Source organism: Salvelinus sp. IW2-2015, linkage group LG2 (assembly GCF_002910315.2).
Source record: "Salvelinus sp. IW2-2015 linkage group LG2, ASM291031v2, whole genome shotgun sequence".
NCBI lineage: Eukaryota > Metazoa > Chordata > Actinopteri > Salmoniformes > Salmonidae > Salvelinus > Salvelinus sp. IW2-2015.
In genome coordinates this window covers 16,343,611-16,487,789 of record NC_036839.1, presented here as the reverse complement: position 1 = coordinate 16,487,789, position 144,179 = coordinate 16,343,611, and the positions used below count along the sequence as shown (strand labels likewise).

At 42.7% G+C, this 144,179-nt stretch overlaps 3 protein-coding genes across 24 annotated transcripts in view; all 3 read left to right on the top strand.

Moving 5' to 3' along the window:
- The window catches only part of LOC111975753 (muscleblind-like protein 2a), a 34,650-nt gene extending 28,403 nt beyond the window's left edge, over positions 1-6,247 (top strand). For 2 of the 18 annotated variants that reach the window (XM_024004395.3, XM_024004361.3), the window contains exons 6-10: positions 2,431-2,484; positions 2,868-3,021; positions 3,880-3,915; positions 4,809-4,903; positions 6,033-6,144. In XM_024004395.3, the coding sequence (XP_023860163.1) occupies positions 2,431-2,484; positions 2,868-3,021; positions 3,880-3,915; positions 4,809-4,903; positions 6,033-6,047 (354 nt within the window). In that variant the 3' untranslated portion in view covers positions 6,048-6,144. Of the gene's footprint in view, positions 1-2,430; positions 2,485-2,867; positions 3,022-3,301; positions 3,338-3,879; positions 3,916-4,808; positions 4,904-6,032 lie in introns of all 18 variants that reach the window. The other 16 variants (XM_024004412.3, XM_024004377.3, XM_024004474.3 and 13 more) reach the window with 11 other exon arrangements.
- A 4,019-nt stretch (positions 6,248-10,266) lies between these two features.
- Positions 10,267-23,234, top strand: LOC111975747 (ras-related protein Rap-2a). Its single transcript, XM_024004307.3, has 2 exons — positions 10,267-11,349; positions 21,494-23,234. The coding sequence occupies exons 1-2, from the start codon at positions 11,036-11,038 to the stop codon at positions 21,729-21,731; spliced, it is 552 nt and encodes a 183-aa protein (XP_023860075.1). The 5' UTR covers positions 10,267-11,035; the 3' UTR covers positions 21,732-23,234.
- A 29,564-nt stretch (positions 23,235-52,798) lies between these two features.
- On the top strand, positions 52,799-136,352 carry farp1 (FERM, RhoGEF (ARHGEF) and pleckstrin domain protein 1 (chondrocyte-derived)). Of its 5 annotated transcripts, none has more exons than XM_024004286.2 (27): positions 52,799-52,993; positions 57,459-57,655; positions 105,266-105,370; positions 105,497-105,539; positions 106,095-106,173; positions 107,046-107,143; positions 107,635-107,749; positions 109,074-109,221; positions 109,631-109,726; positions 109,836-110,002; positions 110,208-110,276; positions 115,279-115,375; positions 115,602-115,812; positions 121,178-121,356; positions 121,723-121,812; positions 126,198-126,331; positions 127,457-127,538; positions 127,752-127,989; positions 128,113-128,243; positions 128,467-128,535; positions 128,995-129,084; positions 129,386-129,468; positions 129,839-129,951; positions 130,388-130,554; positions 133,408-133,515; positions 134,847-134,998; positions 135,098-136,352. In XM_024004286.2, the coding sequence occupies exons 2-27, from the start codon at positions 57,485-57,487 to the stop codon at positions 135,177-135,179; spliced, it is 3,117 nt and encodes a 1,038-aa protein (XP_023860054.1). In that variant the 5' UTR covers positions 52,799-52,993; positions 57,459-57,484; the 3' UTR covers positions 135,180-136,352. The 5 variants fall into 5 exon arrangements, with proteins under 5 accessions (XP_023860054.1, XP_023860038.1, XP_070303664.1 ...); XM_024004270.2 differs by having other exon boundaries at positions 121,178-121,368; XM_070447563.1 differs by having other exon boundaries at positions 52,800-52,993; positions 115,279-115,357; positions 121,181-121,368.
- Positions 136,353-144,179: the final 7,827 nt, after the last annotated feature.

Below are 144,179 nucleotides of genomic sequence, written 5' to 3'. Positions count from 1 at the left end.
ATAACGGAACTGAGCCTTTTTCTAAAATGTTTTAGAAAACACATTGGGAGGGATCTTAGACCATTCCTTCTTACAGAATCCTTACAGATCCTTGATATCATTTGTCTGCGCTTATGGACTGCACCGCAGGTTTTCAATAGGGTTCAAGTCCGGAGACAATTAACCATTTCTTTGTGGATTTTCATATGTGCTTGGGGTTATTGGCTTGCTAGTGTGCGTGGCCAAAGAGCTCCATATTCATGTCATCTGACCAAAGCACCGGTTCCAATCCAAGTGCCAATGTCATTTAGCAAACTCCAGACGTTTACATTTGCTACATTTGTGACCACGCACACCAGTGGTGGGTTAGGCGTCGAAATGAGAATACATGAGCAGAAAATAGCCCCATACCTACTGTAAAATATGGTGGTGGATATTTGATGTTATGGGGCTATTTTGCTTCCACTGGTCCTGGGGCCCTTGTAAAGGTCATCGGCATTATAAACTTTACCGRGTAACAGGATATTTTTGCCAAAAATCTGGTTGCCTCTGCCAGGAGGCTGAAACTTGGCCGCAAGTAGATCTTACAGTGAGACAATAACCCCAAGCACACATTCAAATCCACGAAGAAGTTGTTAATTGACCACAAAATGAACATTTTGCAATGGCCATCTCAGTCTCCGAACTTGAAACAGGAGGGCAGCCCATACGCTCAGACAAAGGATATCAATGATCTGTAAGGTCGCTCTATGGAGGAATGGTCTAAGATCCCTACCATATGTTCTCCAACTCATAAAACATTTTTAGAAAGAGGCCCAGTGTCATTACCCTCGCAAGGTGAGGTTTTGAATGGTACTGAAAACAGGGGTGTCAATCATTTTTACCCCTACCTTTTTGAGAAAAAATGTATTACTTGTTAAACTAAATACATTTTTCTGAGCATTAGTATAAAACAATAGATGTCTACACTTTTTGAGCATACAGTGTAGCTCAGTATTTGAATTATTTATTTTATAGTCATTTTTGCTCATCTTTATCAAGGGTGTCAATCATTTCACACCCCACTGTCTATCTCCTTATGTGACATGTGACGCTAACCTTTACCTAGCTAGCTGTTTAACTAAAGATTCGCTTTGGCCCTCTCCTTTTGCTTCCCATGCTTTTTGAAAATCTATGTTCAAATTGCCAGCTACTGCAAAGTTAACCCTGTTTCTACAGCTACTGTCTTGTTTCATTGCCATCTATTGCCTACTGTTGGTTTTGCCTTTATCTTAAACTTCCAACAAGTCTAAGAATAAAGCCGGATCTGCTAATTACTATGGGTTAAGAAAAACGKCCATAGATTCACCAGCAACCTTCGAACAGCTGATTCAACATTTAACATTACTCTAATCAAATGTACGCAATTCCCGTAATGGCACATTTAGACTTTTATTTTTGCACTTAAAAAACAGCAAAATGCATGGCCTTTCTTAGAATGTGCTGTATCTTCCACCCTACCTCTGCTACTTTCCATTCCATCTATTTTTATCATCCGTTTTGTGGTCATTTTTTGCATGGTTTTACAGTGATAGTATTACTAGAGAGTTGGTAAATACTTTATGACTTTGATACGTCTGTAATGCTGAGGGATTTTGTAGTGTAGTGAAGGTATACTTTGAACAGGAAAATGAACGACCAATGTGGTCTTGTGACAAATGTGCCAAGAAATTGAACAAAAATGGCAAATTCGATGCCTAATATCATAATAAACAGAGCTCCACATTCTGTGTATAGGTTATCATCAATGCAGTGGTTATAACATTCTCTCTCTGCTCCCTATTTAGTATGTCATTAAAACGCACAAGATGACATGAATCACGCCTAGCTCTCGGTAGAGATACATTTGCCAAGGATAACCTCTCACAGTAGCCTAGCTAATGCCCGTTAGCGTTAGCTTCTGTCTCCATTTCATATTGACGTGTGTCATGTACAATTCTGGTCCTTTAAAGCAATTGTAGGTCAATGAATGCATTATTACAACATTTATTTAGTAGTCCACACTGTATATTCAAATTGATAATGTATGGATAATGATGAACAACTATTGATTAACTACTGTTGTGTTTTCTACATAGCAAATAACCTTAGTCCCAATGTTGTTGCACAGTATTGTTATTGTAAAGCCTATTAGATTAAACTATTAACGAGTATAGTAGACGCTTACATACTAATTCAGGAGTCAGTCGTATATTTCCTTGAATCAGTTAATTTTGTTTATTGTGCATGACTATTGTTTTGTATGTGGTGGTAAACTGCATTCCGATTATTTTGTTTTGTTTTCTCCTTCTCACCTATCCACAATGCAATGCTGTCCCCATGACGCACCTCTGCTTGCTGTTACCTGTATGTTAATACGCTTGAATCCCATTGGCCCACTGCCATCATGTGCTCGCTGCCTGCTATTAAAAGACTCAGTCGACTGCCAAAGCAATGAAGCGACCCCTCGAGGCAACTGTAGACCTGGTACTTTGACCTTTCACCTTTTGCTTTGCATGTAGCTATTAATTGTACTGTAGCAACTCACATAATTTAATTTGGCATCTTTGTTTTTACAACCTCTTAAGACTCATCTAGTATGTGTACAAAATCCTTCACCATCAGTTATCTTTCAGTAATTGAATAGGTATTTAAAATGTGTTTAAATTAACAGTATGAAGTTTTAGCCTATCACTAATTTCATCATAAATACCTTTATTTTGTCATGTAGTAGTTGTATACAGTTTTGCTATACTGTTTGGCAATGATTGTACTATTATATACATATAAAGCTCATAGCCAGTGGATGTTTATAATAGAACTACTGATAAGTGTTTTGGTTGTGTTAACGTGTTGTTTGTACTCGGCAGGCGTTCCCCCATGGCTGCCTGCAGCCCCTACCAAAGAGACAAGCACTGGAGAAGAGCAACGGGGCCAGCTCCTTCTTCAACCCCAGTATGTTGCACTACCAGCAGGCTCTGGCCAATGCACAGCTCCAGCAGACGTCTGCGTTCTATCCCGCAGGTACAGCCCAGCTCTGAGTGGGCCAACTGTCCCTATATGACTTGTCCTTTGTAATTCCCTCCCTGCTAATGTTTGGTTGGGCATTTATCATGTAGTCTAAAAAGTAGCATATTGTCAGTAAGGTGTCTTTCCTTGTTTTTTTGTGCTTTCCTCTTGGTCCAATGTAGCTAGCTAGCTGTGATGATTTAATGCAGAACCTTGTAATTTGAGCTGTTCATTTTTGAAAATGATGCACATTTAATGCCACTGTCACATATTTAATAGTTCAATGTCCTGGCAGGCAGATATATCAGTGCTTCCAGATTACATCATCCAGGTTAGTTGAAGGAGATCTGCTTTAATCAAATCTATTAAATTCAGGCCATTGGCCTACATTGCTGTGATACAGTACGTGGCTAAGTAGGACACTGGATTATTATACCATTAGCTCTTTCTCTCGACATGGCCTTCCTCTGACAGCCATAATCAAACAGTAACAGCCACTATCCACTCTTGTTAGATGCTTTGTCTCACTGCTGAGTTAACTACTGTACTGCCTGGTTGCCCTAGCACTGATGCCAATGTCAGTCGATTGGAGCTATTTTATTCAGCATGTGCCTCCCTCCTTGGTAAACAGTAATCTATCCACACTCTACACGTACACCCACGCACTACACTCCCTAAGATGCATCGTTTCTCATGGGCTTGTTTCTGTGTGTGCTCACCAAGCAACAAAAAAAACGAACTTGGTTTCCATTGAGAGGTTCATGTCTTGCTTGTATTTGGTTTAGAATGTGTAAAAGCATGCTGAAAACTCTAGCTAACCTGTTTTTCCTCCCTTATTGTCCTCTACTCACTTTCCACTGCATAATCACACAGGGTCAGTGTTTTGCATGTCTCCTGCTACCGGCATTGGTAGGTCCCTTGCTTCTTTTTTCTGATATCACCTGTAATGAATGGAGAATGTGGGTGAAATGCTCTCGCTGTTCATTTAAAAGAGTCTTGTTATTCCAATGTGCCCTTGGATAAACAGTCTCTGGGTCAGGGGGTAAGGGTGGTTTATATCTGTTAGGTACCGGCACATTTTAAATCACATGTGAGAAAGTGTATTTTATAATACGTTTCTGCATTTTTTTTCTGTTAGCCATGTCCCTGACAAAGCTCAAGCTTTCAATTTATACTCTTCACCATCACCCATTGGCCTACTTTGGATTTCATTTTGGTTTTGAATGTCCTTTGTTCTCTGCAGTGATATTCTCACCGTTGTAAATAATACAGATATTCAAAACACAAGACATCAGTTACAATCACTGCTGGTTGATATTTATAGTTCTTTGCTGCTCTGTGGATTAGGACATTTGATCAGTTTCCCAGAGATGTTATCTAAAGTGTCTTGGTCTTTCCTAAAGATCAAATACATCAAATGACGTTTCCTTTATTTGTATAAAATAAAGAACTTATTTTGAACACGGCAGTGAAAATGCCATTCTAACAATAAGATACTGTAGGGTATGTAAAACATACTTTTTGAATGTCGTATCAAATGACAGTCTTCTCTGGGAATCGGACAAATATCGGACAAATTTCCTAAACTAAATCAGCTTTCCTCTATTATTTATCCAATGCTTTCTTGCTTTGCGCTGTGATTGCATGCCATCTGCTGGTCTAACCTAATGATGGCTTGCTACTAATGTTTTACTGTATTCACCATGCAAAAAAATATATATAGACAAAAAAAAACGTTGCTATGGTTACCATAATGCTCCACCTACCTGTTCATTGCTTCCATGGTTCCCTTCCTGAAAAAGTACCCATGATGTACAGTGCTACGCCTGCTACTGTCTCTGCAGCAACTACTCCTGCCACAAGTGTCCCCTACGCAGCAACAGCACCAGCCAATCAGGTTTGCTCCTTTTAAAGCTTTCTTTCATGAATCCCTGAGCTCTAAATAAGTGCTCGTCATGGCAGCAGGAGACAGTTGTCATCCTAGCATATTTCTCTCCTGCCTGTTGCCTTTATTAGCAAATGTAACTATCATAATTGTAGATGCGGTATTAAATATAGTAATGACAGAAAGCACTTATTTAGAGATCCCCCATCTGCAAATAGTAGTTGTGTTGTGTTGCATAATTTCCTTAATTGTTTTTTGCATGTTTTGCTTTATTTAGTTTCAAGTGCCCCTAATTTAATTCAGGCGTTACTATAATTCTGTCAAGCAAAGGAAAGAAGAAAACTAAATATATTGATTTGAAGCAGCCTAAATTAGCACCTCAGACTAAAGAGATCAACTGAATGAATAAAAGACCAATGAAGCTCATACATGGCTGTTATTATCACAGGAAGGTTACACTGTATGTCTTTATGGATGTGTGTGATTTTGTGACAGCTCTGTGCCTGTGACTGCCCTCTGTTGCCCATTTTAGACTCTTCCACCTGGGGGGCAGGTCAGGTGATGTGCTTCTTTCTTTCCAGCAGGAGAGGAGGGGGCTGTGGTTTGGGTCGGGAGAACACAAAACCATACTTGCCAACCACCAGCCTCCTCCTGCAGCTTATTCTGCTTGATTTATTTGTCTTTTATTTCTCCCAGGTATTAACATGGAATACATAGTGTACTATTTCAGTTTGTTTTTGTCATTGAGATTTGCAGCATTTTAACTTTAGCAATAACTTTGGTATGTAAGACTACTGCCTCAGCTCTGAATCTTATCTGAAAGGTTCCTAACATCAACCAAATTCTCTTTGTTTTACATGTGGGATTCAAATGTATTTTTACTCCTGGGTTTTTTTGTTTCTTCAGCATTATATGATTATACTGGTCACAGTTTTGCTACTGTTCTACTTCTGCAAATAAGAACCCTTTTTCTTTAACCATTTACCGCCATGACTCTTCAACAACACTATATCAGTATTGTGTTTGTGATCCAAGAATGTACTGGCACTGTTGCTTGGACCTAAGGGCAATCGGTCATGTTCATTGTGAATGCCACCATTGAGTAACATGATGTCTTTCTCAATCTCTGCTTCTAAAACAGATCATCCTAAAGTAACCTACAAGAAAGGAACAGAGTGTCAAGACGCTCCCCTTAGAGGCCCTAAACAGCCCTTCTGTAAATACTACTTTTGCTCCACACGAGAACTACAGCAACCTGCATGCTGAGAAGAAGATTACTGAGGAAATGTAGAACATTGAGCTATGTTAAAATATACAAATTATATACCTGTATTGCTAGGACTAATCTCGTTACTGATATGTAAATGACTGATTTATTATATGTATACACACATGATTGGAGATTGTGAAGATTTAATCGTAAAGGTATTCAACGATGACTTTTATTTCCTTTTTAATGTTTTGTTAAAAGTGCACAACACTCATCTAATTCAAAATGTAATTTTTTTAGCAGAAAATGATTGTGCATCTAAGTGCTTGATTGCTTTTATTTAAAACACAGACCATTGGAAAGCACTCTTGTTTATACACCGTATACAAATTACATTTGGCTTGTGAGTGTCCTTCTTGCTCTTGTAAAGGACGAATGTGACAGAGGATAGCATGTTGTTGTTTACCTTGTGGTTATTCTCTGAGTACAGGATCACTGCTCCCCCTCCTGGTGTGCCTTGGCCTCTCTACGGAGGAATAACCAATTGAGTGAGCCTCAGCAAACCCAATGATAATTGCAGAAAATGAATTAATGTACCTTATGGCAGTGATATAATCAGCCACTAATTCCAGAAATGATAAAGGAATCTAGCTACCACGGTTTCCAAGTTTCTGTCTGCGCTGAACTGTTTGCGCTATGTCTCTTCGGTCAAGGTTTTAGTTGAGCCTTGTCTTGGCATCCATCAAATAAACACCATATACCAGATGTTGTGCCAATGACCTAGCAGAGTGATGGGTGGGCTGAAAATAAGCCACTTTAGAGGAACTGAAAGGCTGAGTGAGTGTCTGCCGAGCTGTCACAGACATGTGACGGGTTAGGTGGTCAGAGTGCAGAGGCCACAGACATTAAAGAGGGAGCAGAATGATAAGACTTCAAAAGGAAAGACATGTGGTGATCCTTTGTTAAAAAGGATGAMGTACACGTGCAAGGAAACCTTGCGGTGACTCGAGGTCACTTAATAATCCTGTCTTATTTGAACTGTAGAAGTGCCTAAAGTAATGTACATAACAAGCATCTTGAAAAGGCTCTGTGTGAGAAATATTCAACTTTGAGTAGAAAACCCCTCAGTTTCGCAACGTACTCCATGGCCTCACAATAAATACAATGAACAACTGTTTGTGTGAGGTGAATTCAGTGCATTGGTAGTCTTTGTACACTGGGTTAGTTTTAGTGCTTTAACCTTTCATTTACTTTCAAGTTTCAATATCTGGCAGATCGGAACATGGCTGCTTTGGCATGAAGTTCATTGTGTAAAATGGTTTAGCTTAATTCTTAATGAGTTGAAAGTAGTTTGCAACTAAAAAGTGATTGGAGATGAGTTTGGAGAACCGGATATGTGTTGTGGTTCTATGTTGGTAACTCATTTGTCTCTATATACAACCGTCTTTACAACCATATCCTCGTGTTTAATGCGTTGTTATCATACTCTGTCTAACATCTTTCGAGTAGAATGTATCACAGTAAATGTTTTAGTGGTAGGACGTAGTCACATAACTAATCACATTGTGCAATGAATCTCATATAACTCTACATGTGTTTTTGTCAAAGCTTCATTGTATATACAAACTGCACTTACAAACACAGACAGATTTACCCACCAATGCACCTGTGCAAAGTCTACACCAGTTATTTACAGTAGGATATAAAAGGCAAAACCAAGCTAAAAACATGGAACTATTTACAATGATCGACATGTAACATTATTTTATCTTTTGCTTAAACTTTTATGTTTTATTTGCTCTTGAAAATAACAGTTAAAAACTTCACACAGGTGCAAACTCTAAATCTTGCCCACAGTCTTTCATTCTCCATTTTCATTTTCTGTGTGAGTGAAATCAGTATGCGTAAAAAATCTCATCAGTATCGTGATATTGTCATGGTGTTTGATCAACTCAGACAATCCACAGAAAACTAAAATGACGCATGTTCTTACCATCTTTGTCCTTTTTCATTACTTTTCATTTACTTTTCAGAAAAGTTMATTTTTATGTTCTGTTTGATGGAAATATATGGAATTTACTTATTTGTTTAACATTAGTTATAGAACAATGTTGTATTCTATTTTAAAATGAATGTAATTTATTAAGCTGAGCTTTGCTCTGCTGGCGGTTATTCAAATGACCTGTCCTGTCACGTTAGCCTATGAAAAGCCGTCTGTGACCAGGGATGGAATGTTGGAGCTACCAATGGCAAGCTTCCACATCTCATCCTTGTCACTGCCTTGTCACCTATACAGGACAACACACTGCAGTACGAGCAAGGCTGTAGAATTGCTTTTATTATGTATAAAAACAGTTTATTGTATAGGTCACAGTCTACCAAAAAAATTAACATTTAAGTAAATTTACTTTTCATTGTAGTACGGTATAATTTCATAACTATATTAATTTGTCTCTGTGGCAACGTAAAGTTGCAATGACGGAAGCTCTGTATTTTTGTAAATGATGTAATTGTTACGTTTTCTAGAGCACTGTAACACACTAGATTGTATTGCCAGAATCTGAACATTTCCTATTTTATGGCAAAATTATATACGACAATATTTTCAGTATCATAATGCCTTTGTATTACAGTAGTATATTCCTTTTGCATTTGACAGCCTACCCATGACACTTAAATGTCCTTAAATACATGCTCTAATCTATTCTACCAAAAATGAGCTCTCTAAAGTCCTCTTACAAAGCATCCCTAGACTCATAAAGGCAAGGGGAAACTCAAAAAGCTGTGTTTTGATGGTTGTTCAGCTGTTTAGAATTGCACTTTGTTCCCAGAATAAAGTTATTTTTACACTGCAGAAAAAGTATGTTAAACATGTAGTCATGGGTATGGCTAATCTGGCAGTGATACTCTTAAATTATTTCAATTGTTCACCGAAGGCATCTTTCACAAAAAAATGCTCTTTGAAAACGGATGTTAATTTTAATGGTAATTTCAACTCAAGTTTTGCTCAATGTTTCCAATGTTATTATAGCTAGATACAGCTGTACCTGAAAGTTAGTTGAGATTGTAGACCACCCAATCAAAAGAGTTGGACAGTCAGAATGTGTTCACTTTTACTGACACAATGGTAACATGATTCCTACCCACTGGGCACAGACTTCAATTGAACGTATATTCCATGTTGGTTCAACGTAATTTTGTTGAAATTACGTGGAAACAACGTTGATTTAACTAGTGTGTGCCCTGTGGGTAAGCACTTTCTGAACAGTTGGTAAACTGAGCAGACAAACTTATTAGTGAACGTTGCCTTACCTTTGATGTATTGTTCTTAAGTTGTTATGTGTTAGGGTTCATTAAATATAAGGATTGTATTTAGTCTATTGCAATTAGTGAAATATGCTGTTTTAATTCTCACTACAGACATTTTCATTTTGAGGCCAAAATGGTAGATTGTAAAGAGTGCCGTCAAACACTTTACTGAGAAAAGCTTGATGATGAGAAAACTGGCGGGTGCCATTCTAAATGGCTGTGGTACAGTTACTGCAGAGTTGTGTTTAAACTGCTGTGCCAGTGCCACACATGGTTCCATCGGTAATGCCGTCTCTTTAACAGAGGGGAAAAGTACAAACCCTTACTCATTTTGAATCTGTTCATGTGGCAATTTTTTTATGTTTTATTTGTGCATAATTATGTGCTATTTTATGATATATATATATATATATATATATACAGTAGTTTTGTTTTGTGTAAAATCTAATGTAAAAAAAAAAACAAATAAAAGTTTAAGTAAATCCCAAGTTTGTGATGCCTTTGTTTTGGTGATTCACATAGGAAATAATAAGCCGTTTTATTTGGTGTCTTTATATATGCAGAGGACATGATTTCAAAGGCCTACATAATAAAATGCACCATCTCAGGAATGCAATTCACGGCGTGGAATCTAATAGCTAACCAGAGAAGGCAACCAGGCTAGTTTATAATCTGYTTATGCAAGTGATGCTGCTACACAGCTGGCAGCGTTACCATAGCAACAGCATCTGCGCGCACTTTCCTCCTCTTGGATACACATCCTCAAGCTGCTTCTGTGATTGGGTGAGCGCTCAGAGGATGTCACTTCGGTTACCGAATGATGGGAAATTTTGCACATGAACGGAAATCCAACCCTTTATTTTACTGGCTGTTTCCGTGTGGCATTCAGATAGTCATGAGTGCGGTTAACAGCAAATATTGGTAGCCATTGGACTCCTTGCACATCTGTCTAGTGGGAAAGACCCGTCTCATTTTCGTTGGTACGGAAGCCGAGAGGGGACCGGTTGATTACACGGCGGCGGTGGGTCTCCACCCGAGAGTATGGCGGGCAGGATTGTATTCGTGAACGCATAAGGAACGGGGAGATGAAAGAGATGGTGAAAAAGCAACGAAACTTATATTAATAGGCCTAACTCTTGAATTTGTATTTATTTATTTATCTATCAACATTTGTTGAGATAAAACGCGCAAGTCTTGCAGAATCCATCAGGAACCGTCCTGTTTTTTCTCCAATGTCTTCGCTGGAGCAAGTTTTGTTTTTTTGTGATGCATAGAACGGTGAGCTAAGCAGATGAAAAACCACACGTTTCACATTGTCCAGCGTTTTGATACCTTTTAATGCATTAAAAAAAAAAAATGCAGTCGTTTCGATGCGCATAGCCTAGTAATCAATGTCTGGTGTGCCTGTGGGAATTTCTACAATGAAATCCATCTTCGGGCAGCGAGTCTTTGTGCTCAGCTTTTTATTTGCCATTGCTGAGCGGTGGTAAGAAAGGCTGTATTTTTATATCCGTTCAAAATGGGACTCGAATGAATGCCATTTGCACGGATATATTTTATTCTATGTCGCGCGGAGAGTGATAGCTTTCGACAATCTCTTGAAATCATCAAATAACAAGGGAGCAATGCGCGAGTACAAAGTGGTGGTCCTCGGCAGCGGTGGGGTCGGGAAATCCGCCCTCACTGTTCAGTTTGTGACCGGGACGTTTATTGAGAAGTACGACCCGACCATAGAAGATTTTTACCGCAAAGAAATCGAGGTGGATTCCTCACCCTCTGTTCTGGAGATTCTTGACACTGCTGGTACCGAACAGTTCGCATCCATGCGGGACCTTTACATAAAAAATGGTCAAGGCTTCATATTGGTCTACAGTCTTGTCAACCAGCAGAGCTTCCAAGACATCAAACCCATGAGGGACCAGATCATCAGAGTGAAAAGGTGAGTGATTTTGGCTCAAATCCGTGTATTATGAAAGGCCTACAGTAGGCCTATGTCAGAACTGCAACGTCTCATTGTAAACATGCATAGACGTGGATGATAATTCCTGCTTGCATTTTCCCACGAGCACATCTAATCGGACTCCTATCATATACCCCATTGACAGAAACATAATTGATCTATGTAATGGTAGGCCTACTACACACTCTATGAAGAAGCACCTTTGTGCAGAGTATACACTCACATAACACTCATTTTGAGGATGTGTCCTGTGGTGATACACAACACACAGGCATAGTGCCTACTTTAGCCTATTCAAGCATTCTGACCCTGCATAGGACTACTACTGCTAAATCTATCCAAGTGGTCCTGTATCATCCAACACTAGCCGATGTCCATCTCTCTAAAGGCAATGCAACTGGGTTCTTCAAATGATATAAATGATATATTCAGCGTTGTCTTTACGGCATGCCTGTGTCTTATTTAGCATGATAGGAGACATATGGTTGGTTGGTCATCTGCTATTTTTGCCTGGAGCTCTACAGCCATTTTAGTTTCAAGGCCATGGTGCTATTTCTCCTCAGTTAAACTCTACTGTACTACTGTACCACATCAGGCCTTGTCCATCAGTAGATGTGAGACCAGTTTCCCCTGCACTTTATTACAGTGGAGAGATAGTGTCTATCTGTCTGGCTACCTTGGATGCAGCTCTGCTCTGTGTGTTTGATGGGCTGTCCACAAGACTGTATGCTGGCTGAGCTTAGATGCTGCAACCCCAGTGAAACAGACAGCTGGAATACCCAGGATTCACAGCTCCAGTGACTCTGCGGAGAGAAACAAAGGCCTGATTCTAATAGACAGACAAACCCTCAAAATACAGCTAAAGCAAGGGGGGGTTGGCAGGAGTTGCTACATTTGGAGGAGCACACTGAGAAGCCGGTTTCTGAAGAGAGGAAGTTATCTTTTTATTAGAAACATGCAATCTGTTTGGAAAGGAAGAAAAAACCAGAACAAACAGGAATCATACGTATGATAAGCACTGTTATTATAGGGATGCTCCAGACATGAGGTCATCTTTAGTGGCCGCATGTCTCATTGTCCTAGCATTGTCCTAACATGTTTAGAATCATGTTACGGCAATGTGACATGCTATCCAGACAACTCGGTATCCCTTAGCGTACCAAAGTAAGTCATATAGGTCGAGTGTGCAGTGGCCTAATTTGTGGCAGACTTAAAAAGTGACAACATGAATGAGTCATTCACACTCAAGACCTGGTGACCTGGTTAAGACCCTACACTCCGCCATATAAATGCTATATTATCGTCAAACTTTGTCTACATTCACATGTTTGTGACTCCCTCTTCTAGAGTTGATGTGAAGTGGGAATCCACTATGCACTGAGCTGTGACAGTGTGGGTTCATCACTCATTGGAGGTGTCGGTGTATCTGCCAGGGTGAATGGAGGAAGTCTGGTGAGCCACAAAGAGACAAGGCTCTCTGCTCACTGAGAAACCTCACAATGGAGCAATAGATTAACAACACAAAACTACCAAATTACTCCTCAACTTTTCAGCTGGATCCTCCCATTGACATGTTACACAGCGCCATCCGTCGCTCCGTATGAACATGGCCTCTCAAGTGATCTGATTTCGAATAAGTAGAAATCTCTGTAGCTGAAATTGCATTCTCTCTAATATTTACTATCATCATTGCCATTACCAATTCAGTTTTTCTTCTTCCTGGCTATCTTACCAAATCATAAGTTCATTTTTCCTGGCTATCTTGGTGTGTGTTTGTTTCAATAAATTCATGATCGCTTGGAGTTTGGATTGCATTTAAAACCATTCAAATAAATGTACGACTCCAGATGAAAGAATGAGGTCAGCATGTGTTTCCCCCATAAAAAATGTGAGTACAGGGAGAAAGGTATGTGAGGGAATCTGGAGGGGAGGGAGCGATGCTGCCTAGCTGGCGGGGTGTCATCCCCTTGTGTGTGTGTGGGTGTATGTGTGCACCAGGTGTGGGCCAGCTGTGGTGCGTGGAATCAGACACACACCCAGGGACTGCCTCCTCTCTCCTCAAGTCTGGTGTCAACTCCCTAAAGGCGTCAGCATGCGAACGAGTGTTCTCGCAATACTCCCTTAAAAGACCTTCACTTGAAAAACAAGGAAAAAGCGGTACTGTTTGTCCATTTTGAGACGCCGTAGCCATTATACACTTCCTCAAAACAGTCAGAATGAACCTAAGATAACTCAAGAAATCTGTCATTAATTTTACGTTTTTTCCGTGGAGAATTTTACTTCTAAGATGTGCAGTATTTCTCAATATTTTATTTTTGCATGAAAACGGGTCGTCTCTCGTTGAATGACAACAAAGACTTTATTGAAGAATCCCTACTGTTGACCAATCACCGACGAAGGGGCGTAGACTTCGGCTTGTATCCAGAAATAATGCTGTGTGCCCGAACAGCCGAGAAAATCCTACCCGAAGTCCAAAACGAACAAAAACGTCACAAAATGTCGTAATAATATTATGAACGACCTCTTCCGAACTGTTTTGGCTGGGGAGCATGCGGATGCCTTTAGACACCCATGTTACCTATTCTACTGTCAGACTATCCAATACCTCATCACAGCCCCACAGGAACAAAGGCAATGCACATTTATGGCGACATGTACAATAAATCACGATAAACACTTTGCATGATAGTTTCCCCTATACAGTGTGTAATCACGCTGTAATACAAATGTATCAACATGTTAGGACTTTGTAATTACATTACATTTCTTCTTGTGTAACAAAAACCTCTGTTCTCCATTACTAAGCAACAACAACACGTTAATAAAAAGTTGTTACTGGGTATTTGCAATGTTATTGCACAGGTTTAACAACAGTAAAGGGTAGCGAGAACACATGTACAGTATTGCAATTTCTACTTTAACGATCGTACTATGGAGTTACGGATGATGGGATAGTGCGATGTCCTCCAGTCCTACCTCTGAGATTGTGGGGACCCTGTGGTGACTCAATCTCTCCCGTCCCAAACAGTTTGAAGAGAAGAGCATGGGAACCATGTTCTCTAAAGTTGAACAGTGTGTTTACAGTTAATGTTTGTAGTGTAGAGGTTACGTTGGAGTGTTGGGGAGTCTAGACCAGACCACGGCCATGGCCAGGTCTTCCCATGGCTTCCTCTGACGATATCTATCTGCAGGTATGGCGGCACCACTAAAAGGAAGAACACCGTATCCACAGTTGGTGTTGACTGTCCACTCTTTGTTTAGGGTTAAAAAAAACATGCTACTCTTCACTTAGGTAAATGTTTACAAGCTTACATTCTACCGGGGGTTTACACTAGAGCTGTCTACACTTACATTCAGATCCAAGCAGTAAACCAGGAAATGTACCATCATTTTGTAAAGGAAGATAATGCTGTCAAAGAGTCTAGTTGAATGATTTAGAGCAGTCAGTCCGTTGTTTTACTGAAGAGTATAACAATATTTAAGACTGTATTAATAAGAGTGGAGATTATATTAAAATACGTTTTAGGGCACTGCTAAATGTCACTACACCCTCCCAACCTGCAGAGGGGTGAAAGTGGAATGGGGCTCTGGCGCATAGCCCAGCCAGCAGCCTTGACTTCTCCTCAGGACCCCATGGCCAAGGAGGCCCCATGCCCAATGTCTCTCCTCCAGGGCTCCATGCTGCCCTGTGGATTATGCAGCTGTCACTGCTGTTCACTTAGCCTCTCCTGTCCTCGTTACTGTCTCACACAGGAGCCGTCCCGGCGCCCGCCCAAGTCAGAGGCGCTGGTGTGTGTCGCGCCCGTCCCGAGACCTGTCAGGGCGCATCAGTGTCTTCCACCTGTCAGTGGCACAGGGCGGCAGTAACAGAGGCCACTGGGGCAACTTATTAGTTCCACTCACCCCCTGCCCCTCCATGCCCGCTGGGGGGCTCATCACCTTGCTTCAGCAACAGTTAGCCATGCACAGGTGATGCTGGCTGACGGGTGGCACAGGACGTGCTAGTGCACCCAGATATGATGAAGAGCATGGCAAGGGAGGAGGAACAGAGATGATTTACCTACTGGGTGATGTTGTACTTCTTTTTAGCCTCTGTTATGGTCACAGGGTCAGAATGAGACTATCACAGAGGGTTATTGTAGTTCTCACAGTATTTTCATGGTGGAAGGCAGGACTTATCCTATGTTGCAGTGATCTAGTACTGCATAACATACCAATCAGGTCAACCTTAAAGGAGTTTGCCATGTGCCGAATGTCGGTTGGTTAAAATGACCTTGGGTATATGGTTGTCCAAGAATGTCCTAATTAGGCTTTGGCGGTATCCAGATTGTCATACCTTCATACCGACCTTGTGCCATACCGGGATGTTCGGTAATACCGGCACTGAACACAAGGGACGCTATTTTCAAACCCCTCTGAGCCTTTGTAATCCGATGATTAGCAATGCTAACAAGAACATGTAAAATCCCATAGAGAATGCTAACTAGATGATAACAAGCACATTGCAAAAAAATGTATACATTCTCTGACCGAAACTATTTTCAGGACAGACATCCCAGCTCATTAAGGTATACAAGTAACAACAAAAATGCTACTCACAGTTTGCTACACACACAAAAACATATTAGACAGCAAGGCTCTTGATTCTCTGCTGTTACCGCCAAGCGAAGTGTGATTTTGGAAGAAGCTAACCACTTAGCTAGATAGCTAACTAGCTACTAAATTAGCAAACCAAATGCACAATTGCAGAGCATTTTAGCACATTTTAGACAGTTAACTTAATAGTTATAAGATATCTAGCTGGCAAACATTTAGTTGTGAATTCCATACTGTTAGTAGATCACCTGGAGCATGCTGGACAACAGTGGGTGATTTACAAGGCTCCGATCTCTCGCTGTTGTGTGCTTGTAAGCAAATACCACGTGACTGGGTACCACTAGTAAGTGCTATAATGAAAAATGATGTGACAGGTGAAATGAAAAATGCGATCTTCTGTATCTCTTAACACATTGCACAAGTTGACTGCAGGTATTTACTTAAAAAGTAAAAGGAAATAGTGTCAACGGTATTGATGGTATTGAAAAAACATCCCACGGCTATTTTAAAATACCCCGGTGTACGGTATATACGCTATACGACCCAAGCCTAGTCCTAATTTCTCCTTGCACAGCATTCGGGTGAATTACTTTGGTCTTTATCTTTATGTTATTGTCAAAGCCCTTGTTCAAAGTCACAGACTAACATGCCATGAATTCTGTCCTGCAGGCTGCATATATCTATAACACCCGTGTGATTAGATGGAGGACTATCCTATTTGATAGAAAGTGAACTTGTTTAAAAACCCACAGATGCATCATTTTCATGTGAATTTCAATAGCCCTGTCAATGTTCCCCCTGTCAAGCCCACCCACATATTTGTTTCACCCAGATCAAGTGCAGCAGGGCCTTTTATAAATACTTACGCAGGGAACTCTTACTTTGTCTATTTGTCTAAGCCTGGCTTGAGCATCATCAAGCAGAGCTACTCGGAGCATAAAGGACAAGGCAATCGAAAAGAATGACAAAGTCTGCATTGGCAGCCAGGCAGTGTGTAGCAGAGTGACAATGTACGTGATTGCACTGTTGTTAAGAGTGACATTAATGTTTGACGCTGAAGCTGTTATTGTCGATTACGACTGAGGGGGAGAGAAAAGAACATACGACTACTAGAGCAACAGAGAAACAAGCAGCCTCAAGCACACATTTCTTCTTTCTGTTGTTTTAAGCTTACAATTCTGCGTATCCTGAAAAGAAGTCATAGAGCTAGGACGAGGACGTGTTACCAAATAAAAAGTAATGTGTTTGCTGCGTTTAATACGTTTTACTGGTGACAATGTACAATTACAGACGGTTATCCTGCCACTGTTTGTGGTAAATGGGTGCTACTAGATATAGGATGCAGGCAATCTTCATGTGCGTGTCCAGAGGATCCATAGATAGCTGAAGAGAGCTTCATTTACTTTCATTATGATGTACATGGGCTCATGCTCCATAGCGTGAGCCACTGTGATCTTCATGTAGACCCAGAGGTCTGAAACTGACTGACTGTGTCACTCCGAGCCCCAGTTTCTATTTATAAAACCCATAAATTAGACCAATCTAATCTTAGCTACTGTACTTCTCCTCTCCCCTCTCTTCAGCCAGCCAGCATGGGGGAAACACATTTCAGATTAAACACAGTCAGTGTTCTTTTCAGATTTCGTGATGCTGATATTTCATGTAATTTGTAGGATTGTTTGGTTAATTTCTTCACCCTCTGATTTTGCAATTCCAAGCCTCCAGGAAGAGGAACAAGCTCATTCATCAGACCATGACCGAATGTTTGAGGGGGCATAATTTGGGTGTATTTTTGTCTTCTGTAGAAAAGCACCAAATCACCCATAAAACTGCAGTCTGCAGACAGGGGCATAAGTGGGCCGTCTAATATCTCCAATCTAGCAATGACAATAATGCATGTCTAGCATTTGTCACTCCCTTCATTTCTAACTGGAATATTTTCAGTTTTTGACAAACTCKTCTTGTCATATTCTGAGAATAGTATCAGGAAAGCTTTACAGGACGGGAAGGAGTGGATATCCTCTTGCTACCTTGAGACACTCGGAAGGATCCAAGGAGATTGTTTCAAGGAGCCCAAAGTAATATCTCATGTGTTGTCTGCTTTTGTCATTTATGAGTCATCCTCCCAAATAGCAGAAGGGTCTTTTTGGCACATCCCAACATTAGGGCGATGCAGCCTTTCTGGGATCAGGAGCTGGAGATGTGTTTAAAAGTCCTCTCCCCTGGACTGTGGTGGAGCTCATTTATACCCCTGACTCAGCTTTATCCAGCCTCCTGACTCAGCTTTATCCAGCCTCCTGAGTCAGCTCCAGTCGGACCCACTCCTCAGCAGGGCGCCACCGTGTGGACTCACTGAGACACAAATACACCGTCAGCCTGAGGTACAGGAGACTCAGGACAGACTCCATCTCACTGTGCAGGGACCTGGCTGGACCTCTTTCACCATGTAGGCCAGGCTGGCTGACTGTCTCTCAGGTAGCGCCCGATAAACCCAGCGGCCGGGCCCAGAGACCACCAGGCAGCTCCTACCCTGCTTCCCAGCCTCCCTCAGCTAGGCCCAGATCTATATCAGTGGATGCATCGTGCATTATAAATAGGGGTGTCTAGGAGAACTGTGCTGGTTGTTTTTGAGGCGAGAGTGTTTCAGCCACATGCATGTAGTCAGACTGACTGACAGACATACAGACAGTGGGAGGGTATGTTGGCATGCTGGGCCACTGATATGTGTTGATGACTACTGCTCACGACTTCCGAGTGGAGAATGCCTAACCGACGGGCTCAAACCTTGAGGAATATGAATTAGCTACCCTGGACCTCTGCCCACTCCCATCCTCACTTCCTGCACCCAGCACCCAGCACCCAGCACCAGACCCCGAATGGCCATTGTGCCCAACACCCTTCATGCGAAGTCCCTGTGAGGCTCTGGTATCCGTGGCAGCCGTCCTCACACACCTCCTGAGATTGCAGGTCTCCCCTCTGTTATTACAGCTATTTATAGCCCCTCTCCTCCTTTGGCACCAGATGACAAGTTTTTTCTTTGTGCTGCCTGCACTCCTCCTGCATGACGGAGTCGGAGTGACTGTTCTGCTGTGAGACAGTTAGGTAGCCTATCAAGTCTGTCATTTTGTTAATGAATAGAATGGATGGCTGGATATGTTTCCATTTGACTTCTTCTCTCCCGTCACTGCTCTCTTCTCTAGCTCATCATCCGTCATGATCATCTGGGGTTCTTTGGGGTGGTTTTCATGTGGATTTTACAGTGAGTCCCATTGCTAAAGGATTTAATTTTCATTTCAGAGCGCTGAGAAGCAGACAGCTGTGACAATAGCACCGAGGACAGAGGCTGTGTTATAAGCTCTTCAGAGGATCAGAAATCATTTTCCATCAGAGCTCACTGAGTCTTAGAGCCAGGCTCAATCCCTTACCGAAATAGTGCTAATTTTGCTCTTGTCTCAGTGCACACACAGAAGCACACATGCTCACTTACCGCGCACACAGACGCACAAACTTGCTCTAGCATAAACACACACTCCCATCCCACTTTTATCCATGTTCCCTAGGCTGCAGGGTTCCTCATGGGGCATGCCTTCCCATGAATGTGTGGAGAGCAGGTTGTAATTGGAGGTGGCGAGGCAGTATGTGAACTCGTGACGACGGCCCCAGGCCTCCATATGAGCGGGGGCTATTAGCGACGACCGTGCAGCCACAGCCCTGTTTAAAATAGAAACGGCCACCCCTGCAGGGGACCGTCATTACCTCCCTAAACGCTGTGTCCCGTGTGGGTTTTCTCTTAACGGGTACAGCCTGTCCCGGCCCTCCATTCCACACGCCCACCACTATGATTAGGGTCTCTCAATGAGCATGGAGAGGGAGTGTATAGTTTGACTGCATATTTTTACTGTCGCCACAAAGATGTGTTCCAAAATAGCACCATTGCTATCAGGGGCCTCCAATGAATTGTTGGAGTCAGGAATGCTATCGATGCCATTTCTTTCTCAGTCGACAGCTGTTTCAGCTGTTTGAACAATAGATGGACTGTAAGTTTTGGGTTGAAAAGGCTATTGTTTTCCAGCTGTACTGTGACAAGCTGTGTGGTGGCTGACTAACTTGTAGCCTACTGTATTGTGCTTCACAGTCACACACAGTAGCTTACAGACCCCTGTTGTCTACTGTTTTATCCCTGTAGTTCTTAGCTTTCCCACAGAATGGGGATGGCAGAGATTAGAGTTCATTCTGGATAATATATTCAGTACCAGATCAAATTGAGCTCCTTATTCTTTGCCAGTTTAAGCTTATTTAGCACTGGAGCCTGCAGACCGTGGCCCTCGTGAGAAGCTCAGTTTCCTCTACTTAAGAAAGTATTACAGTCATTGATTCTCTCCATCTCCCCAGTCTCCAACACTATGAGTGTCCTTGTGTACCTGTTACCATAGCAATCAAGGACGGGTGTTTTTTCCCGTCAAATAGTGTTAAATAATTTAGAGGCATGAATATTTCATACAGGGAGGCTAACCTTTGATGCTGAAAGGTGTCAAGGAGCATGATTCTCCTGTGATCTGTTTGTGTTCAATAACATGAGAAGAGGCATTCTGAGTGGGGTTCATAGCGGGTGTGTGCTGGTTAATATTATCACCAGTGAGGGAGCTCCTATTTGCAGATAAGAAATAAAAGCGGAGCCTTTATTCTCTGTGACGTGTCCAAAATAGAGATGCCTAATTCCTTGGATGCATCACGCCAATATCAGCAGTTCCTCCCGGCATGTCTCCAATTTACTGAAATGTTGTCAATTAACTGGATTCTTTGGCTTGACCAATAAATGCAGACATTTTGAATCATGTCCATTAAATGTTTGTGGTACTCTTCATTGAGAGTGTTAGTATTATACAACGTTTAAGACTTAAGGTCCTTCATTAAAAATATGACGTAACACTGTCTTTCTGGCCCTTGTGCAAGTAGCCCAGTTCCTCAGTGGGAACACTCAACCAATTTGGAAGAGAGTTTAAAGCTCACTGGATTATGGCCTCTTCCTGCCCCTAAGGGATTGTAGGTGATTTTGCCCACTTCCTGTTGACTGCTGGCCTTGTTAAGTTCTTGTTAAGTTCTTGTCACTGATAGTAATAGGAATAAAGCATGTGGGCAGTATAGATTTCTCAGCAAGCCACCTCTTAGAACTGTGATTGCCGGGCCTTTTAGTTTATATATTTCAGGAAAATGTGCCACACGGATTTAATGTAATTATTTATGGCTGGCATGATTTATTGCCAATGAAGCTTTCATTCTAGATTGAAATTATGCCTATCAACTGTACATTTAGGAGAGTGCAGAGAGGACGTCAGGTACAGTTAAAACTAGTCAGCTCTTCATGGAGTACACGGCACACCTAAATCTCAGTTAAACATTTTAGCAAATCACATCTCCTCGTGTGTCTCATTCCGATCTGCCTTGACAATCAGCGACTGTCCATATATTCATGTCACAAGATGGTTTCTGATAATTTTCTCCATCTGTTTGTGTGTGTCGTCTGCAGGTACGAGAAGGTCCCAGTGATCCTGGTGGGGAACAAGGTGGACCTGGAGAGTGAGAGGGAGGTGTCGGCCAGCGAGGGCCAGGCTCTGGCCGAGGAGTGGGGCTGCCCCTTTATGGAGACCTCGGCCAAGAGCAAAACCATGGTGGACGAACTGTTCGCCGAGATAGTTCGGCAGATGGACTACGCCGCCCAGCCAGACAAGGATGACCCATGCTGCTCCTCCTGCAATATACAATAGCCCCAGAGCCTAGGGGACGCCAGGGGGACAGGGGAGAGAGGAAGTCTGCATACACCAAGATACTGTACACAGAGAGGAGGATTATACTCACACCAATAACATGGATGATTAATAAACTCATGGTAGAACTGTGGTGGATTTTAACTCATTGGTGCATAAAATCAGTCATGATGTAAATGATAATAATGATATGTTAATAATTAATAGAATGAAATGAGGAATGCAAAGGATTTGCGCAAGAGAAATTGACAAACCGTACTAAAGAAAAGTGCACTCGCCTTATGTTATCCTGTTTTCTCTGGCGGAGAAAAAAATATGTCTTGAGTCGTCCGTGCAGAATTACAGGTTTTGTAGTCTTTATGTTTTCTGCGATCGGCTTCGGTAATGTTTATTTTACATTGTTTTGGTCTTGTTGATATGACCCAGTTTCTCTKAGCACATCAAGCTGGAGCCTTCTTTCTCCATGTTAAGTTACCATGACAGCGCAGAGCGGCAGATAGAGGGGAGGAGATAATCCCTCTGATCAACTTGTTTGAAACATTGATGAGTAATTGATTTGTGTGCTAAGTTTTCCTGTGCAGAAAAATAGAGGGCCTACCTACCTTCATCCAATGGTAAACATTTTTTTGTTGCACATCACTAGGACAGAACCAAAGAGGTGACTTGAAAGCGCCTCCATTTTTCCCCCTCTTATTTCCTTTTTAGTTGTTTCGAGGAATGGAAAGAAAATGGTGGAAAAGTCAGTGTCATTCTTGAAACAATGCTGTCTTCTCCTTCCTATTTTCTTATGATAAGTGTAGCAGAGGTAGGTGTCTGTCACATATCCTGTGATTTGTTTTGGTTTCAGGAGGTTCTGACAACAGATTCCTGAATATTGTAACAGTTTCATTCGGATGGGACAAGAAGGACTCCATCTATCAGTGTTTGAATATCTCAACAGACTGTCTCTAGAAACTGTCTTCTTTTCAGGAATGAAGATGTCATCACTCATCATTCTCTACATTTTATTTTTTTGGTTGGGTATCACAAATGGGATGCGACGTTTTGTCAACATCCCACTCTTTATGTATTCAGAGTATTGAAATTCATAGTAGGCTAATAATAGTGATGATGATGATGATGATGAATAACAATTATAATTAACGGTAGTGTAAATATTTTGTATGGAAAGTGCCAGCTCCTATGAAGACACTGACTCAACACATGTGGAATTGTCAACTGTATGCATGGCTAGTAAATTAAAAAAAGGACTTCATCGTTTGAGATTATAATAGACTGTGGAAACGTGCAAACCAAACACATACACGTCTGGGTCTGGACACTGTCTCAACTGTATGTCGTTGTTGCCACGGGGAACCAGACCTTCCCTGAGTTACCATTTTTCATTGTTCATTTTATATTTTTTTTATGTGACCATTTACTCTTTCTCCCTCCCTAAATGAATGGTGACACTGTTTCATTAGGCACCCAAACAATAAAGTGTGTTTAACACAATATATCCAAGCTTGAGTGACACTATTTCTTTATGAACTTATTGGAGTGACATGCATTGTACGCCATTGCCATAATCTCTCTAAATTGTTCTGGGAGAGAGAAATCTATTTGGAAGGAAATCGCTTATGTTTCTAATCCAATTGCAGTTCTAAATAACACAGTGAACAGCCAGTCACTTTGGGCCCGACTCTGACCCCAGTTAAATGCACATAAATGGAACGTAATTTCCTTTTTATGCACTTTTCTCTCTATGCGTATTCTGACCTCGAACTTAAGCATGAGAATAGCATGCTATTCACCTGCTATTTGTTTTTGGGTGGAGATTGAATAAATGAAGGTGTGGCAGTGGTGTGTCTACAGATATTCCATATTCTGACCTTGAATTAATTCCCTAATAATTCCACCATCTTTATGCGCAAGGAAACCATGAATAAGGTCAGGGGATAATTAGTAACAGTTGATAGAATAAAGAAATGTAGGCTAATTGAATCATTATCGAGCGGAGCGCAGACCAAGCCATAACAGTTTGATCCCGATGCATGGCGTAATACTTGGCTGTATCATCACACAGATCCATTGTTAGTGCAGGCAATTGTACACTATTCCCCCTATTATAATTATATGTACACTAATCTTCCAACATCTCCATGGGTTCAAGAATTGAATGTGGCAATTTTATGAATGAATCAAACCAATTTTTTCTTTCTTTCATGTGTAAAGGCTCTCCAACCCTGTTTTTTTATGTTTCATAAATACTTTCCTAACCCTAATAGTGTACAAGTATTTTTAAATCTACCAACTAGTGCTGAAACAGAGAAGAATATGCATATATTTAGATGGCTTTCTTTCACTGATCCCTAATATTCTGAACTGATCTCTCAATATATTCCATTGAGTGTCGACAAAATTAAAACTAAAAGGTACACCGTATTTAAAGGTATGGCTTAAGATAAATGGAATGAAAACCCAATGGAATGAAAACTGAAAACCCCATGGAATGAGAACCACGCCTGCAAAGCGCGTTACGCACCTTCATGAAGTAAGTCTGAATACCAACTACTGAGAAGTGCGTAGGAAAGGCGTGCATAAGAAAAGCATAATTTCCTAAATCAGAATGTTGCCCTTTATGAATTACAAGAACCCATTGTTGATTGCTCCAGCAAGAGCTTGATGAATTCAACTTTACTTTCTTCTTTGTTTATATGGGGGTTGTGCTTTTGTGTTCTTTGATGATAAAAAAAAATATGTGTGTTAAGAAAACTTCAAAGGAATTTATCTATTGGCCCAAATACACACTACTGTTTACCTCTCCCTGTGCTTAACCCAAACCTCATATGACATCTCTTCAGTATTCTACTTTATATTGGCCTCAGAAGAGGGAAGAAAATATTCTCTGCCCACAACAAACTTCAGCGGTATTCAGATTCTCTGGATTTCATTTTCAGTCCGAGCTTTAAACAATTCAAAGTCACGTCTCACTTAATCTCTCTTGATCTCTCGAATAAAATAGATTTAATCCTAACCCACATAAAAAATACTACAGTACTTACCAGTGTTGTGTTCGAGACCACCTAAAGCGAGACCAATTCAAGACCAAGACCGGAGGGGGGTCGAGACTGAGTCAAGACCAAGACCAGAAAAATGTGAGTCCAATTCCAGACCATGATTGCAATTTTGTCAAATCACCACCATAATAATAGTTAAAAACGTCCAGTATTTCTGTGTTCATATTTCAKAACAACATATGGATTCTTTAGACATTCAGAATGGTGAATAAATGCATTCTGAGGTAAAATAGAGCCACTCTACAAATTAATACTAACCCAAACACAATGGGGAACAATGGGCCTACGCCTTCAGAGAAGGGCTAAGGATTTATATAATAATGATATAATAATAATGATAATTATATTATTATTTTGAATGATGTTCTGATTTAATCTCTTAAATTTTTGTTGGAAAGGAAAGGGTTAACACTGAAGAGAAAAAAAGATCCAATCATGATATTTATTTTCTGGTCTCTGGGGAGATACATCTAGCTAGCTAAGTCAGCCATTGGCTAGGCCATCAGAAGCAGGCATCTGGCATTCAACTGTATTAGGGCAAAATTGTGGAGTGACAGTGGAATCAACCAATCACATTTTGACTTAATGGGTGGGACCGTTTTTACAAAAACTAATGGAAACTTCTGCCTTCTTGAAGGCCAACAGGCCACTGTGCAATAGCCAGCAGTAGTTAACCCACAGTCTGGCTAGCTTTTGTTGTCGGCAAGTTTGCAGCGGCTGCAGCAGGTGTTATCAAAGAGGATGATGTTGCTAATTTGTTAGCTTCTCCCTTTTCAAGTTAAGTTTCAAATGATCATCATCTTGTGAGTGGAACTGTGTTTTTTTATTGTAGCGTGCTTGAAGTTGTTAGCCATCTCTTTGAAAATAACTTGTGTGACAAGTTATTGTGTGTGGGTGTGAAACAATGTTACATTTAAAGTGGAAATGAAAGCATTTTAGTAACATGAAATCTTATAGAAAATGTGTTCATATATGCCTCCTGGGACAATATGACACTTTTTAAAAACATTTTCTGACAAGCGACCACTTAGGGTCATTTTCATGTTTTCATAAATTCTTAGAATGTTTGGGAATTACGTTAACTAAGACATTTGTGAAAATGCTTTAGTAATTGTCCAAACGCACACGGCTGTGCGTTTGAACAATTAATAGACACTGCAGTAAATAAAACAGAATAAAAACATCTGTCTTGTCCAGGACCAGAGTCTACACAGACTGGTGCGCTATACCCAATCAGAGCTATAGTAGGCCTTTAAACAAACAAGCAAAYTGCCACACGGGYCTACCATCATTCACTTTGAACTTGACTGTGTGTTTACAGGCAGTTGCAACAGAGCGACTTTAAATCATTAGAACGCATTCGTCAAAAGTCACAAAATATACCTGAATAGATTTCTGCAAATTTGTAAATACCATGGGAGTCCTCTTGGGAGAACTTTACAGTCCTATTGATCAAACAACCATGAAAAGGTGTGTATAACTGAGGGAGAGAGAGCATATCAACAACAACAAGATCAATAACTAACRATAGCCAGAGCAAGATGAGCTAAAATCTAACGAAGGAACATTACATAAACTTTTCCAGCTAGTTGGCCGTCAAAATTGCACTGATAAACGGTGGGGAATTGTAGCCTCCTCATCCTTCTGCAGCGTGCCTGCCAATGCATGCTTGTACCAACCAAGCACCCAAGCTAACTGGCTAACATTGGCTAGCTTGCTAGCTACTTCCAGACACAAATGAGAGAACACTTCACTCTGATCATTTTACTCACCCTAACAGAACTGGTTAGGTGTTGACATGTTATTTAGAGTAACTATAACTTTTAACATGCATTCCTCACTAACTATAACTTTTTTTGCCTACGTTTACTGACACCGGTGTGTTGCGCATTCGTAAATTCATAATCTGTATTGCGCACTAGCACACTCAAACGAGAGTGCTCTGAAATTGGAGTAGTTAACCAAATGACACCTGCATCTCTAGCTGTGAATAGCCAACGAAAGACAATATGAGTGGAAAACGTCAGTCACTCACCCACTCTTCCAATGGCATGACATCCTCCTAGCAGATATCTAGCTAACGTTAGACTCTGTGTTTTTAGCTTGCTACATAAATAGAGATGCTAGCCTATTAGCCACATTATGACTGACTTGTGATCATTGCTAGTTTGATTGTGTTGACATTCCCAGCCTTAGTTACATTCGTCCGTTTTTGTCCAGAATATTGAGTCATTGAAACTGAAACACTGCATCCCAAATGGAGGCAGAAAACAATGTACCAGGCCAGCTGTGATTTACAACCTGATAACAATATTTTTTGGACTACCAAGAAATGAATTKCTGAATTATATGAATCATGCATTGAACTSCATCCATCTATTTTACATTTACATTTAAGTCATTTAGCAGACGCTCTTATCCAGAGCGACTTACAAGTTGGTGCATTCACCTTATGATATCCAGTGGAACAACCACTTTACAATAGTGCATCTAACTCTTTTAAGGGGGGGGGGGTAGAAGGATTACTATTCTGCCAGCAATGCCTTAGTGTACATCATGGAACGTTGAGTCATATAGAACCTATTTTTAAAACCTCTTATGAAGTTGGTTTTGTAACATAAACTGGGAACTGATATTATGATTGTCTGTGTTTCATATCTACAAAGTAGTTCAAACACTGTCAGTTCCACTTTGCACTTTAGGTAAGCGGTTACTTTGTGTGCTAAACGTGAAATGGTTTTTGCAATAGGAAGTAATAGTTGTACATTTTGATAGGGAAATKCTTAATGGTTGTGTTTTTGTATTCTTATGATTGGGACCTACTGGCTTATTATGTCAGAGTTTATGGACTGCTTATCCTTTAACATCATGCTGTGTGTGACTGCTGTCTTTCCATCGGCCCTATGCAGTGGTGTAGTGGTGCCTGGAGAAGTGGGTATATTTTCCCCAAAAGTTCCCAAATGGCCCACCCAGCGAAGGAAAGGCAGCATGTGTGAAAAATATTTTTTTTTACTGTTTCTTTTTTGTTTTCCAATAGATTTTCCCGATTTTCACTCTTAAAATCACACTTTTTTTAAAAGAAAAAAGACATACATTTGCGAAGGAACAGCACCCTGTGTGAAAAATACTTTGTTTCCCATTTTTTTAAAATGTTTTCCAACAGTTTGTTTTTTTAATAGAAAAAATACACCAATTTGATGGTCTAAGTGTACAACCATGCGTAAACCACATCAATCTGTCAGTGCCTGGCTCGCCTGGCTCCCCAGTGGGTGGGCCTCTGTCCACCCAGGCCCATCCATGTCTACACCCTAGATGCAAACAGTGCATGATATCAATTGCGTATCACAAATAGCCTACTAACCAACACTTCGGGCTAAACGTTTTCATTACAATGTTACCTTAATTGGATATCATAAATTTAAACGTATTTCCAACCCTACCGGCTACCGATATCATTATTCTGTGAGCTGCTCCATACCAAAACCAGTTGAGAGCTGCGCACTCTTGCTGCCTAAAGATGATATTCCGCTGAAACTAGGCTATGTGTGCAGCGCGCATGTGAATATGCGATTGTGTAGGCTACTTTGTGCATGATTTCTCTGTACTACATAATTGATAAGTCTTATACCTCCACTACACTACTTTGATACGCATTAGTAGGGATAAAGAAGTGACTATAAGCAATGCTCACTGAAAAAAGTGGGTATACGGTTAATGCCTGCGTATACCCTCCACTACACCACTGACCCTTAGTGTTATAGAAAAAGTGCACTCTCCCACATGAGTGCGCTGGTATTACGGTTGATGTCCTTTCAGAATCACGAACCTGTCACACACTGAAGGCCTATAGGTTGCCACTGCTCAAACATGTCTATAATAGATATAAAGACTGTTAAGATATTAATGTTTCAACAAAGGAGTGTGGCGAAGMGGTTTTATGCGCTGACTGAATGGAATCTGATAATTATGAGTTTTTTACTCYGCTGGTCTCGGTAAGAAATATAGCGTTTTGTAGTATACTGTAGAAAACTATACTAAACACTACAGTATTATCCGCAAAGAAACACTAGTAAATACTACAGAGATGTCCACAAAAACACAAAAGAAAATGTACTATAGTAAATACTACAGTATTTAATTTGCATATACCCTGCCCATTCCTCTCCCCATATCCCAATTTGTGCCACCTGTGAGTGAGAAACCTACATGCCAAATAGACCCCCATGCTGTGTTTCTACAGGTTAGAGAAAAGAACAGTAGTGCTGAACTTTCTGTTCAGAACCCAGTCCTACCTACCTACCTACAGGTTATGGAAAATGTGCTATTTTACTATTTCTCCAGTAGGTTTCTTCAAGTAGAAAGTCCCCCACTTCTGTCAAAGATTAAACAAAAACACTACAGTGGATACTACTGTATACTACAGTCTGCAAAAACACTACAGTAATTACTATAGTATATGTTGCTCTTTTTTTCGACTTTATTTTTCTATTTATACACTGAACAAAAATATAAGCAGAACATGTAAAGGATTGGTCTCATTTTTAACGAGCTGAAATAAAATATCTCTGAAATTTTCCACACGCATTTCTCTCAAAGTTTGTGCCCAATTTTGTTTACATCCCTTTTAGTGAGCATTTCTCCTTTGCCAAGATAATTCATCCACCTGACAGGTCTGGCATATCAAGAAGCTGATTAAACAGCATGATCATTATACAGGTGTACCTTCTGCTGGGGACAATAAAAGGCCACTCTAAAATGTGCAGTTTTGTCACACAATGCTACAGATGTCTCAAGTTTTGAGGGAGTGTGCAATTGGCACGTTAACTGCAGTAATGTCCACCAGAGTTGTTGCCAGAGAATTTAATGGTTATTTATCTACCATAAGCCAATGTATGGACAGCTGATGAAACTGTGAGTTTGCACAACCAAAGAATTTCTGCACATACTGTCAAAAACAGTCTCAAGGAAGTTCATCTGCGTGCTTATCGTCCTAACCAGGGTCTTGACCTGACTGCAGTTTGGCGTCGTAACCGACTTCATTGGGCAAATGCTCACCTTCGAGGGCCACTGAAGTGTACTCTTCACGGATGAATTCCGRTTTCAACTGTACCGGGCAGATGGTAGCATGTATGGCGTTGGGTGGGCGAGCAGTTTGCTGATGTCAACGTTATGAGCAGATGCATGGTGGCGGATGGACATTCATAAGCTACGGACAACGAACAAAATTGCATTTTATCAATTGTAATTTGAATGCACAGAGATACCATGRCGAGATTCTGAGGCCCATTGTCGTGCCATTCATCCACCACCATCACCTCATGTTTCAGCATGATAATGCACGGCCCCTAGTTGCAAGGTTCTGTACACAATTCCTGGAAGCTGAACATTTCCCAGTTCTTCCATGGTCTGCGTACTCACCAGACATGTCGCCCATTGAGCATGTTTGGGATGCTCTTTATCGACATGTATGACAGCGTGTTCCAGTTTCCGCCAATATCCAGCATTGAAGAGGAGTGAGACAACATTCCACAGGCCACAATCAGCAGCCTGATCAACTCTATGCGAAGGATATCTGTCACGCGCCATAAAGCAAATGGTGGTCACACCAGATACTGACTGGTTTTCTGATCTATGCCCTACCTTTTTTAAAGGTTTTAGTGACCAACAAATGCACATCTGTATTCCCAGTCATGTGAAAACCATAGATTAGAGCCAAATKAATTTATTTCAATTGACTKATTTAACTTGTAAAAGMTTTGAAATTGTTGCGTGTTGCGTTTATACTTTTGATTGGTGTACTAAACTTKAAATACTACWGTATTCACTGTAGTGTTTTTTCAGAATTCAGTCCGCAAATACACTACAGTGAATACTACACTATTCCTACCATATTATACACAATAGTATTTTTTCATGTGGGAGACTTTATAACATTTCCCAATGGATACACAGTGCATTCGGAAAGTATTCAGACCCCTTGACTGTTTCCACATTTTGTTACGCTACAGCCTTATTCTAAAATATATATATATTTTAAATCCCTCATCAATCTACACACAATATCCSATAATGACCAAGCAAAAACAGGTTTTTAGAAATGTATACAAAAATTAACTGAAATATCACATTTACATAAGTATTCAGACCCTTTACTCAGTAGTTTGTTGAAGAACCTTTGGCAGTGATTACAGCCTTGAGTCTTCTTGGGTATGACGCTACAAGTTTGGCACACCTGCATTTGGGGAGTTTCTCCCATTCTTCTCTGCAGATCCTCTCAGGCTCTGTCAGGTTGGATGGGGAGCATCGCTGCACAGCTATTTTCAGGTCTCTCCAGAGATGTTCGATCGGGTTCAAGTCCRGGCTCTGGCTGGGCCACTCAAGTACATTCAGAGACTTGTCCCAAAGCCACTCTTGCGTTGTCTTGGCTCTAAGGACAATTCTTTCGGCCTCATGGCTTGGTTTTGCTCTTGCTCTGACATGCACTGTGAACTGTAGAGCCTTATATAGACAGGTGTGCGCCTTTCCAAATCATGTCCAATCAATTGAATTTACCACATTGGACTCCAATCAAGAAACATCTCAAGGATGATCAATGGAAGCAGGATGCACCTGAGCTCAATTTTGAGTTTCATAGCAAAGGGTCTGAATGCTTATGTAAATAAGGTATTTGAGTTTTCGCTTAATTAATGTGCAACATTTTMTTTACCTGTTTTCGCTTTGTCATTATGGGGTATTGTGTGTAGATTGATGACAAAACATATTTAATCAATTTTAGAATAAGGCTGTAACGTATCAAACGTGGAAAAAGTCAAGGGGTCTGAATACTTTCCGAATGCACTGTATTGATTAGMTGGGCCCAATGTTGCGTGTCTCCAATAAGCCAATAGTGTCATGAAAAAAATTGTCATTGCTCTCAAATTGACATTGCCAACCACCTCAGAACCACCTCAGAACTGAATTCCACAGAATCGTCACAGAGGTTGCCATGTTAATTTCAACTAATATCACCGCTTCTCTATGTTTGTAAAGCTGATGTTTTTTCACTTGCACTCAGTGCATTGGAAATAGACTTCACGCTTGTAGCAAACAAACATGTGACATGTGCTGTGCCATGTATGTTCATGTAAGCTGTGTGAGCGTTGKCATTATTCTAGTACACGCCACTGTCATGGATTACATCAATTAGTTTCCTAAAKCCACTGTGACATGGTTAGTCAAATGGGAAGTACTAGCCCCAGAGAACCACTAACCTCTGTTTGACTACCCAGGACATCACACTGTCTTCTGCTGTCCTGGGACCATGTAACTCCTCCCTTGATCCATATTGTATCTTGGCAAATGTCATCAGTGATGTAAAGCTGGTTGATCATGATTGGCTTATTTCATCCATTGACTGCCAATTTATTGCCTGTATCCAGAACAGAATAGGCTCAGCCCCCCCCCAACCCCCCCATCCCCCAGGGCACATGTGGATCAGCTCCAGAGGCCTACGTAGACACACAAAAAAGAGTGGGAGAGAGAGAGGGGGGTCCAGGATTAGGGCCAGCTAACACATAATTCTGTGGGGTGTTGTTTGAAGAGAATGGAATTATGATTACAGATATACAATGCTTTACAGATAGACAATATGCAATGGAATAGTGTGTGGAGGTCCTTTTTTGTCTATAGTTGACAATGGGATTTTGAGTTTTAATTTAGATCCAATAACTTTGACAAGAGGTTGCATTGTCCACTGACATCAAGTTACTTTTTTCATTTCATRATATAGGTCCTCAATTTTTGGGGTTGCTTTCATGTAGAAGTAATCCCTCATCTCAGAGAGGGTGAGGCACCGAAAATTGGATTGAAAGATTAAACACTTGAAGGAAATGATAAAGGGCGGGCTCCCCAACGTATCGGTTTAGCTTCTTCCTTGGTTTGCCTCGTGGCTAATTTTAGGGATTGAGATTGACTTGAATCACTGGTGCAGTATCAGACACATGCGGGAGATCCATTTCTGGGGAATAACCTGCTAATAGATCCAGAGATGTTTCTGGTAGCATCAACCCCCTCCTGAGACATCTGTCAACAGCCACCGCACATCTCCAGTTTGCTGCTCTGCTGTCTATTAAGTCCCTTGAAGAGAGACTTTACTGAGTCTTCACTGTCTGTGGCCATGCTGTGTTGCTGGGGCAAGGCATGTCAAACTGACACAAATGAAGCAGGATGCAGGGCTACTTCCAGATGAGGTCACTGTTAGGGGTCCTGGAGACACTCACTCCTCTAACAGTCCTTAAATGTCCCAGTAAGAGGTAGTTATAATATAGCCTATACAGACATGGCTCTAAAGTGCGACCATCTTGGCCGTAACGATTAGGCTTCGCTTGCTGTACTGCTGTTTCTGAGTGCCCTAGAGAAAAAAATGCACACAGATTTGTAACTGTGGAGGTTGCACCATTACTACAGAGAAAAGCCGCTTGACTTTAGGCCAAACTGTACAAAGGTTGTGACCCATATTACCGGCGCTAAAAAAAAATCCTCCTTTGGCGCAGCAACTGGATCCCTGAATGTGTCGCCATTGGCGGCCCGCATTTTAGATTCATAAACCACGTCTTTAGCTGTTTTAACACTACTCGCGGGCCGTTAATACCTTGTTCAGTCACGTYGTTACCTCATTAGCTAGCTAACAACCTGGTAACTTTACCAGTGTATCTAAACATTTAGGGGCACAGAAAAAAACGGAAACGGCATAGCTTCTTCAGGAGCTCAATGATCATAGCAATGAATGAATGGATTAGATTCGCATGTTTTCACCCAGAACGTCGATCACAGTGTACAATTTTCAATGGAATGCATCTCAATGGTAATGGAAACGGTGCTTTTTACACAATGTAGAAATCGAATATTACACAAATGATTTCAATGACAGGTATTTGTATCAACATTGTACCTTTTATAATAAAAACATGTCTTTACAGGGTTGCGTATTAGGTTCTAGGGCACAACATGTGATTCAAAAGTAGCTAGAATTAATATAGGCCCATTAAAAGCTGTATCTCCATCAATTTAAAACATCTTATTTTCTAAATTGTATGTACTTCTCCTAACTTTTTTAAGTTGGGAGCAACAGTTCTACCAACTATAATTTTTTATTTGGAGGCCTGTATACAGATACATTATCTTATATCTATATCAAAAGCATGTCTCATACAGAGACCTTCCCTAGGTTACCAGTTTAGTTGTTAATTTAATATTTTTGTATGTAACCATTTACACTTTCTCTCMCTAAATGAATGGTGACACTGTTTCATTTGGCACCCAAACAATAAAAGTGTGTTTAACACAATACATCCCAGCGTGAGTGAAACTAGTTCTATGTGRACTTATTSGAGTGACAGGCACTCTACGCCAGGGCTATTCAACTATGTTCTTGTGAGAGACAGATTTTTAAAAAGTGAATTGCAGGGGGGCCAGACATTTTCAGGGATGTGATTATACTTCAGAAGAACTGTACCAAAAGCAACTTGGACACACCATATTCAGTGTTCAGTGTTGTTAAAAGTAATTAGGTCATTTTAAAATCGGTGTTCTCTTTACTGCCCTAACACACAGATAGTGATAACAGGAAACAAAGGAAACAAATGTGTACAAATTGTTTGAAGGAAACTTTTGAATCGGGCCTCATTGCCTTTATCTCAATAACAGATATAAATTACACTGAGATATGGCAATCAGGTAGCCTAATTGCAAATTTCAGTCTGTAGGAAGTATGCTTTGAATTAATAAAAARAWATATATATTTCTCACTCCCTTTTCAGTAAAAGGCACATGACAGCCCACTTGGAGTCCTGCAGGGGTAGTGAGCATCATACAGGGAAACAGAGAGCATGTATGGGTTCTTGAGAGTCCTGGGTTTCAGGAATGGGGTCATATTAGCTCATAGCTAGAAACCGCTAACACCGCTAGAAACCACACTAATAGGCCTGGTAGCACATGTCATTTTGGCACTAAACWGTTTTTTTGTGGGGATTTTTTTTTGTTCAGAACTGAACACAGATGTAGCACATTTATTTTGTGGGAAATATTGATCTATCTGATCAAGTTGAGCAGCAGCCCTTTAAAAATGCTTGAAAGAGCGGCCCTAAGCTGTGTAGGTGTATGAATTAAATAGGAGCTGACTCATGGTTACCTGTTCAGCTTCAGACCAGAGGCGTTCTTGGCTCTCGCTGCAGCTGTGGCACTCTGTGACATGTTTCTTCCACCTGATATCCCGTCCTTATGTCAATTGTCAAGATGAAGAGGAGCGCTGCATGAATCACGCCATTCTCCTCCTCCCTGCTTTTACCTCAGTGACTGGGGGAACTTTAGTGAGACTATGGAGAAGGCTCTCTCTCTCTCTCCTCCCCTTTAAACACATGTTCCCCACATTGGGAACTGGGGAGTCAAGAAGTTCACGGAGCATGGATCAGGATATCAGGGAATACTGTCTCGAGCTTCTCTGGGGATGGAGATTCCAAGGGATGGACCACACATAAGAGGCTTAAGCCTTACATTGATTGATTAGTGGAGCATTAGATTATTGTGGACTACAGGATAAAGATGACCGAGCACACCCCCAGTCTCATCAACGGGGCTGCAGTGGAGCAGGTTGAGAGCTTCAAGTTCCTTGGTGTCCACATCACCAACAAACTAACATGGTCCAAGCACACCAAGACAGTCGTGAAGAGGGCACAACAAAACCTATTCCCCCTCAGGAGAATGAAAAGATTTGGCATGGGTCCTCAGATCCTCAAAAGGCTCTACAGCTGCACCATCGAGAGCATCCTGACTGGTTGCATCACTGCCTGGTATGGCAACTGCTCGGCCTCTGACTGCAAGGCATTACAGAGGGTAGTGCGAACGGCCMAGTACATCACTGGGGCCAAGCTTCTTGCCATCCAGGACCTCTATACYAGGCRGTGTCAGAGGAAGGCCCTAAAAATTGTCAAAGACTCCAGCCACCCTAGTCATAGACTGTTCTCACTGCTACCGCATAGCAAGTGGTACCAGAGCGCCAAGTCTAGGTCCAAGGGGCTTCTAAACAGCTTCTACCCTCAAGCCATAAGACTCCTGAACATCTAATCAAATGGCTACCCAGACTATTTGCATTGCCCCCCACTCCCCCTTTACGGCACTGCTACTCTCTGTTGTTACCATCTATGCATAGTCACTTTAATAACTCTACCTACATGTACATATTGCCTCATCTAAACGGTGCCCCCGCACATTGACTCTGTACCGGTACAGAGTCTCGCTATTGTTATTTTACTGCTGCTCTTTAATTACTTGTTACTTTTATTTCTTATTCTTATCCGTATTTTTTTTAAACTGCATTGTTGGTTAGGGGCTCGTAAGTAAGCATTTCACTGTAAGGTCTACACCTATTGTATAACTAATAACGTTTGATTTGATTTGATTAGTGGTCCTGAAGTCTCACACACAACCCCTAGATGAAGACTAGCATTTATTCTGTGGAGAATAAAAGTCTCAGTAGCTGAACAGGTTCACGTTCAGGAGCATGGACGGTAATGGGGTTAGATGTAGAGAGACAAACATCAGATCAGGTAATAGCATCATACGGTATCCCAGGAATCGAACATAGAATAAACAGCTAATAGTTGAATGACGGTTTTTGCTGGACTAGGCATCACTGTAGAGTGTGGAGCCAAACACATGCTTGGACAGACAATGTGATGGCGTTCACAGCTTGAATGTGTGAACGTGTTTACTCCTCCTCCTCATACAGTACCTCAGGTGGAATCCAGCTCCAATGCAGTCAGAGCACCCCCACCTCATGCCTAGTGCCTACTCCCCCACACTGACCCCCCCTTGAAGTTTCACGCCTTTCAGAAAGGGAACGATGTGGAAGACGACGAGGGAGAGATAGAAAGCACAGGCCCGGGTAGGACTGTCATGAGGCCCTAATGACTAGGTGTCATGGCAACCAGATGGCAACACATGAGTTGTCAATTTCACAGTCTAATTTGCAGCTGTGGCAGTGGATAGAGGGAGTGTATGGGGGGATGATCTTGGGAAACAGCAGGGAGAAATTCCTCATTTAAAACATGTGGTTGGTCATTTCTTATTTACAAATCCATGTTTTAACATTTTCAAGGCTGGCATCTAGCATTCAAGCTTTAGCACAGCCATAACGGCATCTCTTCAGAGCATTTGCTAAGACTGTGGTAAGCCTATTTGTAGATCCATAGAGATTGATTTGGGGAGATTGCTAGTGTTTACCCACTGGGCACAGATGTCAATTCAACGTCTATTCCACGTTGGTTCAACGTAATTTAATTTTAATGACGTGGAAGCAACGTTGATTCAGCCAGTGTGTGCCCAGTGTGTAATGATCTCAGACTAGTTATTCACTGACTTCCTATGTTTCCTCCACTKAGTTACTGTAAATGCATCATGCTTGAGGGAACATTGAATATGATGTATAATTCATGTAGAAAACAAAGAGCTAGTAAAGAGCCAAGCCTACAGTGCCCTGAGCAACAGCCCATTCAACCAAACATTGGAAAAGAATAGAATTGTCATTCTAGGSTACAAGACAACTTCCACACCAAGGCAACATTCTATGGGCCATTTATGTCCGAAAAAGAGGCTGCCTGACTGCCCCTTTAAAAGAGGGCCAATTCTCCACAAGATTCAGAGAGATATGAGGAAGGTGCCGGGTAGGAACTACTGTATATGTGGTCCACGGTGTGGAAAGAGCAAAGACAAATTTTTCTTCACATTTACAAGTGCTATGGGGAAAATGCATGACATTTGGTACACTCTGGTCCCAAGAACCCCTCCTCAAGCTGAATTACATGAGCGACATGACAGGAAATATTAATTCAGAATGTCAGAGTAGAAGGACAGGTATGGTGCCCTTGTGGCGTAGATAAGAATAGATAGAACATATGTAAGTTTTAATGCAGTAGTACCCTGGAGAAAAGTTAAATGACTAACTAGGGGAAACTTTGTCCCTCCAGTTTATTAACCGGTTTAAGTAGACAGATTTTGAGTAATATCAAGTTCTGAATATCCAAAAAAGTTGACTAGCCATGTGAAGTGCAAGTTAATAGCTTACAGTACATATGATATAATATTGATTWGATACTTTTAAAGTTTTGTTCTGCTGAGTCAAACATTCCTTTTCCCACGCACCCCAAAAATAACTCCCCAACCCTTTGTCACTGCAACAGAGGAAAATAATAGTATATGAATGTGAATCCGTCTCTCTGATGATATAGACTCAACGGCACTGGGAGGAGCAGCAGGCTTTTGGCAGGGCCTCTCCTGTGTTTGAGCTTTCTTAACGGAGCATGTGACACGGTGCTCATGCTGCCATCYTGGTCCTGTGTTGGTTTAGAGAGCTCCACAGGGGGGCTGCAAGGCTCGGTTCTGGAGAGAGAGCGTTTCTCCACTCCCCATTCCTGCCTGCTTTTAATGGCCTCTTTCCACAAATACTTTCCCTCCCTCTCTGCTTGATCAGCTGTAACAACTCTCCTCCCATCTTTCCTTCTCCTCTTCTTAAGTGCATTCCAGGAATGCATGACTTGTTTTTCACCGTTGCCAGATGTGGGCGGAATAGCAAGGGAGATCTTTTGTTTACCTGATTAAATTAATACACAGAACTCTACTGATCTATGTAAGTTATTGTGTTTAAGAAATCAGAAAGAAAAACAGAAATACATGCTCCATGCTGTGAATAGTGTAGCAGCTCGTCAAAGAAGATGCATGGAACAGTACTAATTGGCTACTTGTAATTGGCTACTTGTCTGACAGACAGTTCAGGTCAACCAATGAGTCGAACCACCTCAGCTCTATCATTGGTTGATTGTATTCTCCAAAAAGTGATGCAATATTTGGAGATTAGGTGAGATTATTGCCCCATCAAAAATGAAGCGACACTTGCAACAGAGTAAAAAWAATATATCTATCTGCTATTGTTTGATAGTTAAATACCATTTTAAACCTAACACTGCTTGGCATGATTGTTCCCTGATTTTATCAAGGGCAACGCTGGTGATAGAATACAAGCAACCAGGATATTGCAATTGGAATTCAAATTGAATGGGAGGAATATTTAGCAGTGAAATTGACAGCCTAGCAACATGCACAATTAGGCTGGAGGTAACATCCAGCTATTCTGTCTGGAGGTGTGTGCCCAGACGCACAGTTCAACTGTAACAGTGGGGGGCAGTCTGGAGGAACATTGTGACAGGAGGTGTTACTGTGGCTGGAGAGATCGCAACAGCAATGGACCCACATGAAAAAATACTATAGTATATAATATGGTCTAAATACTATAGTATTAATATATTTATATACACTGCTCAAAAAAATAAAGGGAACACTAAAATAACACATCCTAGATCTGAATGAATGAAATATTCTTATTAAATACTTTTTTCTTTACATAGTTGAATGTGCTGACAACAGAATCACACAAAAATGATCAATGGAAATCAAATTTATCAACCCATGGAGGTCTGGATTTGGAGTCACACTCAAAATTAAAGTGGAAAAACACACTACAGGCTGGATCCAACTTTGATGTAATTCCTTAAACAAGTCCAAATGAGCTCAGTAGTGTGTGTGGCCTCCACGTGCCTGTAATGACTCCTACAACCCTCTGGGCATGCCTCCTGATGAGGTGGCGGAAGCATCGCCAACTCCTGGACAGTCTGTGGTGCAACGTGGCGTTGGGATGAGCCGACATGTCCCAGATTTGCTCAATGGATTCAGGTCTGGGGAAGGGCGGGCCCAGTCCATAGCATCAATGCCTTCCTCTTGCGGAAACTGCTGACACACTCCAGCCACATGAGGTCTAGCATTGTCTTGCATTAGGAGGAACCCAGGCCAACCGCACCAGCATCTGGTCTCACAAGGGGGTCTGAGGATCTCATCTCGGTACCTAATGCGTCCCAGGCTCCTCTGGCGGAAGCACATGGAGGCATGTGCGCCCCAAAGAAGCCACCCCACACCATGACTGACCACCGCCAAATCGGTTCATGCTGGAGAATGTTGCAGGCGCAGAAAACGTGTCCATGGCGTCTCCAGACTCTGTCACGTCTGTCACGTGCTCAGTGTGAAACCTGCTCCCTATTGTGAGAGCACAGGGCGCCAGTGGAGAATTTGCCATCTTGGGTGTTCTCTGGCAATGCAAACGTCCTGCACGGTGGTTGGGCTGTAAGCACAACACCCACCTGTGGCGTCGGGCCCTCATACCACCCTCATCGGAGGTCCTTGTTTCTGACACGTTTGAGCAGACCATAATGCACATCTTTGGCCTGCTGGGAGGTCTTTCGGGCTCTGGCACGTGCTCCTTCCTGCTCCTCCCCTTGACAAAAGGCGGAGGTAGTCGGTCCTGCTGCTGGTTGTTGCCCTCCTACGGGCCTCGTCACGTTTCCTGATGTACTGGCCTTGGTCTCCTGGTTAGCAGCTCTCCATCTCTGGACACTACGGCGGACAACACAGCCAACCTTCTTGCACAGCTGCATTGATGTGCACCTGGGATGAGCTGCAACTACCTGGCCACTGTGTGGGTGTAGACTCCGTCTCATGCTACCACGATGTGAAGCACCGCCAGCAATCAAAAGTGACCAAAGCATCAGCCAGGAAGCAATACTGAGAAGTGGTCTGTGGTCAAACCTGCAGTAACCATCCTTTATTGGGGGTGTCTTGCTTGAATTGCGCTCATAAATTTTCCACCTGTTGTCTATTCCATTTGCACAACAGCATGTGAAATTTATTGTCAATCAGTGTTGCTTCCTAAGTGGACAGTTTGATTTCACAGAAGTGTGATTGACTTGGAGTTACATTTTGTTGTTTAAGTGTTCCCTTTATTTTTTTGARCAGTGTACTATAGTATTCACTGTAGTGTTTTTGCAGACTTTACTGTAGTATTCACTGTCTTGTTTTTGTGGACTGAAATCTGCAAAAACACTACACTGAATACTGTAGTATTCACTGTTGTGTTTTTGCGGACATGACTGTAGTATACTGTAGAATTTACTGTAGTGTTTTTGCAGACATTGCTGTAATATATTGTGGTATTTACTGTAGTGTTTTCACTGACATAACTGTAGTATATTGCAGTAAGACCTGCCRACTAGGGTTAGCTAAAATGACACAATTACCAGACTATACCAGTTACTGTTTAATGAGGGGAAAACCTCAAGCAGAACACAGTAAATACTACAGTGTACTACATTCATGTCTGCAAAAACACTACAGGGAATATTAGAGTATTCTACAGTCATGTCCGCAAAAACACAACAGTGAATACTATAGTACACTACAGTCATGTCTGCAAAAACACCACGGTGAATACTATAGTACAGTACAGTCATGTCTGCAAAAACAATACAGTGAATACTATAGTACACTACAGCCATGTCTGCAAAAACCTGCAGTATATTAGTCACGTAAAAACACTACAATCAATAATTTAGTATACTACGGTTATTTTAGCCCTTTTTCTCCACAATTTGGTATCCAATTGGTAGTTAGTCTTGTCCCATCGCTGCAACTCCCGTATGGACGCGGGAGAGGCAAAGGTCGAAAGCCGTGCATCCTCCGAATACAACCCAGCCAAGTCGCACTGCTTCTTGACACAATGCCCGCTTAACCCGGAAGCCAGCCACACCAATTTATCAGAGGAAACACTGTACACCTGGTRACYGTGTCAGCGTTCACTGCGCCCGACCCGCCACAGGAGTCGCTAGTGCGCAATGGGACAAGAACATCCCTACCGGCCAAACCCTCCTCGACTCGAACCAGGATCTCTAGTGGCACAGCTAGCAATGCGGTGCAGTGCCTTAGACCMCTGCGACACTCGGGAGGCCTATAGTGAATACTATAGCATAYTACAATCATGTCGGCAAAAACACTGCAGTAAATACTACAGTGTATTACAGTCACTTCCTCAAACACTACAGTGAATACTATAGCATACTACCGTCATGTCTGCAAAAACACTACGGTAAAGTCCGCAAGAAGAAATTTGTATTGCATTGTATCCACATTTGTGAATTCTCCAGTATACTACAAAATTCTATAGTAAGCACTACACTATCGAGGGGGATACTACAGTGTATACTGTATAGTATTCTTCAGTTTACTACAAAAGTCTGTATTAAGTGTACTACACTGTACTACAAAAGTCTGTATTAAGAACTACACAATTGAGGGATACTACAGTGTGTAGTACAGTATTCTCCAGTATACTACAACATTTTAAAGTAAGCACTACATGATCAAGGGATACTACAGTGTCACCTGTCCTCCCTCGCGCGCGCTGTTTTTCAACATGGTTTGGTCTAGGCCCCTTAATTCCAGTGATGGGAAATCTTAACGCTACAGGATACAATGACATTCTATACAATTCTGTGCTTCCAACTTTGTGGCAACAATTTGGGGAAGGCCTTTTCCTGTTTCAACATGACAATGCCAAGGGGGCACAGCTAGGTACATACAGAAATGGTTTGTCGAGATCGGTGTGGAAGAACTTGATTGGCCTGCACAAAGCCCTGACTTCAACCCAATCAAACACCTTTGGGATGAATTGGAACGCCGACTGTGAGCCAGGCCTAATCGCCCAACATCAGTGGCCGACCTCACTAATGCTCTTGTGGCTGATTGGAAGCAAGTCCCCGCAGCAATGTTCCAACATCTAGTGGAAAGCCTTCACAGAAGTCTGGAGGCTGTTATAGCAGCAAAGGGGGGACCAACTCCATATTAATGCCCATGATTTTGGAATGAGATTTTTGACGAGCTTACTTTTGGCCATGTAGTTTAAAAACCTCTACGGGATCCGTGTCCCTATACCGGGACGGTTGAGCTAGCGTGTGCTAATGTGATTAGCATGACGTAAGTAACAGCAAACTTTCCAGGACATAGACATGTCTTGTATGGGCATAAAGCTTACATTCTTGTTAATCTAACTGCACTGTCCTATTTACAGTAGCTATGACAATGAAAAAATACCATGCTATTGTTTGAGGAGAGTGCACAACAATAAAACTTTTATCACGGCAACTGGTTTGATACATTCACCTCTGAAGGTAAATAATGTAATTACATTCAGTAATCTTGCTCTGATCTGACATCCTGAGGATCCCAGAGAAAAAATGCATTGTAGTTTTGTTTGATAAAATCCATTTTTATATTCAAATGTATGAACTGGGTTCTACAGTTTGAACCCCTGCTGTCTCTGGCTCCGCATCCACCCCGCCCGGCCATCTAGATGTGTGAAAGTTAGTGTATAAGCTAATGATCCATCATGTATTACATTCCTGGGAGTGGGTCAATTTAAATGTTGTATTAGCATATCATTTTTGTATGTTCTTTAGTTATGTACTTGAAAATGTATCAATTTGGCACATTTTGGTAGACTTGATACAAAATTGCAATGCTTTGCAATTGCAATGCTTCACTGGATCAATCTRAAACTTTGCACACACACTGCAAAATCTAAATTGCGCCTAAACTTCAATATTATGTTRTGGCCTTTCTCTTGCATTTCAGGAATGATTACATAATTTTTTTTCAAAACKGATGTTTTTTTCTTTGTATGATCTAATTTGTTATATTCTCCTACATTTAATATCACATTTCCACAAACGTAAGTGTTTCCTTTCAAATGGTATCAAGAATATGCATATCTTTGCTTCAGGTCCTGAGCTACAGACAGCTAGATTTGGGTATGTCATTTTAGGCGAAAATTGAAAAAAAAGGGTCCTTTCCTTAAGAGGTTTTAAGTAAGGGAGACCCGGGACGAAAGTAACATGTGGAGAAAGTAACACGCCCATTTTCTCAGAAGCTAGAATGACATAGTGACGTCAGTATGTTCATAATGGGGAGGACGAGCTCCCTGCAAAAAAAACAGCCCAGTCTGACTATGTTTCAGGAGTTATCAACAAAAAGTGGTTTTGAGCGATGCAAGTATAAAAACTGGGAGAGGTTACAAGAGAGACGGGTGGGATGAAAGTCATACAATGTTAACTGATGACCTGGAATAAAATGAAATTGTTTAAACACAGACTATTGTCTCCTATTGCTTTTATAATGTTAGCAAAATATCAACAAGTGACAATGTTTGAAAATGATATATGACATTGAATTTATGCCTTAATCAATTGACTTGATGCATCACCTTCTCATAAGCTTTTATCCACAGGTTAGTGATTAAAAATGTATATATTTTACTGAACCTATAGCACTAATCGACACAAGCGTGACATTATGTCTGACAGTACGTTTGTTGAAAGTAAGTAACAAGCATTACAAACCGGAAACATGGAGATAAGATATTGTGCACTTCTCGCTAGTTGTTACTTCCGTTCCAAGGCTGTGTTACTCCCGCCCCGCCCCACCGCAAGGTACAAAGGTAACGGTATGGTAGTTCTGTTCTCATTCTATTTCATTTCAAGTCATTTACCCTGAAAATGAAATTACAGTTGCTAATGGTAGAGGACATATAAGTTGTTTTTCATAAAAGATGGTCTCTCTTGCTCCGTCGATCTGTGAGTAATTAAGGAAAAAACTAAAAGTGTTAATTTCATCCTGGTTCTCCCCTACTACTCATGATCAAGGGATAGTACAGTGTGTAGTATAGTATTCTACAATATACTACAAAAGTCTATCATAAGCTCTACATGATCGAGGGATAGTACAGTGTGGAGTTTAGGATTCTACAGTATACTGTACTACAGTTTACTATAATTTACTACAGAATTCTATGATAAGTACTATAGCATTCTATAGTAAACTGTAGTGTGTTTTTATGTGGGGAGTCTCCATATGAAACAACTGTATAACAATGTAAGTTAACAAATATACTACACTCTATTACTCTACATACAATTTGATGAAAGATTAATTCACTGACGCAGTCACTCAGTGGGTTATGAATATTTCGGTTTTATTTCATAGTCAACAATACAAACTAATAGGCAGAAAAAGGTTTCTACAATACATGTACTTTATTGATGCACTGGAAGCACTTGCATATTGCTTTTGCATCATACATAACCAGCAAATCCAATTTCGAGACATAATTGGGACATTTATAATAGCGGATCCCTGCAGTGTGTGATTTCCTGTTTGGTCTCCCATCCATTGTGAGGCAGCCTCTCCTCGCAGCTGAACAAACAACGCAGCGTCCTGTGGGTCTGCAGATACATCAGCGCACCCTTAATAAGGAAGCCACTAGCAAACCCCATTCACTTCAGCAGGTGCAGTGGAATGGCCTACACATGTTGCAAGGAAAGGCATATTTCTTATCAGCTACCCCCTTATTAGGAGACTGCCTCACCTGATGTATTTACCAGGAATCTGTGTCCAGCTCTTTGTTAGTCCCTTGTTGTTGTTAACATCGCTTCGAGTTCTAGTTCTGCTGTTGGCTGTCTGGTGCACAAATTAATGATTGTCACCACCTCATTGAAATGCAAAACCTGGGACCCGTATGTTTCCATTGAATTACAATTAATCACAAGACAAACCTATCAGAATGCATCTCCACCAGGCTGATTTATTGTCATCTCTGTGTTCTGAAGAATAGAAGCCTAATGAGTGAGATGTTTATACAATAGATAACTGTAGAGGACATACACAGTGTTGTGCTATGTCTTTATATTTTCATTATAACATATTGAAATCCATGTAAGATTGCTCCATCTGAGTCACTCTTCGACTGTTCCAACACTCTTGTGAAGATCTGAACACTGAGGGCCTCTGATATGCCCTGTAGGTTTAGTGAATGACTGGTGTAATGGAGAGGGGAAACTCATTACAATCTTGCAGTGGACTGGACTGCACAGCTTCTCACTGGACTGCCTGCCTGTCACATGCCAGGGATAGCAGGAGACCGGAGGAGATGACTATATGAGCTAAGATCCTGGCTCAAACTGCTTGAGGCATAAAWTTATTACATGCCTGGTCCACAGCAGCACAGACTCTCACTTTCTCTCCTGCACTTTCTTTCTCTCGCTATAGCTCTCACTCGCTTTATGGTCTCTCTCTGAAATGTTAATCTTTGCCTTAGTTCCAAGAAAATGTCTCCAGAGAGGTTCTGTTCTGACACTGCCAAGGCACAGAGTGTGATTTCCACATCTCAATCCCACAGAACACAAGGAGTATGAGACTTCTCTTCCTGCCAATGGATTCAGGGAGAAGGTGGGCGAACGCCGAACTGCAAAGGCATTAAACAAGCTCAGCTCCAGCCTTCCACCCCAGAGACTGCAAGGCGTCCATATATTTTATCCCTGTCCCCAGCCCCAGCTACATGCAGGAGTAGGCGGCACGGAGGAACCGTTCCCAGTCAAAGCCTCAGGCCACTCTCCAGAAAGCAGAGCAGAGATCTCCTGAATAAGAAACCAGGAATGCAGGCAAGCAGGGAAACTGGTGARCTGCACTGTATGTCTTGCGCAGAGGAAGGAGACAGTTCTTCCTATGCCGCTAACAGATCTAAAAATAAGTCTCTATAATAAGATGATTACCTTTACACATATCTCTGTGAGATAACAAGCACAACGCACCTACAGTAAGCCGTTTTTGATGTCTCTATTATCCTCCACATTGTAAAGCCCTTTGAGACTATACCAAGGCAATGCATAATCGTGCATCGCTGGCCACTACAATAGCAGTGGCCAGCGGAAGATGTTGTTGCATTTCTGTAATAGTCCATTCATATACAGATACAGTGGAGCATTCAGCAGCCTCCTCACCCTTGGCAGCAGCTCTCTCTAATGATGAAAACAGCTGTTGACAGACACAACTTGATGATCTGAATTACAACTCCCTTCTTTGCTATGGTGACGGCTGAACTAATTCACTGGCCTGGCCACAACAACAGCATGTGGGTTTATTCACAAAATGGAGCAATGAGTGAAAGGGCCAACTGTGATCGACTAAGACATGCCCGTTAAAAACATCTACTGACAGTAAAAGTAAGACATTGCTGTGCCAACATCTGATACTTGATGAAAGAAGTGTGAAGAGGTGGGACAGTGATGGTGCCGAGACCAGAGGAAAGGGGATATTGAAGTTGTGCCTATCTGCATAAGTTAATTGTTGAGGTAATGGGGTTCGCCTATTATGATGGCATGGTATAATAGTGAAAATATGCTGTTCTTCTCCATATCACAGTTGTCTTTCTCTTCATTCTATGAGTTTTCCTTCCGGGCTGCAGAACAGTTGCGTAGCCCCTGGTCCAGTGAGCAATGCTCCCTCCAGTGGATCCTCCATGAAATGCACTCCAAAGCTGGGGTACATCTCAATAGTCTAAGTTGTCTTCCTCTCCTCATCGCCTTCCTCCACCATATTAATGTCAAAGTACTTGATTGGTGAGTGCAAAATACCCCTAAGCCGAATATTGATCTCACCGACTCCGGCTCGTCAGATAGGGGAAGGGACTAGGAGAGGAAGCCAGTTCAGACCGTTTAGATTTACTCCAAGGAACGCTGTTGGATATCATCCTCTTTTGATAAGTTTAACGTGACAGGTGCAACTTTGAGCCTAGTAAGAAAATATAGTTCTGTGTTCAGTCCATTGCCATCCCCGAATATTCTTATTTCTCACCCTGATGAAGTGCATCCATGATGTTATGAGACATTACGTTTTACTATCAATGGATGTGTGTGCAGAGAGAACAGAGAGTAGGATTTGGTCCCACTTTACAGTAACAGTGCAACGCTAATACCTGTGTATTTAYATGGTAATTCATGTGGTACTTACAGTTTAATCACCACCGTGTAAGTACATGTAGTGGACAGCCTTACCAACTAAACCGTTTTTGTGGGCGTACATGAAGAACAACTGAAAACAGTGAAGAAACCATGCCAGCAAGTGTTGCTAGACTAAGTTACCATTGTTCAACATCAGTGTAGGCTATTGACATAATATATATATATATATAATATAAAAGGCCTACATATGAATAAACCTGCTTGAATACAATTTATTATTAACATTTTCATAAGGTAGCCTACATTGGTCTAATATGTGTGACTTCATGCAAAGCCATTATCATTTAGATTACTAGGCCTATATATTTAATGATTATGCACTAATTTTTACATTTTCATTCCAGGTAAGTGGATGTGATGAGCCTAGCTACAGATTTGTAACGGGCTAATGTGATTCTCCCGTTACGGGATAGGTGCTGTTTGGCCTAGCACAGATTATTTACGACCGACCTTAACTTGGCGATATTATCTTCGTTCTCGATTCGGCCAAACGTGTATCTTCTAAAATGTCTATGTCCAGTTGCAGGTGGTTAGTTTTGAATGTATTAAAGGCTCGGTTGTTAAAATCTGTATCTTTTTTTTTGTTGCTCCATGAAGTAATCCATCAATGTGTACTCTGTCATCTTTTCTATTTCAAATCTTCTCTCATTGATCTAGAGGTGAGTGTCATCATGACATGTGGCACTTTGGGGCGGACCCACCTGTCTCAATCATTGCTGAGTTTGGCCGTAGCAAGGAGTCTGGGTAGCTAGGCATGCAGTGCTGTGCTCAGTGCTATTATTCAATAAATCCCACAGCTAGGCCTATTGGAAATCCGCCTGACAGTAAACACTTCTGTATTCTACTCAACTCTGTATTCTACTCAACTCTGAAATATACTCAACTCTGAAATATACGACGCCTTGATAAGTTCCTTTCCTGAGGATGGCTCACCTCTCACAGTTCTGGGTGACTTTAACCTCCCCACGTCTACCTTTGACTCATTCCTCTCTGCCTCCTTCTTTCCACTCCTCTCCTCTTTTGACCTCACCCTCTCACCTTCCCCCCCTACTCACAAGGCAGGCAATATGCTTGACCTCATCTTTACTAGATGCTGTTCTTCCACTAATCTCATTGCAACTCCCCTCCAAGTCTCCGACCACTACCTTGTATCCTTTTCCCTCTCGCTCTCATCCAACACTTCCCACACTGCCCCTACTCGGATGGTATCGCGCCGTCCCAACCTTCGCTCTCTCTCTCCCCGCTACTCTCTCCGCTTCCATCCTATCATCTCTTCCCTCTGCTCAAACCTTCTCCAACCTATCTCCTGATTCTGCCTCCTCAACCCTCCTCTCCTCCCTTTCTGCATCCTTTGACTCTCTATGTCCCCTATCCTCCAGGCCGGCTCGGTCCTCCCCTCCTGCTTCCGTGCTCAACGACTCATTGCGAGCTCACAGAACAGGGCTCCGGGCAGCCGAGCGGAAATGGAGGAAAACTCGCCTCCCTGCGGACCTGGCATCCTTTCACTCCCTCCTCTCTACATTCTCCTCTTCTGTCTCTGCTGCTAAAGCCACTTTCTACCACTCTAAATTCCAAGCATCTGCCTCTAACCCTAGGAAGCTCTTTGCCACCTTCTCCTCCCTCCTGAATCCTCCTCCCCCTCCCCCCCTCCTCCCTCTCTGCGGATGACTTCGTCAACCATTTTGAAAAGAAGATCGACGACATCCGATCCTCGTTTGCTAAGTCAAACGACACCGCTGGTTCTGCTCACACTGCCCTACCCGGTGCTTTGACCTCTTTCTACCCCCTCTCTCCAGATGAAATCTTGCGTCTTGTGACGGCCGGCCGCCAACAACCTGGCGGCTTGACCCTATCCCCTCCTCTCTTCTCCAGACCATTCCGGAGACCTCTCCCTTACCTCACCTCGCTCATCAACTCATCCTTGACCGCTGGCTACGTCCCTTCCGTCTTCAAGAGAGCGAGAGTTGCACCCCTTCTGAAAAAACCTACACTCGATCCCTCCGATGTCAACAACTACAGACGCAGTATCCCTTCTTCTTTTCTCTCCAAAACTCTTGAACGTGCCGTCCTTGGCCAGCTCTCCTGCTATCTCTCTTCAGAATGACCTTTTTGATCCAAATCAGTCAAGGTTTCAAGACTAGTCATTCAACTGAGACTGCTCTTCTCTGTGTCACGGAGGCGCTCCGCACTGCTAAAGCTAACTCTCTCTCCTCTGCTCTCATCCTTCTAGACCTATCGGCTGCCTTTGATACTGTGAACCATCAGATCCTCCTCTCCACCTCTCCGAGTTGGGCATCTCCGGCGCGGCCCACGCTTGATTGCATCCTACCTGACAGGTCGCTCCTACCAGGTGGCGTGGCGAGAATCTGTCTCCGCACCACGTGCTCTCACCACTGGTGTCCCCCAGGGCTCTGTTCTAGGCCCTCTCCTATTCTCGCTATACACCAAGTCACTTGGCTCTGTCATATCCTCACATGGTCTCTCCTATCATTGCTATGCAGACGACACACAATTAATCTTCTCCTTTCCCCCTTCTGATAACCAGGTGGCGAATCGCATCTCTGCAATGTCTGGCAGACAATCAGTGGGATGACGGATCACCACCTCAAGCTGAACCTCGGCAAGACGGAGCTGCTCTTCCTCCCGGGAAGGACTGCCCGTTCCATGATCTCGCCATCACGGTTGACAACTCCATTGTGTCCTCCTCCAGAGTGCTAAGAACCTTGGCGTGATCCTGGACAACACCCTGTCGTTCTCGACTAACATCAAGGCGGTGACCCGTTCCTGTAGGTTATGCTCTACAACATTCGCAGAGTACGACCCTGCCTCACACAGAGAAGCGGCGCAGGTCCTAATCCAGGCACTTGTCATCTCCCGTCTGGATTACTGCAACTCGCTGTTGGCTGGGCTCCCTGCCTGTGCCATTAAACCCCTACAACTCATCCAGAAGGCCGCAGCCCGTCTGGTGTTCAACCTTCCCAAGTTTCTCTCACGTCACCCCGCTCCTCCGCTCTCTCCACTGGCTTCCAGTTGAAGCTCGCATCCGCTACAAGACCATGGTGCTTGCCTACGGAGCTGAGGGGAACGGCACCTCCGTACCTTCAGGCTCTGATCAGCCCTACACCCAAACAAGGCACTGCGTTCAGCCACCTCTGGCCTGCTCGCCTCCCTACCTCTGAGGAAGTACAGTTCCCGCTCAGCCCAGTCAAAACTGTTCGCTGCTCTGGCACCCCATTGGTGGAACAAACTCCCTCACGACGCCAGGTCAGCGAGTCAATCACCACCTTCCGGAGACACCTGAAACCCACCTCTTTAAGAATACCTAGGATAGGATAAAGTAATCCTTCTAACCCCCCCCCCCCCTTAAAAGAGTTAGATGCCATATTGTAAAGTGGTTGTTCCACTGGATATCATAAGGTGAATGCCACCAATTTGTAAGTCGCTCTGGATAAGAGCGTCTGCTTAAATGACAATTAAATGTAAATGTACTGAAGTTCATAAATAAGTGAATAATAACTAGAGCTAGTGTTAATCCCAATATCTATGTGTAACAGTATAACTTTAGTACGTCCCCTCGCCCCACCGGCGTGAACCAGGGACCCTCTGCACACATCGACAACAGTCACCCACGAAGCATCGTTACCCATCGCTCCACAAAGGCCACGGCCCCTGCAGAGCAAGGGGAAACCCTACTTAAGTCTCAGAGCAAGTGACGTAACTGATTGAAATGCTAGTAGCGCGTAACCGCTAACTAGCTAGCCATTTCACATCCGTTACATATGTCCATGGATGATATTAAAGAAAATGTGAAGAGAGGCAGAGGGATTAAGGCCAAAAGGATGATCAGTAGGAAAGAGGGTCAAAGAAGTGAAAGCTTATCCGTGTTGCCGAGGTTTGAGAAGGTATCACCTGTAGAAGTACAGAGAGGATTCCTTCGTTTCAATGTCAGAGAATTTGTCCCATCCCCGTTTTCGGTGTTTTAAATACCAAAGAATGGGACATGTAGCTGTTCAGTGTCAAGGAAAGAAAGGATGTGTGAAGTGCGGAGGGGAACATGATTACGGTGAATGTGGAAGCAATGTGAAGGTTAAGTGTTGTAATTGTGGGAGCGGACATAGTGCAGCATTTGACGGATGCCAGGTGCAGAGAGAGGCTAGAGAAGCTCAGCGAGATATAGAATTAGTCATGATGTATCGTATGCAGAGGTCGTAAAACAGACTAGTAGAACAGTGCGGACTAATGGGGCTTACATGGATGTACCTGTAGTAAGTGGACCTACAATCATGGCTGGTGCTTCTGATGGTCCTGGCATGGTTTCGAGGGCTGTTCAGAGATCTTGCACTCATGAATGTGCGGTGTCAAAGGACACTTTGATAATGAATTTTAGTTTACCTTTATTTAACTAGGCAGGTAAGTTAAGAACAAATTCTTATTTTCAATGACGGCCTAGGAACAGTGGGTTAACTGCCTTGTTCAGGGGCAGAACGACAGATGTTTACCTTGTCAGCTCGGGGATTCAATCTTGAAACCTTTCGGTTACTAGTCCAACGCTCTAACCACTAGGCTACCTGCTGGTTACTAGTCCAACGCTCTAACCACTAGGCTACCTGCTGGTTACTAGTCCAACGCTCTAACCACTAGGCTACCTGCCGCACCATAAAGTCGACTTCATAGCTTTTATTGGTAAGGTTATCAATAAAACTTGGGTTGTGGAAAGCAGAGATGCAAGGTTGAAGGTTATTGTGGAGACAGCACAATACATATTGGGGGTAACAGATGTTACTGTTGAAATGTTGGTTGACATGCTGAACAAATCCTAAAGGTGGATATAGCATGATATAGATCTAGTTTAATGGGGTTGGGTGGTGGGTGTGGTAGAAGTTAGTATGGATTTATTTGGTTTTGAATTGTATTTTCATGGTAGTACGGAATTGGATAGATCATGATTGATCGTACATTCCAGCACAGTAGGTGGCCATGCACTTTAAAGTTTTTTTCCTGCCCACCCTGATATCATTGAAGAAGAAAAAGAGCTAGGGTTAAGGTTAGAGCTATGAGTTATGGCTTGTTAGGGCTGTAGCCTAATGTATGCCCCATATTCTACAGCTAGATGGAGCTATGTGGTTGTAGCATTTTTTTTGGCAAGGATTGCCTTGCAAGTAGGTGCAATTCCTTGCACAATAGCTGGAGGCACTGTGTCTCATTTATTGTTGGAGTAACAAGCCAAGAGAGGATCTGCCGCTCGTTTCAATGTAATCCTGTCTCTCCCCGCACACAGTCGTCCGACATGGCGACCATGAAGAAGCTTCTCGGCGGTACAACCAGCATCTGAACTCCATTTGGCTCCACGAAAGCAGCCTGAACTGCGTCTGGAAGTGGATGTAAAATATTTTGTAAATTGGGAATTATACACGTGGATTATCCACATTTTTAAAACAGGGTAAGATTTTATACCATGAATTTCCCTGTGTAAAACGGCAGTGTGCAACTTGTTTCAGCAGATTAGAGAAATCGTAGAAGTAGCCTATCCCCAGTTGCCTTGGTTTTTGTAGCCGTGTAGCCGTTTTAAAGAATGTTAACATTATGCTTCACCATATAGGCTAATTGTCGCAGATAGAACAATCGTTATTACAATCAAGTAGTACATTGATGGAAGAGCTAACCGTGTTTTTGCCCAGTCGTTCTCACAACCAAGAGCAGTGGTTAAAAAACGGCAATAGTCATCCACTACATCAGACGTAACGTTACAACACCAAAATTGAATGGGATATCATCTCATGACCGTAGACCATAGCCTGTATACAATATTGTTGGCATAAAGGTGTTGGATATACGCCATTTACATAGCAGTGCCTCGTTTGCAATTTAAATAGAAACGTCATCAGTGAGAGTACGTTTTCCATTGTTAGTTTGTTACCCTTGAGGGTAGTTAGTGGCTGGTCAGTTGAGTCGAGGTTATGTATTTGTGTCACACCACGCGTGGTAGCCTAACAATAATGTCTTAAGGATTACTGTACTCCTCAAGACTGCATTATCGTAGCTATGTGCGCAAAAATGTCATAAGGACTTTTCAATAACTAATCCAGTTACTGTCTTGCATTCTTAATAGGCAACAATTAAATAAAAAAAGCTTGTGAATTTGTTTTGTTTTGGGTGTGCAAAGATTTCCTGTATGTTTCCAAATTGGTTAAATGTGATAATCCAAATATGCCTGCGTCAAGACTAGATTTCTTTGGTAATTTTTCCAGAAAGATTACATCGTATGACTCACTGAACTGTCAAACAATCGCCCCTCCTCCAAAGGTACACKCATGAATAATCTGTATTGTGGATTGTCAAGCAGAAAAGGCAAACGGATGTTCTGTTATTTGATTGATCCTCGAGTAGGAACCCCCGTYATAGAGGGGTTTCGTTTAATTGCCCAGATCTGGGCTCCTACATCATTTCAGAAATATGGGTATATTTATTGAAATCATGTTCAATCATACAAACCCCCTTTAACACTTAACTTATAATGGTATATACATTTAAAATTGAAGTTCTGCATACAGTTGAATGCATAGGTTCAAATATGCGAGCCACACCCAGGTAAACATGTCTGTGGAGCTGAAGCAAGTTGCTGTCCAGTGGAAATAGGAGTGGGTTTTCAGCACGTCTCAGGTAGACAGTTGGCTGAACTACCCCATCCTCAAGCCCATTCTGCTGGCTGTAATCAAATCCAGCTGTGCAGTTGTAGAAATGCTGCCTGCATGTGTTGGACTGCTCTGAAGGACTCTGTGTGCTTCTGCTGCATACAGACAGAGGAGCCTCTGTTAAAGCCCAAACTGCCTGCCAGCAGCCACAGCACTATCTTACAGGGTTGTGGGGAATTTCAAGCAAACAAGTTCCAAGCTTGGGTAAATCGCCCTGTGAACACTGGGGGTATGAATATGTTCCCCTGGCATTGTACGCAATAGTATCCTGGGCTGGGTTGGCATACCAGTCATATGTCCCAGCCTGGTTGTCTTCCACAGTAACAGAGCTGTGACTGAGTCGCACTAGCCAAAGACTACATTCTTATTCAGAGGGCCACATTCTTATTCAGAGGGCCACATACTGTAGAGCGACACATGGCAGATTCATGAGCTTGGGGGCAGGGAAGGGTAAGCATCAGTTGAAATAATCATTGTCTGCTCTCTCATAGCCCTGGGTCTCACTCTGTTCTTTGGAGTGTTTAGTTACAGTATTTATGGGTTACTTCTGAGCCAAGGGTTTTCAGTCCAATATTAAAATCCCAATGCACATTTGAAATAGCGTGGTAGCTTGTAAAACAATAAGTGAGTTGACGTCTCCTTCATGGTTTCTCTTGAAGGGGACAACTCACAGCCGTGCTTGGACTGCATGAGTATCACTATGCCCCTTGTGACAGCAGTGGCAATGGCTTTCATCTGCCCAAGTGAATGGTGTCTTCCCTCCCACATTTGTGACCACTTTGCTGGAACATTCTAACAGCACTCACCCAGGCCATGGCAGTGTATATTATGCACAGGTKCAGCTGATTAAAGCGTTCGCTCGAAACAAGGTCAGTTGTGTGGTGTAGCAGTGTCTTCAGCAACCTCCAACCATGATGATGATGATGATGATGTGTTAAATATTCATTGTGTGTAATGGTGCACTGCCTCCACACTGTAAACAAACCGTTTATTTGATCAGCTCTATGGGGGACTGAGAGGCTGCTAGAAATAAACAGATATGGTCGTTGAACAGATCAACAGTTTTAGCCTCAATTTTCCCCTCTCTTGAAGGGTCGGCCAAATTCAAATGTCTTTGATATGCAATCCTCAGCTTAATTCGAATCTGAACTTTGAACATTGCGTGTGCACTTCTTCAAGAGTCAGCGAGCCACCACTGTACTGTCTGAATGAGAGCTGCCCACACCACCACGCTCCAATAACCCATTTGGTGAGCTCTCAACATGACATCAGCATGCTGGAATGTGTGATAAACAGAGAATTAAGCAGGGCCTCTGGGGTTGGCTTGAGAGATGGGGGTGGATTGACCTGCTCCTGTTGCCTCAACCCAGAACAAATGATCCTGCAACTGGTCAAAACACATTCCATCACCTAGAGCTAGTCATTCATTGAAAGGAACTGATTTTGGCCTTGTTCATTCACACATGTCCACCTAGGCCTAATTACACTATCTGCATGTTGCATGTGATTTAATATGCCATGCATGGCGATCTCCATGGAAACCGTGCTGTCATACATAATGAGGAGATCCACACAGCCCAGATGTTATGTCCTTATTAGCAGCTGGATGTCTGTGAACTTGGGACATTCTCTTGCTTGGCTGATCCTTACTATCTCTACTGTTTTGTAGTTCACTCACTCTTATCTGCCTATATACTGGAACGCCACAGGTCATTTGTCCAAACAAATAGTTTGAAAATCATTTTGAAAGTTCTTACAAAGAGTCAATTGTTTCCACTTGTAGATTTTAGGGACTATCCCTGTTATTGCTTTGTCGAGTGACTTTGCACTTTGAAATCAAGCAACACATTGACAGAGAGAGGAAACTAATTGCTTCTCCCAAAGGCTACAATTATCACCCATTAGCTTAGAGTGCAAATACCTAATTTGCAATTACGTTGCTCGTCTGACACAAGCTGTGAACTCTCCCCTGGGACTTCATCTCCTTTTATGTAACCCACCCACCTCCTCGCCTCTGTTTTCTCTGGGATGGGGGGCGGGGGGTCCCTCTCCCTAATGCTCAAGTTGTACAATGAATAGTTGAACAGTTGACAGACATGATATGAGCTGCATTATTGCCCCACCGATAGGCAAGGTGTGTGTTTGTGTGTGCATGCTATAACCATGTAACCGACGGTTATGGATGAAGACTGTCATGAAATAATAAGAAGATGGGACGGCCGGGTWTTTGTGCACTTAAGTCCGTTTCTGCGGTAACATGGACTCTTAACAACATGATGAAACTTTGTTGCTCCTTGCTGAAACAAGAAACGATCAAAATTGTTTTTGGTTGCATAGGCAACACCACCCACAATGCAGCAGTAGCACACATAKAAATATAATTAATAGAAAGGCCATRGAACCTTTAACCCTAACGATTTGACCCTGTAAACTCATGGGTACACTTGCAATGGCTGCCTGGCATTGTGATACAATAATTTCCATGGTAAAGTAGAATTTTCATTCAAATGATGTAAACTGATGTGGCTCATGCAATGGAATGTATTTTTTGTAATGTCAGTTTAGTTGAATGAACAAATCACAGCACATACTAATGGTTCTGACTAGGTGGAATACAGCTACGACCGGAAGTGACTTTTTCGTAGCAGGTTAGGGGAATTAGCTAACACTATGGGTTAGGGTCAGCTAAAATGCTCTCCCAACCTGCTACGAAAAGTCACTTCCGGTCGTAGCTGYATTCCATCTAGTTACAACCCATATTGATGGGTAAACTACACCTCCTGCTTTTACTTCCTGCTTTGCTCTTATGGGGTACACTAGTAATGGCTGCCCATCCACCCGTTTATGCCATCATTGACTTGAATGGGGACACCCTTTCTATTCCTTCTATTTCTGTGGCAGCACATGCAGTCAGGAGCGAAGGAGAGGAGAAAATGTGCATTTAACGTTTATTACATTTGAGCTATTTATGACATTTTTGCTATTACGGAGACTGCAGCATTTGGCTGGCCAATTACCGTCATCCAGAATTCCATGACCTTCGCAACCCTGGTGTGTGTGCGTGCGTGCGTGCGTGCGTACGTACATGTGAGTGTGTGTTGTACAAAATGTCCCGGGTTCGAGCCCAGTGAGGACAGGGACGGAACCTACTTTGTTACACGTGCGAATGTGTGTGTGTGTGTGTGTGTGACGGTTCTTCTGCCTCCCCTGCAGGCTGTACGGTAGCACAACAGAGCACCATGGTGGAGCCCGAGCACAGAGCATCAGCAGCCCAGCGTCTTGGAGCCCAGGAGACCCTGGGCATCAGCACCCTGGACCCTGGCCACCGGCCTCCAACCATGCCCCCTGGACGCCACGTCTCCATTAAGATACGCATGTTGGACGACACAGAAGAGGTCTTCGACGTCTCGGTGAGTTCTGATTGGCTCTCTCTCTAATTGGCTTATAGTGCACTGTGTTAAAAGGGTAAATGGTGGCATCCTTTTGTCATCTTTTTATAGCTTTGCCATTAAAGCAATACATCAAAGGAGGGAGTTTTTTCCCCCCCTTCTTGACAGCAGTCTGTTGTTAAGGGTTACAGGTTGGCATGGTTACTGTGTTAAACTTCAAGGTGCTGAATGCATGAATGAGCCAAGACTGATCAGTGCTGGAAAATGTCTGGGTTCTAACCGACGTTCTGAACATCTCTGACTTCAGCTGTTGGTGTGGTGAATAAAGGTTACTGTTCTAGGTCTTTGGATGTTGTTGTGTAATTTAAAGCCTTACTAAAAAGATATAAGAGCAACTTTTAAAGAGGACTATCGTCGTTGTCGGGTGAAAACCTCTTATCTCCGAAACTGACATTTTACCATTAACAAACATATTCTTTCTAAACTTCAGAAGCTACTATATTTTGAGTACATTTTATTGGTCCTAGAGTGATGGAGTGTTAAGAGTACATTGAGGAGAGTTACTGCTTTCAATGCATGTATAAAAAAAGTACGAGATTTTCATCAGACGACATGTGAAAACACCCTTAATGTAAAGTGTTACCCAAGTGGGTGTATGGATTGTGTTTAGTTTATTGAGATACACATTAGTACATCAGGTCTAAACGTCCTGGGTTCATACGCTAACACATTGTTCTATATTATGAAAGCCAAGGTATGAGACCAACTGGTCTGTCTTGGCCACAGGGGCGGGCAACAATACAGCCCGTGGGCTTGATCTCATTCTAACTGTCCCGTGGGAGGTTTGAGTAAAAAAACACTCCAGGCCACTATTGAACGCCTAAAACCCGATAGAATGTATGTAGACATTTTTGTGGACCTATAGCTTTTCAATTAAGTGCAATTTTCTGGCCTGCAAATTGCTTTTGACAAGAAAACAACATAAAACAATCTGTGCGGACGTCCTCTGAATTTATATCCTGATGATTCCCAAAATGATTCAAATCAAATTGTATTGGTCACATACACATATTTAGCAGATGTTATTGCGGGTGTAGCGAAATGCTTGTCAGTGTGCCCACCCTATACAGTATGATTGGGGAAAAGGGACGATTTGTGATGTTTGAATGGGCAGAGATCTGCCATGATAAATTGTGCTTTTCATTACCAGCCTATTTACTTCTGTGGTTATTAAAGATTCTCTCTGAGATTGCTTTGCTTTGTGATCCAAATCAGCCAATGTATGCAATGCAATATTTTAGCCTGAACTCAAATCTCAGAATAATCCTAGATTGATGCCTTTCATGTGAAATGTAATCTGCTTGATAATGAATGACTGATGTTCTGAAGACTGCAATATTGTTTGAAGATGTTTTCGAGAATGGTAATGGGTGCTTATTGAAAGTGATGTGAATGTTAATTTAGGACCTTGAGATTTAGCAAACAGACATGTAAATCCCAACACTTCCTGTTGAATTGGACAAAAAATAGATTGGTTGTTCTGTACCGTTTTTCTTCTCCTAGAGTTCCTCTGAAATTGTGGTATTACTGTAAGGTATACTCTATGACCCTGATATAGCACTTGAACTACAGGGTGGAGTTTGGATCAAAACTATGTTATTTTCCTGAGAATAGTCAAACTAGCAATATCCTTTGACCACAGTTCTTCCTGCTGGGAGTGAGGGAGCGCGATGGGTAGTGAGAGGGGGAAAAGAAGTGATGATGGAGGGAAATAGACACGCAGAGCATTCATTCGAAGGGTATGAATAGAGCTTCATAGTAGAGATGCTTGAAATGGAACCCTGTGACCGACAATATGGCCGTGTTTGACGCTAGCTGCTGAGAAACATTGGCAGGTTCCCAACTGCCGTGCAGGGAACAGTCTTGTTCCCACAGCATGCAGAGAGACTTCCTGTACAGTCCATGAGGATTGGCTTTTCAGGGAGACATTTCGCTGGTGCTAATGAATGATTTATATACAGTGCCTTTGGAAAGTATTCAGACCCCCTGACTTTTTCCACATTTTATGTTACAGCCTTATTCTAAAATTGATTAAATATTTGTTTTTTCTCATCAATCTACACACAATACCCCATAATGACATCACAATACCCCATAATGACATCACAATACCCCATAATGACAAAGCGAAAACAGAACAACCTTTATTTACATAAGTATTCAGACCCTATTGTTGTGATACTTGAAATTGAGCTCAGGTGCATCCTGTTTCCATTGATCATCCTTGAGATGCTTCTACAACTTGATTGAAGTCCACCTGTGGTAAATTCAATTGATTGGACATGATTTGGAAAGACACACACCTGTCTATATAAGGTCCCACAGTTGACAGTACATGTCAGAGCAAAAACCAAACCACGAGGTCGAAGGAATTGTCCGTAGAGCTCCGAGACAGGATTGTGTCGAGGCACAGATCTTGGGAAGGGTATCAAAACATTAATGCAGCATTGAAGGTCCCTAAGAACACAGTGGCCTCCATTATTCTTAAAATGGAAGAAGTTTGGAACCACCAAGAGTCTTCATTGAGCTGGCCGCCCGGCCAAACTGAGCAATCGGGGGAGAAGGGCCTTAGTGAGAGAGGTGACCAAGAACCCGATGGTCACTCTGACAGAGCTCCAGAGTATCTCTGTGGAGAAGGGAGAATCTTCCAGAAGGACAACCATTTCTGCAGCCCTCCACTAATCAGGCCTTTATGCTAGAGTGGCCAGACGGAAGCCACTCCTCAGTAAAAGGCTCATGACAGCCCGCTTGGAGTTTGCCAAAAGGCACCTAAAGACTCTCTGACCATGAGAAACAAGGTTCTCTGGTCTGATGAAACCAAGATTGAACTCTTTGGCCTGAATGCCAAGCGTCACGTCTGGAGGAAACCTGGCACCATCCCTACGGTGAAGCATGGTGGTGGCAACATCATGCTGTGGGGATGTTTTTCAGTGGCAGGGACTGGGAGGCTAGTTAGGAACGAGGGAAAGATGAATGGAGCACAGTACAGAGAGATCCTTGATGACAACCTGCTCCAGAGCTCTCAGGACCTCAGACTGGGGGGAAGGTTCACCTTCCAACAGGACAACGACCCTAAGCACACAGGCAAGACAACGCAGAAGTGGCTTCGGGACAAGTCTCTGAATGTCCTTGAGTGGCCCAGCCAGAGCCCGGACTTGAACCCGATCGAACATCTCTGGAGAGACCTGTGCAGCAACGCTCCCCATCCAACCTGACAGAGCTTGAAAGGATCTGCGGAGAGGAATGGGGAAAAGCTCCCCAAATACAGATGTGCCACGCTTGTAGCGTCATACCCAAGAAGTCTCAAGGCTGTAATCGCTGCCAAAGGTACTTCAACAAAGCAAAGGGTCTGAATACTTTTATGTGAATGTGATATTTGTTATTAATTTGCAAAACATTTAAAAACCTTTTTGTTTGTTTGTCATTATGGGGTATTGTGTGTAGATTGAGGGGGAAAACTATTTAATACATTTTAGAAGGCTGTAGCGTAACAACATGTGGATAAAGTCAAGGGGTCTGAATACTTTCTGAATGCACTGTATACTCTAAATTACTGACAGAGGCTGCTGTTTTGAAGCCACCTTGCCTCCATCTTGGCACTCCCCCACCAGTGTAAATCTTTTMCGGAAGCTATAGAAATGAATTCGTTAATGTCTACGTTTTGTTTTTGCCATGTTTGTTATATTATTTCACCTTAATGCATACTTTTAAATAGTATTTTGTGAGGTAAACATACAAATAATGTTCTGTCACCACTACAACAAAAACATACTTAAATAGGTAATTTTGTCCTTGAAACATTTAATTGAAATAGTGTAGAATTCCATTCCCATGGAGGTTTGCTTAATCTGGGTAGTGCCAATATGGCTGATCGGTGGCTTCAAAGCCTCTCATCAGTACATTGCATCTGCAATCCAGGGTTTATATAGGTCATTTGGCGTTAATGTGTAGTGCTCTTGTGTGCTCTTCTACTGTACACTGAGAAAAACTAACAGGAAAACTCACATTGACATGTCATGAGTGAGCTAGCCTAGCATTCATATCCTGATTTAAAGTCACACCAAAAGCCAATTACTCTTTTTTGAGAGAATGAAATCACTCACCCTACCCAAATGACACTGCATTTAGCTAACAGGCAATGTGTGACTTTAAATGAGGATATGAATGCTAGGCTAGCTAAATGCAGTGTTATTTGGGTAGGGGGTGAGTCATTTCATTCTCTAAGAGTGGTTGGTTTTAGTTTTAGGAGGTATTTTACTTCCCAGCTCGTGACCAAGAGCTTCAGGTCATGCTGTCGTTCATGCCTGAAGCTCATTTGGAAGTTTTTTCGTCTCTGAATTATAGAATTTTGCATAGTTTTAACCAAATATGAGTGTGAACTCTGGGGCCCATACATTAATGAGCTGCCACCTAGACTCAGGTTAATTTAAGAAGGAGGAGGAGGGCAGTTACGAGGAATATGGAGGGAGAGACGACATGTTTCTTCATCCRAAGCTAAAACGTTCTAATTAAAAAGGGAAGGGGGTAGTCGTAGTGATTATGCTACACTGTAGGGGTAGCACTTTTCTCTGTGTGAGTTACTTCTACAAGGAGTCATTAGTTGGATAGTATTCACATACATTTATCCTGTTCCCACAATGGGGTAGTGGCCCTCATGCAGCGATGGGTAGTCCTAGCTGGGTGCTATGACTGCTGCAGGGAGGCAGCTGGCACTTAGAAAAATGTTCCCAAAAGGGTTCTTCGGCTGTCCCAAAAGGAGAACCCTTTTTGGTTCCCGGTAGAACCCTGTGTAGAAATGGTTCTACCTGGAACCGAAACGGGTTCCCACCTACAACCAAAAAGGGTTCTTCAAAGGGTTCTCCTATGGGGATGATAGCCAAAKAACCCTTTAAGGTTCTAGATAGCTAGACACTTAGAAAAAAACGCTGAATTGAATGTAATCGAGTACTCTTAACAGACGTCAAAGCTCGATCTTTAACCATATATATAATTATTATATATATTTTTTTCAAATACTTAAAAACGATTTGGAGGAATGTGCTTTGGCTGCCGGAATGTGCAAGTGAAATTTTTGTCCTGAAAAAAAATAATACAATTATGTCTTGAAGACCACGTTAATTTACTTTGACTTTAGGGGAGTAGTACATGTGTATTTGTGCGGCACAACAAAAAATAAACCAATCCAATCATTACAAAGTTCTTCTCCCTAAATTCCCTTTCCCTTCCTTGTCTCATTCACTAAATTGCATTCTGACCGCTCCCTCTACACACGCGGCAGGTAGCCTAGTGGTTAGAGCATTGGACTAGTAACTGAAAGGTTGCAAGTTAAAATCCCCGACCTGACTAGGTACAAATCTGTCATTCTGCCCCGGAACAGGCAGGTAACCTACTGTTCCTAGGCCGTCATTGAAAATAAGAATTTGTTCTTAACTGACTTGCCTAGTTAAATAAAGTTTTTTTTTTTTTTAAGTGTGCACACAACCTCCCGTTAGGCCTACAGCAATGCCTATTAAAAACGTATCTAACTGATGGGATACACAAGCTACATTCCTTGCCAAATGACGACAGTTTTATCACAAATTCAAAATGGAAAGGTTGACTGAAGTAGAAAAATATGTGTTCCAACAACGAGCTGCAGTTTTGGAATAATTGCGTCCCGTCTATTTTCCGCTTAGGCTACTTTGCAAACTGCTAGTGCCATTTCTAATTGGTTAGCCTATGCCCCCTAAACAGAGACAAGTTCCACACTGAAAATATGCAAAATCATTAGTTTGATAAAGACAAAGAGCGTATTTTCGTCAGAATCACGACGACTGAGGCCTGCAGCGTGACGCCCTTAATTGCGTCAATAACTTCCTGCAGTCCCCTCCCCCACCCTCCTGTAATTGACTATGCCTATTGGTCCTTCTCACTCTTAGCTTCAAGTAAGAGGGAGGGGGAGGGGTACTGCACAGATTTAAATGCAAATGTGCTTGGCTTCAGCAGCACTGCTGGTGATGAATTTGATCACTGCAGTAATAAGGGAACATGATCGCTGAATCGTTCCTATTTGCAGTGAGACAGGCTGCGTTCTCTCTACTGGAGAGGCTCAAGATGTTTAGGATGTCAGTCCCACTGGCCCAATGTCAGCGCACCCTTCCTAGACAATTAGATTATCACGATTTGTGTATTTCATTACAGGAGCATCGAGTTCAGGCAATGAAATATGAATCTGTGGTAGGATTTATATTCATAGTGACTGATCGGTGAGAAATGTTTTCTGTTTCGCTGATCTGCATGTAGAAATCCAACCACTCGATCCCTTTCCTGTTCCCCTGGTATAAACTTCCAGCCCGTCAGACAAGGTATTGTATTGTAGGGAAACAAAAGGAGCATTAGAGTGGGTCACATAACCTGCTGCGGCCTACTTAGTGCTCCCTCTGGCTGGGAACTAAACTGTTGTCCCCTGTGGCTGATTCGTCACACCTTGATGAGCACTCTTTTGTGGCCTCATGAAGGCCTTTAGTATGCACCAACCGAGAGCAGACCTGATCTGACCAGCCCAGAGCGAACACTACCGTGAGTCATACAAGGGAGCTGTGCTTTCCAAACATATGAGGTGAACCTTATATAGAGTCATGTGTTCATATCAGTAACCAAAGTTTTCTGGCCAGCTATAACATGACTTTAGACAAGTGACCAAAAATGTCATGCCTCCCCCCCCCCTTTTTTTGATGGATGTTCATTCTGAAGGTGCCAATGGCAGTGGTTGTCTTGTTGGCTGTGATCTCTGTTTGGGTAACATGTAGTTGAGGAATGGGGATTGACAGACAGAGAGCCCCATTCTCATTTGTCAGGATGAGAGAAACAGTCAAGCTCTTAACTCCAGACACCTAAACCTTACTGGAATGTTACTGGAGAAAACAGATATCCTGGCAGTTAATGTGGAACGTTCCGCATGGTTCTCTCTTCTGTCTACTGCATATCTATCCCTTCTGTCTCTCACACTCTCTCTATCTCTCGCTCTCTCTCTGTATTAGTGATGGGGGGGGGGGAAACAATGATAGTTACATATCACAATATTATTTTTGACGTTATATTGTATAGTTTTGACAACACCGCAATATTATTTTTGCACTAGTTGGCTGTGCCTGCACCAAAACTCCTTCATAGCTTGTTCTCCATCTTCTTTTTAAATAGCACTTTTATTTCTATGACTGATCAAAAGTCGTTTTCTCAAGGCTCTCTCTGTCCCTCTGCAGCAGACATATGGTGAGGAATATGTTTAGAACATCAACTCGCAATAAAATCACAGTATGGAATTGCAGTACATATCGTATCGTGATATGGCAATTCCCAGCCCCTAGTGTGTATGCGGGTGTACCCTACCCTCTTTGTGTGCCCTACCTACCACTTCTCCCCTAAACAAAATCCCCTAGAATAAAAAAATGGTCCTCTTATACCAATTCTCAATATCCATTAGGCACACTTCTGGCGCTGTGTTTCGGGTAGCCTTCCACAAGCTTCCCACAATAAGTTGGGTGAATTTCGGCCCATTCCTCCTGACCGAGCTGGTGTAGCTGAGTCAGGTTTGTAGGCCTCCTTGCTCGCACACGCTTTTTCAGTTCTGCCTACAAATGTTTTATGGGATTGAGGTCAGGGCTTTGTGATGGCCACTCTGATTCACACTGATTGTGTGAAGCTTGTGGAAGGCTACCTGAAACGTTTGACCCAAGTTAAACAATTTGAAGGCAATGCTACCAAATACTAATTGAGTGTATGTACATTTCTGACCCACTGGGAATGTGATGAAAGAAATGAAAGCTGAAATAAATCATTCTCTCTGCTATTATTCTGACATTTCAACTTCTTAAAATAAAGTGGTGATCCTAACTGACCTAAGACAGGGAATTTTTGCTAGGATTAAATGTCAGAATTGTGAAACCTGAGTTTAAATGTATTTGGCTTAGGTGTATGTAAACTTCTGACTTCAACTGTATGTATGTAACATACATACGTACGTACGTACGTACATACATGTGTTAAACAAATTCTTCAAAGTAGCCACCCTTTGCCTTGATGACCGCTTTGCACACTCTTGGCATTCTCTCAACCAGCTTCACCTGGAATGCSTTTCCAACAGTCTTGRAGGAGTACCCACATGCTGAGTACGTGTTGGCTGCTTTTCCTTCACTCTGCGGTCCAACTCTTCTTTTTTAAATTATTATTATTACGTTTTTATTGGGCCATRCGGTTTCTTAAAGGTCCACCTAGGTCTCGTTCAGACAAGACAAAATTTACACAGCTCTTAAGACACCAAGATCACAGTAAATGCAAATTGTGTGGATGTTAATATAGCAAAAGCTCATTTGCGCTCAAGCCATAATGCATTATACATCAGCGGCATGTTGTTTCATGAATGTACTACTAATCACAGTGAAGGGGAAGAGACTCACTGCTGTTGCCTGGCACTAATCCTGTGAACAGCCACAGACAATCCTGTCTAGCTTTAGCTTCTGCTCCGTAACATTGACTTAGATCACTGGGCTAGGATTAAGATGGATTCTTGTTTCTATATGCTGTGTGGTAAACTCTATTTGTACCCCTATATCTCAGTTGATTTCATTTATCCTCTAGCATCGTTAGGGTTACAAAGGGAGGGTATATTACTTGAAACTTCAAAGTCTACTGGTAAACTACCARAAWTTTGGTATCTTTCAAGGATTTTATGTAATCCACCACAAGACATGTAGTGGCCCTGATTCAGGGGGGCTGTGTTAAATGCGTAAGACACATTTCGGTTGAATACATTCAGTCGTGCAACTGACTAGGTATCCCCTTTCCTTTTTGGATACTTCAGATTATCACAAGTGTCTAATTATCTCTGGCCTTATCACGTGTAAAATAATTAAATAAGTTGATTTTAAAATACAAAAATAGAATGACAAAGCTGTAGAACATGATCCTGAATATAAATCGTCAACTTAGTGAATACCATTGGTGTTTAATATAAGGGTTTCAGCATTAATTAAATATTTTTTATTTTACAGTGTCAATATGTATTTGTTGTCAATGTTTTTTGGCATCAAACTAGTGGCAGTTGTGAGGAAAAGTCAATAGTTGGAAGATTGCAGAGTTAATTGAAAATAATGCCGTTGTTGATTTGGATGTTATTTTTCATGAATTAGGCTATTTTCTCTAAAACCATATGGTCTATCTACTAGAAACTCATGGACAGTATGGACACCGATATAAAAATGAATACTAAATATGTATGCATTTTTTACAAGTTATTCTAGTATAAATAACCAAAGTTACAATAGATTGTCATAAATGTTATGTTCATTTCCACAATTACTGAAGATTCAGTTAACTTTGGTAAATTATCGTTATCTTTGCAACACTAAACATCGTACTTCACACTTCCTTCCCACAGGAGTTAATGGAGTGATGGTTGAAATGGATATGGTTGTCCCATAATAGTGTACACTGAGTGGTCAGTTTATTAAGTACACCCATCTAGTACCGGGTCGGACCTCCCTTTGCCTCCAGAACAGCCGAAATTCTTTGGGGCCTGGATTCTAGAAGGTGTCGGAAACGTTTTGCTCAATTGGTATCAAGGGACCTAATGTGTAGCAGGAAAACATTCCCCACGCCAGTACACCACTGCCACCAGGCTGTACCGTTGACACCAGGCAGGATGGGTCTATGGACTCATGCTGCTTACACCAAATCCTGATTCTGCCATCAGCATGACGCAAAAGCGACTGGGATTCGTCAGACCAGGCAATGTTTTTCCACTCCGCAGTTGTCCAGTGTTGGTGATCGTGTGCCCACTGGAGCCGCTTTCTTCTTGTTTTTAGCTGATAGGAGTGGAACCCGGTGTGGTCGTCTGCTGCAATAGCCAATCCGTGAGAAGGATCAACGAGTTGTGCGTTCTGAGATGCCGTTCTTCACACCACTGTTGTACTGTGCCGTTATTTGTCTGTTTGTGGCCCGCCTGTTAGCTTGCATGATTCTTGTCATTCAACTTCGACCTCTCTCATCAGGACTGCCACTGAYTGGATGTCTTTTTGTTTCTAATATACTGTATCTGGTGTGCCTGGCACCGACGATCATAACATGCTCAAAGTCGCTTAGGTCACTCGTTTTGCCCATTCTAATGTACAATTGCACAGTAACTGAATGCCTCGATGCCTGTCTGCCTGCTCTATATAGCAAGCCACGGCCACGTGACTCACTGTCTAGGAGCAATCCATTTGTGTGCTGGCCAATGAGTGTATAACATTAATGTAACATTGGTGTTTCTCGACCCATTTTAGGGTGCATTTAACACTCAGATTAGTGTAGGGATTGTGTCCTTGGGATATGACCCCCCCTTTGAAGGAGGAGGTCCGAGGTAAACTGATCCACTCACAACGATGTGTGTGTCTGTTGAAGGTCTGTTAATACCACTCTACTCTGTAACCCCTCTCCACTCCATCTCTGAAGTTGTATTCCCCTTTTTTTCTGCCTGAGACATTTATAATCAGTAATTTGTTACTGAAGCACAAATGAGTAAATCAGATCTATACAAATGTTAGAAAATGCTAGATGAGATCATTAGGCTGTCCAGTGGTTTGATGTGTTTACAATCGCTAAACATTTTCTTCTTTAGTTCTCATGTCTATTACTAGAAATATCTGACCTAGTGTAGCAAAACGGATCCTTCCATTTCTAATATTAGTCTGTTTGTAGAGATCAGCTTGTATAACACTTCCGTTTCCCATTATATCAAATGTCTTCAGTATGGGTACTCATGCCATTTACATAAATCTTTATTGAAATTCCCAGACTGAGAATCAAGAGCAGGACAGACCACCAAGGCTACACCACACGTTATAGTGACCTGTATTTAACATGACTGGCGCCAACCATAGCTAGGCTAACTGGTCCTGAAGACACACACTCACCACCATCCGCACACAATCATTCATTGAAATGGAAAGCAAGGGCATCAAGCAGCTCCAGCAGGCCTTGTTGTCAGATTAATGGTAACAAGGGCTTGCTTCAGCAGTGACTTAATGAGTGGAAACATGATGAAGGGGCTCTTTTGAGAGGGAGCTGGTTCTGGTCCTGGCCTGGCAGCTACAGTATGGAGACCAGCCGCCTTAGTTCTCACTGACCCGCCATGCTGATGTTAGAGCAGGGCCCGTATTAAAATGTCTAGGATCAGTCTTGCCTTATACAGTGGCTTGCGAAAGTATTCACCCCCCTTGGCATTTTTCCTTTTTTTGTTGCCTTACAAACTGGAATTAAAATAGATTTTTGGGGGGGGTTGTATAATTTAATTTACACAACATGCCTACCACTTTGAAGATACAGAACTTGAGCGTGCATAACTATTCACCCCCCCCAAAGTCAATACTTTGTAGAGCCACCTTTTGCAGCAATTACACCTGCAAGTCTCTTGGGATATGTCTCTATAAGCTTGGCACATCTAGCCACTTTTTGCCCATTCTTCAAGGCAAAACTGCTCCAGCTCCTTCAAGTTGAATGGGTTCCGCTGGTGTACAGCAATCTTTAAGTCATACCACAGATTCTCAATTGGATTGAGTTCTGGGCTTTGACTAGGCCATTCCAAGTTTCCCCTTAAATCACTCGTGTTGCTTTAGCAGTATGCTTAGGGTCATTGTTTTGCTGGAAGGTGAACCTCCGTCCCAGTCTCAAATCTCTGGAAGACTGAAACAGGTTTTCCTCAAGAATTTCCCTGTATTTAGCACCATCCATCATTCCTTTAATTCTGACCAGAGCCCCAGTCCCTGCCGMTGGAATAACATCCTCACAGCATGATGCTGTCACCATCATGCTTCACTGTGGGGATGGTATTCTCAGGGTGATGAGAGGTGTTGGGTTTGTGCCAGACATAGCGTTTTCCTTGATGGCCAAAAAGCTACATTTTAGTCTCATCTGACCAGAGTACCTTCTTCCATATGTTTGGGGAGTCTCCCACATGCCTTTTAGCAAACACCAAACGTGTTTGCTTATTTTTTTTTTCTTTAAGCAATGGCTTTTTTCTGGCCACTCTTCCATAAAGCACAGCTCTGTGGAGTGTACGGCTTAAAGTGGTCCTATGGACAGATACTCCAATCTCCGTTGTGGAGCTTTGCAGCTCCTGTCTGTTATCTTTGGTCTCTTTGTTGCCTCTCTGATTAATGCCCTCCTTGCCTGGTCCGTGAGTTTTGGTTTGTTGTGGTCCCATATTATTTCAATTTTTTTCAAAGTTTCAGATATTTTTTATTACTCTGTACTTCTCCACAACTTTGTCCCTGACCTGTCTGGAGAGCTCCTTGGTCTTCATGGTGCCGCTTACTTGGTGGTGCTCCTCGCTTAGAGTTGTTGCAGACTCTGGGGCCTTTCAGAACAGGCGTGTATATACAGTCGAAGTCGGAAGTTTACATACACCTAAGCCAAATACATTTAAACTCAGTTTTTCACAATTCCTGACATTTAATCCTAGCGAAAATTCCCTGTCTTAGGTCAGTTAGGATCACCACTTTGGCCCATTCCTCCTGACAGAGCTGGTGTAACTGAGTCAGGTTTGTAGGCCTCCTTGCTCGCACCCACTTTTTCAGTTCTGCCCACAAATGTTCTATGGGATTGAGGTCAGGGCTTTGTTATGGCCACTCCAATACCTTGACTTTCTGGTCCTTAAGCCATTTTGCCACAACTTCGGAAGTATGCTTGTGGTCATTGTCCATTTGGAAGACCCATTTGCAACCAAGCTTTAACTTCCTGACTGATGTCTTGAGATGTTGCTTCAATATATCCACATAATTTTCCTCCCTCATGAAGCCATCTATTTTGTGAAGTGCACCAGTCCCTCCTGCAGCAAAGCACCCACACAACATGATGCTGCCACCCCGTGCTTCGCGTTTGGGATGGTGTTCTTCGGCTTGCAAGCATTTTTCCTCCAATCATAACGATGGTCATTATGGCCAAACAGTTCTATTTTTGTTTCATCAGACCAGAGTACATTTCTCCAAAAAGTAGATCTTTGTACCCATGTGTCATTGCAAACCGTTGTCTAGCTTTTTTATGGCGGTTTTGGAGCAGTGGCTTCTTCCTTGCTGAGGCGCATTTCGGTTATGTCGATATAGGACTCATTTTACTGTGGATATAGATACTTTTGTACTCGTTTCCTCCAGCATCTTCATAAGGTCCTTTGCTGTTGTTCTGGGATGATTTGCTTTTCACACCAAAGTACGTTCATCTCTAGGAGACAGAACGTGTTCCGTTCCTGAGCAGTATGACGGCTGCGTGGTCCCTTGGGGTTTATACTTGCGTTATTATTTTTGTACAGATGAACGTGGTACCTTCAGGCGTTTGGGAATTGCTCCCAAGGATGAACCAGACTTGTGGAGGTCTACAATTATTTTCTGAGGCATTGGCTGATTCCTTTTGATTTTCCCATGATGTCAAGCAAAGAGGCACTGAGTTTGAAGGTAGCCCTTGAATTACATCCACAGGTACACCTCCAATTGACTCACATGATGTCAATTAGCTATCAGAAGCTTCTAAAGCCATGACATAATTTTCTGGAATTTTCCAAGCTGTTTAAAGGCACAGTCAACTTAGTGTATGTAAACTTCTGACCCACTGGAATTGTGATACAGTGAATTATAAGTGAAATAATCTGTCTGTAAACAATTGTTGGAAAAATGACTTGTGTCCATGCACAAAGTAGATGTCCTAACCGACTTGCCAAAACTATATTTTTGTTAACAAGAAATTTGTGGAGTGGTTGAAAAACAAGTTTTAATGACTCCAACTTAAGTGTATGTAAACCTTCGACTTCAACTGTGTACTGAGATCATGTGACACTTAGATTGATTGGACTTTATTTATCTAATTATGTGACTTCTGAAGGTAATTGGTAGCACCAGATCTTATTTAGGGGCTTCATAGCAAAGGGGATGAATACATATGCATGCACGTACCACTTTTCAGTTTTTAATATTTTAGAATAAAAAAGATCAGCAGTCCTGCTTTGGGATGCTTTATGAATACGAACCCAGGTCCATGTCTATAGGGCTCATAGCCTGATACACCCAGCTGCTTACTCAGACAGAGAATAGAGTGAGCATGCCATGTCATGTTCACCTTCTGGAGTTTCCACTTTGCCATTCTCGTACCTCCTCTCCGCTTGGTGAGAAAAATTTGTGTAATTGGTAATTCAAGAGTTGAGTTACAGAGAAGCCCCACAGCGTCTCGTGTTTCCTGTTGCATGTAGTTCAAATGAGATGGGTGGATTGCATGAGAGCAAAGCAGTGCTCGAATAGGGAAGAGTGGGGTAAGTTGTAACAAAGGGTTAGTTGACCCACCCCTTGTTTCTAGGAAACCATACACAAAATGAATGATGTGACCAAAATATTTATTCCATGGAGTCTGTGAAGGAAAAAACAACATGGAAAAAGTGGTAAGCAAGTTAAGTGTCAAAAACCTTTTACAAAGTTAAATGAATGTTAGGTTCCGTGATGCTTGTGTCTAATCCAAAGTAGATAGTTTTAAGACTGTTTTATAGATTAGTTGTGTTCTCTAAATGCTTCAGTATGAGGTCCTAAAGCATGGAAGTGTGTCCTTGTAGCTGTGTGGGCTAATATAGTCAATGGTTGCTTTGTTGGTGCCATTTGGCCAGAGGCAAGTTGAGCCAATGGCTCAACATACCCCATACAAATGATGATTACATTTAGTCAGTTTTATGCGTAATATGCATAGTATTTTTGCTATTTGTCATGCATGTGAACTCCAAAATAGTGCATTATTATTGTTACAGAGCAGACATCATCATGCCCCGTGTATCCAAACGTAAAACAATTCGGGGTCTACTAGATCCCCTTGAGGTTTGAAAAAATAGACTGACACTGAAGAAGTACACTGAAGAGGTACACTGAAGAGGTACACTGAAGAGGTACATTGACAAAGAGAGTCTGTGACAGAGTAGCAGGGGGCACGACAAGGTCGTGTCTGATGACAGATTCTGAGCTTGAGAAACATACCAGGAATATTTTCAGACCAGTTTCATGAGTTTAGTAGCCTCAAATGTGGAGAACTTGCCTACTAATTGGATTGGCTCAACTTACCCTGTTCCTATGCTCAATTTACCCTCATACCCAATTTACCCTCATACCCAATTTACCCCCATACCCAAAACTGTAATGTTTACATGAATTCTGATTATTTCCAGGGATACACATCATCCTGAAATATATGTAGATATCTTTGTAAGAAATCATACTATATTTCCCTTGATGCTGAATGTGGCTCAACATACCCCGCTCTCCCCTACAGAAACTGTCTAGCTGCCTGTCTCTATGGTAGTTAGTAGATTCTGGTGAACTGTGAGTCGTGGTGGAGAGAGAGCTGTGTCTGGTTTATCAGCCAGACTACACTGTGATGATGGATGAGTCACTTGGACATAGACTATGATTTGGCCGTGACATTTTCTGATGACCTGTCGTTGGCCAAGCAGGATGAATGGGATTTGATTGGCCATCCCAGACAGAGCCGCAGGGAATCTACCTATAAGGATGTGGCAAGAGCCATGCATTACTAACCCATCACCATGAATCCTRTTACCAATCTTTCTACTGTGAAAATGAGCTTTCTCATCCTATTACCTCACTACATTTTCATAAGTTAACTGTTAGTATTGGATCTGAAATGTGCTGTCCCTTTCTATCCTGTTCAGGTGAAGAAGCATTTTAGTGTGTTTATATTTCTCTATGTATTGTGGCGAATGGGCCTTTGGAGAGTGAGAGTACACCATTCTGTAATTCTCCAAACCATCACCATGACACTCTATAGACCAGCAGCTCAGAAATGCTTCAAATCAGACTGTGGCCATGGCAACCTCTCCCTCAGGGTTAGCTTGGCTGTGCAGAAAATATTGAATGAAGGGATTGTTAAAGACTTCAGTCGACACTGTCTGCAGATATGGCCCTCTAATTTAATCTTTCATGGCGACTGCTTGCTTGTGCTTTGACTCGTTAGAGAATCCGAAAGGAGCCTTTTTGATTGGTTGACACAGGCAACACCACTGTGGGGAGGCCAGGGGGTAACTCCTAATCAGCTGATGTTTTTTCCCTATTTTCTTCTGTCCTCATGATTGTATGGGTTCAGTGGAGAGCTCTTCAAACCAGGACAACACTTTTCTTCTGTGTCTAGACTGTGTGTGAATGAATGAATCACAGACAGTCCTAGTACTGTCTGCTACTGCTCATGTGTGATTACTCTCTAGAGAGAATATGTCACCTTGGCAGTGAATTTGTCAGGATGCTCACTCCTGTCATTCATCATTACCTCAACCTCATTACCTCTGTATGGCACCCTGGTAATTCTCTCCAGCTTCACTCTGAACGTCCTTGGAGTTTGCTGTCCCATTTTCACCTTCCTCCTGTGTCAGCCTAGTAGTCCTGTGTAATCACCATGCATGTGAAGGTGTGCACATGCATTTGAACCCTGTATGAGCTCGTTGGCAAGGCGCCACATGGAATTGCAGATTGCCTGTCTATCTGTGGGTCGCCATGGTTACACCAAGGGGCAGGGGGAGGAGGACTGGGGGGAAGGGGGTGTGTGTCGGCCTCTGTTGGTTGCCGTGCTGCAGAGTTCTGTCTCCCACTGATCTGCGCTGCCATTTTCTCCGGAGAGGGGGGGTCTAGATGTGATGCGATGCAGGGTTTTAATGGGAGTGCAGTGGGGGTGGGGGGCGGGGGGTGGTGCTAGCAAGTATATACAAGACACACCAATTAGGCGCAACATATTCAGGTTACACGCCATGTTCCTTGTGTATGCGGCCTTTATATTAAAATGCCACGGTGGAAAATATGGTCGACAAAACTTCCAGTATCAGTGAAATATGGCATCTTCTGTTTGGCGGGGGTAGGGTGCATCATGAAAAAATAAATGAGGGGCAATGATATTACCTACCTAGGCAAGTCAGTTAAGAACAAATTCTTATTTTCATTGACGGCCTTGTTCAGGGGCAGAACAACAGTTGTATTTTTTTACCTTGTCAGCGCGGGGATTCGATCTTGCAACCTTTCGGTTACTAGTCCATCGCTCTGACCACTAGGCTACCTGCCGCCCTTATCAAAGGAACAAGTTCTACCTCGTCCCCCTGCACATTGATCTGGTACTACCTATATACACTATATATACAAAAGTATGTGTGTATTCAGCTATTTCAGCCGCACCTGTTGCTGACAGGTGTATAAAATCAAGCACACAGCCATGCAATCTCCATAGACAAACATTGTCAGTAGAATGGCCTTACTGAAGAGCTCAGTGACTTTCAACGTGGCACCGTCATAGGATGTCACCTTTCCAACATGTCAGTTCGTCAAATTTCTGCCCTGCTCGAGCTGCCTCTGCCTCTGGAAGCGACACCAGCACAATATCTGTTCATCGAGAGCTTCAAGAAATGGGTTTCCATGGCCGAGCAGCCTCACACAAGCATAAGATCACCATGTTCAATGCCAAGCTTCAGCTGGAGTGGTGTAAAGCTCGCCACCATTGGACTCTGGAGCAGTGGAAACGCGTTCTCTGGAGTGATGAATCACGCTTTACCATCTGGCAGTGTGACAGACGAATCTGGGTTTGGCGGATGCCAGGAGCACGATACCATTCCGAATGCATAGTGCCAACTGTAAAGTTTGGTGAAGGAGCAATAATGGTCTGGGGCTGTTTTTCAGGGCAAGGCCCCTTAGTTCCAGTGAAGGGAAATCTTAAAGCTACAGCATACAATGACATTCTAGATGATTCTGTGCTTCCAACTTTGTGGCAACAGTTTGGGGAAGGCCCTTTCCTGTTTCAGCATGATAATGCCCCCGTGCACAAAGTGAGGTCCATACAGAAATGGTTTGTCGATATCTGGGTGGAAGAACTTWACTGGCCTGCACAGAGCCCTGACCTCAACCCCATAGAACACCTTTGGGATGAATTGGAAGACCGACTGCGAGCCAGGCCTAATTGCCCAACATCAGTGCCCGGACCTCACTAATGTGGCTGAGTGGAAGCAAGTCCCTGCAGCAATGTTCCTGCATCTAGTGGAAAACCTTCCCAGAAGAGTGGATGCTGTTATAGCAGCAAAGGAGGGACCAACTCCATATTAATGACCATGATTTTGGAATTAAATGTTTGACAAGCAGGTGTCCACATACTTTTGGTAGTGTGTATAATCACCATTGTTGTGTATTTTATTCCTCTTGTGTTTTTAATATTTTCATTTTTATGATTATTTTTTTAACTCTTCGGAAGGGCTTGTAAGCAAGCATATCACGGTGTAGTCTACGCCCCGTTGTATTCGACGCAATATAATTTTATTAGGTTTCTGTATCGTAACATGTCTTTCATTAAGGATGATGAGCTTTTCCACTCCCTGTTGTGAGTGAATAAGTATGAAACTGCAAAGTAACCTTTTGTTACATTAAGCAATTTCTTTGAATATTAGGTTTGCATGTTCAGTGTAAACGTTGTCTTTATGCTACTTCTGTCCGTCTAAATGATTGCTCTATCAGTCTGAACATATTATTTCTTTACTTGAACTCTGAACCTTTTCAGTTGCCTCTCGTGCCATGAAATTGAAATCCCACACATGGTGATGTGGGAGAGATTGTTTTCCGTCGTACACCAGTCTTCCTCCCTGCCTGCCTCCCGTGTTGTAATGTAATTGGGTCTTGCAGGATGAGAAGCACAGGAATGAAGCAGCCAAGAGCTTATCTGGTGCCTCATGGCTCAGAATACAGAATATGGTGGTTGGTAGGAGGTACACACACTGGGAGATTCTCAATTGGTTTTGCTAACTCCTCCGTCCTCTCCTCACCTSKGGGGGGGGGGGGGGGGGGGKSAAAGGTAATCAAGGAGAGGAGGGGAGGAGAGGAAACGTGGAAACAAATGCTCTTGTATGGAATGAGACTCCCTTTCCACTCGCGCGTCATCAGGCAAATTTAAGTTCATAGGGGTGGAATCCCAGAATAAAAATAGTTGTTTAACAAATTATTGTTTGATAATGTGTGCATGCTTTTGTCCTTAGAAAACAACAGCTGATCCAAAAGGGTTGTGACTGATTCTAAAACACTTCCACGCTATTTGCCGTGAGGATACTCTTGTGCATCCTCTGTCGAAGTAGGTAATCAGAGGGGAGGAGCCTCCTTCCTTCAGCTACTAATGAAATGACTCTCCTCTGCCACTCGACCTCTTATCAGATGTTGGGATGGCATATATTTCCGTCATGTCTCTTTTGCCTTGTTGTGTAGATTGAAGTGGATGGAGCACAAGATTTATTCGCTGCTTGGATGCCGTGAGCGTTTTGGAGCTGCCTGCGACAGGAGAGCAGTACCAGCGTTTCCCTCATAGATCTGCCATTGCAGTAAAAACCAACATAATGGGTCTCAAAAGGCAATAAAACACAATTGATGGTGTTAAGGTTCTATACACTGGGGCCACATAAAGACTTATGATAACCAAACAGACCTGCGCTAGTAAACAACCCTAAGGTGAAACATTCAGCGGTACCACATAGTACGGTACACTCCCTCCTTACATTCAATTACACTTTTGTCTTGTTATGGCGTACGGTTTAGTAGGGTTTAGTTTCAAGTTGTATTTGTCACAAGTACAGTAAAATGCTAAACTTGCTTAACTAGAGATTCTATAGGTTCTTCGATGTGCAAAGGGACAAGTGATGACTCATGAATTTGTTCCTATAGAAACTGAGAGGGTTCTTGTTACTGCACTAGCTAGCTTATTCTGTTTGGTTCGCTCTCTGCTTTGGAGAGATTCTGCCTGCCTTTGTCTGACAACATGTCTGTGTCAATTCACAAAGGCACGAGACTTACGCAAACACTGTTCCGGGGCTGTTCTTCCACTCTAGTTTGGCTCTTTCCTGCTGTAAACATGCATTTATTCCTTTTGAACTGTGCCCCTTGATGATGCAATTCAAATTCTTTCATTACCTTGTATTGGAACGACGGCCCTGCCGGGGTGAGTCAGTAGCAGCAGTGTTGGTGGTGGTACAGGCTACACAGTACACTGTAGAGTCATAGTGGTTGGGTGTGGAAGCTATGCAGCTCATTGCAAGCTTACTGCTTTCCCTGGTAGCGCCTGAAGCCCCTGTGGGAGCCTGTAGGCAGGCRCTTCACAGTTGCATTGCTCCTCTGCCATGAATTATGAATTTCTCATTGATATTCCAAAGGCTAATTACTATGTCACAGCAGATGAGCCGCATGCAATCACAGCCTTAACGTACCCTCCCCACCCCACTGCTAGTCCACAGCTTCACCTCTCCCATCTTTATGAACCAACTCGTATAGGGAGGTGAGTTCGACATGCTTTCATCACTCAAGGTATCCTCAAGATGCCCTTGTCTATAATAACTAAGAATAAGTCATAATTTGAGCACAGCAAGGACATGAGCCGTGAGGTGAGGATGGAAATGGGTAACCCTGTGAGTTAACCACCACCACTGTCTCCTTTAATGGAATGTTCTGCTGTGCTAAGTGTCTGAATGGAAATGAAATGCACCCCCCCCCCCCCCCCCCCCTGCATTTCACCTTAGCCCTGCCCTCATACTGAGCACTTGAGCCTTGGGCAATATGCCTGCGATGATGTCACGATCTTGATGCGTTTGGCTTTGACTTTCATTGCAGCATTCCTTGCAGCTCTACCTGGGCCTCTCTCTTTCTCTCTTTCTCTCTTTCTCTCTTTCTCTCTCTTTCTCTCTCTTTCTCTCTTTCTCTCTCTTTCTCTCTTTCTCTCTCTTTCTCTCTTTCTCTCTCTCTCTCTCTTTTTCTCTTTCTCTCTCTCTCTCTCTTTTTCTCTTTCTCTTTCTCTTTCTCTTTCTCTCTCTCTCTCTGCGTCCCAAGGCTTTAATTGAATTTGGGGTATCTGGGGAAACGGAGCAAGAGGGAGAGAGAGAGGAGGATGAGAGATGAAGAGAGACTGATTTGTCTCCAGAACTCTGGATCGGTGGGCCCCAGCTGTGCACAGCTCAGCCCGGCTCGGCAGATATTGACGTGACAGCAGTGCTCTCCCAATTAAACTGGAAAGTGTTACATAAGCCTCCAAGAGGAACTAATCACATCAAACCATGAATGGCAAAACACAAGATTTAATTTGGCCCGAGGCGCCAATGCTTCTGCCAAGTTCGTATAGCCTTGCAGGTTCCCTGAGTTTTGGTTATTTCATTGTTCAAGTTTTATCTGTGAACTTCGTGTAGGTACTGTATGTTCGTGCTATATTGAGTGATGGACTGGGCATCCACACCGTGAAGGCTTTCTGTCCTTGTCTCTATTGCAGAGTGATGCTCGGACGTGCAGAGCTGAATGAATCTGAATGAAGGCATGTCAATGGAGGCCGAATGTGGGACATTCTCTTAATTGATATCAAAGGGTTTGTCCCTGTAGATTTCTCCTTTCACAGAGCCAGCATGACTGGTATTTGTTATGGGCAGTGAGGTTTCTAGTCTCTCACAACAGAGGCAAATGGTTGTTTTGGTCGGTCTGTCTGTCACTGTCACTGCCAACAATGTGGCTACCTCTGGAAGCCTATTGGCAAAGCCATTACAGGGAGAAGCCAATGTTCCCTCATCAGTCATTCAGACATTTCTGCCGCGCCGTTCAAAGCTATGGTCTGCTCTGGTTGTTGTTGATCACGGGTATTCTCTTGCCTGTTCTGTAATAGGCTGATAGCCTTGACTATATTCGCTCCGCTGTCAGTTACGACAAGTAGGATCTTCTCCTCTGGTTTGTCCCATGCATCCAGTGTGCAGTCAATTAGCACGCCAGTGTGTGGATCCTAAATCCAATGGAGGTTGAGCAACACAACACATACTGTGCCTTGTTGGAGGAAGGGTGATATTCCCATAAACGAAGCAGTCCGTCCTTTCTTGCTCCATCCGTCTACATACAGGTTTATTTTTCATACCTCTTTCTGTAACCATTAGCAAAGCAATCAACCCTTATATTCTTGCAGCTCCAGTAGTTTTAAAATTGGGTTTTACATTTCTGAAGGCTGGCTCATCACGGTCTTGTGGACTTGCCAGACTGGATGAATAAATTCACCAGTGCTTCTTATCTTTCTTTTTTACTCATTTTAATTAGGTTGCCATGTTTCTGCCCTTTTCAGGGAAACTGCTAAAGTGGGTTGTCCTAACATTGACGTGCAGCTATTAATAGCTGGTGACTGTCTCACCTTGTCTTTATCCTGAAATTGTTTGTAGGATTCTTTGTGGGCACTGTCCAGATGAACTTTAAGGTTGGTTTGGTTTTCCCTTTTATCTCTGTTCCACACGCTGCCATCTTCTGACACTACAATACATTTGCGTTTGTCCTTTCCAGCAATATATTCAAAACAACTTGACCTTTTTCCTGCCGCCATTGGATTTCTTCCCTGTTAGCAACTGATAGCTAGTCATAGTGACGCACAAGCTAGACCTAATTTGAAACAACACCATCTACTGGCAACATTTACCCGCCAGATTCAGAAGCTTGAAAACCTTCAAGTTTAGAATTGGGAAAAAACTAAAACTGAAAAAATAAATATTTTTTATTTTAGTTCGTTTTGCAGTCTAAGGTAATAGTTTCAGTATAGTTTTTGTTTTTCAAAAGTTTTTCTTCATTATTTTATTTACTATAATAACCTTGCTTTGGTCTTTAGATAGTTGTCATCTTGAAATGCAATAAGTTCTCCACTGCACAGTAAATGCCAACTCGATAGACGATAACAATACGTTGTCTGCATTTTACTAGTGATGGGGGGGAAATCGATATAGTTACATATCGTGATATTATTTAGATACAAGTAGACTTATCGATTTGTCAAAATCGCTAGGTAGCGTTAGCTAGCGCTAGTCGGCATTACCTGCTCAAACGTTTTTTTATCCTATAGCTTATTCTCCTTTTTAAATAGTGAGCGAACAGGTTTTCAGCACTTTTATTTTCATGACAATGAATATCGTATTGTGAGGTCCCTGGCAATTCCCAGACCTACATTCTACCCCTTCGCCTTAGTAGCCTCTTGAAAAATGTGCACAAGTACATTGAAAGGCCTTTCTTGCGAGCTCTTTCCCAACAATGCAATACTCAATATCATTAGTACTATGAACGTAAAGTAGAACAAAAACACAAAGAAATAAGAACATGAGAAAGTAAGTAAGTTCTGTACAGGGTCAGTGCCAATCCCATATTTACAATGTGCGGGGATCCTGGAGTGGTAGGGGTAGATATGTATAAACAGAGTAGCAGCAGCGTATATGATTGTATGTGAGTGTGTGTGTAGTATGAGTGTGTGTGTGTTGGGAGTGTCAGTGTGTGTGTGTGTGTGTGTGTAGAGTCCTGTGAGTGTGGCTATAAAAAATTAAAAGGTCAATGCAGATAGTCCATGTAGCCATTTTGTTAGCTATTTAGCAGTCTTAAGGCTTGGGGATAAAAGCTGTTCAGGAGCAAGTTGGTGTCAGAATTGTTGCTCCAGTACCGCTTGCCCTGCGGAAGCAGAGATCAGTCTATGGCTTGGGTGACTGGAGTCTTTACAACATTTCCGGGCCTTCATTTCACACCGCCTGATATAGAGGTTCTGGATGGCAGGGAGCTCGGCCCCAGTGATGTACTGGGCTGTCAGCACCACCCTATGTAGCGCCGTGCGATCCAGGGCGGTGCAGTTGCCATACCGAGCAGTGATGTAGCTAGTCAAGATGATCTCAGTGGTGCAGCTGTAGAACTGACTTCCTTCCAGTAGGCTGTCTCATCGTTGTCAGCAAACTTGATGATGGTGTTGAGTGCCACGCAGTCTATCCAGTTGCAAAGGGTGACAAGCTTGGAGGGGACTATGGTGTTGGAATGCTGATCTGTAGTCAATGACCAGTATTTTCACAAAGGTATTCTGCTTATCTAGGAGGGTGAGGGCAGTGTGGTGCAATTGCGATTGTGTCGTCAATGGATCTGTTGGGGCGGTATGCAAATTGGAGTGGGTGTAGGGTGTCTGGAATGATGGAGTTGATGTGTGCCATAACCAGCCTTTCAAAGCCCTTCATGATTACAGATGTGAGTTCTACAGGGCGGTAGTCACTTTAGCAGGTAGACTTAGTGTCCTGGCACCACACGACAAAGTCTCTGACCTCCTTATATGTTGTCTCATCGTTGTCGATGATCAGGCCTACCACTGTTGTGTCATCGGCAAACTTAATGATGGTGTTGGAGTCGTGCCTGGCCAGGCAGTCGTGAGTGAACAGGGAGTACAGGAAGGGACTGTTTAGTCCCAGGGTCCTTAGCTTAGTGATGAGCTTTGAGGGCACTATGGTGTTGAATGTGAGCTGTAGTCAATGAATAGCATTCTCACATAGGTGTTCCTTTTGTCCAGGTGGGAAAGGACAGTGTTGAGTGCAATAGAGATTGCATCATCTGTGGATCTGTTGGGGCGGTATGCAAATTTGAGTGGATCTAGGGTTTCTGGGATAATGGTCTTGATGTGAGCCATGACCAGCCTTTCAAAGCACTTCATGGCCACAGAAGTGAGTGCTATGGGTCGGTAGTCATTTAGGCAGGTTACCTTAGTGTTCTTGGGCACAGGGACAATGGTGGTCTGCTTGAAACATGTTGGTATTACAGACTCAGTGAGGGACAGGTTGAAAATGTCAGTGAAGACACTTGCCAGTTGGTCAGTGCATGCTCGGAGTACACGTCCTGGTAATCCGCCCTGCAGACTTGTGRATTTTGACCTGTTTAAAGGTCTTACTCACATCTGCTACGGGGAGCGTGATCACACAGTCGTCCGGAACAGCTGGTGCTCTCATGTATGTTTCAGTGTTACTTGCCTCGAAGCGAGCATAGAAGTAATTTAGCTCTTCTGGTGAGTTTGTGGCTGTGCTTCCCTTTGTAGTCTGTAATAGTTTGCAAGCCCTGCCACATCCGACGAGCATCGGAGCCGGTGTAGTACGACTTAATCTTAGTCCTATATTGATGCTTTGCCTGTTTGATGGTTTGTTGGAGGGCATAGCGAGATTTCTTATCAGCTTCTGGCTCCTTGAAAGTGGCATCTCTACCCTTTAGCTCAGTGTGGATGTTGCCTGTAATCCATGGCTTCTGGTTGGGGTATGTACGTATGGTCACTGTGGGGATGACGTCATCAATGCACTTATTGATGAAGCCCGTGACTGATTTGGTGTACTCATCAACGCCATCTGAAGGATCCYGGAACATATTCCAGTCTGTGCTAGCAAAACAGTCGTGTAGCTTAGCATCTGCTTCATCTGACCACTTTCTTATTAACCRAGTCACTGGTGCTTCCTGCTTTAGTTTTTGTTTGTAAGCAGGAATCAGGAGGATAGAATTATGGGCAGATTTGCCAAATGGAGGGCGAGGGAGAGCTTTGTACACGTCTCAGTGTGTGGAGTAAAGGTGGTCTAGAGTTTTATTTTCCTTCTGGTTGCACATTTAACATGCTGATAGAAATTTGGTAAAACTCATTTGTTTCCCTGCATTGAAGTCCCCGGCCACTAGGAGCACGCTATTAGATTGTGTTTCTTACATCTGCAAACAGCTAGTTGTCTAAATCGTGTCAGCTGCTAATGCTAATCGCTAGTTAGTTGGCTAGCTAGCTAATAAATGTACTGAGKCAGAGTAAACATAGCTACCTATACAACCTGATACCAGTGATAGTGTAGGCCTAAATCAGCATGTTGTTTGTGCAAAAGTATCTTCTAAACCAAAGAGGATTAGGCAAAGCATGAAAATGTTAGCTACATGAAGTACATACAGTAGCTAAGAGAGAACATTTAATGTAGCCAAAGATTATAGGGTCCCCTAGGAAACACTGACCAACACTTTGGTTTCCTACCCTCCCACAATAATTCATAATTCGTTGTCATGTCAAACAAGCCTGCATTCAAAGTGCCCACTAGAATATTATAACAATGGAATTAGAATGATTATTATAATTCCATAATTACAACAGTTCACCCAAGTGTTTTGTTATAAATCGCAAGTCAAATCGAAATTGCAACATTTGGCAAAAAATAAGGCCTAGATTTTTTTTGCCAATATCGTGCAGCCCAATGTGGCAGTGTGGAAATTATCTGAAAAGAGTGCAGGAAATGCAGAAAATTATCTTTGGTTGAAATTGAACTGAACAGTATAGAACAATCAGAATGGAGAAAGACTCTTTGAAATCACTTGGAATGTATGTGTTGCCACCCCAGGATCACCCACTACTCATGAAGCAAATTTGAATTTCTATTATTAAAAATACATAAAATACCGTCAACGTCCTTTTAAATACCGTGATATTATATTTTGGCCATAATCTCCCAGCCCTACAGCTTCCTTTGTAGTCCGTAATGGACTGGAGCCTCTACCACATGCTGCGGGCGTCGGAGCCTGTATAATGGGATTCCACCCTGTTCCTATGTTGTCTCTTTGCTTGTTCGATGGCTCATCTTGTTCGTGCCATAGCCTCGGGGTTGGCTGCGATAGACCGATATGCGGATGCCCTGTCCTTAGCGCCAACCTCTGTTAATCCAGGGCTTTTAATTGGGGAAACAACTAACCTTCCCTGTGGGGACAAAGTCACCGATGCATTTCCTAAGGAAGCTGGTGACTGACTGAGGTGGTTAGCTCACCGACGCTATCGGTGGAGTCCTGGAACATATTCCAGTCAGCSCTAGCAAAGCAGTCCTGTAGTATAGCCTCCGATTCAGAGGACCATTTCTCTATGGAGCGTGGGACTTGAGCTTCTGCTTGTAGACATGTAGGAGTATAGTTCCATGATCATGATTGCTGAAGGGGGGACGAGGGAGGGCCTTGTATGCTTGCTTGTGGGCCGAGTAACAGTGGTCTAGGATTTTATCACCCCTAGTGGCGAAGGAGATGTGTTGATGGAAGTTGGGCATCGTGTCTTAATAATAAAAATCACAGGGGACAAGAAAAGCAGCCTCCGGGTGCATGGTTTCCTGCTGGGTTATAGCCTCGTACAGTTTGTCAAGTGCCAGCTTGTTGTTTTTCTTTTCCTGAYGTGGAATATGTACAGGATAACAGCTAAACTCTCTCGGGAGGTAGAAGGATTGGCATTTGACCATCAGGTATTCCAAGACGGGTGAACAATGAGTCGAGACTTCCCCTGTGCTCGAGTGAGCACACCATTTGCTGTTGATGAAGAGGCATACCCCTCTCTCGATTACCTTGAATCCCTGAATCTACTGTCTTAAGAAGGGGATTTTGTGATCAGAATGGCAGAGGTCCAGGGATTTTGCCCAAAGATTCAGTTGAAACAGGATTTCATGTGACTTCACTTGTCTTATTAGGCTACATTAAGAACTTTCTGATGAATGGCTTGTACTTTAACCAGAGTTAGAGGGAGGTACATGAATAATTCACAGTTAAAACTAGATTGGGTTAGTCTTATTGAATCAGCTGATACTGACACACAGTGCAGTAACTGCATGTTTTATCAGTCACCAGGCTCCCAGGCCTCAGCTAAACTAGATAAGACATTCCCTGAATAATGTGTTAAATGGTTTTGGGTTTAAACCTAAACAACGATACATCTCTTGATGCTGAATGCCTTCAATGATGGCACACTGTACATCTCCTAAGTGATACTGCTGTGGTCCATGTTAAAACTGTCCTGGTCCTTTTCTGTTGACTTGGTTGGTCTGAAGGAACCTCAGGGAATATATGGCTCGTCTCTGACCACCTCTCCCCACCATCCACTAAACATCACTCTGATCAATGGCTGACAGCTTACTGCAGCTCTACACCCTTCATTCGGTTTCACTGAAGAGGCCTAAGGAACTTTTTTGTGAGTGTAATGTTTACTGTCAATTTTTTTGTTTATTTCACTTTTGTTTTATTTATTTCACTTGCTTTGGCAATGTAAACATATGTTTCCCATGCCAATGAAGCCCCTTTAAATTGAAATTGAATTAAGCCCAGAATGATATGTGATGATGGTCAATTTCTGATCAAGCCCCTCTGTGGGAGCGGGTGTTAATCCTGTCAGAATGGGGTGTTCTTGTTATCCTCAAGCCTCTAAAGCTACTCTCTCAGGGCACAGTGGGGGGCCTGGCTGCTCTCCAGACCTCAATGTGTGAACCCTTGGACTGAGTACAGGCCCCATCCCAGGTCCCGATACTCTGTCCTTCTATGTAACTGTTTCAAGCACACACAATAATACTGCAATGTGTTCAAATCCTTGTTTTATATTTATAATGATCTCCTGAAATACTTTTAACGTTAGCGATTCACAAACCATTTAGCGGGAGCCATCAGCATCCCTCCAGAATGGAAATGGTTCCAGTTTTATTAAGGGATTAAGAATTAAAACCCTTTTTAAGTTGCCATGGTTACAGGCTTCGCTCTCTCTCCTAGGGTGCAACATTTGTATTCTGTTGTCACAAAGACCTACATTCCTGCTGGACCGTCAGCCTGCGGCCATGGAAGGAACACCAGCCCCTCGTTTCTGCAGGGCTGTCTGTGTGTTAGTTAGAGGACCTCCTATGGCAGCCCTGAATGTGAGAATTCCGCTAAGGGCTAGACCCGTTGTTGCTACTAAGCTGATTCCACTACAGTTCTATTCACGATGCTGACAGGAGTTGGTACAAGCAGGTCGGACTGAAATTTGGGATGCGGCGGCACAAGCTGATACATGTCAAATGACGGATGACAAAAGATGGCATCCCTAAATCCTTCTTCTGTGGATGCAGTCATTTTGAATAGTCCTGTTGGCTACGTGTCAGAGTTCTAAACATGGGTGTAGCCTTACGTGCCCTCTAAATACTGCTCCAACACTGCTGGCGTTACCCGTAATCAGAGTATTTAATCAAGAAAGAACACTCAAAGTCCAGCTGTCCAGGCCCCCAAAATCCCATAGCTGTTCCCATAGAGAATATATGCTTTTAAAACCCCCAAATTGTTTGAATTACCATCACCCTATCGCGTGAGTTAGTCTTGAATACCAGCCGTTGACGTTGTATTGAGTGCTGTAACATCCATCCCAATCTTACTGTAGTGTGCAACTCCCACCAGTGGTCGGGAAACGATTGAATGTGTGGCTTATGCTAAGAGGTGAGTTCAGTGGGTTAAAAATAATTGTCCTCAACACTCTCACATCATGTGAGCTTAGCGTCCAGTAGCACAAAGCCAGTGATGTCGTGGTCTWGAAGATTGACTATCCATCGGTCTCAATTATTGTTCTACTACTCATTAAACCACATCCAATAACAAATAATTACATTTGCGCTGTATATTGGTTTAATCATGATCACATGATGCTGACCTAGTATGTGGAGAACCCTGAATTTGATTCAATCAACTCGTCCCTGACAAAGGTCGGAGGTTGAAAGATACTTGTATACTGGTACGGACCATACATCACTGTGGAGCCTGTCAAAAACAAACTGGAAATGATTTCTTGGTTGTTGACCTTAATCCCCATCCCTAGGAAGTACAGTGACTTTAGCCCAGGATCTGCTTTCTCCCAGATCAATTCTATTTGGACTGACTGACTGGGGATCTAGAGGAAACTCCTCTCATTGACTGCCATGTTTAGTTCTTTAATAATTAGACAAAGTTGCCTTATGTGTTTTATAATGACTTATTTATTCGTTTATTAAATACACATTCCTGTGGTTTAATTTCCATATAATAGCTTTTGTGTAGTTACTGTTCAGCTAATACTGTATCTAGGCCTAATGTAAAAAATAAAATGTGTGGAAAATGAATGGTTTATCGGAGTAGAATTTAATAACAAAACATTTTCCCAGTGGGAAATGTTGATGTTGCATAGCTCCATAAATACTTAATAATACCGTCATACCTATTTAATTTGACAAACTTGATGCTAGCATTCTTTTGTTCTAGCATGCCAATTCTCTTTGTGTTTGACGGTTTTGTAAGTACAGTAGAACTGAAACGGGCCTTCCCCGTGGGGAGTACCCTGTAGAGTGACAGTGGATTTGTTCTGGTGAAGGTTAAGTCGTTTACACTAATCTGCAGGAGACACTTTGATTGGTCTTCTCCAGGAACGGAGCGTCTGTAGCTGTCATCATTTATTACCAGGAGGATTATGGGTAAATGAAAGGTTCCATGGGGCGGTACCACCAGCCGTGTCACTTCCTAGGGGAGACCTGCCCCCTCCTCACACACCTGTTGACTTTCCCACTCCACCCTGCCTTAGCCCTAACCACAGATCTAGGATCAGATCACCTAACCGCGAATCCAAACCGTGACCATTAGGAGGATGGTGGTCAGAGGCTAATTCTACGTACTCCCTCATAGCCTAGTCTCCCTCCACTCTGTTGATGCCCACCACAGGGTTACAGTGTGGGTAGGCTAGTTTGAGTCAGAGGAAAGTAAAACATCCCAGGGCCACGGCCCATTACTCCTACCGTCTGTGTCTGTTCTGTGTTTATGACTCTCCCTCTCTCTTCCCCAGACAGAGGCTGTCTCCCACACTGCTAAGCCATTAGTGAGGTGTTGTCAGTTGGGATAGGGCTTTCTCCGGCAGTAACGTAACAGCAGTAGGTTAGAGATGGTTTACCGCACTCTCCTTCCCACTCCAATAATATTGTCAGATTTTTTTTCCTGTAACTGAATATCGCTGCAAACAATCAAATACTGTTATCACTCCACATTTTGCTGTTGCAGAACCCATCAACTGTGGGTTGCAGTGTCGTTACCAATGATTTGCAGTTGGTATAATTCACATTGTGTTGGGCTCTGTGGATCTGCTGTGCTGGTCTCTGATATTAATGACGAAGAACACTTCATAATGTGTCTGCACTAAATCTAATATACAAAGCCCTCTATTTGGCCTTCTAATTCTCTTCTTTTTTTTTCTCACACTCACACACAGATATGTCTGTTCCGATATCGCCAAACCGTTATTTATTTTTACAGACAGAGGCCCATATTTACATACAGTTAATTTTCACATACTTTGGTGGGAGAGAAAAATTCAGAAGTCTGTGTCCCATCTGCTACATGTCTGATACATGCAGCCATTCAGATCTGATCTGAACCATAGAGAGAGTACCTGGCCAGCAGCCTTGGACGTTTCTGAAGCTAAGCCCGGGCTGCTAATATAACAGCTGTTCTTCAGGTTCCTAAACACGGGCTAATAATCTGTAATGTGTATAACTGTCTCATACTCACACCTAGGCCTATTCTAAGGATTATACAGATTAGTCAAAGTTCATGACTCCGGAGGTGATGGCGTGGTTAGCAGAGAGGTAAATGAGCCTGGCCTGTTATGGCATGTTTCGGTAGGATTCATTGTGTAAAGTACAACTGCACGGCTGGTTAGCTCGCGGCCTCAGTGGACTGTGATGGCTTTAGGAAGTCTCCACCCGTTTCTTACCTCGCATGCGTACGATAGTGGCTCCCTCAGTCAAGCTTTATAGGTTTGAGTTAGCATCTTCTTGTGCCCTCTCCTCTCGGGTTCACTCCCTGTCTGTTTACATGGACCTCAATCTGCAGAGAATTGACAGAGGCATGAATGAGCAAATCAATTTATGCTATTCTTTTTCCCCATCCATTGGCTTTGACCTCAGCCCATATTTCAGTCTGTTTGCGATTAACAGAAGCTGGCTTCAGTCATGCTGTATTTGCGGGCACTGAGTGGCATATTGGCAGATTTGGCACACTGCTGGGCTGGCTCTATGGCTGATCTGAGATTATCTTTATTGGGCCTGTTCCAAAATGCTATCATTCAACGCAGCTCTCCAGAACTAACAAAGTGTTCTGTCATGAGATACTGTGTGGTTTAAAGGTCAAATGAGATTGGACCAGCAACAATATAGGATATCAAATGACATCCGAATCAACTTTTTGTTGTGTATTTGTATGCAGATCTGGATCGTGCACAACATTTTAAACAGCACATTCACCTTTAATGATGTTGAGATCCTTGAGCACTTCATTCATCTGTCAATTATCTTATTGATTGCCTTGGTTCTCAAGAGTACTGTACTGTGGTGTGTTTAAAACCAGGGCCCATATTCATGAAGAGTCTCAGAGTAGGAGTGCTGATCTAGGATCAGTTTAGCCTTTTCATTCATAACGAATGAGATTCCGTGGACAGGGGTGACCTGATCCGAGATCGGCACTCTTACTCTGAGGCGCTTTATGAATTTCGGGGCCGAGGTCAGAGATGTCCTCTGCTGTTTCTCTTGGAGGCGTGTCCCGTGCATGAGCCACACAGGTCCTCATGGGATTATGGCGTCCAATTACAACACCTCACGGCACCCCTGTAACAACTGACGTTTAGCAGCATTCAATCAGCCCATAAAGTCGTTTTTTAAAGTGTGTATCAACAATGGCACCCGATGAAGATATTTTTAATGGGGCATCACTCGCTAATCGACCATTTTTAATGGAATGTGATTCGCTAGTYCTGCGGGGAGGCTAACGGCGCTAAAACAAACATCTCCTGTCTGTCTTCGCTTTGAAGTTACAAAGACAATGTTGATAAGATCCTGTTATCACCTCAAAGTGATGATGTTGCCTCTATTTGATAAGGGACATACTGTAAATGCTTATCTCGAGAGCAGCGAAAGAGTCATGACAACACAACTCAGCAACCGGGGGGGGGATCCTTCACTGTTTCCCTTTTAAGGATAGATTATACCATTTTAAAACTCGGCTAATTTCCCTGTCATTTTCTGTATTATTTTATGTCAGTGTTTGTTGTATGTCACTTTCTGGACATATCTGGAGTGGGAGAAGAGGAAAGTGTCAGTTGCTGCTGGGGAAAAGCATCCTACACAGAGTGACAGTAATCCCTGGCTTTGGGAATATTCGTGGCTGGCAGTTTTAAGCGAAGCAGCATGGTTCCGGAATTTCAAGTGTGCTGAAAAGGATTGGGGGACGAGAGGGGAAAAGAGGGCCAGCCTTTCAGTAATTCCAAACTTCCTCAGAAACCCCCTGCCCCTCAGTTTATTTCCATGATCCTCTAAGCCAGCCATGAAAGAGGTCTCCAGCTGTAGAATATACACAATGTCATGGTTATGTGGAGCACAATATTGCTAAATGTTGTGCCCAAACCTTTTGCTTTGCCCCAATGTTGTAGCCTATGCCGCCTGAGCTTCCCCTGTGTTTTGTTGACGTGTTCTGCAAAGAGGGGGCAAGGCTGTAAAATCAATTGGGTGATTTGCAGCGTTAAAATGAACAGTAGGAGACTCTCAGAGCACAGTGACGCACTGTTTTCCATTCTGCAGCGCAATGGTCACAACAGGACACTTCATTATACTTATATGCAATTATATGCAAAATCAATATGTTTCAAGCTGTCTTCTCCAAGGCGTGCACATTAAAGCCAGGCACCATGGAGACGGTTTGGGAGGAAGAGGGGGACAGTCAAGGGATGGAGGGAGAGGAGCCCCCAAAAAATCAAGCCATCCTAAATCTCTTTAGCCCCCAGTCCTCTCTGAATCCTGGGGACATTCCTGTCATGGCTTTTCTCTCCAGCCCCAGAGGTTTGGTTGCTGTGACATAATGACTTTGACAGCTGTGGCGGCCAGATCCCCACTTTTGCAAAAAACGAATGTCGCTGTGTTTTTATGCGCAGCTTGGGGTTTGGGATGGAATGTGGGAAGAGTCGGGATCTTATCTATGATCCTATTTCTAGTCAAATATCCATGCATTTTATCCACTAAATAACACACTTTTACAGTCTCCCTTGATGTAAATTAAGCTCTTATTTTGTAACCGCACCCCTTTACTGTAAGGGTTGTCTGTCCCAGATCTCAGCACACTCACTCACTCACTCACTCACTCACTCACTCACTCACTCACTCACATACACTACCGTTCAAAAGTTTGGGGCCACTTAGAAATGTACTTGTTTTTGAAAGAAAAATACATTTTTTGTCCATTTAAAATAACATGAAATTTATCAGAAATGCAGTGTAGACATTGTTAATGTTGTAAATGACTATTGTAGCTGGAAACGGCAGATTTTTAATGGAATATCTACATAAACGTAGAGGCCCATTATCAGCAACCATCACTCCTGTGTTCCAATGGCACGTTGTGTTAGCTAATCCAAGTTTATCATTTTAAAAGGCTAATTGATCATAAGAACTACTCCCTTTTCACAACAGCGCAAACTGTCACTAACCAGAATAGAAAGACATGCGGGTACTATTTAATGAAGCTGCCAGTTGAGGACTTGTGAGGCGTCTGTTTCTCAAACTAGACACTCTAATGTACTTGTCCTCTTGCTCAGTTGTGCACCGGGGCCTCCCACTCTTTCTATTCTGGTTAGAGCCAGTTTGCGCTGTTCTGTGAAGGGAGTAGTACGATATCTTCAGTTTCTTGGCAATTTCTCGCATGGAATAGCCTTAATTTCTCAGAACAAGAATAGACTGACGAGTTTCAGAAGAAAGTGCTTTGTTTCCGTCCATTTTGAGCCTGTAATCGAACCCACAAATGCTGATGCTCCAGATATTCAACTCGTCTAAGGAAGGCCAGTTTTATTTCTTCTTTAATCAGAACAACAGTTTTCAGCTGTCCTAACATAATTGCAAAAGGGTTTTCTAATGATCAATTAGCCTTTTAAAATTATAAACTTGGATTAGCTAACATAACGTGCCATTGGAACACAGGAGTGATGGTTGCTGATAATGGGCCTCCATAAGCCTATGTAGATATTCCATTAAAAAAATCWGCCGTTTCCAGCTGCAATAGCCATTTACAACATTAACAATGTCTACACTGTATTTCTGATCAATTTGATGTTATTTTAATGGACAACAAATGTGTTTTTCTTTCAAAAACAAGGACATTTCTAAGCGGGTGTACATATGACATGGTGTGATTTTTGGAGGAAGTTGTTTGAAAGTCTTATCACCAGGGCTGTCTGCTTATTCTTCCCCCATTGTCAGTCTTAGGCTCCTGCTGCAATAAAGTCACCCTGAGCTCTGGGCTCTCCTACATGACCTGCATCTCAATGATCAGTCACTCACTTCTTGGCCCTGTTCCTTGCTTACAGTCTTGCTACTCACACAAGCATGCGCACACACACACACATACACAGTCTCTTTTGGATCTTGGATGTCTTTTGGCTATTGCAGTTACATTAGCATGGCGACATTATCGCCTTTACTGTGTGGATTGGACTGACAACGAACAGACCAACGCATGCGATCGGCATGTCAGATGACCTTTGCCGTTACATGATTTGTTATGTAAATCGAAGTAGTCGAGGATTTGATCCCTACTTTTTAATCCTCTCCTATATGGTGATGTCGTGATGCGTACACATGGTATTACTTTGCGCCGCTGCGCTGTTAAAAACACAACACAGAGGCGGAGAGAGCGAGAGAACACACTGCCTCGGAGACTGCCTCCTCCCTCTTCACATCTGTTTCCAATGAAAGCACCACAAGGAGTCACCGAATGGGAATGCATCTGCTTCTGTCCTGTAACCAAGCCTCTGATCTCAGCCCGACCTAGTTTTCCCAAATGGAGAAACAGACATAGGAATAATCTAACAATCCATTCTCAGTGCCCAGTGCCGTTTCACTGTGTCTGGCTTCCCAGATGCTGCTCTGTGGTGTGGCCAGCTGCCTGGATCCCCAGTCTCCACACACAGCCAGGCCTGGCCAGCTAGGAGACCCTGGCAGACCCAGTCCACAGCACGAAGTCTGGGGGAGACCTCAACCCTCAGACCTGCTTAATGTCTCATCTCTAACCAGGCATGACCCCCTTTGTTCCATACCTGTCTAAGTCTATGGAGTGTGTGTGGACCCCCCCCCAGGAGAGGCTTGGTGTGCAGTGGGCTGGCTCATGGTGGGGGAGGTGGACCATACAATGTACTCTGCGGGGGTCGACTGGAGAGATGAGAGGGAGAGGTACAAAGCCAAACACCTGACAGCATGTTTACAAACAGCAAGGAGGCGGAGGAGGGGGAGGAGGCCTGGGTTTGGCTGTGACCACCAACACAAGCAGACATGAGTGCAGACACTGTCATCTCTGTTTACATGCTCCAGCTGACAGGAGAGAGGTAGAGGTCAGTTTACCGAGAAGTACATGCCTCCGCTGGAACATATAAACACTGCTAACATCCGATGAGACCGTGTTCAAACAAGTTCAATCTAGACACACTTTTCAGGGTTTGTCTGGCTACAATTGGTATACAGAGATGGGCAGAAATAGGATTGACACCGGCATTACTGTGCAAACCATCTGAAAAGCTCCTTAGATGAAGGCCCAAAGCAGAGTGATTTGTGACATTCTCCTGGTACTGTAGAGGACGATAGAAATGTCAGCTGCCAAGTGTGATATTTGCTGATGTAGTGGGACCTTTTTGATAGTGAGTTCTGTGCCATGGGGATGGGACCAGATATCACGTGTGTGTGTGACATGTGATTGAGTGTTTGTGTACCCTGGGAGAGAAATGTGTGTGTGCAGTGAACATGTGTGCTCCCGGAAGAGGTGTGTGTGTGTGCGTGTGTCTGTCTCAATGTGCATGTCTGTGCGCACATGTGAGCGAAAGCAATGTGTGTGTATCTTATCAGGCAGAGCAGGCTGTGTACTACTGTACTACTACTGTACTGTATGTAGAGTGATGGTGGCTGTGTACTACTGTACTACTACTGTACTGTATGTAGAGTGATGGTGGCTGTGTACTACTACTGTACTGTATGTAGAGTGATGGTGGCTGTGTACTACTACTGTACTGTATGTAGAGTGATGGTGGCTGTTGTACTAAAATAGTATCTTGGGTTCATGTATGAGCAGAGTGATGGTGGCTGTGTACTACTGTACTGTATGAGAGTGATGGTGGCTGTTGTACTATCGTACTGTATGCAGAGTGATGGTGGCTTGATGTACTTACTGTCTGTATGAGAGTGATGGTGGCTGTGTACTACTGTTACTGTATGTAGAGTGATGGTGCTGTGTACTACTGTACTGTATGCAGAGTGATGGTGGCGTGTACTACTGTACTGTTAGTAGAAGTGATGGTGGTTGTGTACTACTGTACTGTATGCAGAGTGATGCGTGGCTGTGTACTCACTAGAGTAGGGCTGGCTAATGAAGAGTGATGGTGGGTCTGTATGGCTGGTGGACTGTGACTCTGTATGCTATGTAGTGATGGTGGCTTGGTACTAGTTACTATTTGTTATTGTAAGTTAGAGTGATGGTGGCTGGTGTACTACTGTACTGTATGCAGAGTGATGGTGCGCTGTGTACTACTGTATGGCGGGCGTATTGCTACTTAGAGTGAATCGTGTTTGTGCTTAGTAGTTTTTGGTAGTGCAATATGGGAAAATTACGGGTATCAGGATCCACTGTTGACTCATGTCGTCGTCTCATTATGAGCTCGAGAGAGTTCTCTTAATTATGTGGGTGTAGGCGGTTGTGCTTTTGCAGGGTGGTCCATCATGAACTGAGCACTTGGGACTGGGATCTAACTGGCCATTGCTCAATACACTTGTGAGGGTCATGCTTTTTTAATCAGTGGGCTACTCTCCGCTAGTCTAAGCCCTCTTTATGGCATGCTAACAAGTCCAATTGCATAGATGCTCCGATATTGTTCTCTATTCTTATTCTTCTACGTTCCTGACTATTTTTTATTGTGTCTAATATATTTGTTTTCTATTTTTCTATCATTTTTTGTTATTTCATAGTGGTGTTTGCTTCTGTCTGCTCTCCTCTCATCTATTATACTACAAACTCATTATGCCCTACCTTCTCCTACATCTATCCCCTACTGCTAACATAACTGAACAACACGCCTAATCTAACTCCTACACCTACACTCCATATCACTACTCAACACAACCTCACCACTTCTCCATCCTAGACATGTTACCCTAGCACTCTACTCAACCTTCTCGCTACCCTATCTCACTTAAAACACAACTTTGTCTTACCTACAACCCTTCTCGTACGCACCTGCCAATACACATAACAACTTTGGGCTATATTTCATACTATTCTAACCACGACTACACCATGCTACTACATTCATCTCCATGCTACTCAACCCTACACTATACATGCTAGACTACTCCTCTAATCCATCACACCCACAAACATGTTCCCTCACCCCACTACCCTACTCTATTCAACGTGTCTCATATCTTAACAAACAACTATGCTCTACTACTCAAGTACATGATCTATCTCTACCTATACAATTCACTCCACCTAAACCCAATGCTACTCTACCTCCTACTCTATTCAATCCCTAAGCCCATTCTCTCACCCAAATACATAAAAACACAAAATTCTTCAATCCACTATCTATCTAAACTTAAACAGGCAATTGCTATAACACTCATAAATCCCCCTACCCTTCTCCACTCACCTTATAACAAGACAAATGCCTTCAACCCATTCTATACTCAACCTAAAATCCACTCTACTCTAGCTGGGCATACATCTAACTTCTCAACCTACTCATACAAACCACTAACTCGCCTAGCACACTATACTCCTACTATCAAACCATAACTAAAACATGCCACCTACCTCTACCTATCTTCTACCTCAACCCTAACTCTAAACCATCAAGACTTGCTACACTACCCTTATTTCTACTCCCTTAACACGCTATGAAGCTCCTCGGACTATAGTCAAAGACATACTCTACTGGTCAGCGCACTCGTCACCATATCGTAAGTCTGGGAGAGCTACTAGGACCAGGCCTGACATTGAGGGTCTGACTACAAGGCCTACTCTAAATCCAATAGATATCTTTTCTTATTCTAGACGAAGATGAACACGAACGACACTTTTTAACAAAACGAAACAACAAAACGACGCATGACAGGTACTAATCAGTCTCGAACGCTAGCCTAAGTACTACATAGTACTTAAACGTTCACACCCAGCTAATTGACACAAATTACTACCTCCATCCTACTCACCAAGAAATCGCACTACCCTCTACGCACAATTCTCCATGAACTTAGGGCTGCCTTAAATACTTAAGCTCTCGAATCAGAGCTAATATCGAACAAGTGCCTCTAATCCTCGAGCTTCTCCACTAAACCCAATTACGTTATAGGCGACGCACTCTTAATATCCCCACCCCAAGACATACAACTAACCTAACAGACATCATTTGCCTACCATTACTAACACTGAACAAAACCCCTAGACATCTATCACTACAAAAACATCATAACTATTCCCCATGTCCACACCACTTACCTCCACCCCATCGGACCCTAACCTAAACCATAAGAAAGAAACCAAAGATAACCTAATACTAGGCCCCTCCTTACTCTACTACGCCGCGCGCCTTAGCATCACAAACCACGCTGCATGCCAAATAACCTATTCTACCGCACCCTTATCCCTATTACCACATACAGCTTCTTATGCTTCCCAAACAACATCTCCTAATAACCATCTATTCTATAACTTCTTAGTCACAAACTCTACCCGCACCCGTTCCTATGTCTTAGTTCAGTACAGGATCACCCTAATTTCCTATTAACTTTTTTGAAGCACACTACGGATGAATACTTGGTACAGTTATCCCACCCATTACCGCTAATCGCTTACTCAACGACCAGCTCTATACAGACTATGATCCACCATCCTACCTGATTTCAGCTTTATATTTCTTTCATCACATTTACTTCCTCAAGTGTCAAACTCCTTGATCGCATACCAGCCGGTGCGAATCGTCCGACTACGCGCCCTATCTACCATCTACGAACCACCTACGCGGCCGACAACACACTACGCGCAAAGGCACCAACTTTCAGAGCGGACTGTATATCTACCGTCTAGACTCTACTCAGCTATTGCTCAGCCACCCTACCAAAGTTTTACTTAACTCAATCTTAGTAATACTTGCTACTCTAGTAGCACTGGCCTTTAACACTTGTCCTTTAAACTCTGCGATAAACATTGTCACGGTCAGCCCCTACCTTCTTGTTCTACTTTTTTTCTTTCCACTCTTAAGCTTCAAACCAAATAGTTTTCCGATTCCCACAATATCTAGAGCCTTGGGTGAAATTTTTAGTTGTGTGTGTCTGTCTGTCTCTGTTTCTAGTCCTGTCTGTCTGTCTGTTGTCCTGCTCTGTCTGTCTTATGTCTGTCTGTCTGGTCTGTCTGTCTGGTCTGTCTGTCATGTCTAGTCTGTCTGTTACTGGGTCTGTCTGTCATCACTGCTTGAGTACCGACTGAGTCTGGAATGACTTCTGAACCCTCTACTCCATTGCTTCTCTCTCACTGTCTGTCTTCACATGCTGACAAGATCTGAAGTCGCTGTACTGGAACACCCTCTCTGAAGAAATACATAACTAACTAACGAGTCAACTATTGATTCAAAAACAGGTAAAAACATTTAATCATTACTAACCCGTACCTATCTCTGACAAGAAAGATGAGTATGTTGGTCTCTATCCCATTTCTTCCTATTCTTCTGTTCGTCCGCTTGTCTCTTATCTGTTGTGGTCTGATGTCCAGCATATACTAGGTCACATCACTGGACCTGATCCACCTGGAAAAACTCACTAGGAGAGAGGGAGGATCTTAAAACTTCTTGAGGGCAAGGGGGCAAGCTTTTTCACTTTCGGGAGTAAAAATATAGCATGCCACACACTAAATTAACTGCTTGCTACTCCATCCCATCCCCCCAGAAGTATAGAAGATATGCGCATATAATTAGTAGATTTGGATAGAAAACACTCTGAAGTTTCTAAACTGTTTGAATCATGGTCTGTGAGGAATCAGAGACTCAATCATTGTACTGACGCATAGACTCCACTGCAAAGCAACCCTCGAGGACTAACCATTCAGAATTTGTATTGTTTTTGATGTAAACCCTGTCTTTCAATTAGGTTTTTTTGATAGACCCCCAGATTCTCTATAATGGATCCTCGTCTTGCAGTTCCTACCGCTTCCACTGGATGTCACCAGTCTCTCAGGAAATCCCTAACTCGGCTATATTTCGAGGTTATTTCCTTTGTGTACTCGCAAGTAGGGCTATCGTAATGAAGGGTTCACCATGGAAGTACATTTCTTTGAAGGTCAGATATGGAAAAAAGGTTGCGTCAGTCTTGTTATTCGTTTTCGTCATTGAAACAGATCAATCCCGTCTTCAAATAGTTATCGCTAATTGATCTGAACGCTTTAAAAATACCATAACGTTCCCCGTGATTCCAACAGTAGTTTGAAATGTTTCGGTCCACGAAGTTTACATGTACCCTTTTGATATACACTTTTGTAGAGAAGCTACTGGGCGGAAAGGTTGGAAGCGGTGTTTTTCTGGATGAAACGGTCCAAATAAATTGACATTTTTGGATATATATCGAGCGGAATAATCGAACAAAAGGAAATATCTGTATGTTTAACTTGCTGAGAATATTGGACGTGCTCACATACAAAATACAATTTTTCGCCTCAAAAGGCTAAGGCAATCATTTATATTTTATTTCTGCGTTTTGTGTCGTGGCTCTGCACGTGTTGAATAGTGGCTACTCTGTTTTGTTTTAGATGTGCTCTCATCAGATAATCCATCTTATGCTTTTGCGAAAGCTTTTTTGAATCTGACATGTTGGGTGGATTCAGCGAGCGAGTGTTAGCTTTAATTTGATATCCCACATGTTGTGATTTATGAAGCTCTTATGATTTTTATATAATGTTATTTAAACTATTGACCTGCTCGCTGTATTCCCTGGCTTTATTGGCGGCTGGGACGTTTTGCATCCACCTGCCCTCAGAGAAGTTCAAGACAGACTGGCCAATCTACCTGGAATAAACACGGAGAGACTAGCAGATATTAACAACAGACTGGACCCTAGACTCCACCTGGAACTAAACACAGGAGAGAGAGGGGATTATTTAACACAGACTGGACAGTATTTACACTTGGAATAAACACCAAGAGACCAGAGAGAGGAGGATCATATTGACACAGATGGCACTAACCAGATCCCCACCTGCACTATACACACAGAAGAGGAGCGATTTCTAAATATAATCTGAACAGACTGGACCAGATCCACCTAACTAAATCAGGGAGAGAGAGGAATGTTTACACACAGATCTGGACCAGATCCACCTGGCTAAACACAGGAGACGAGAAGAGGATATAAAACAGACTTCTAGGAAAACAGATACCAACCTGGACTGAACACAGTGAAGAGAGAGAGGAAATATTAAACGACTGGACCCCAGATCACCTGGAATAAAACAGGAGAGAGAGAAGGATATGTAACACAGACTTTGGCAACCCAGTATCCACCCATGGAACTCCAGAAACAGGTAAAGAAGAGAGAGGATAGTAACCCTTCTTGACGCTAGTGCTCAGGTCAAGATTCGATTTAATTTTTTAAATAACGGACTATTTCTCCCAGGTCCCGATCGTAGAATTTGCATATGCATGATATACAGATCTCTCAGGCAGATAGAACACTACAAACTCTTTCCAATACTCTGTAAAATAGCCCTTCCGTCATGCTGAGTATCATACACAAAACTGATTCTGCAGGCGAAACCTGAAAAATCTGAACCCGGAAGTGATTTTTTTTTTTTTTATCCTTTGTGGTTTTACTGTGCCCGCTTAGATTCCTCTTCCATTTAAAGGGTATCAACCAGATTCATTTTCCAATCGACTTCTCAGGCTGTGTGAACCAGGCTTTAGACATAGTTTCAGGCTTTTATTTGAAGAATTTTTTTTACATTGCTGCTACTCTCTACCTGTGTATTTATCTACTAGTCACTTCACCCACGCACATTTCACCTAACTCACAATGCCTATGCTGTAGCTCCTTTTTACACTGCTGCTACTCCCTGTTTAATTATCTACTATAAACACGTCCTTCACCCGCTCTAAGAATTACCATCAAGTAGCGCTGTAGCCCTTTTACACTGCTGCTTATACTCCTTGTTATTATTAATAGTCCCTACTTTCACCCCTAGATTATCAAGATAGCTGTAAGCTTTTAACTGCTGCATCACCTCTACCGCCTGTAATTATCTAAGTCACTTCACCCAGATTACTTACTCTATCATTAGTACTGTAGCTTTTACATGGCTGGCTACTCCCCCCTGTTTATTATTATAGTCACTTCACCAGATTCCCAATCCAACGCTACTCTATAGCCTGTAGATTTTATAAAACTGCTGCTACTCCCACTCTACCCTGTTTTAATCATCTATTGTCACTCTTCACCCCAGATACCCCATCAAAGTCAACGCCTCTAGCTAGCCTTTTGAACTGGCTGCTACTCTCGCATCTTATTCTATCAATCCTATAGTCACTTCACCCAGATTACCTTCAAGTTAGCCTGTATTCCTTTTTACACTGTCTGCTCACTCATCGTTTTAATATATCATATCAGTCATTACCCAGATTTACCCCTCAAGTAGCCTGTAGCTTTTACACTGCCGCTAGCTACTCCTTATTAATTTGCTATAGTCGCTTAGCCTTGCAGCACTGATCGGTTGCCGACTGTATAGTAACCACCTTAATTCCACTAGTTATTTTCTTGTGTTACCTTTTTATTATTATCTAATGTATGCTATTCTGCTGGTGATTAGTCTTAACTCTTCTTGAACTAGCACGTTGGGTTAAGGGCTTGAAAGCTTTACGGAAAGGTATGAACTCTAGGCTGGTAATCTCTAACCCTGTTTGTCACACTGCAGGCGCAAGTGACGAATAGAACGTTTGATTTGAGATCTAAAATTAAATAGACCTGCTTTAAATCAGGCATAAATCATGGCTGTATGTTGCAAGTGTTATACACGTATCTTCTCTACTGTACACGTGATACGTGGTGTTATACACCGAGATGTTATACAGTATATTCTAAAAGTATCTTGTTGGTGTTATAGTGTTTCATCACCAGTATTACACGTAGCCTCGTAGGTGTTATAGTGTTATAGCTAACAGTATCTTAGCAGTCACCCTGTGGTGTTATATCGTGTTCATTCAAGTATTACAGTATCCACACACCTACTCTAGTGGTTCGTATTAGCTGTCTATAAGTTATGCCTCTACAGCCCACAGGCTATCTGTGGCTTCACGTTATAGTGTATAACAGTATATTCTAAAAGTACTGTGGTGATTATAAGTGTTATACAGTATCATACAGTTACGCTGTGGTGTTTAGTGTATATCAGTATCTTAAGTAATGTGGACTGTTGTCCAGTGTTAATATCCTAGAACGTCCCATCTATATCTTTAACTATACCTGTGGTCACTGTCTCTATACTCTAGTCTTTATACAGTATTCCAACAGTATCTCCGTGATGCGTGTACATCAGTGCGTTGATCAACCAGTAGTACAGTACCTGTGGGTGTTATACGTTACCGTTGATCTAACGTATTCTCTAAACAGATAATAGATAGGTGTAATGCTGTTTTCTAATTAGATTAAGTAACCTGTGGATGTTATAAGTGTCTATACCCCAGTATTCAGTAACCCATTGTGGTGTTATAGTGTTATAAGTATTACAGTACCTGTGGTGTTGAGTGTTTATACAGTATGTACAGTACGTGTGGTGTTACATAGTGTTCATAAAGTATTACAGTACCTGTGGTGTTATAACAGTGTTATATACACGTAATTGAAAGATAACAATGTGGGTCTAGATTACTAAGTGTTATGACAGTATTATAAGTACCTGATGGTGTTATAGTGTTTATACGTATTTCTAAAGTACCCAGTGTGGTGATAATAAGTGTATACAGTATTAAACAGTCACAGCTCACTCTACCCATCCTACCCAATCCTACCCTACTCTAAATCTACCTCTACTCTACTTGTGGATGCTTCATAGTGCCGTTTTTAATAAGCAGTAATCCTAAGTCAGCCTGATCTAACCCCTCCACCCTATCTTGTGGATGTTAATTGCTCGTTATAAGTCATTTACTCTACAAGCTTACCTTGTCGGTCTATGTTACTTATCGTATACAGTATGGGGACTGTTATAGTGTTTTATTCAGTTATTACAGTACTGTGTGTGTTATATGTCCGATCCCTACTATACAGTATTCAGTCTGTGTTGGTTGTTAATAGTGTTATTCAGCATTACCATCCAACAGTACCTTGGGCTTAGTCTCATAGTGTTCCACCTATCGCTACCATCACAGTTTTCTACAGTACCTGTTGGGCTGTTATACCACCTGTGTTACATAACAGTAATTACGTCTAGTGACTTCCTAATCTATAATTCTACGTACCACTCTACTTCTCACCCTACCCCCACCGATTACCCTACTCCACCTATCTCTACGTTACCCTACTCTGGCTTGTTCTGCAGCTCTGAATAAAACCCACTGAGACCCACTCTTTATCCTCTTTATGTCCCTTTGAATTTCTATCCCTCACTCTGGATTCCTCCTTGTTCTCCAGGAACAAGTGTTGCACTATGTTATAGTACTAAGTACAGAAAACCCGGGCTACTGACTTAGATTTCCTCTCTGTATTAAAACTAGGCCTATGACTGTTTTTCTGTGGAGAGTTCTGACACTGCTGGTTTACGGCTGGTTGGTTCTGCAGCAGCACGGCCTTGGCAGGCAGGCAGCAGTGTGGCTGGTTAGTTCTGCAGCAGCACGGCCTTGGCAGGCAGGCAGCAGTGTGGCTGGTTGGTTCTGCAGCAGCACGGCCTTGGCAGGCAGGCAGCAGTGTGGCTGGTTGGTTCTGCAGCAGCACGGCCTTGGCAGGCAGGCAGCAGTGTGGGTGGTTGTTTGGCTGGTGTCTGCTCTTGTGTCCTCTAGCCTCCTGCTCCCCTGTGGTCTCACCCATCACCCTTCTGCCATATGGAAACAGCTGGTCCTATGTGGTGGGCGCTGTGGTGCCCAGAGCTCCCTACATGCCGCAGTCAGAAGGGAGAGTAGTGGAGGGAGAGAGAAACAGGGAACCTATGGAGAGGGAAGCTGTGTGGATGCTTCTTTTGGACACTTCAGTTGAATGGATTATTATGCAAGTAACTGTTTAATGAACACTGATATAAGTGAGTGTAATATTGGAAAACATTTCCCATTGGTTAGTTATGAGGGTTGCCCGCTTGTGATTGGAAGAGGTCACTATATAATCTAGGAAGTAGAGAAGGCCTTAGTTTCAATGACTGCCCTTAGAGAGGGATAGCGCTTGGTGGGGAAGGAGAGGAGTACATCGTGGGCGGAGGATGTATTGAGACTAGAGTAGGGGGGTGTGGAAGGCAGGGGAGGCTGGAATGGCTAGAATGGAATCAGTGGAACGGAGTCAAACGTGGTTTCCATATGCTTGACGTGTTTGATACCGTTCCATTAATTCCATTCCAGCCATTACAATGAGCCCGTCCACCTATAGCTCCTCCCACCAGTAAAGTAGGGGAGGGGTGCAGAAGGGTGGAAGCAGTCGGTCTCAAATGGTGCTGGGTCATTATCCTATACTCTTAGAAAAAAAGGGTTCCGAAAGGGTTCTTCGGCTGTCCCCATAGGAAAACCATTTTTGGTTCCAGGTAGAACCCTTTTTGGTTCTAAGTAGAACCTTCTGCGATCCATGCAACCAAAATGGTTCTACCTGGAACCAAAAAGGTTATTTCAAAGGGTTCTCCTATGGGGACAGCCGATTAAGATTTTAGGTTCTAGGTGGSACCTTTTTTTCTAAGAGTGTAGACAGGGTGGGACTGTTACTATAAACACTGGAATAACTGTGCCACGTTCTGCTCCGGTGAAAAGCAGTCAGAAGAATGCAGCCTGGCTAAACGGCTCCACTCCCTTCCTCTCTGCCATGCTTCAGTCGTCTTAGGAGTTTTCTAATAGGAGTTGTGGCTTTAAACTGCAGTCCCTGACATCCCTTTGTGCCTCTAAATGAGGAAGGTTTTCTTCTATAAAGGCAGGGCTGCTATTTGGGGTTGCTTTGGTGTTGGCTGTGTATGTTCCCCTGGGATTGGAAAAGAGGTAGTGGGTGAAAAACAGCCAGATGACTGACTCAGACGGAGACTTCAAAGAGTTGTCGTGGAGGAATGGACCTCCTAGGTGAGCCGGGCTGCCAGTAGATCAGCTTCAAAGAGCACTGTGCCATCGACAGTCCCCACGGTGACGCTGGTAATTCAGAACAAAGTCACAGGGACAGACCCGTCCCCCTGTCTATCTGATCCTCAGTGTCCCAGCCCCTGGGCCTCCGTAGAGGGAGGGGGGATGCTTTGAGCAATCATCTGGAACCTGGGAGTGAAAGGAGAGGGAGTGGTGGCGCGTTAGTCAACCAGGATGTGGCTTCTATGAAGCCACCCACTATCCATCCAGTCAGTCGAACTTCACTCAGTCACTACTGCAAATGTCACTATTGTTTGTCTGTGCCATTCCTCCTAAACCCGCTAAGTCCTAGAGGGATGATAAGATTCAGTCCTGAATGTGCTCTCATGCTCGTTGGTCCTTGATTAGACTTGCAGATGGAGTTTGCTGAGGGGATTTCCAGTGAAATGTCATCAGAATGAGTCTTTGAAACCAGGGGGGGGACAATATCATCCTTAGTCCAAGTACACATTGCTCATTGAATGGTTGAGCTCGTGAATGCCAGCCAGCCCACCTTACAGTCAAAAGACAATCGCTACTGCACCATGTATTTCTGTGACTTACCCATGTCTGTTTCTATGTCTTTTACAGCAAAGAGCCTCTGGCAAGGTGGTGTTTGACCTGGTGTGTACCCACCTGAACCTCGTTGAAGGGGACTACTTCAGCCTAGAGTACCAAGACCACCACAAGATGATGGTGAGGGAAGAAAAAAACACAGTACAACAGGGCGTTAGGCTGTTTCTTCTTTATGTCTAAGTGTAGAAGCTTTAAATTCATATCTCTATGCCGACTAAGGGACGTTTGTTTTCCCTCTCTTCACAGGTATGGCTCGACCTCCTTAAGCCAATAGTCAAGCAGCTGAGACGTAAGTCACCCAGACTTCAGGACACACTTTTACACGGCGAACAATGGACAGTTCAGTCTTTAATTTGCCTCAGCTAACACTGTTGTTGTTGCTGCTAACAGAAGAAAATGAATCAAGCCAAAACATGGGAACATTAAATGTCTTTGAAAGAAGGAGACAGCTAGGAGAATTCATTTAGTTGTGGCTTCTCAAAGCCATGTCTCATCTGAGCCAACTTAATCACACACAGAGACCAGCTTTCTTCCAGTCGGAGGCTCTGCTGTTAAATGTTTACGTCTCCAGTCATAAAACATTCATGAAGTCTTATAAAAGGCTGGTCTGCTCATCTACAAATGAGGACATGTGGTGCGCAAGAGCCAATACACTTCTTCCTTGCTGTGATCGGTGTGAGAGAACCCAGATTCAGGTCTGAGTGAAATAGAGTACAGGAAGGAATCATAGAGATTCTAAATCCTAATTCTATGATAGGAATCTCCCTGATTTTAGAATGTGTAATTTGTATTGTCTTAGCTGTGACTCTTCTTATATAACCATGCCATCATCTCACACCCACAGGGCCCAAGCACACAGTCCTGCGATTTGTGGTGAAGTTTTTCCCCCCTGACCACACCCAACTACTGGAGGAACTGACTAGGTAAGACTAAACAGGAAGAAGCCTATTAAACCGCAGGAGATTTAACCAGCAACATACCAGCCACCATTTCAGAGGAACCTTCGGTCTACAAAGCTCAGCTATAACATTTCCTCATCTACAGGTGCTTAATAATTGGAATTTGTTTTCAGCTGACGAGCTGTCAGTGCATGAAGTCGTATAAGGCTGACTGCACAGCACACAGCAGGCTATCAGCAGGCATATTATGCAGTCTTTCCATTAGAGTAAGTCATTCTCGGGTCARATCTGTGTGTGGAAACGACTGCGATGTCACAGAATATAACTGCTAATTTAGAAGTGACTAATGTGTTCCAGCCTCCCAGCAGATTTATTTCTGCCTCCGACATATAATTCATGCCGTCCATGTTTTAAACCTGCCAGGTTTTTAATGTAGCACCTTCAAATGGTGCTGGTTATTTCCATTGGACTAATGTTTTTCTGATGTATATTTTCTCATTATATCATAATTCCTTGACCCTACAGAAGGTTACAGTTGATATTGGATGGGTAACTAAAGACCGTTATCCATAGATAAGATTGTTGCTCTGCAGTCCAATTGTCTTTGTTAAATGCAGTTTTKGGGGTTTGTACTGTATACCCCTATGATGCAATCGTAAGGGGTCAGTCAACAGTCAGTACTTCTGGGTGTGGTGACATGTATGTGCCAAAAAGCTGTCTTTCTGAACCTGTTGCATTATAGATTGTATTTGGCAGGCTGGGATCACCTCCAAGTGGTTCCTTTTGAGGTTGCTCCCTCCTGCGTTGTCGTCTGACAGGTTTTTGATGTTAACCACACACAGCCAGTCATCCTGTTGACTCTGTTCTAACCTGTCTCTTTGTACCGTCTTGTTCAGGTACCTCTTCGCCCTGCAAATCAAGCATGACCTTGCCTGTGGACGTCTGGCCTGCAACGACAGTAGCGCAGCCCTGCTGGTCTCCCATATTATCCAGTGTACGTCTCTCTGTTACTTTATGGCTTAGTGGATCACAGGGTCAATCGAGAAGATAGATGTGTAGGGAAACACGTTATGTTGTGCTAGTGCCATCTTCAAACTGTGCCGACCAGGATGTGGTGCAGCATCCCAAATTGACAATCAGTGTGTTGCCATGGATACCTTTTTAGTCTTCGTCTGAATGAAATCTGGAAAGACGGACGGCTTCAGAATAACCAAACATGTCAGTACCCTTCCCAGAAAACACTCTGAGAAAGTCTTTTGAAAAGTCATCCGTTCCTCAGCCTGCCAGGRTTCTAATGCTAGAGGGAGCTGTCAAACTGTGATTCTAGAGGGAAGAGACACAGATGAGGATGTATTCCATTGAATCTATTCTCATCTATTCTATTTCGGGATGTAAGCGAATAATCCAAATTATCAACCTGCGGTGGTGCAGATACACTGCACACAATGTAATACAATGTTATAACATTAACCCTTTGTCCCCCAGCTGAGATTGGGGACTTTGAGGAGAGCCAGAGTCGGCAGCACCTCCTCAACAACAACTACATTCCAGACCAGGTGACGCTGATCGACAAGATCATGGAGTTCCACGCAAAGAATGTGTGAGTAACTCTATAACTGGTTTGTCTGCACTGGAACCAGAGTTGTGTGCAGGCATTATTCAGGTCCGCTCTGAACAGGAAAAGGTCGTAAAAGACCCTTATACTTTCCGAGGCAAAGTTTTATACGCAGATGACACAGTCGGGAAACTCGCCACTGAATGAATAGAGTGCTTTGTTCCAGTGTGTTAACTGACATGGCATTCTTCGTCATGTTTAGACAAGGCAAAGCCCCCTGGGTTGGTTGAGTGGTTAGGGCCTGGAGGTGAATGTGTGAATGTCTGCTTTATTAGCAACCCTGCTTGGGTCCCCAGAAAAGGTCTGGAATCTACCCGGATCACAGCCTAATGACCAACACACCGCACCAGACTTCAGCATGGAAAACAGCTAACAACTTTGGATTTCCATTGTTATATCTCTCCTGTTTAGTCAGCTGACAGGTTGGCACAAGGGAAACGGTTGCTTGAACTCACTCACTGTAGCTTCTCCTACTCCCAGTATTTTTTTYCCCTATAATCTCTTTCCTAATTGGATAGTTCTGTACTCCTGGGAGAACACACGGTGGAAGGCTTCCATATCCCACAATCCCCTCAGTGTCCTCCTCATCGTTGCAGCTGGCTGGCTCTAAACATGTGCCAGGAGGACATGGTCAGCCCTTCCCTCACCCCCCCAGTCCTCCACGCTACACTGGTGTCACGGCAGAGATGGGAGATCACCAGGCAGCTGACAAGATGAAAGGAGCTCCGTTAGATTTGACTGTCCTCCCCGACTTGTTCTTTTCTTTCTGTCTTTTCAGCTGATAACACTAACCACAGTTCTCCTGGCAGGGAGCCATGGCCAGAGTTAAATCTCTAATTAACTACAGCACGCAGGAAACAGGAAAGCTTTTTCACAGATAAGAATTAGGGAAATGAGGTACTATGCAACTTCGTTTCTACCCAGAGCTCGGTGGTGTGTGGTGTCAGCTGAATGTGGGAACACAGATTGGCTTGTGGCTTGGTCTCGCACCACGATTACAGAACATATAGGAATATGTATTTGATGGTAGATATTATTCCAATTTAAAGTACAGTTCATGGTTTAGAGCAGCCAGGTTCAGAAGCCCAAAATGGATGTAAAATGTAACTGTTTGTTGACCCCTGGAATTCTGAAGCATCCCACCTCATCTCCACCAATGCCGTGACTGTGAAACTTATAAGAGACTTGTGTGAGACTGCGTCAAAAGTAGGGCTCTATAAAGGGAATAGAGTGTCATTTGGGACATATCCTTGGAGGCCTATGAGACTTACATGAGACTTGACGCAGGCTGTTATCTGTGTGCTTGTAGGGGTCAGACGCCAGCAGAGTCAGACTACCAGCTACTGGAGGTGGCACGCAGGCTGGAGCTCTACGGAGTGAGACTGCATCCTGCCAAGGACCGCGAGGGCAGCAAGCTGAGCCTGGCCGTGGCGCACACTGGTGTCCTGGTCTTTCAGGTGACCGACACTACTTTACAGGTCAACACAGAGTAGAGCTGGATGGAGTTAGAGGATTTGTAGACTGCTGTTTATAATTAGAAACTTACAGGATGTTTGATCAAATGTTTGATGTGGATGGTGTAATAGCGAATTGGTAGTTTAAATGATTAACCAGCTTGGTTATGCCACACTTGCTTGCAGCTGTTCTGCTTTTCAATTGCTCTTTGAAGTGGAATTGAGTTGACAGGCTTTTGACATGTGACAGTTTCTCTGTTCACAAATCTATTGGGATTAAGAGCTAGCTAGTTCTATTTGAGGAATGTGGAGCTGATGTTTGATGACAGGATTAGGAAGACGAACAGGCTGATTTTTATTGCATGTCACACGCCATGTTAAACCATTGTGTGAACTTATACATCGGCTGCAGGGACACACCAAGATCAATGCCTTCAACTGGTCCAAAGTGCGCAAATTGAGCTTCAAAAGGAAGCGGTTTCTCATCAAGCTCAGACCAGACCTGAACGTAAGTCATCTGGCCATAGACTATAAGAATTTAAAATAAGAATCATTACCAATGCATAAGGGCGTTCAGCCCTGATGTGTGTTACGTCTATATCTGTCCCACCCTGCAGCAGAGCTCTTACCAGGACACTCTGGAGTTCCTGATGGGTAGCCGGGACTGCTGTAAAGTCTTCTGGAAGATCTGTGTGGAATACCACGCCTTCTTCCGCCTCTTCGAGGAGCCCAAACCCAAGCCCAAGCCTGTCCTCTTCACCCGAGGCTCCTCCTTCAGATTCAGGTAGACAAGCTGGCCCCTCGAGGGCCCCTGGGGCCACACAATAATAAAACACTCTCAGGACACAGGATATAGCAGGTTTGATGAAGAACCAGTCAGTACCTCAGTCTGAATCTCATTTACTAACTGTCACCCGGACAAAGCTGCTCCAGCTCTGCTGTAAGTTCACTGACCTCAATCATCTCCCTTGCTACTTTTCTCACTGCAGCGGTCGGACCCAGAAGCAGGTGATTGATTACGTGAAGGATTCTGAGTTTAAGAAGATTCCCTTTGAAAGGTAAAGACGTTAAGCTAGCGCGATTGTCAATTCTTCTATTTTCATACCCTAGTGCCAGGATTGGTGATTTACCTGTCTTATATGAGCTCGCTTGCGCTGATGTGGGATGGGTGGCAATATCGGAGGTGTGTCCTTAAAAACGTGCGCTGGTGGGGATATTTCAGAAACAATTATACAAAACCAATAGAATTTTATATATACACTACCGTTCAAAGGTTTGGGTTCACAAATGACTATTGTAGCTGGAAACGGCAGATTTTGTATGGAATATCTACATAGGCGTACAGATGCCCATTATCAGCAACCATCACTCCTGCGTTCCAATGGGACGTTGTGTTAGCTAATCCAAGTTTATCATTTTAAAAGGCTAATTGATCATTAGAAAACCCTTTTGAAATTATGTTAGCACAGCTGAAAATTGTTGTTCTGATTAAAGAAGTGACAGAAGCAATAAAACTGTCCTTTAGACGAGTTGAATATCTGGAGCGTCAGCATTTGTGGGTTCGATTACAGGCTCAAAATGGACGGAAACAAAGCACTTTCTTCTGAAACTCGTCAGTCTATTCTTGTTCTGAGAAATGAAGGCTATTCCACGTGAGAAATTGCCAAGAAACTGACGATCTCGTACTACTCCCTTCACAGAACAGCGCAAACTGACCAGAATAGAAAGAGGAGTGGGAGGACCCGGTGCACAACTGAGCAGGAGGACAAGTACATTAGTGTCTAGTTTGGGAAACAGACGCCTCACAAGTCCTCAACTGGCAGCTTCATTAAATAGTACCCGCAAAACACCACTCTCAACGTCAACAGTGAAGAGGCGACTCCAGGATGCTGGCCTTCTAGGCAGAGTTGCAAAGAAAAAGCCATATCTCAGACTCAGTCAATAAAAATAAAAGATTAAGATGGGCAAAAGAACACAGACACTGGACAAAGGAACTCTTCCTAGAAGGCCAGTATCCCTGAGTCGCCTCTTCACTGTTGACTTTGAGACTGTTGTTTTGGAATCGGTACATCGAAGACATCGAAAATCTCTTCACAACTATATTGCAATTTATATGTCACAGCCGTCAATTTTTTGTTCTTAAATGAACCACACATGCGGAGATCATCCAGTCACCTACTCTGCGACTCACAAAGACACGGCGGCTGGAACCAAAAAACGCAAATTTGGACTCCTCAGACAAAAGGACAGATTTCCACCGATCTAATGTCCATTGCTCATGTTTCTTGGCCCAAGCAAGTCTCTTCTTCTTATTGGTGTCCTTTAGTAGTGGTTTCTTTGCAGCAATTCGACTATGAAGGCCTGATTTCACAAAGTCTCCTCTGAACAGTTGATGTTGATGTGTCTGTTACTTGATCTCTGAAGCATTTATTTGGGCTGCAATATCTGAGGCTGGTAACTATAATTAACTTATCCTCTGCAGCAGAGGTAAACCTGGGTCTTCCTTTCCTGTGGCGGTCCTCATGAAAGCCAGTTTCATCCTAGCGCTTGATGGTTTTTGCGGTTTTACCAAAGCTTTTGAAGAAACTTTCAAAGTTCTTGACATTTTCCAGATTGTCGGACCTTCATGTGTTAAAGTAATGATGGACTGTCATTTCTCTTTGCTTATTTGAGCTGTTCTTGCCATAATATGGACTTGGTCTTTTACCAAATAGGTAAAATTTGTATACCACCCCTACCTTGTCAACACAAGTGTTTGGCTCAAATGCATTAAGAAGGAAAGGTATTCCACAAATTAACTTTTAACAAGGCACACCTGTTAATTGAAATTCATTCCAGGTGACTACCTCATGAGGCTGGTTGAGAGAATGCCAAGAGTGTGCAAAGCTGTCGTCAAGGCAAAGGGTGGCTACTTTTAAGAATCTCAAATATAAAATATATTTTGATTTGTATAATACTTTTTTGGTTACTACATGATTCCATATGTGTTATTTCATAGTTTTGTTGTCTTCACCATTATTCTACAATGTTGAAAATAGTAAAAAATTAAGAAAAACCCTTGAAGGAGTAGTGTCCAAACCTTTAGCTGGACTGTATATATATTTAAAATAATATATATTAAAAAGAATATATATATATATAAATGGGGGATTGGAAATTATGCCAACAATTACATCGATAGAAGCCGCAATGTTGAAGCTGATAACAAAAATAAAAGAAGACCAACCAAAAGCTGGTCTTTGCTGTAACGGGGTTGGTTAGGATTTTGACAGCGGAAGCACAGCCTATCCAGCCGTGATGCACAGTACCTATATGCACAAGAGAGATGTTCTTTTAGTGCCCGTAAACCTCGTATTTAGAAACGTAAAAATCATGTTTCATTTGATTAAAAACCAAGCATAGCATCCCCATCTCCTCATTACCAAAGCTTTATTAAATTATCAAGTTTGGCAGCAGCAAAACAGTGAGTGGAAATCCCCTTTTTATCCATATACAGTTGAAGTCGGAAGTTTACATACACCTTGGCCAAATACATTTAAACTCAGTTTTTCACGATTCCTGACATTTAATCCTGGTAAAAATTCCCTGTTTTAGGTCAGTTAGGATCACCACTTTATTTTAAGAATGTGGAATGTCAGAATAATAGTAGAGAGAATGATTTATTTCAGCTTTCATTTCTTTCATCACATTCCCAGTGGGTCAGAAGTTTACATACACTCAATTAGTATTTGGTAACATTGCCTTTCAATTGTTTAACTTGGGTCAAACATTTCGGGTAGCCTTCCACAAGCTTCCCGCAAGAAGTTGGGTGAATTTTGGCCCATTCCTCCTGACAGAGCTGGTGTAAGGCCTCCTTGCTCGCACACACTTTTTCAGTTCTGCCCACAAATGTTCTATAGGATTGAGGTCAGGGCTTTGTGATGGCTACTCCAATACCTTGACTTTGTTGTCCTTAAGCCATTTTGCCACATCTTTGGAAGTATGCTTGGGGTCATTGTCCATTTGGAAGACCCATTTGCGACCAACCTTTCACTTCTTGACTGATGTCTTGAGATGTTGCTTCAGTATATCCACATAATTTTCCTAACTCATGATGCCATCTATTTTGTGAAGTGCTTCACGGTTGGGATGGTGTTCTTCGGCTTGCAAGCCTCCCCCTTTTTCCTCTAAACATAACGATGGTCATTATTGCCAAACATTCTATTTTTGATTCATCAGGTCAGAGGAATTTTCTCCAGAAAGTACGATCTTTGTCCCCATGTGTAGTTGCAAACCGTAGTCTGGCTTTTCTATGGCAGTTTTGGAGCAGTGGCTTCTTCTTTTCTGAGCGGCCTTTCAGGTTATGTTGATATAGGACTCGTTTTACAGTGGATATAGATACTTATGTACCTGTTTCCTCCAGCATCTTCACAAGGTCCTTTGCTGTTGTTCTGGGATTGATTTGCACTTTTCGCACCAAAGTACGTTCATCTCTAGGAGACCGAACGCATTTTTGAGGTCTTGGCTGATTTCTTTTGATTTTCCCATGATGCCAAGCAAAGTGGCACTGAGTTTGAAGGTAGGCCTTGAAATACATCCACAGGTACACCTTCAATTAACTCAGATTATGTCAATTAGCCGATCAGAAGCTTCTAAAGCCATAACATAATTTTCTGGAATTTTCCAAGCTGTTTCAAGGCACAGTCAACTTAGTGTATGTAAACTTCTAACCCACTGGAATTGTGATACATTGAATTATAAGTGAAATAATCTGTCTGTAAACAATTGTTGAAAAAATTACTTGTCATGCACAAAGTAGATGTCCTAACTGACTTGCCAACACTATAGTTTGTTAACAAGACATTTGTGGAGTGGCTGAAAAATGAGTTTTAATGACTCCAGCCTAAGTGTATGTAAACTTCAACTGTAGGTTATTACATTATTTTAGCCTGTTCCTCTTATTATTTTGGATGTGCTTAAAATCCCCTCCACGGGCTATATGCCCGTCATGGAACCAGTGATTAGATAACCCGGTGACATTCGTATTTAGAGACATTGAAGTTATTTTCCTGTAACAATTGGCTTGTTTTCCGTTTCGTTTGATTAAAAAATAACTCATTTTAGTAGACTACCCTTACCCTACGATAACGAAAGCTGGTTTAACAGCAATGTGTCTGGTTTCATTCTCATCCTGGCCAATTATTAGCCAAGGAGCCTATTCATAAAAGTTTTCTAAATGGTCTACTCGTGAGATTTTTGCTGACCTACGTTTTCAATATTCACAAGTCACATTGGCCTACCCGGCAGTGCACACTCCATTCGGTTTGCATCCATCCCCATTTCCAAAGAACGCCTCTTGTCCAGTTAACAAAGACGCACTTCTCCAAACATAGGCTGTTCAAAATGTCCTGTCCTATAACGCAATATTAAAGCTAGGCCTAGGCTATATCTTGCTTATTGAGAACATGCCTCACAGATACATTATCATTTATGGGAGCCTAGTATTTTGTTTTTGAGGAGAAGTGTGATGCGTAAAGACCTATACTAGTTGAAGCCAATTACAATGTTGACTGTCAACATTCCAAACCTATTGAGCAAACACTGGATTTTCTTTTTGTTTGCTGTTGCTATCACTTGTTACTGTAGCCTATGCTATTTAATAAACTGTAGTATCAATCCACAATGGACTAGGATGAGAATATTCCGTGCCCCCAGCCGAATTAACTGTCAATAACCTACAGAACTTGAAGCAAAAGCCTATGCAGTATTAATGGAACGCCTTGATTGGCCAATGAGTGGCCAAGCCCTCGTCACACCTACAACTTATTTATTCATCAAAACCCACCCCTTTCGCACTACCGCCAGCTATTGCGCTCGTAATAACGGCTGTGAAAATAGCAAAAACGATTCTGACACACCCCCGGACCTACGATACATGTACACCGCCAGCGCTTAGATTTACCATTGGTTTGTTAAAATAGAGCTTGTTAATGGTGGTGTTTTTATATCTAGTTATACAGAGACCGGATGTGCGAAGGTTTGCCGGGTGTATAACATGTTCACTTTCTGTCTCCTCTTCAGGAAACACAGTAGGGTCCAGCACAGCAGCAGCCGCCTGTCTCCACTGCCTTCCCCGCACCGCCCTCAAGTGCCAAAAGAAGTCAGTGTCTCCTTAGAGGCTAGTGTACTAAATGGCACTTTGTGGAACTGTCTCTATCTATCTGCTAGCCAACCCAGCATGTTTTCATCTAGGAAGATTAGAACATGAAAAATATAGTGCGTAGAACAGTGTTAATAATTGAGTGGAATGAATAACTAACTAATCCATAACACAAAAACTCTATTTCCTTGTTTAACGGTTAGCCCTCTCTTTCTCTCTCTTCTCCCGTCTCCGTACGCCACAGAGTGTGAGCCGTGCTCCAGGAGACATAGTGGACTCTCCGCCACGCCGTCACTGGAAGGAGTCCGTGTTGGTGAGCGCTGAAGACCCATCGGCCCTGCGGACCAGAGGCAGCCCCTCCAGCCAGAGGAATGGGGCACACAGCGAGGACAGGCCAGGCCCCGGGGCAGAACCAGGCCCAGCCAGGCAGCCCCACCCAGAACATCTGAACACAGGTCCAGCCTCCCGGGGTGCTAAGGGCAGCAGCTCCTCCATCCCCTACATTGACTGCAGTGATATAGATAGTGAATACGACATGGCCAAGGGCCGGGTTACTAGGTCTCACCCTAATGAAAGCTATGGGGAGGAGGTGGCGGGCCCCCGCCGTGGCAGTATAAACGAGCGAGAACTCGCTCTGGGTAGAATGAGGTACATGGAGTCCCCTCCCTCCCCAAAACCCCCCCTCAATATGAGCCGTGCATTAGATGAGTCGGGAAACCTGTCGTTCTTTGGCGGTGGTCCGCCACGTGGCCCTCTCCATAGCACTATGATGGAGGATTTGGGGGGTCGTGGTATTGGGGATCAGCGTAGCAGCAGCCCCCTGATGGTMCGTCATATGTTAGGCTCTAAGAGCACCACGTCAAGCCCCGTTATGAGCACCTTCCACCGAACAGGTTCGCTCAGCCATGCCGAGCAGAACGGCTACGGCTCCCGGCTCCCGCGCTGGGACGACCCGGGTCACGGGGGCTTTAACGCCCGGGGGGGCCCTGGCGGGCCCCGAGATGAGGGCCAGGCCCCGCCCCACTACGGCAGCTACTCACCCATCGTGGCCCGCTCGCCACACTTACAGAAGCTCCACAACATGCGTAACCGTTCCGACACTGACCCCTTCGTCCTGAGCCCGCAGCAGGCCACCTCCACGCCCTCCCACGATCCCCGACCTGTCGTCTCCCGCAACGAGCGCATGGCTGCTCTGGAGCGCCGCATGATGGCCAATGGCCTGTCTGCCCCCGGCCAGCCCAAGCCCAGCCCCTTACAGAAGCTGTACAGCCGGGGTGGCGTAGACCACATAGGGGCTGTTCAGATGATTGACGGCTCTACCAGCAGTGGCACCGAGTCCAGTGACTCGGAGACCGAGACCACCACGGGCAGCTCCAGCAGCCACCCGCTGACCTATGGTAACCCCATGGCCATGGGGGTCAACTCCTCCCCCATGCCCAGGAACAAATACTCCTTCGGTAGCCTCCAGCTGGATGAGGAGTTGGAGGAAGATGGCTGCCTTAATTTTAGTGACGAGGACGGGGCTCAGGTGTTCAGCTGTTAGGCTARCCTTGAGAAAAGAARTCCAGAGACCTGCCCTGTAGGCAGGGTAGGGTAGCTTTGGGTCTGAGAGGAGATGGGATGGTTAGCGTGGTTGATGGTGATAGCTATGCCAGTTTGTGTGGAGGGACAGATGTTGCTTAGGAGGGTTTAAGTCAAGGCACTACTAACCCCCTTCACACTCCTCTGTCGCTGTGCTGAGTATACAGTAGAGTACGCTCAACCATGAGCCAGCCTGACACTCTTTTTCCCATTGGGTCGCTCTGCCCTTTAACTGAGGGAGAGAGGGATGAAGGCTCTCTCTGTTCTCTTCTACCCTTAGGGGGTTAACCTTTCATGTCTTCTCGGATTGTATTGGTGTCTGCACACACCAGGTGGTTCTGAATTAGAGAGATTATCGTTTTCTAGTGCCAAGTCCTTTGAACAAACACTGCATGAATGAAATGCAGTGGTCGGTGAGGGTTTCAAACACCCTGATGCTCTGTAGCTGAACGTTTGGGATGAAGTCGAGGGAATTATTGTTTCACACTCCGTCTACGATGATGCATTGTAGGGTTTATTGATTGTCGGAGGGTTCCAATGCTCTGTCTAATGCCGTCATGTGTCTTCATATAACACAGGGGTGGGCAACTCCAGTTCTCGGGGGGCCTGATTGGTGTAACAGTTTTGCCCCAGCCCCAGCTGACACACCTGACTCCAATAATCAACTAATCATGATCTTCAGTTTAGAACGCAATTAGTTGAATCAGCTGTGTTTGCTAGGGATGGGGAGAAAAGTGTGACATCACTCCAGCCCGAGGACTGGAGTCGCCCATCGTTGATATAACATCCATTCTGTAAATTGACAATATGTTGTTGTTTGATAGCATGTCGATGGGGGAGTTGGTTTACGTTTTATACGGTACTGTATATGCACTTGTATTGCTTTTGTAATCGTTATGATCGTATCTGTAGACTTTTGTGATGGATTGGTTCGTGTTGAGTATACTGTGTCTAGAGATAGAGGAGACAGACAGGCAGTTTCCTGTAATGTTCTGTGTTAATGTTCTATGTCTGTGATTAATTGTTGATATTTAGGGAGTTGCTTAGGAGGCCACAATAGTATTGAGTATAGACGTGGGTTTTGCTTGTACTGTACATGCAGTCGATATCTAATTGGTGTCCGTAGTGAGAGAAGTAGGTCATGTCTTTGTTTGGTGCTGAGAAAGCTTCCAGTTCGCCTGCAGCACGTCCCAACTCCTCATTTCATATTCACTATGTTTACAGTAACCCTGTGTTCTGTACAAATGCTCAACGGATTGAAATTCAGCTAACTACTGTTGACTGGTGTTATATATATATATATATATATATATGCAAACAGAGCCACAATAATTTTTCATAGACGTAGTTTGTTCTGGCGAACATCCGTTTTAACGAAGGAACGTTATTTTAAAGACTTGACATACCAGCAGATATCCATACCCAGTTAGTACTACTGGACAGTGCTAGTACTAGTTGTCCAGAAAAGCAATTGTCTGTGGTTTTAGGCATGTTTTATTAGACCTAAGAGAGAGTGTGTGTGTGTGTGTGTGTGTGTGTGTGTGTGTGTGAGAGACCTCAGGTGTTGGTGGTATAATATGGCTCTGATGCCCACTGTTGGCATCTCTTCTTCTCCTTGTCTCCCTAAACATCTCTTGTAAGCGGTCATTCTCTATTGTTCAGCGAACTCCAGGGGTATACTTATCTCACTGATTTGTTCTTTTCCTCCAGCATTGCAAAGGTAGCCATTTTTCCCTAACAAAATTACTCTGCACTTTTGTGTTTATTTGTTTTCTTGCTGTCCCCGATTTTTTTTTTCTTTTTCTTTTGCTTCATTCTCCTTGTCATTTGTTTGCAGTGTATAATTTTGATTAAGGATTTATTGACCTTATATCACAATGCTTTTTTTTTTTTTTTTTTTTGAATTTCCTTGTCCAATTTGAAACACTGTTCTGTTCTGTCAGCATGCAACACTTAAGGGGTTAAATCTCACCTTGTCTCTATTTCCCTGCTCTGAAAGCATGTTAACCTGTTCCTGTACTGTCCTGATGTTTTGCTGTTCTGTAACTGACTGTGTGAAGAAAAAAGGGGTTAAACTGGGTCTCCTTTACTGCAGTGGTCCCGGTAACTGTCAGCAGAGAGTACAGAGAACTAGAATGTAGGACTGGGGAATTGAGAAATGACTTTGTTCAGGATGACAGGAACCAGGGAATAAGCGGGGAACATGGAGGCAGGTTTCAGTATGTGCTGCATGTTATGTGTCTGAAAGGCAATTTAAGGGCAGCGTCTCAAAGTCTCTCAGCTCATCCATCAATGCCAGGGGCTTCTGCTAGTCTAGGATCTTTGAGACGCTTTTAGCTTGGACTTTATCCATGTGTACATAGTATTTATTATCTATTGTGTCATTTTATGATATTGGTCCTATTTATTAACATGGTCCAAAATGAATATAAACTGTAAATAATAACACAATGTTGTTTTTACCAGATTCATTGATGACTTCCAGGTTAAGTGTGAGAGGGAACAGTAGGAGAGTAGTGCTGGTCACTGGATCACTGCAGGCAAGGAGAACCCTGTCAGGCACACCAAGCACTGTCTTATGGCTCTGTGGCGTTGGGCTGTTGCACACGGCTGATATTTCGGGTCATGATTTGTATTCGATACCAACACATTCACTACACCTACTCTATAGTAATATATTGTGTGCCAGGCTTAAACTCATGGCTCTATAGGCCAGGCTTGTGTGTGTGCTAGTCTCGACCGCGGGCTTGGTTCCATTGCATGTCCAAGAAGCTAACCCAGGGCTCTGGCATGATGTTGATGCTTTCTTGCCCTGGCTGTTTCACGATGTATGTACCCTCACCTCACTCTCTCGCTCCTACCTACTGTAACATTTCACCAGGCAGATATCACTCACATCAGACAAGCCAGTAGCATTTTCAGCAGTAAGGTCAAATTTGGTCCATCTGAGACAACAATGTGCATTACGTTACGATGATTACTGCTCACCCATTAAACTTCGACTTAAGTTCAATTTTACAACGAGTGGACACAAAATGCTTCTTCTGCAGATTGTGCTGCTCCTACGATTGACACAATTGATTTGTATAATATAGCTTGAGTGTACAATCGGTATGCTCCCTCTAAAGCAACTGACTGTCTTAATAAAGTTTTAGTAAAGTGGTATTATATCCGTAGTAATACTGCAATAGAGAGATTATTCTGGGAAGCGCTTTGTGCACTGTGACACCTACAGGTACTATTAGACAAGTCCCAGAATATGCTTGTTGTAAATTCCAATTTGACTTGTTTCTCTTTCCCTCTTTCTCTCACTCACTCGCTCTCTTACTCACTTCCGTCACACACTGTTTGCTACGGTCCCGTGTTGATGTTGCTTTGACACTCACTGGGCTCTGATACTGATTTTACCGGCTCTTCTCTTTCCCGGGAGACTTTCTACACTTTTTAACCTTGTATACGGTTGTGCACTAGTGTCAATAAAGTTGACCTTTATGAAGTGGGACTCTGGAATCTTCTTTTATAAAGACCACCCCCCCCACCCCACCCCCTGACATTGTCTCGTGAGCGTTTTTAGACGCTAGTCCCATCCTCATCCTCCTGTGCTGTCGTAGATGTAGCATAGCTCTGTTAAATGTACGTGTGTGTGTTTATAGTGTGTTTTTTATATACACTCATTTGTGTGTGTGTGTCTCGTGGCTGTGTTTATGTAGTCCGTGTTTGGTATTCCCGTGGTGCTTGTTGTCACAGCTGTCCCCTCCATTGTAGAATGTAGTATCGTGGCGTCTGTAAGGTGTTCACCAGAGATGTTGCTGGTTTAATCATTGTTCTGTCCATGCCAACGTGGTGCTATCAGAGGACAGGAGACGGTAGTGGGCAAGTATGCAATCAAGTGTCCCTAGTGAACATCCTAGTGGCAGTGTAGTTGATTTTAGGTAAGCGATTCCAGTCATTCATAATACTGTATTCAACCCAACAGCAGCGTAATCCTGATGGTATCATGCTGAAATGGCAGACATTACAGAGAGAGAAGAGCACTAGAGCTGTCTGGGCAGCAGAGTGAGTCATGGGTGACTCTTGTCTGGATGCAAGTAGCTACAGTAACTAGCTACAGGCAAGGCACATCCCCCATTTTAGCTCTCATTATTATCCCTGGGACAATACTATAAGATGTATATGGCTGTAATTTAACTTGTTCGTCTAACTCTTTCTCATTTCTCACCCCCCTCTCCTTCGCTACAGCAGGAGTGGTGTCCAACAGCCCTCATCTCTCCGCCTCCTCCGGTAACTCCCAGGGCATGGTCAACGGTCAGAAGCCGGTCGAGCTCTGTGGTCACAGTCCGGACGGTCGGCAGCCCTCCCCCCTTACCAGCCCCCTGCTCAACGATGCCGGAAGCGTGCGCACCGACGATGAAGACGAGGTTCGGAGGAAGGTTTGTGGTCCAGAGAGGGCCCCCGTTAAATGATTAGAACTAGAGAGGGATTGTTGTCTGTTGCTGTGTGGACGTCATTGTGGTTTTAAATCTCCAGTTAGCATAACCAGCTTCAAAGAGGCTACAGTCACATAGTACCTAAAATAGCAGAGGACCCAGATTACCTGGCCTAAATAACTACCCACAGGGACCAGTGCTGTGAACACTGTACAAAATGTGATGTACTGTAACTGGGCTACATGTCTTAGCACTGGAATTGTTGACACAAAATGTGAAAAAAATACCCAAGACACAGTCTACAGCTTACTGTGTTGTCTCTGCTCAGTTAAACACTCTGTCTTCTTCCTTTCACAGAGATTCCCCACTGACAAGGCCTACTTTATTGCCAAGGAGCTGCTGACCACAGAGAGGACCTATTTGAAGGACCTGGAGGTCGTGACTGTGGTAAGGCCCATCACCAGATAGATTTTTCCGCTCTCTCAGGGACTCAACACTGATCTTTTGTTTATTTTCTCCCATGCTGTCCTCCGGGCAGAAAACATTGATTATTCCGGCTAGCTGCTTTACAAAAGAGCATATGGCAAACACACAGGGATCCATGCAGTGGTGGTGGGGGTGGGAGATGTTTTTTTGGCAGGTGGGGAAAATACTCTGAGACTGCTATGAAATGTCTTAATCTGTTTATCTCACCCAAGGCTGTGAATATACAGTGCAATGAGATCCACGGCCTTGAATGTCCCTGCTTAACGTTGGGCTGCCATCCTATTTTAGTCATTTCCTTTTGGCTCCCACCGCCTCTGTACAGACAAACATATGGACGCCTTTTTGTTTGTCTCAAGGGAGACGCAAAAGAAAACAGGATATTAAAAGAAAGGAACATCTCCGTCCAGTGTATTGCAATCAGTGAAGGAAGTTGCTGTGAGTGTAGGTGTCACGTTTTATTAGTCGTATGTACGGTACACACATGGTATACACCATCCAACGAAATTCTTACTTGCAGGTTCTTTCTCCACAATGCAACAGCAATACGACATGATAAAATATAATAATATGAACATAAAGTAAATGGCTCAGTAGAATAAAATAAATGTTTTAGCATAAGTTTAATACAGCAACAATTTATAGTACAATATTTATACGTCTTTTGGGGAAGGGGGGGGGGGGATGGGCGGCAAGTGTTTTAGTTGTGCAGTATGAAGTCAGTATTCAGTATTCACCCTGTGAACATCTTCTGGTTGTAGCAGCGTTCACAGATGTGGAAACAGAGACTGCAGAACCACTCTCTTCTCTCGCTGTTTATATGGGCGGCCGCCGCTTCTTGTCTTCTCTGATGTTTAGAGAAGCCTTTTACACTTCTCATAAACATTTGTTTTGGCTGCTCTTTCTCTTACGGTCACTCTTTGTCTCTCTCTTCTTTCTCATTCTTTCTCATTTTTTYCCCTCCCCCTCTCCACCCTCCCCCATTGGCTGGTGTTGTTAAGTCATCTGAGAAACAGCTGCTGCCTGCTGTCTGCTTCCCAAGGCCTTTCAGCAGCACCCTGCTTTACCTCCTTTAAACCCTGTTCCTCTCCTTTCTACACTGCCTTCATACAGTATTCACACCTCTTGACTTTTTTGACATTTTGTTGTCTTACAGCCTGATTTTAAAATGTATTAAATTGAGATTTTGTGTCACTGGCCTACGCACAAAACCACAAAAACCAGGGATGTTTTCCAATGTCTCACAAAGAAGGGCACCTATTGGTAGATGGGTAAAAAAATAATAATAATCTGACGTTGAATATCCTTTTGAGCGTAGTGAAGTTATTAATTACACTTTGGATGGCGTATCAATATACCCATTCACCACAAAGATACAGGCATCCTTCCTAACTCAGTTGACGGAGAGAAAGGAAACCACTTGGGTATTTCACCATGAGGCCAATGGTGACTTTAAAGCATAACACTGAGGATGGATCAATAACATTGTAGTTACTCCACAATATTAACATAAATGACAGCGTGAAAAGAAGGAAGCCTGTACATAATAAAAATATTCCAAATCGTGCATCCTGTGCCAAATAAATTGACTTTTTGTGCTGAATACAAACATTATGTTTGGGGCCAACACAACACATCACTGAGTACCACTCTTCATATTTTCAAGCATGGTGGTGGCTGCATCATGTAATGGGTGTGCTTATCATAGGCAAGGACTTGTTAGTTTTTTGGGATAAAAAGAAACTAAATGGAGCTAAGCACAGGCGAAAACCTGGTTGTCTGCTTTCCAACAGACACTGGGAAACAAATTCACCTTTCAGCAGGACAATAACCTAAAATACAAGGCCAAATATACACTGCCTTCAGAAAGTATTCCCCTTGAATTATTCCTCATTTTGTTGTTACACCCTGAATTAAAAATGGATTCAATTGATTATTTTTTCACATCCATCTACACACAATACCCCAAAATGAAAAAGTTAAAACATGTTTTAGACATTTTGTACACGTATTGAAAATAAAATACAGAAATATCTAATTTACATAAGTATTCACACCCCAGTCAATACATGACAGAATCACCTTTGGCAGTCATTACAGCTGTGAGTCTTTCTGGGTAAGTCTCTAAGAGACTGGATTGTACAATATTTGGCTTTTTATTTTTATTTTTTATTCTTCAAGCTCTGTCAAATTGGTTGTTGATCATTGCTAGACAACCATTTTCAGGTCTTGCCATAGATTTTCAAGCAGATTTAAGTCAAAACTGTAACTCAACCACTCAGGAACATTCACGGCCTTCTTGGTAAGCAACTCCAGTGTAGATGTGGCCTTGTGTTTTAAGTTATTGTCCTGCTGAAAGGTGAATRGATGTCCCAGTGTCCGGTGGAAAGCAGACTGAACTAGGTTTTCCTCTAGGATTTTRCCTGTGCTTAGCGTCATTCCATTTATTTGTTATCCTGTAAAACTCCTAATTCCTTAATGATTACAAGCATACCCAAAACATGATGCAGCCACCACTGTGCTTGAAATTATGGAGAGTGGTTCTGAGTAATGTTTGGGCAAATCCAAAACACATAACACAAAAGTGAATTGTTTGCCACATTTTTTTGCACTATTACTTTAGTGCCTAGTTGCAAACAGGATGCATGTTTTWAAATATTTTTATTCTGTACAGGCTCCCTTTTTTTCACTCTTTAAATTCGTTTTGTTTTGTGGAGTAACTGCAATGTTGTTGATCCATCCTCAATTTTCTCCTATCACAGCCATTAACTGTTTTAAACTCACCATTAGTCACCAAATCCCTGAGGGGTTTCCTTCCCCTCCAGCCACTGCGTTAGGAAGGACACCTGTATCTTTGTAGTGACTGGTTGTATTGATACATCATCCAAAGTGTAACTAATAACTTCCCCATGCTCAAAGGGATATTCAATGTCTGCATTATAATTTTTTACCCATCTAGCAAGAGGTGCCTTTCTTTGCGAGGCATTGGAAAACCTCCCTGGTCTTTGTGGTTGAATCTGTGTTTGAAATTCAATGCTCGACTGAGGGACCTTACTGATAATTTTGTGTGTTGGAGAACAGATATGAGGTAGTCATTCGAAGATCATCCAATTTTTATTATGTGACTTGTTAAGCAAATTTTTACTCCTGAACATATGTAGGCTTGCCATAACAAAGGGGTTAATTTAAGACATTTCAGCTTTAAATGTTTAATTAATTTGTTAACAATTCAAAAAACATCATTCCACTTTGACATTATGATATATTAATATATTTTAAATTCAGGCTGTAACACAATAAAATGTTGAAGTGTAAATACTTACTGAAGCAAYTGGAGTTGCTTACCAAGATGACATTGAATGTTCCTGATTGGCCTAGTTACAGTTTTGACTTAAATCGGCTTGAAAATCTATAAGACTTGAAAATGGCTGTCTGGCAATAATTAACAACCAACTTGACAGAGTTTGAATAWTTTTTTTAAAGAATAAGGGCAGTTATTGTACAATTCAGGTGGTCAAAGCTGTTAGAGACTTACCCAGAAAGACTCAGAGCTGTAATCACTGCTAAAGGTGATTCTAACATGTATTGACTCAGGGGGTTGAATACTTATCGAATTAAGATATATTCGTTTTTTTATCATCCATTCATTTAAAAATATATATAAATTCTTCCACTTTGACATTACAGAGTATTTTGTCTAGATCGTTGTCAATTAAATCTATTTTAATCCCACTTWGTAACCAAACAAAATGTGGATAAAGTCAAGGGGTGTGAATACTTTTGCATTACTTTTGACCAGAACACTATGGGCGTATATATAGTGCACTATATTKGGAATAAGGTGTCATATGGGACGCACACCAGCTAAACCACCCCCCACCACCTCCAACTCCACCACCCCAAACCACATCAGGYTATAGCTTCCCTTTTAATCTGATCAGGTAGCCTTTAATGATAGACTCCCCCTGGGTCTTGTCAGGAATGATGGGCTATTGATTCCTCCATTTCCTCCATTCATCTCCAGGTCGATTCCTCCATTCATCTACAGGTCGTTAAAGGATTTGGTGGAAGCCATGAGGCCAATGTGATTGTTGCTAAACAACAGCACAGAGGTCTTTTGGCAGCAGCACATCAGGCAGATTCTAATGCAATCCAAGCAGATGGGCTCCTAATTCACCAGAAACACTGCATTTCACCTCATTAGATTGCAAGTCCTCTTTTGGCTACTGGCAATTGAGAATGTCACGATTTGCACAATAAAGAGTGTGCTCTAATGCAGAACTCTCTCTGTGTGTGTGTGTGTGTGTGTGTGTGTGTGTGTGTGTGTGTGTGTGTGTGTGTCATCCCAGTCTTTTCAGAACTTGGTGGGTAAAGATGAAGCTGCGCCGGACTCCCTGAAGAGCACCATCTTCTCCAACTTTGACCCTCTGTACAAGTTCCACTCCGGCTTCCTCAGAGAGGTGGAGCAGAGACTGGCTCTGTGGTGAGATGGCATGAAAGGCCTTGTACCTCACTGGACGACTATAATCCATCACAATGATACATCTCTTTTATAGTTCAGGTCATTTTTCTTAAAATGCCAGTGCTCTTAGCCTCGTTTTGTGTAAGGTCCCCTTAGAACAAGAACACAGTTGGGGTTTGTCATTGTGAATTGGGCTCATTGATCCCGGGGCCTGGTCTTTGTCTAATGAGCGGTATTGACATTCAGTCTGGGAGGCCTCATCGCAGAGACGCACCTCCTCCCGTGGATGACCTGGGGAGCTGGGGTTGCTATGGCAACAGTCGCGCTGCATCACGCCACTACTTCTCCTAGCCTGTGGGTTTTTCCACTGTCTGCTGTTCTTAATAATGCGGTCCTTACATCAGAGCTCCCCATGGTGGCACAGACAGCCCTGGCTGGCAGACTGTCACTGCTACAGACTTCATACTGTAGTGATCAGCATCACATGTCCAGACTTACTACAAGACCAAACGAGAGCGAAAGAGACCTCCACGCAAGATCTGACTGTGTTTTCTCTCAAAACATGGCCGACCTCTGGCGTGGCTAAAGCCCCAAAGGCAAATCAGCAGACCGAATACAGAGCACAGATACATGAAGCTGGCTATCTTGTTTTCCGTTTTACATATTCAAAGGTGACGTAGGGTTGATTTATATTAGCCCTCTCCTGACTGTTGACCTTTTATTTAGATCTGGTAGAGGGTTTTGTCAGTGAAGAGGGGTTGTAATCTCAAAGGCATAACATTCTAAATGTCCTCTTTGGGCTTGTACTACCCTCTCCATAACGTATTGGTTCATATTTTGAATGAACGAGCATGGTGAAAGGTCAGTCTGCATGGTGCTATATCTAGCTGTCAACTGCAATTCATGCTCAAGGTAGACACCTGCTTGCGGTTTTCAGCGGTGCAGTCAAACGACACCCGTTTCACTTGAACGCCATTTAAATGTCCTTGCATGAGTGTTGGAGCTCACATGAATATGAAATATGGCTTTAAGAGTCTTTAAGTGCTTCAAATTCTTCTGCTGTCCACAGCAGAAATCTCTCAGCACACAGCATAGCATGAAACTGTTCCAGAGAGATGAAGTTGCTAGTGTTTTATCTTTTTATAGGGAAGGGCGCTCCAATGCCCACATCAAAGGAGATTACCAGCGCATCGGTGATGTCATGCTGAAGAATCTACAGGGCCTAAAGGTTTTGGCAGCTTTTTCTTGCACTTTATATCAAATTCACTTTGTATCTGCACCATGACCAATGTATGCTGACTTGTACAAACTCGTACCTTGCTCCAGGGGCATTGTTTTGCGGCTGACCCTGTGCTCCCCGTAGCCTGTGGTGTGTGTGTGTGTGTGTGTGTGTGCAAATGGCCAATAAAGATCTATTCTACTCAACCCTACTCTATTCTAGCCGCTGACCGCCCACCTCCAGAAGCACTCGGAGGCCCTGGTTGAGCTGGAGAAGGCGTGCCGGGGCTCCCGGCGGCTGGAGGTGCTGGTCCGGGACTTTGAGCTGCAGAAGGTGTGCTACATCCCTCTCAACGTGTTCATCCTCAGGCCCCTGCACCGCCTCTTGCATTACAAGCAGATCCTGGAGCGTCTGTGCAAACACTACCCCCCCACACACGTGGATTTCAGGGACTGCAGAGGTAACTGTTACTGTTCTGTAGCCGTCAGGGGCTCTCTGAGGCCGGGCTAGCTTAGGGAGCCCCCCTGGTGCAGTTGAGGTCTATGACATCACATACTGAGCGTTGCTGTGTCCTCTCCCGTAGCCGCGCTGGCGGACGTGTCAGAGGTGGTGGCCCAACTCCACGGCAGCATGATCAAGATGGAGAACTTCCAGAAGCTACTGGAGCTTAAGAAGGATTTGATTGGTATCGACAGTCTAGTCACTCCAGGGCGGGTGAGTTCAAGTAGGGATCTGGATGCGTCCCTGAAGGCACCCTATTCCCTATATAGTGCAAAAGCAGTGCACTATGTAAGGAATAGGGTGCCATTTGGGACGCAATMCATTATCAACATTTTGTATGTGAGAGTAGCCAGTTTGAAAAAGTCATTTGTTTTTATCCGTTTTTATCTTTCCCTGAGATGTTGTGATGGAATTTGTTGTGATTGGTGTTTTTCAGGAGTTCATCCGGTTAGGCTGTCTCAGCAAGCTGTCTGGAAAAGGCCTCCAGCAACGAATGTTTTTCCTGGTAATGTCTGCAATGCATCTGAGGTGTCATCCTGAATGAGTTATTAAACAGATTATTCAGTCGAGTGATCTCACAAGATAGACGGCTATGGAAAGTAGAGCCCGGTGTTTAACCTCCTCAGTACGAATGACTTTGTACAAAATGCCTCAAAGATGACGGCTTCCTTATCTTTCTACGCAGCTGTTTACTTTTTTTGAGCCAGTGTCCCTATTCGTTATTGTAGTGCATCTAATGAGACCAAGACTCATCTGAATCATGATTCATGTTAGATGTTAGAAACAGCTTGAATGTTATCTAGTGCTGTTGCAACAGGCGTATGCCCAACAGAGCCAATGTATTCACCGAGCCACAAACAATCGTTCAGTGTTCTTTTTGTGTGAAGTCAATAAATGAGGTTGGTGTGGCTATTAATAACCCGTTAATGATTGCCTTCACTGTTCTCTTGTTCTTTGGTGACAGTTCAATGATGTCCTCTTGTATACGAGTCGAGGRATGACGGCGACGAACCAGTTCAAAGTGCATGGGCAGCTCCCTCTCCATGACATGACAGTAAGTTGACTCTCTTCTTTCACCTTTTCTTAACCCCCCTCTTGTGCCCTGGCGTGGAGTGCAGCACAGTAGAGTACAGTAGCTGTCACAAGTTTGTAATTACTTGCTGTAAATAAACTAGCGTGCTGTGCCACAGTAACTCCCCTACCATCTGTGTCTCTCTTTAATTCCCCCTCTGTTGCTCTCTCCCTGTCCCCCTTTTTCTCTCTCTCTCTCACACACACGCAGTCCCTCTCTCCCACAAGCAGATTTGTTCCTCTCATGCCCCATGTGTTGACTGACTGTGTCTGTGTGTCCCCAGATCCGGGAGAGCGAGGACGAGTGGGGTGTGCCTCACGCCTTCACCCTGGTTGGGCAGCGTCAGTCAGTGGTGGTAGCAGCTAGGTGAGTCTGTGGTCCGAACTCCGAACGAGCTGGACTATTGGGTAGTCAGTCGTTCAACAGATGCCAGACAACAGTATGTGTACAGGGATGTGTGTTTTCATGTTTGCTCTGGTATGAATAAAGTGGTCGGTATTCAGAATAAAGTGGTTGGTGAATCAGCAGGCGACCGGTCCCCTCAGCACCTCAGTTGACAATGAGACATTTGTATAATCACAAAGACACATTCATTATTTATACAGCACACTTGGTCATAAAAAATAACTGCATGAAATATTTATTAGGTCAAGCCCAGCACTGGTGAAAAAAATGCATTACTTTTTCTGTCCATTTCTCTCTCTTTCTTTCTCTCTCTTTCTTTCTCCCCATCCAGTTCCCTGTCAGAGATGGAGAAGTGGATGGAGGACATTAAGATGGCCATTGACTTGGCAGAGACCAGCAACGGCCACACAGCTGACCTGCTGGCCAGAAGTCTGACTGATAACAGTAAGTTGACACTGATACTGCAGTACACAGACTTTAGAGCATGGGCACTGGGCCTGCCATATGGAACAACTAGTAGTGTATCGAGAATCTTCAACCCCATGAGTTAATGAGTTATCGCTGAATTCTCACCATACTGTTCACTCATTGCACAGACAGTTGGTACTCTTCCAGAAACTTCAGAGGCAGAATGGGCCAACCTATTCATCCGAAATGAGCTTGAATAAGCTCAAATACAATGCTTCAAATTGATGGTTTATAAAGCCTTGATTGAAATTATTTTTCAAATGATTTCATACAGCCTGTCTGCATGTATTTATAAACCTAGCCACTATGAAGTATTGTGCTACTATTTATCTCATCAGGTTTTACAGTAGGATCCGTCTTCCCACGTTGTCACCGTGTGTATGTGGAATTAACCGCTTCCTGAATTTCCCAGAATCCACAACAGAGGACTCCTGTGCGGAGGCAGAGTCTGAAGACGACCTGATGGCGTCACGCACCTCCCTGGAGAGGCAGGCCCCTCACCGTGGTAACACCACGGTGCACGTGTGCTGGCACAGGAACACCAGCGTGTCCATGGTGGACTTTAGCATAGCTGTGGAGGTACCACAACCAGTCCTAACCTGTCCTGCTCTGCCCTCCCCTACCCCATCTCTCACTCACTATGTATCTGAGTGTGTATCTGTTTCCTCTCCTTATTGAATGTGCTTCTCTCCCCTGGGAACAATGTCCTCCCGTGCCACCCTCTCTCTCTGTCCTGTGCTATTTAGACATTAGATTACCTCAGTGCTTTGTCCCCAAGCTGTTGGCACTGTCTCTTCTGTGAACTGCTACATAGGACACTCGGCAGGATGTCATTGACGTTTTTCAGTCTTGAACAGCACATCTCAGTGCAGCTGAGACGGCATCTTACAAGCTATTTATTTTCTCTGTTATGTTGTATACTGAGCCCAGAGCAAGACCAGACTTTAGCATGAGGTGGGTGCACTGCAAGGACACTGTTCTCATCTTGCCCTCTGTGGCTAACTCTTCCAGTGTGGTTTTCTTATCTAATCTCTACTGTGGATGTCTCGTGTGGTTTTGCGCTCCTTTTTTCTCTCCTTCAGAGCCGTGCCTGGACTCACCGTTAGTCCCCCCGCCCTCGCCCCCGCCCCCCGTGTTTAGCCCTTGCAGTGCATGCGTGTGTTTACACCTACTCAGTCTTTGTGTCTCTGTCCTTTCCTCCCTCCCTCCCTCTCTCTTTTCTGTCTGTCTCTTCTGTGTGTCCGTCTGCCTGTCCTCCGTGGTAGAGGACCCTAGTCCAGTCAGTGACTCAGAGGCCTCCCTCTCGGGGCCCTCGGGGCCCAGCAGTGGCCAGGGACCAGTGCCTCTGTCTCTTATCTGCTGGTATCGAGTTCACAGCCTCTCCTTTAGTGATTCCTGCAGGAGTCTAGAGGTAAAGGAGCCAGGGAGAGAGGAGAGGCCTCCCCATCGCATTGTAGCATTACTGTCATATACTAGCACCTTGTATCTTCTTTGAGGTCGTTGGTGAAAAGTGTAACGCTTTTGTGTAACACTTTTCACCTGTAAAGACCTACGATGAACTAAAATAAGTTAGTGGTAGCCTTAATAATGGCTCAGTTTACAGTAAATGCTTTATATTGCCACTAGATGGCAGTTGTTTACAGTGACCATAGAGGTCACTGTTAGTTCAGTGACTTTAAACTGTTGCTGGATGGACCCCAGGATAGACACTGTCTGTTTATAGCTATACTTACCTCCGATAAACCACTGAAGTGAACAGAGGCCTCAGGCTTAATTACAGTGGGTTTATTTTCAGAGCTTACGGTGCAGCGCACACTATTCCTTACGTACTAACATACAGTGCCTTCAGACAATATTCGTACCTCTTGTCTTATTCCACATTCTGTTTTTTTTCTTTCTTCTCACACATCTACACACAATAACCCATAATGACAAAGTCAAAACATGTTTTTAGAAATGAATGCTAATTTATTGAAAATTAAATACAGAAATATCTCATTTACATAAGTATTCACACCCCTGAGTCAATACATGTTAGAATCACCTTTGGCAGCGATTTAAAGCTGTGAGTCTTTCTGGGTAAGTCTCGAAGTGCTTTGCACACCTGGATTGTACAATATTTGCACATTATTCTTTTAACAATTCATCAAGCTCTGTTGGATGTTGATCATTGCTAAACAGACATTTTCAAGTCTTGTCATAMATTTTCAAGACGATTATATTAAACATCATCTTGGTAAGCAACTCCAGTGTATATTTGGCCTTGTGTTTTAGGTTATTGTCCTGCTGAAAGGTGAATTTGTCTCCCAGTGTTTGTTGGAAAGCAAACTGAACCAGGTTTTTCTCTAGGATTTTGCCTGTGTTTAGCTCTATTCATTTTCTTTTTATCCTATAAAACTCCCTAGTCCATGCCGATGACAAGCATACCCATAACATGATGTAGCCACCACCATGCTTGGAAATATGAAGAGGGGTACTGAGTGATGTGTTGTGTTGGATTTGCCCCAAGCTTTGTATTCAGGACAAAAAGTTAATTTCTTTTGCCACATGTCTTGCAGTTTGCCTTGTTGCAAACAGGATGCATGTATTTGAATATTTGTATTCTGTACAGGCTTCCTTCTTTTTACTCTGTCATTTAGGTTAGTATTGTGGAGTAACTACAATGTTGTTGATCCATCCTCAGTTTTCTCCTATCACAGCCATTAAACTCATTGGCCTCATGGTGAAATCCATGAGAGGTTTCCTTCCTCTCCAGCAACTGAGTTAGGAAGGACACCTGTATCTTTGTAGTGACTGGGTGTATTGATACACCATCCAAAGTGTAATTAATACCTTCACCATGCTCAATTTTTTTACCCATCTACCAATAGGTACCCTTTGCGAGGTATTGAAAACCTCCCTGTTTTTTGTGGTTGAATCTGTGTTTGAAATTCACTGCTCGACTGAGGGACCTTACGTACTTTTATGTGTGGGGTACAGAGATGAGGTAGTCATTCAAAAATCATATTAAACACTATTATTGCACACAGAGTAAGTCCATGCAACTTATTATGTGACTTGTTAAGCACATTTTTACTCCTGAACCTATTTATTGAACTTATTTAGGCTTGCCATAACAAAGGGGTTGAATACTTTACTCAAGACATTTCAGCTTTTCTTTTTTAATACATTTCTAAAAACATAATTCCACTTTGACATTATGGGGTATTGTGTGTAGGCCAGTGTTATTTTTTTTTTTATGTAATCAATTTTAAATTCAGGCTGTAACACAAAAACATGTTGAACAAGTGATGGGGTGTGAATAGTTACTGAAGGTGCTGTAAGTGTTTGTTGAAATTCCCTCTACTTGTTTTTTATTTATTTTTGTCATGTAATTTTTCTATGTAGTACATGAACAAAGTTCACTGATTGTAAATTGTTTTTCTACTGTAGAATCAGCTGTCAGGAAACCTGCTGAGGAAGTTCAAGAACAGCAATGGCTGGCAGAAGCTCTGGGTGGTCTTCACCAACTTCAGCCTGTTCTTCTACAAGACCCACCAGGTGAGGGCTAGCACCAACTCCTCGTGTCTGTCTGTCTGTGTAGACCATGGCCCGTATTCACAAAGTGTCTCAGAGTAGGATTGCTGCTCTACGATCAGGTCCCCCATGTCCATGTAATCTTATTAATTATAAGTTAGCACTCTGAGACGCTTGATACATATGGTACCAGAACTACAGCAATGTGTTCTGGGGAAGACGACACTCTCCTCTCTCCCCCTCCTTATGATCCATGTATGATGGTGAAGGCCAGAAGCACAGCAATGTATGTTGGGGATGACCCCCTACCCTCCTCCTGCTCATCATCCATGATCTTCAACATGGCAGTATTGTTTACAATCTAACAATATCCTATTAATTTAAGAATATCCCATCTCTCTGTGGAATTTCAAATCCATGTGCCATGTAAGGGAGTTACGCACATCCCCATGCCGGTTGATCTGCTCTCACTTTCAGCACAGCTCCCCTGAATCCATTAGAATCACCACCTGAAAGAAACCATTGTTAGTAATGCTATAGTTAGTTACTCATGTTTTGTCACATGTTCTGTGACCTGTAGCCGTGGGGGATTTTCTATCATTTTAAAATGCGCCATGAAAGTATGATAGTGTTATCAAGTGTTTTTGTAGTGAAAAGCAGTGGTGGAMAAAGTACCCAATTGTCATACTTGAGTAAAAGTAAAGACACCTTAGTAGAAAATTGGTAAAATAAAGTAAAAGAGTAAAAGTCTTASTTGAGTAAAAGTATTTGKTTTTAAATATACTTAAGTATCAGAAGTAAATGTAATTTAAAAACATATACTTAAGTATCAAAAGTAAAAGTGCACGTATAAATCATTTAAAATTGCTTATATTAAGTAAACCAGACGGCACAATTTTCTAGTTTTTGTCATTTACGGATAGCCAGGGGCACACTCCAACACTCAGACATAATTTACAAACAAAGCATGTGTGTTTAGTGAGTCCTCCAGATCAGAGGCAGTAGGGATGACCAGGGATGTTCTCTTGATGCGTGAATTAGACCATTTTCCTGTCCTGCTGAGCATTCAAAATGTACTAGGTACTTTTGGGTGTCAGGGAAAATGTATGGATAAAAAGTACATAATTTTCTTTAGGAATGTAGTGAAGTAAAAGTTGTCAAAAATAAAAATGGTAATGTTAAGTACAGATATCCTAAAAAAAACTACTTAAGTAGTACTTAAGTACTTTACACCACTGAGTGAAAGTGAGTAGCTCCTTGAAATTCCGATTGTTTTAACTGTTTGTTACTGGATGTAAGTAGCATTATAACATTCAGAATGCTTGGTCCTGTTTGGTCCTTTCCCCTCTCTCCAGGATGACTATCCGCTGGCCAGTCTCCCCCTGTTGGGCTACTCTGTCACCATCCCCACTGAGTCTGAAAACATCCACAAGGACTATGTCTTCAAACTGCATTTCAAATCCCACGTCTACTACTTCAGATCTGAGAGCGAATACACTTTTGAGAGGTACAGTACACTTCTGTCTATCCTGTATTGTGTATAGTATGTTTGTTTACAGATGTTACTGGGCAGTGTGAAACCCTCTGTCTTTTTCTCTCCATACAGGTGGATGGAGGTCATTCGCAGTGCCACAGTCTCTGCCAGCATCACCCGCATTCTGAGCCGGAAAGAGMCCCATCCGTACTGATCCAAAGAGCAAGGGCTCTCTCCCTGTCTCCATGCCTCTTCTCCCTACCACAATCTCCCATACGGTCTGGCCACATCTAGCCTCTCGTCACACTACGACTCCCCAAGCAGCAAGCTGAAGCAGAGCCCCTCTGGCGCCACATTTACTTCACTTCTCTGGACACTCTTGATTTCCTTTTCTACACATATCTGGGACATATGTACATTGAGCAGTGTCCATGCACAATCTTGGTGCTTTTTAATGCTTTAATGGTGACATGTCCGCTGGTTTAGACTGCATCAGAGACTGCATTTTCAGCATTTTTACTCAGCTCTGAACCTCTTTTTGTAGGATGCCATTTTATACTGTTTTCTAACGGGCTGAATCACTTACTGTACTTCTGGTTTCACATTCTGTCATTGGATTGTTGATACAGAGATTCTGCATTTTTAAACTTGTTTTTTTCATAGATGGTTAGAATATCACTGCATCCTCAAGATTTTTGTCTCCTTGTTTATTTTATGGGGGGAAATAATAATAAAAAATAAAAATAAAAAGTGCCAAACAGTTTTACCATTTTCCTACACTTTTAATGCAATTTTACTACATTGGTGGTAAGGAGACTTGAAATGTGTTGTAAAAAAATTTAATWAAAAAAAATCACTTTAAATTACATTTTTCTTTTAATAAGATGTCTCTGGACAGTGAGAGACCTTGTGATAAGTAAGATATCAGAATATTTTGTTGTATCATCAACATAACTCTAGAACTACTTATAAAGCTATCAGGGTAGTTACCATCACCACTAACGCCATTATTCAAGTAAAGTGAATATTCCTGTTATGCTTTGTTGTAAGGATACTTCAGAGGGTGTTCTGAAGATTATTATATTCCACCCTCAATTGTGTGAGAAATGTGAGATGTTCATAATCTGTGTATTATGAAGGAAACTGTAATGGAAAGCTTTAAAGAATATGTGTGAAACAAAATATAAACTTTCAGTTCCAAGCACCATTGCCCTTGTTGGACTAGGCTGCCTCCCATATGTAAAGAGACCTTTACAAGTCTAAATTAAATGGATATATGCATATGACAGAGAGGGAAAACTTTGGTTTTCCTTATTGAGGGAATGCTGTGTTTTCCCAGACACCAGAGAGCGCTTTGGAAATGAAAGCAATAAAAACCTAATTTGAACATTTGTAATGTGGGTTCTTTTGTTAGTCCATAATAGCTAACAGAGGTGTGATTGCCCATGGAATGTTTTTAACCACTTTCACCTAAGTACACTACAAGAGAATTTACATTTTGTTTCTTGTATTCCCATAGATGGCATCATTGCTCAATAACATAAGACCTGTGCCATTGTGCTAGTCACACACTGGCCCGAAGTTATTGCATCATTTTAATCTGATGAAAGAATTCTACGTAGTCCTCCTAAAAACAAACTTGGTCTGGCTGGCGTTTTTACCGTCCAATTTAGAATGTTGTGTGAAGTACTTTACTCTATTTAAATTATGCACGTTTTAATAGTTATTCTACATTCATTGAACAATTATTTCCACTATGGTGACAGACATGGCATTGTATCTTCTCTACTTTCAACGTTACATGTCGATTTTTAAAAAAACGGTTTTTTTCCCCCCTATGAATATTATTGTAACAATGATTACAGTAAGTTCCTAGCCTGCTCAAATAGAAACTGAACTGGGCAGGCCTTTGTAAATCACTGGAGAAGGGAGGAGTGGAGAAGCGTGGTAGAACGACGCACGCAGATTACGCTTTCTGGCTGGCGTCGCATGTACACTGACCAAAGCGAGACCGACGAGGGACAGCCGTAATGAGACGGTGAACGCGCGAAGAATGGTTTATTATGACAACAACAACTCAGTGGGGGAATGTAACAGCTGCGGGATAATACAATACAACTTTCACTAGTAATTGTTGCAAATTATGAGATCAAAAAGGCAGAGTGAACCAGCACAACATGACCCAGTTTTAAACTCAAGGTGCGCTCTTGTGCTGACCGAGAAACGGAAAAAGCCGGCTGATGATTCAGTTTTTACTCTTCTTCTTTGACGTTTTATAAATTCCTAAAGAAATTGATGAAAGGCAGGACTCGACCATGTCAGTTCCAGTACACCCGGAGACCAGGAAATTTACAAGGGGACTAAGTAAACCTGGCACTGCGGCTGAACTAAGGCAAAGTGTCTCTGAGGTTGTCAGGACCTCCGTGCTTGTTGTAAGTACACTAGATAATTTCCATCCTCTTCTAAACTCTCTATGCTACACGTCTGTTTGCTATTGTGCCTTGTGTGTTACATTCTAGCCCGTAGAGATGTGCGCCCATTGCCAACCATCCTCGAGGTCAGCAGGTGCAGCACTAAGATAATTATACTCCATGTGGCCCAATAAGACCTGTATCACATTTTCTACATGTCGGCCTACTTGAAAGCATTACATTATGCATTCCATGTTGGGAGTTTACCTATTATTTGACTTGGTTTACCAGTTAATTGTTTAGGCCTACATTACTTATTGGTGCACACAGTGTTAAACCAACTTCAGCTGCCTCCCTCATTTCATTGAGTTGTATTCCATTCTAGTCAAAGAATTGTGTTGCTCTCTGACCCTTCAGCAAGGTCAATCATCCCTCTATCATTGATTAAACATGTAAATTAGATGCACACATCAGCAATGGTAGGCCTATACATGTATTATCATGGATATGAATAATCCTGTACATTCGTTTTTTTTAATGCTGCAATATGTAACTTTTTGGCTGACCCTACAAAATTAACATAGAAATGTGAGTTATGGATCTGTCATTCTCCTTGAAAGCATGTCTAAGAAGCTGTAGATCTGTTCTTTCTATGCTTCCCATTCTTTTACTTTAGGGTTTGTACACCAGCTTCAAACAGAKAACACAATATTTTGGTTTATGGAAMATATATTTCACAACTGTTTAGATGGTACAAGGATTCTCTGCACTATGCTTGTTTGTTTTGTCATATAAACTGAAATTCGGCGAACTATTAGAATTTTAGCAACCATGAAATGTCTATTTCTGCATAGTGCACGTTTTAACTAGTCCTACATCTTTATAACCTGTTGGGAAAAACATAACGTGTTAAAGGTGCCATCTATACTGGGATCCATGGAGCACTTGGAAGGCCAATCTTGTAGAGACTATATTAGCCCTACGTTCTAATTGGATGCACAACATGTCGGTATTAGCACACTGTACTCAATAGGCCACCATATTGTCCCTTCAGGTCAACATATTTGCATGATACAAGGAAAAAATGTAGTACATAACTAAAACCCCTTCATGTGTATGTGTAAAGATTTTTTTTATTTTCTTTGCTTTTATAAATTACAATTTATATAATGACCAAATAAATGTTAGGAATCTCTGCCCCATTATAGGGTATTTAGTATCAGTGAGGTAGTCTATGTCCATAGAAAGGCTCTGAGGCACCACATTACAAAGAGAAGTATTTGGAATCAATTTCATGGTCGGTGTCCCAGACAGTATCGGGTGCCATTTGTCTAATGATGAATTTGACCATCCAGTTTGGAACATTTGGGCAATGGGGGCCTGTGATATCACAATATTAATTTTGCAAAGGCTCTGGAGGGAAAGGAGTTGAACCTTTTGTGTGTACTGTGTTTGGTGTGGTGTTTGGAGTAATTGTTCCAACTTTTCTAGAAGAAGTTGCTAGGTAACCGAAACGGACACCGTCCAGGCTCTCTGTCAGGGAAATGGAATCCTGACTCAAGATCCCAGACCCACAACCACACCTTCATATTATTTATTCATTTATTCATTCATTCATTTTCTCTCATGGACCCAAGCCAGAGGATTCTGGAGGAGACTAAGGGTATGCAAAATAATGTGTTTTTATAAGGAAGTCATTGTGAATAAGAACAACTCCCAAGTTCACTGACCAACATAAGGTGAATGGTAGGAAGAATAAAGTGTGAAGTATAGCTCTGTTCTGGTGGAGCCCCTCAGTGGAGTGGGACAGGAATGTGATTCTACACAAGACCATCATCCATACACACGGCTTGTAATTAATTCCTCCATGAAACATGTAAATACCCAACGAGAGGAAGAAGGATCTCTTTCAGTGACATAAAGGGGAGATTGTGACGGATCCCCCCCATCGTGGACGATTGTGTTTCAGTCTGCATTGAAACACAAATGTATTGTATTGTCTGAAAGATTGTAAAATCCAAATACCCACTAAGAAGTCCTAATGAACTGAATAGATCCTCTTTGGTCAGTARATATTGTATGGCTCAAACTATTACTCAAACTGATCATGGATAGGATCAAATGCAAATGTTAGATTTCAGAGGCAAATACTGTCCACTGTTCCACTGATTAGCCAGTTCATGTAATGTTTCTGAGAGGACACACTGGGCAGAGACCCTTTGTTTATTGTTGGAATAAAGGGACGTGCCAGTGGACAGGGCTCATAGCTGAGATGTCCCTCTATTTCTCCATGCACGCTCAGAGCAGAGCCAGTTCTCTCTTTGTGAAAACCATTACAACCATAATGGCCGTCATCAGCTTTTAATTTGTTGTGCTGCGGGTCGTGGTGGTGGCAGTAACTCCAAAGTCTGCCTTTGAAACAAAACAGGACTCAGCATTCTCTCTCTCCCGTATTACATTAGAACAGAAATGCATTGGATACATTAGAGAAGATTCCTCTCGATTTAAAGGCTCTGTATTCCAGCTCTGCTTTCCTTGTTTGGAAAAGTGTGGAAACTAATCCATCGATGGCAGCTGGATATGATCTGTTAATGCACAAGTGCTATAAAACAGCTGGGGGCAGTTGTGTAATTGCAATCAATAGTCCATGTTGGATTTCAGCTAATGGGGATAAACTTAGATCCTCACTGGCCCTGCTGTTGGTTGGATTCTAGAGGAATGTAAATCAGGAGGAATGTCATCACACACAGCCTCCAGGCCTGTCATATGGTCCAGGGGCCTGTGTGAAAGACCAATTTAAGACACTTGTTTAATGTCTGTGTAGCCAAGGCCCTTGGAGTCTCGCGTGGGCCACTTTATTTGTCTCAGAGGGAGATGGAGAAATCAGATGTCCCATAAACTGTTTGGCAGAAGGCGCAGCAGAGCATTTCATGTCTCAATCAAACAAAAGGTGGATTTACATTAGTTATATAATAATGGTAAAATWTGTCTAGTGAGATCTACAGTATTTATCTTCATCATACTTGCGCTTTAAACTAGCCTTGGATGAGCTGTTGCCAAAGCCACATTCCTGCTTTATTTGTGAGTGAAGCTACTGGCATACCGTAAATACCATAGTATACAGACAAACAAAGTAAGGATAAATATTCAAAMTATACAGGAGCTTCTCATCTAAACCATATCGCACGCAGTTTTGCATACTTGTTTAATCCGATGATTCACAAATGTGTGGATATTTTAAAAGCCTTTCATGTTCAATGTGCCTAAAAGAGCAAAAATGATGTCTACTGGTATTATGGAAATTCTGGTAATTATTTTGAGGATATGTGGTGTAGATTTCTTCAAGAGATTTGAATCTAGATCCATCTCTTTACCCTACACAAGTACATCGTCTGCAGAAAGTATTCATACCGGAATTCAAAATGGATTAAATATTTTTTTTAAATCTCACCCATCTACACACGATACCCCAGGATGACAAAGTGAATACATGTTTTTAGAAATATTTAAATGCAGAAACATCACATTTATGTAAGTATTCACACCCCGTAGTCAATACTTTGTAGRAGCACCTTTGGTGGCGATTACAGCTGTGAGTCTTTCTGGGTAAGTCTCTAAGAGCTTTGCACACCTGGATTGTACAATATTTGCCCATTTATTCTTTAGAAAATTCTTCAAGCTCTGKCAAGTTGATTGTTGATCATTGCTAGTCAGCCATTTTCTAGTCTTGTCATAGATTTAAGCAGATTTAAGTCCAAACTGTAGACCACTCAGGAGCATTCAATGTCATCTTGGTAAGCAACTCCAGTGTAGATTTGGCCTCGTGTTTTAAGTTGTTTTTCCTGCTAAAAGGTGAATTTGTTTTCCAGTGTCTGTTGGAAAGCAGACTGAACCAGGTTTTCCTCTAGGATTTTGCCTGTGTTTATAGTTGTATTCCATTTATTTTTATCCTGAAAAACATACCTAGTCTTTGCCGATGACAAGCATACCCATAACATTATGCAACCACCACCATGCTTGAAAATATGGAGAGTGGTTGGATGTTGGATTTGCCCCAAACATAACACTTTGTGTCATAAAGTTAATTTCTTTGACACATATTTTGCAGTATTTCTTAAGGGCCTTTTTCCAAACATTCTTTACAGACTTCCTTCTTTTCACTCTGTCAATTAGGTTAGTATTGTGGAGTAACTACAATGTTTTTGATCCATCCTCAGTTTTCTCCTATCACAACCATTCTACACTGTAACCATTTTAAAATCCCAATTGTCCTCATGATGAAATCCCTGAGCAGTTTCCTTCCTCTCCAGCAACTGAGTTTTGAAGGACGTTTGTATCTTTGTAGTGACTGGGTGTATTGATACACCATCCAAAGCCTAATTAATAACTTCATCCAGCTCAAAGGGATATTGGTCGCTTTGCTATTTTTTTTACCCATCTACCAATAGGTGCCCTTCTTTTCGAGACATTGAAAAACTTCCCTGGTCTTTGTGGTTGAATCTGTGCTTGAAATTCACTACTCGATTGAGGGACCTTACAGATCATTGTATGTGTSGGGTACAGAGACTCTAAAATCACGTTAACCTCAATTATTGAACATGGAATGAGTCCATGCAACTTATTATGCGATTTGTTAAGCAGATTTTTACTCCTGGACTTATTTGGGCTTGTCATAACAAAGGGGTTGAATACTTATTTACTCAAGACTTTTRATTAATTTGTAAAAAATTCTACAAACTAAATTCCACTTTGACATTATGGGTTATTTTGTGTAGATCAGTGACACAAAATCTAAATGTAATCAATTTTAAATTCAKTCTGTAACACAACAAAATGTGGAAAAAGTAAAGGGGTGTGAATACTTTCTGAAGGCACTGTATCTCTTCTGGACCTAGTTTGTGTCGTCAAAGTAGTGTAGTGTAAAGAGGCCCTAACCTACTGAGCATCAACAAACCGTCGTCAAGCACATCCGCTCACTACCCGTGTAATTGTCCATTTCCCTCCTCCACTTGTGTTCTTTTGTTATTGTCCATGATGCTTTTTCTTCAGGCATCATTTCTAGTAACAGTCACAATTGTTTTTGTGAGTCATGCCATTATTATTCCATGATATGAATCCTCACAGCGGTTTACTGACAGACCGCTCAGTAAGGGTCCATGTGTCCTCAGATATTTGACTTTAATTTCATAAGTAGCTCCAGCTGTCTTCATTGAGGATAAAGGATGAGACATAATGGCCATTTGTACAGTAAGGTCAACAGGACAGACCCTGAGCTGTTCTGCTTTGTGTCTCAGGATGTATTACTAAACTTCCATTAGCCTGAAAAAAGAACTTCAGGAATATCTAGTATCTATAGTACCTGCTGAAGTCGTCTCTGGCTGTCTGTTCCCTTGTTCATTTTGGTCCAGATAGAAGAAATAACACGTGTGCAACACGTGTGCAACACGTGTGCAACATCTCAGGGATACCTCGGGTGGTCGTGTTAAGAATCGGCCACGCCACAGAGAGGGAACACTGGGCGGTGTCCCGAATACCCATACTTGCGTCTTAAATATTAGGTCGTTTTTGAGTATCCAGAAAAATAAAATGTAATAGTACGCGACATTTTGAAAATGAAGTATACTTTAAATGCCCGGATGTCATACTCATTTGGGTTTTGATGTAAGCTGATCAATTAGATATGGGGATGCGTTGCCGAAATCAACRAATAGCGGGAAACAACGCAATCGTGCATGATGCATTTTCAGTAGGCGAGAATAGAATCATTTATTATATGTGATATGTATTATATATTTATTATATACTCTGATTTAAATGCCAGGTTGATATTACTAATTTCAGCTCTTCATCTAGTAGAATTCAATACACTGGAAGAGGTGGGCTGCGAGTAATAGGCCCTAGTTTTCTTCAAGTAGCCAAACAACAAAACTAGGTTACTTAATTGGGAAGATACAGAATAGCGATGCTTCTGCGGTGGTGTTCAAATGTAGGSTAAGTAGTTTTTGTCTTAGGTGACATCTTTGAACATTTATTTTGGATTTATTTTTTGTATTTCTGTTTTCTCATTAAAGTGTTTCTGGTTCACTTGGCCTTTTCTCTGAGCTTTTAAACTAAATACTAAACCATGTTTTGGTTTCTGACTGAGTCGGCACTGGGGACTCGAGATGTAGATGCATCATTTGAATCAGGCCGTTTGATTTCAACATATAGATTGTTTCAGTTTTGTAGGCTAGGCTGCCTAATTTAATGTATGGATCAAGCCTTAGCAGTCATTCTGATCTCGTTCTCAATGATCAGTGCTTTAGTTTATTATGCTGCTGTCCAGCGGTTCTGAATTTGCAAAGCACCCGACTGTCCACGTTTTTATGTGAAATAGCCTAGTACATAAATCAAAACACAATTTGATTTATTTTACAGTGCATTTGGAAAGTATTCACACCACTTTTTCCACATTTTGTTACGTTACAGCCTTATTCTAAAATGTTTTAAATCGGTTTTCCCCCTCATCAATCTACACTCAATACCCCATAATGACATTGCAAAAACAGGAAATATTACATTTACATAAGTATTCAGACCCTTTACCTAGAGTCTTCTCTAMTTTGCTCCGTTCATCTTTCCCTCGATCCTGACTAGTCTCCCAGTCCCTGCCACTGAAACACATCCCCCACCATGCTTCACCGTAGGGATGGTGCCAGGTTTCCTACAGACGTGACCCAACATGCAGTCACCCAGCTGGAGGAGGAGAGATCAGCAAACAAGCCCACTTGCCTGCCCCAGGGGTCACCTCTGTGAGAAAGGAT

Bases quoted from the DNA above. Each gene is read 5' to 3' on its own strand.
- LOC111975747 (XM_024004307.3), top strand. From the start codon at position 11,036: ATGCGCGAGTACAAAGTGGTGGTCCTCGGCAGCGGTGGGGTCGGGAAA. The intron at 11,350-21,493 runs GTGAGTGATTTT...TGTCGTCTGCAG, and splicing joins CAGATCATCAGAGTGAAAAG to GTACGAGAAGGTCCCAGTGA.